Source organism: Teleopsis dalmanni, chromosome X (assembly GCF_002237135.1).
Source record: "Teleopsis dalmanni isolate 2A chromosome X, ASM223713v2, whole genome shotgun sequence".
Lineage (NCBI taxonomy): Eukaryota > Metazoa > Arthropoda > Insecta > Diptera > Diopsidae > Teleopsis > Teleopsis dalmanni.
The window spans coordinates 5,742,179-5,886,357 of NC_051848.1; the positions used below are offsets into that span (position 1 = coordinate 5,742,179).

At 27.2% G+C, this 144,179-nt stretch overlaps 3 protein-coding genes across 3 annotated transcripts in view; 2 read left to right on the top strand and 1 right to left on the bottom strand.

The window, feature by feature from the left end:
- LOC119689122 (UPF0605 protein CG18335-like) overlaps positions 1–275 on the top strand; it is a 1,552-nt gene extending 1,277 nt beyond the window's left edge. The window contains exon 4 of the mRNA XM_038103869.1: positions 1–275. This exon is cut by the window's left edge and continues 255 nt beyond it. Within this exon, the coding sequence (XP_037959797.1) occupies positions 1–101 (101 nt within the window). The 3' untranslated portion in view covers positions 102–275.
- Positions 276–27,636: 27,361 nt separating this feature from the next.
- On the bottom strand, positions 27,637–93,118 carry LOC119687457 (neural-cadherin-like). The gene is made up of 13 exons (XM_038101778.1): positions 92,606–93,118; positions 92,155–92,383; positions 86,650–86,793; positions 86,171–86,286; positions 81,778–81,942; positions 73,370–73,507; positions 61,325–62,648; positions 54,959–57,260; positions 54,446–54,616; positions 47,573–47,814; positions 31,976–32,188; positions 31,198–31,368; positions 27,637–27,832 (listed from the first exon to the last, which is right to left on the bottom strand). The coding sequence occupies exons 1-13, from the start codon at positions 93,116–93,118 to the stop codon at positions 27,717–27,719; spliced, it is 5,844 nt and encodes a 1,947-aa protein (XP_037957706.1). The 3' UTR covers positions 27,637–27,716.
- A 44,330-nt stretch (positions 93,119–137,448) lies between these two features.
- Positions 137,449–144,074, top strand: LOC119689471 (translocating chain-associated membrane protein 1-like 1). The gene is made up of 5 exons (XM_038104305.1): positions 137,449–138,099; positions 140,683–140,762; positions 140,854–140,962; positions 143,085–143,416; positions 143,479–144,074. Exons 1-5 carry the CDS (start codon positions 137,962–137,964, stop codon positions 143,918–143,920), a joined length of 1,101 nt encoding a protein of 366 aa, XP_037960233.1. The 5' UTR covers positions 137,449–137,961; the 3' UTR covers positions 143,921–144,074.
- The last annotated feature ends 105 nt before the right edge of the window (positions 144,075–144,179 follow it).

A 144,179-nucleotide genomic window follows, 5' to 3' on the forward strand; every position in this document is an offset into this window, starting at 1 on the left:
ATGTTCCTGGTTTGAATTACTCTCTAGGCGAAACCTACAACAAGGCTAGTAGGAAGGCTAGAACTCATTTAGGGGAATGCAAATTCAATCTATATTATTGATTATTATTCTGATTTCTGTTGACCATTCCGTCTATTCCATCTATAAAAAATACTATTAAAACTGGACACAAATTCGAGGCACGAAAAAAATTCATAAAATAGAATGTGTATTGAGCAGGTTTTCTGGTCTTATATTTTGTATCAAATAAAGCAATAAAAAGTCATCTTTTGTTATATGGTATTTTGTTATATTTTGTTTTATACCCGAGAATTTAATGGTGTTTCCCAACATCGTCAAGGGGTATCTGAAAGGGTCCGAATAATTTATATTAAGTTTGAGAAGAAACTGAACTCACTGCATTTAGCTGATAAGTATATAAGTGTGATTCATAACGGATAAGTAAAATCGATTCATTTTGAGCAATATTTTCTACTATACTTAACGTCGATATAGTTTAATTCTTCAACTATCAGGGTTAAAAGTGCTTAACTTTTTACATTAATTAATTAATTGGCATAAGCCATGTTGTTATGTGGCATAGTTAAAAAGTTGTTCGAAATAACAATTCTTTCTAGTATGCTAAATGATCATTTCCATATATAAATACTTTTGAAATCCGTATAAGACCAACCGGGCTAGATACTGCAGTGTACCGTATATGTAAATATTCTATAGTTATATAGAATATATAGAATTACTTTTTTATCTCACATAAACTTATAATTGCATATATTTAGTGAATGTTTGTCATGTAGATCGATTTTTTATTGAATGATTAACTTTAATACTACATAATAACTAATATTAAGTTGCCTCTTTTGATCCTAATGCAAGGCCAAATATATTTTATACATATATAACTATTGTCTTTGAGTTCTTTAAAATAATAATAAATAATGATCCATAAAATACTGAAATACATAAAAATATAACATGTGTATTACATATGCACACATGATATATAATTGAATTCGACAACAAATTCGACTTTATATTCCGTATGATATGAGTTGGTAGATTCTGTATTAATAAGTTAAATAATTGTTTATTATAGAGTATGATTTAACGGTGTATTGGTTCAAGTGCAAGTCTTAATCTTCTGCTATAATTTTCAGCTTGATTGATTCATTTAATTATAGTATAGTATATTAAATCTATACTAAGTAATTTATCTTAATAAATTACCGAATTCTTATGAAAGATTGTATATTTTCTACTTACTGGGTCCTGAGTATTGACTCTTTGATTCCTTGACTTCTTGACTAGTGCAATCCATTTCGCTATCGATAATAATATAAGAATAATTTTGTACATTTAAAACTATTCTCACTATAATCCACTTTTTTATTCGAAATAGATTTCTTGTGGCAGAAGAAAAAATTCTTAAGTAAAAATTAGTGCTGTTATAAAGATATTAGTATACTCGTTCACATAAATTCGGAATAAGAGTTTAATTCTTATTTCCTTTACTATTTCAATTCTATAAAATCCGTATGATATGAGTTAGTAGATTGTGTATTAATAAGTTTAATAATTGTTTATTATAAAGTATGCTTTAACGGTGTATTGGTTCAAGAGCAAATTTTAATTTTCTGCTGGATTGTTTCAGTTAATTATAGTATAGTACAATGTACTGATTTATTTCTCTTTATTGGATTACTGAAGGTTTGTTAAAATCATGTGTTTTCTAGGTTATGAAAAGACATTTCTTTCTTTAATGTGACTTTTGATCTGATTGTGTGGCAGATCTATATTTTTGTTCACTACACTTACTTTAAGTTTGTTTATTTTTTTTTTTTGTATGAAATTGATTTCATGAATATGAAGATATATAGTTATATATGAAGATATATAACTGAAGCACCGTAGGTGCCACAAGACGCATAAAGTGTTATGTGTTTTTGTTGGTCAAGATAGTTCCTTGATGTTTTGGTGATGTGAGCTGTCAACCAAAATCATACTTTTTGTCACCGGTATAATTTTTTTGTGGGGTTAGGCAAAATATCGTGTTTATGCGAAGAGACCCCAAAAAATTCGTAGCTATGAATTTTATTAACGAACAACTATAAAATTATGGTCGAACTATTGCCATTTTAATTGGTATATGCCATTCAAAAATGTTCTTGAAATTCGTATTAGTCTAACTAAACTATCGCAATGCACCATGCAAGTGAATATTTTTTTGTTATCACACTTTTATTGTAAATTGGCTAAAGCATTGAAGTTATTTAACAACATAATTCTGCGATTTTATTTACAATTACTTGTGGTACGAGAAAACATATTATTATTACTATTGACCTGCTTAAACGTTACAATGAAGCAAATAAGAACTTTGGCTGTCTACAAAAGGCTTCCAGAGATCTCGGTTTAATTCGCTGAAAGGCTCAGTGGTCTCCTTGTTGATAAATCCGCGCCAAGTCATTTTGTGCCGACTACTGTTTCTTGGGCGTTGAGGGTTCCACTGTAAGGCTGAGTGCCTAGTTATGATGTTCTTTAGTTGGTAAATCACAAAGGAAGTTTGCTGCAAGTGAAAACAGAAAAAAAAATCTGTATATATATCTATTTAGCACAGGAATTCAAATTATTGGGAGAACAGAGACAAATTGTTATGGTAGTTGTGATTGGTGAGATCACAACTGAGCATACATGTAAGAGGCGTTTCATCACAGCGATATAGTATTATTAATATGTATGTCTAGCTTTCTAAATTTTTACTTATGAGATGTCTACTATATTAGTAGAAAGTAGAAAATTGAATGCATAGTAAAGATTTTATTATATTCAAACCTTTATATAGGTATAAATAAAAGCCGAATTATGTTTTAGGTTTATAAAGCTAATATATGCAAGTTTAAAAATATTATATATTAAAAGAAAAAAATTTTAACAAAAATTAGTAGTGTTATTTATTAAAAATTTACATTATTACATTATTAACTCTCGGTGTCCAATCAAATGGTGTTATGTTTTTCTAAATAATAATAAAATGGTTTTAAAAAAAAGTTATTACCTAAGGTTTTTAGTTTTTTTTTAAAAATACTTATGGAGCTCTGATAACATATTGTACATGTTTCATTCTAGACAGCACTTGACGCCTTAAACATATCAATGTCTATCAAGATAAATGGCACAAATTATGTCTTTGCTATGTTATTATAAGTCAAGAAGTTATATCGGTTTCGGAAAACACATAATTTTATTTTGATGAAAAATATATTTTCATTTTAGTTGGTAGAGAGAGAGCTTAATTAGAAGTTGCTTAATAAAGTTGCTACTGTATTTAGTTTTGCTAAAATATCGATATAAACAGTCAATACATTTGCTATTCCATCCTTCAGTCTAGGTAGGCAGATTGGAACTACCTACTGTTCATATTATTACAACGTACCTTTATTTTGCGATCAAGTGGTCTTTGTTGTACAAGTTCGCCACTCCAATCTTACAGGTCAGGTTACTGTCTCGTAAAGTAGTTATAGTCTCTCAGTGATATTGTCATCTTTTTGATAACAACAAACAAAACTTTACAATACTTTGTTGTTGCTTTAAGAATGTATTTTATTTTTTTTTCATGTTTCTTCAGCTGTATTGAAGAAATGCAGTATGAAGTTATATGCAGACTGTAAGGCAGTCCATATAGCAATTATCTTATAGTTGTATGCATTGTTGTAAGCGCGTGTCGAATATGTTCAAAATTTTATATTTTCCTTTAATTTATTTTGTGACGAAATATTTTTTAAATATTAAAAACCATTAAAAAGTTCTTGACACTTACAAAAAAATGGCCAAAGTTGAAAGTTTGATAATAATGAATTAAAAAAAAAAACTTGATAACAATCATATAAAATATAACAAACAAGACCGCTGTTAAAAATATTTTATTTTTTTTTTTATTATCCTGCGGATGTTAGGATATATAGTATACTATGTATATTCTGTACTTTGGTGCTATGGCGCTATGTACATGCAAAACGTTAAACGTTTAAAAAATCCTTTGGTAACAAAATTGTATAGGAAGCTTTGCTGTAACTGAAATTGCAACAGATTTTATTAACTGCCTCTGTGGTTCTTGTTGCCGTCATTGTTGTTCAGTTGGGTTTGTTGTTTTTGCGTAGCCTTTGTTTTGGTTACTTTGTTGACAACATTTCCGCGTTTTACACATTTTGGTCCGACAATACCAGCTTTCTACCCTAGTACTCGATGTAATTGGCTTAATTTCGTTAAACAAATTTGCTTGTTTTCTTCATTGAAGAGTATTACTGCTTCATACAATTTGTCCCGCACTGTAGTGGTCATATTCACGTTTGATATGAGGACGGAAAAGCTAACTCACACAACCTAAGGGAAATATGTCAATTATTATGTAGTGGAAAATTGATTTAACTACTTCACCGTAATCAAGTTGTTCGTTTACCCTTGTGAATGGTCATATTAAACGTATTCAGCAGCTGTCTAAGTCAATAGATACAGTTTTTAATTAGATCAATACGTAGTTGGGCTTAGAATAGTTTATTATACGTACTATACGAACACTATAAGCATACATGAGATTATACAGTGTTTAACGCATAAATGGATATAAGTAGTGAAAGTGAAAGTCACATAAGTACATACATATATATATTAGATCCGCTAAAAATTTTGATTGGATCTTTGTGATGATAACAACATATATGACGAATCCGAATCACTTTTGTGATACTAATTTGTTTGCGAAAAAAATTTATCACAAAGATGGACAAAACATTTTAGTTTGGTTCTTTTATATTGTCCTTAATTACATTCTATTAACACTGAAAAACTAATTGTAATGTGCAAAAACATTAATCCTGCTTACACTGTTCCTTACACTGTTATCATTTGTTCATTACCTCAGCACTTAAAGTCGCTACTTTTGCAATTATATATAGTGCACTTAATTTGTGCAATGTGACCCATTAACATAAACAATTTTTCTAAACATTCTTACTTTCAGTCCCGACAGGACTGCGCACTCAAATATGCCCAGTGGATAAAACACACAGCCGAACATACACAATTATGCTTATGTTACTACTCTGATATGGAAACCCTATAGTATAGTAGAAAAAAGCTTTTTCTAAAGAGTATGTCATTTGCTATACAAACAAGCAGTGAGCACTAACTTTTCCTGCTGGGTGCTTGAAAGCAGCTTACCTGTTTCGTCTTACTGAGTGCGTATGGGCAACTTTAAACTGTAAAACTTCAGTGGGGATTGTTGGTTATGTCGGCAGCGTATTCTACTTTACCCGCACACTAGAGTGTGTCACTTTTGATGTGATGAGTGGTTTCATTGCTACAAATCGCATTTTACACTAGTCTACTGGCTGCGCTCCCGTACACAAACACTTATTGGATAATGTGTAATGCTGTAGGGCAATTGCTTTGTTTGTTAGTTCTCTAGCATTCGTTGCTGTTGTTGTTTCTGTTGTTGTTGTTGTTAAGTATAAGTATTCATATATTGTTGCTGCAGTTGTTAAGTTCTCATGCTTTAATTGGCTGAAATGTGTATGCGAGGAGATGAGCCACCTCACCATAGCGATTCTACTTAGAAAACCAACAAGTGGAGTTTCTGTTGTAATTATTGTTACCTACTCGTACTGTTTTTATACTTACACATAATGTTTATGTACAGCGACGACGGCAGGGACAATATTCGCTGTTGCATTTGTTGTTGTTGCCGCTGCTATTTTTGTGTAATTTGTTGTTGTTTATAATTTATGCAGTTGTTACGCTTTATGTTTTATAGCGCGAAACTGAAATTTTATTACTCAAATACATTATTCAGAGGTAAAAATTTGTAATTACCTCTGTTTTATTTTAAGTGTGTGTATCATTCATAAATAACGACGAATAAAGTCATTCCTAACTAATTGTCTGAAGGGTAAAAAATGTTGAAGGGTAACATGTCAAAGACTTTTCTTAATAATCGAAACAGGTGTATGGTCCGCCAAACGAAGTCTATTAATTGTAAACAAAAATTTAAAAAAATTTTCAAATATAGAAGTTCAATATCCTATAAAGTGAGTTCTGATATTGAATATGAGACTGAAATCTTAAGTAGTAATACCGTTGGGAGATGGTACCAGCGGTATTAGATTTTTATTAAAACAATTATTACAAGAGGTACGAAAGTTTCCTATCACATTCATTGTTGACAAACGAGCCGCTTCCAATATCACTAAAGAAAATTTTTTATTTAAAAATATGGCATAAAAAAAAAAACAATTGAATACTTTTTATATCCCCCATTATTAATAGGGAGCAGAATTGTTGTATTAAGATTAGAGTATATTTTGTAAAATAACATTTGAATAGGAACTCTCAATGGTGAAACTTCAACCTATATCCTATTTGTAGAATTTATTAAAGTATGCCTGCTATAGGTTGCTGGTATATATATGTAAATGAATTTTGTATATTCTGCAACCGGTTTAACAAGCTGAAGCCACACACCAAGCTAGGGAATACTTCAGATACTTATATTATAACACCCATTATCTTTTCTTCTGCATACTATATAATAAGCTTTAGAGAAAGTCTGTTTAATTATTTATTTTTCTTCTTTTGTTGCCACTGGAACATTAAATGTAATATGAATTGTAATCAGTTTACAACAACTCTATGAAAGAAATCTATGTCAACCTATTGAACATCAAAGATATTTTATCATTTTTCTCACAGTAATAATACAATATTATTTGTACTCGTGCCATTTTGTGAAATTGTCCCTTCCAGCATTTTGGGCTGTGAGTTTCAGCTTATAGATTTAATTAAATGAAGTTATAAGAACTTCATAACAAAATTAATTTAAAAACGGAAATTTGATATAAATATAAAAAACTCAAGGATATACGGGCACTTAAAAACGTGTAAATTTAAGAATGCACGAGTATTCTAATGCTGTTGAAATTGATAACGTACCCCGTGGGCATAAAAGGTTAAAAGGAACTTCTTATTTACTTTTTGTTGTCTTTTTTAAACGTTCAAAAAAATTACTTTCAAATAATGTGTAAAATACATATAAACGAAAAAGTACCAAAAAAAATGTAGACCTTAAAAAACGACAAAAAAGTTTTAAATTGTAGGCGGTTAGAGGGATATAAAAACAACAGGATACTAAAGCAGAAATTATGGTAAAGAGCTGGAAGGAATGGCGAGTAGCAAAGGCGAAGGAAACAAATTTGCTTAGCAGGAAATTTATTTTCAAACATAACGACGCGTAGCGAAGAACGCTTCCGGAAGGGACAGGCGATGTTTAACAAGTGCCGACCGCACTCAAACGAGCGTTGATTGGAGAGGCTACAAACGAGAAATGGAAAATCTGTATCGACTTCTGCCATAAACTTCGGATATACATATTTTGGATATTTTTTTTTTTAATTTCGATATTTTCCTTTTTTTTCTGTTTTTTAAAAAAAGGTTCTTTTGCAGCGGATATAAATGAAATATTAATGCAGTTTATTCTTAATATTTTATTTTATCTCTCAATTTGTTTTATATTCATAATTTTGTGAATTTATCTCAACCCATGGACACTTCTGTGTTCCTCCAGTGTTACTCGTATGTTTAACGGTCTGAAAGGGGAACAATTTGCTAAGCTGCCAAAACTTGAGTTCGACATCAAATATGAGTAATGGAACATATTGGACGTATTTGTGTAGGTGAATGTGCTGTGCCCAAAATAAATTGTTTGCCTCCCCAGTATGCAGCGGTAAGGCGTCAATAATGTCGCCTTTGTGGGCGCATTGCTTCATTGTTTCGCTAAGAGGACCCAAAGCTTATTTTTTCAATTTTGACGTTTTTCTTTATTCCTTAATTGGATTAAAATGTGCTTTACACTTCACAAATTCTTTTTCAATTTAAGTACTTTTGTTTACAATCAATTGATTTGTTTATTTTTTAATTAAAAATAGAAAATATTTACTTTTTCCTTAAAAGTTCTTATTTACATTTTTTTTTGTCGTATGATTAAAGGTCGATAGAAAAACAATCCAATCGTTTTATTCTTATTCAATAGGTTTTGAGGCGAGAAAGTTTTCTGAAAATGAGTTCCAGTGTAAATTAAATCAGCTTCATCAATACAAGCGCCTGCTATTTATTTCGCCAGAGTGATATCAGGCTCATTCTAAATGTAAACGAAGCTGTCTATTGGATTAATTTATTGGATCTATAGATTGAACTTTGCCACTTTTTAAAAGAAAAAATATATTTTGTATAAATACTGTTGTGTAATAACAACTTACAGAATAATTTAATGTATAATATATAATATAATCTTCTTTGTCACGCTATACTAAAGTGTATTTCAATATTAATATATACCGCAACTCAACGGTTCTATACTAATATATGGAAGCGGAGTTAATAGCCAAATAGAGTTCAAAAAAGTGATAAATGAATTATTATTTTATATATAATTTTTTATTTTAATTCATTAAATATTTTGCATACATATTAAATGTATTCTCCCTATAGGTACGTTAACTTGTAACCAAAGCTGTGCAGTAAAAATTACTTTTAAAAATAAATTTCAACTCTCTTATAATTTTCGAAATAGCATAGTTTTCAAATTCAGACCCCGCCCTAACAATCCTCAAGCCCATTTCTGGACTCTCAGGAAGATATGCTGATTTAAGGTTCGTCATCAATTAAAAGACAAATAAATGATATGATTTCTTAGCCTAGTTAAAGCCTAGTATATGGTAGTGATAAGCCCCCCAGCCATTGTAGAATAAAAGTGTGTAATAGCACTAACTCAAGAACAAGAAGAAGAAGAATGTAAATAGTGCAATCCATAAAGAGTAAAAAATGAAAACCCTTAAACAGTATATGAAGAATAAGACTCTCAGTCTAAAATAAAACAGCAATTTTATTGTTTCTGGTAAATATGTGGATCTTCAAATTAATATTCCTATGTTATATACCATAGAATATCTATTTTATACGAAATTGATTTAAATTACCATATAAAAACATTGTTCTACAATATCAACATTTTTTGGAACATTTTTCTACAATGGCCAAATTTTGTGGATCATTTTTATATATGGAGTTTTATGTCAATTTATCGTTGGAAATAAATGTTATTACTAGACTTAAACAGAAAATTATAAATTTGATCAATATATATTTATAAATAAAAGTGCATCGTGAATAAATGATTTATAATGTGATCAATCACCCACATATAAGAGAATATAAAGCGAATAAATGTTTAAAATCACTCGCGAAAAAAAGACAACACAAGAATATTTTTTAGTTAGAATTTAAAATGAATAATTAAATTCTCAATTTAATTAAAAAATATAAATTTTTTTTAATACTGTGGCATTGACATTAGTACTTTAGGCACACGATTCCTTTTGGTACAGCATGGAATTCTCCAAATGAAAAAACAACTCATAGCCATATGATATTGCGCCTTGAAATATGTATGCTTCATGTGAATTGTATTGTTGTTAATAATTTACTAAACATTTCAAGTATCTGTTCTAGATTTTCAGATATAATACAATTCCATTATCAAATACAATGGACATTTAGTTTTATTTTCCTGTGATTGAAATTGAAATTCTTGATGAAATTGAATACAGCTAGCTAAGCCTATAACTACGATTGTTTCACTACGATTATTTGATTATATCATTTAAAGTTATCAGACATCGCTCACATATGAATGTCTTAATGTTTGAGTTAATTTTATATAGGATTGCATAAACCTACTTAAATTGATTATATATAGGGTTGCTACAGAATTCACTAACATGTAGTAATCAGATGTGACATATTTATATGTTGTTTCTTGAGGTGTTATATGTGTAATATATTATATATATATCTATTATATATCTATTCAAAAAGTTTGTAAGTTTTACTATTTTATTTTAATAAGAGTTATTTTTAATGATATTAATTTGACTACACTGTTTGAGTGACATATGTCAAAGAAATGCGTCATCCAAGGCATCATATATTTAGTATAAGATATTTATATATACATATATGTAAATGCACATATTTATATAGAAATAAAAAATAAATAGAAAAATATGAATTAAAAAATGTGTTTAAATGAGTATAAATGAACTTATAACTTGCAATACTTAGGAGCGAGTATCTAATACATTTTTATCTTATAAAAAAAAATTTTTTTTTGGTGGTAGCGTGTTGTGCTTTATATGCAGAAATAAATAATTCAATTCAGTTGAACAATTCATTGAGTCATTCATTTCTGCATCAACAAATCACAATTTAATTATTGATTGAATATTTAAACGTTTAGTTGTTAACTATAACCAGATTCTTGGTATACATTATTTGGCTTGAAATTTTTTATGAGCTTTCTAATTTTATCTTGCAATTTAATTATCCATTTAGAAGAAATGTGAAACCTTAAACATAAACTGTAAGCGTCACGGAGTTGGGCATTAGTACGACAACGTTACCAGCTGATAATGATTGCATCATTTCCGGAATATCACAGCACAATGATTTCTGTCTTCTGGGACTGTAACACCTATTTTCACTACGACTTTCTCTAGCGGAACACCTTGCGTCAACCCGTGCTTTTTCAGCCTTACATAGTGATACCAGGTCCGTTAGCCGTTTGGATTTATGTAACTGTCGATTCGGTGAGTGACACCTACTTAAGTTACTTGCTATATAATTGCAAACGGCATCGTATTTTAGGCTTTCACAGCCACATGTACCCATACATGGATTGCAGCAATTCATTTTTATCTAGTTTAAATTTTTAAATTACAGCTCAATGGTGATGAACAGATTTATTGATGGGTACACACTTTATATCTTCAAATAATTTTTGATGCTGTTATTACTTACAGGTAGGTCAAATGGTTCTGCGCCGAGTCCCAAGATTCTGTTAAGCTGCTGTTAAATAAAGAAATATATTAATTAAATAACCGTTTAGTGCTAATTTTAAATAAAGAATTCATACTTAATAATCAAATTGCAAAATTTATAATAACTTGTCGATTTTTGCTACCGCATTTTCATTGTTGGCCTAATAAAAATAAGATATATATTTAATTGAAAAAATATTTTTGTGTGGTAAAAATATTTCCCTTGATTAATTTAACTTTTTAGTTATGACATTTCAGCAACAGTAATAATAGTTTATTTAAATTTTTTAAACCAAAAAAAAATTATAGATGAAAATTACTTATAGGAGTTACGTTTAGAAAGGCACCACAGTTTTGAAGTTTCTGCATGTAGGCCACCTGCGCCTGCTGCTTTGTTATGTAGATTGCTGTGCAGCAATACGCACTTCGTTGTAGTTAGGTGGTGGAATTTCCACACCATCATTTTCGATTGGAGACTCCGAGAGCATTTCTTCAAAAGCGGAATTGATATTATCATTACCAGATAGTGGTTTGAAGAAATGTTCCTTCCACAATTTTAGTATACTCTGCTCATTCGTAACTAGATAACCATTTTTGTCGTTAAAGCTTGATGCTCCAGGCTTAAATCCTTCAGTCAGACGGTTAACTTTTAGATAGAATTTTGTTTTCTTGATTTCGTTTCTTGGCCATACCCATCATCAGTGGTCTTGGAAATAATTCTTGTATTTAATTATATGTAAATATTTAATTTAAACATTTTTCATCTCTACATTTTGAATTATAACAGCTAAACCTATTAAGTCATATTGATGCTATGTAGTTTGTATAAGTTTCAGATAGGGCTGATATATAACACTATACACAATAACTTCACGAAAACAAATTTTGGGGGCAGATATGCAGAATGCAGAGCGATGTTTTAAAAAAATCAAAATACCCGTTTTTCGCAAATAACTGGAAAACGGTACGGATTTTTCGATTCTGTAGAAAATTAAACAATAGAAAATATAGGTTCCGTCTTTCAAAATGTTTAGCAATAAAGTAGTGTTATTAGATGAAGATAATGCTTTTTATACTTATTAAGGTAGATATAATACATATATTCTCTTTTATTTGCAGATGCAAAAATTTCAATTAAAATGTTTTTAATCATATTGCATGTAATGTGGTTTCATGTACCGGCTTTAAAGAAACCGACATTATTTTTATGTTTTAATATAAGAGCATGCAGGACGTATAGTATGTTATAATATAGTATGTACTTAAGCATCAGTCGAAAATGGATTAGAGAAAAAAAACATCAAAAAAGAAAAGTGATTTAAAGTGAAAAGGACTTCAAATTTTCAAAAGTCAAAATGCATAAAACTCAAACAGCAATAAAGGTACTTAAAGGTGGGAATGAAGATAGCTCTAAACACAACTGTAAGATTTATGCTCGTCCGTTGGGTGTATGTGAAAACGAGAGTGAAATGAATGAGTTTCGGTAGGTGACATAAATATGGAAAGATTTCCAAAGGCATGAATGTTTTTGACAAAATCACTAAAATATGACATTCAAATCATATCACAAAAGCTAAGAAAACTGATGCATCTGAAATAATTTGTAGGGCGACAATGACGCCAAGTTAATACGTAACGTAAGTAATCAAAACCAACATTTTCCAAAAAATTTTATTCTTTTTTTATTATATTATCTTTGTAGTTATACTGGTAAAATCAAAAAAATCAAAAACCCGAAAAGGTACAATTAAAATGTTAAATAATACAATTCACTCAGAGGAAAAATTTTATAATATTTCTTACAAATTATTAGTCCTTGTATTTGAGAGTCAAGAGAGTGCACCTTAAAATGCAAGTAGAAAAAGAGACAACAAATAAATATTGCCAATTCGAAAATTTGAATTTAATAAATTTGGTATTCACGATGTATCCCTGACAACTATACGCATGAAGCGGTGGGTCACTGGAGTGGCATTATTGAACAAGAGATAAAACTACTTCATTTAAGATAGAAGCAAAGTCGTTCTGATGCAAATTCAGACCAAAATTTAATAAATTCTTAGTAAAAACTGACCATATTTAATAAATATAATATGTAATTCATTTAGTAGTGTTGTATAGTGTGCTCGAGTTTTTATATAAACCTTCTAGTTATAGTCAATATAGTACTTACAATAGGCTCCAGTTATAGTACGAAGCTTCCAATTATATTTAATATAGCAACGCACTTTTCCGAGTTATAAAAATCGTATTCGTTATCTTCCCAGCGGACAGGTCAGTATTTACCTGCTGTTTTGATTGTTCTTTGATCTCTGGATCTGATGGATACACAATTCATTTATGGTTAAAAGTGTGTATAAAAACCTACCTACATTGCTTAAATTATTTAAAATATTTATGGACATATTTAAAGACATATTTATTATAAACTTTATATTTTCTTTATATTTTCAATATCAAAAATGTAGGACAGCTTCTTTTTATTAATTCTTTATGCAATATAATCTAAGTGTTCGTAGCCAACAAACTTCTTTGATTTATTTGACTATTACCAAGATCATACTTTAATGTATTTTTATGAAAATTATAATTATTAAGATAGTTTTATTGTAACAGAAAAATTTGAATTTAGCGACTGAAGCAAAGCTACATACAAGAGTTACAGTTTGTAGTATTAAAATACCGGCAACATTATTATGAAAGCTAGATGAGACTGTGACTAAGCTTCCTACAGGTGCCTGAAAAGTTTATTAAGCTGCCTATTAGAGCTGGCTGCTATGAAATCATGATAGTCATTTTTTTGTTCTGCATTCGTAATCCGTATATTATTTGTCCGTGCTAATGCATACATAATAGAGTGTATGAAATTTATAATTCTCAATTGGTTTATTTTAACTTTTGCTTAAATGCTAATCAAATCTGAGACATCAGTGTGGCAGTGGCCAGCAGCTTATGCTGTGGATTTTTTTGTATTGCGATTATTTTGTCAGAAAAATTAAAGAATTATTAAATAAGTTTACGTATATTTTTTTGATGGTTTTATACACAAGTACTCATTGTCCGAATGGGTTGTTGAATAGTAGTAACGTACTCTTATAGTTGAAACTGTGACTATAAGAAGTGAAGAAATAAATACGAGTTTTTTATGATATAAAAAAAATGTCTGCAGCAACGCTTTGTATTAAGCGTAGAAAGATGAGTTTTATTGATACGAGTACAATCAGGGTTTATGTACAATTTAGTGTTTCTTTAAAAGTTTAAAGTTATAAGAACTAATTATTATTTAATTCCAAATTGATCATTTAAAATTGCAAAAATAATTTAAATAATATTTTGAGTTATTTCCACTTATCTGGTGTGATGGTTTTGTTTGATACTAAGTATTGACTACTTATACTAGGCGATAACTTTCTTGAATATTGTAGTCTACGAAGTCTAAAAATAGTAATATAAAAAATCGCTAATGCATTTCTAATATATAGGCAAAGTGAAAGATATGACGAAGAGTAGAGTTGTATTATGGCATTAAACAAAGCTAGAAATATTAATTTAAGATAACTAAGTCTTTGGTATATGAGCATTCTGTAATCTGCATTGGTCTATTGTATTTCGTAACTAAATTCCTTAAAACTGAGATGTTTTCAATACAGGATAATTAGAACCCACGCTTTTGTACTGTTAGATGGACAAACGGCATAAGAAGCATTTGGATAAATAGATCATGCAACTCTTTTAACTTTACTTTAAACTTTAACTTTAAACTGTAGCACTTAAATAGATGACGTGGCTGATTACTTAGCTGAGAAAGGGGCAAATATATCTTAATCTGTGGACTCTCAAAAAGCTACTTAAATGACATCAAGAGGAAATCAAGAGGCATTGAAATAATAGTGGAAACAGCAAAGCTGTTAAAGCTTCTTTCGGGACACCAAACTGTGTTAAGTTTGGTTTGAGAAGAGAATGGCATGTAAATTGCACCGAATCGTTCCATGATTGTACCAAAATTCTGTTTCTCGACTTGCCACTTAAAACACCTCTTCCGTTGGGGCATCGTCATTTATTCTGCTCTAAAAGTTGAAAGCCTAGATTTGAACATGACTGTGTCCCCCACTCTTATAAGTCAGCTTTACAGTGAGATCGTGAGGTCGACATTTTTACACAACATTTTCATATAAAAGAGCTGGACAAGGAAGCGATAGAGGTCACGTACACCAGTGGGGCTTAAGACAGTTATTTAAATGATGATTTGACTATTTGCAAGGTGGCCGGGTCTATATGCAATGTTATGAATCAATAGATAGAATTATCGATTAAGTGAGGAAAATTGGGTTTAGTAATTCGTGTCAGCTATTTTGTGAATATATGCTGACAAATGAATGTGTGCTTTAATCTTCTTTGTCAAGAAGCCTTAAGATTGCAGAGTGAATTAGGTATTTAATCTGAATTACGAAACAATCAGCTGACCACTTCTATTGTATAGAACATAATGGATTCAAATATTCGTGCTAATATGAAAATAGGAGCAACTGTAAAAATTATTTAAGTATTAGCTTCGACGTAAACGTTGAACAAAATTTTTACAATTATTTAGCATTTTTTTGTGTGTTATTTTAAGTTATATGTTGTTGTCTATCCTATCTTATAACTAATCATCTTTTCGTTCACGTTTTTTACCACAGCAACTTCCACGTCAACCAATTAAGTCTTTATGCAACCGTAGAACACCTAAAAGAGTAAATGGTAAAATAGCTGGCGTACATACACTGCAAAACATATTGAACTCACATCTCAATATATTATTTTATAGGCATTATTTCTTTAGACATTTTTTGAGCTATAATATATATACTTACGTCTCGAATATATTGATAAATTTAATATACTCTTTTCGCTACAGTGTCCAGTATTTAAAATACATATGTATTAATGATTTTTGAATTATTTATTTATCAGAATTTTTGTGGGTAATTCACAACAAACTTTTAAAGCATTCAAAACGACATTCATTCTATACTTGATTCAGAATATGATGAGCTTAACTTCAACATCGCCCCACTTTTCCAATAAAGGTATACAGTGATGGGGTTGTCGTTTCTTCAACATTAGGAAGTGGTGGATATCATTAATACAGTAATCTCGCCTATAACGCAGTACTCTCATAACGCGTTTTCATATGACGCGATTTCAATCTCCCGCATAACACGCGGGAGTTTGTACAGTTCATAATTAGCTTCACGTACCCTTGCACGTGTGTCTACGGGGTATACGGAAATACTTCTGTACCGCTTTTTCCTATAACGTGGAACCAATCTACCGCGTTATAGAGAGGATTACAGTATATTGAATGTGATTTCTATTCATAGCTAACTGGTATTGCACACCTAAGGGTCTGTATGTGGCAATTTGTCAACCAGTTCGACCTGGTAAGCTCGTACTCTCACTGAGGCAGCACTTCGTGAATGTTCTATAAACCCAGCACCTTCCCAAAATCTTTTCAAAATAACACAATTTTTTTGTATTTTTTTCCATATAACATTACAGTTTTTTTATTTAGTTTTTAATTTGTGTTTCTTATAATTTCATTAATATAATTTTGCAATTTTTTTCTTTGTTGTTGTTTCTGCTTTTGCGTTTGTTGACAGTTTCAAATACAATTTTCTTATATTTCTTTGTTTTTAATTTGCCTGCACTTACATATTTCATTTTACTTAGTTTTCATTCTTATTTTACTTGTTATTTTAAATACTTTCATTTTAATATATTTAATTTTATATACTATTTTGTTTTGTTACATATTTTAGAGGTTTACATAGTAATATTTTGTTTTTTGTTTTGTTTAATTTTAAAATTTTTTTCTTAGTTTTAGTTACTTTTTTTGTTTAATTTTTTTTTTAAATTATTTAAATTGCATTGTAAAAAAATTCATACATAATAAATATGTAATTGTCAAAATGTGTATATATATGTATATGTAATGTATATGTGTATGTGTGAATGTAACCATTGTTTACTTATAAATTATTTGTTATTATTTTTTTTTTTCATTTGCTCTTGTCCATAGTATATAAATTATATGTATCTATATATATATAATATATATATACATATATGTGTATACATATATGTATATATAAATATATTTAATAAAGAATTGTTTTTAAAAGAGAATAATTTTCTTTTGTATACAAAAACAATATAATTTTTTTTAGTTATAGTTGTAATAAAAAAATTTTTTTTATTTAAATATATTAGAAATCATTTGTAATATATTTTACTGATGTTTATTTGTATATTATTGTGTACGTGTTTTATATTATTTTTATGTATATATATTCGTCTTTCTCATATATATATATATATATATATATATATATATATATATATATATATACATATATATATGTATATATATATGCAGAACTACAAACTTAAGAGATTTTAAATAAGGCTTTTAGTATAAAAAAAAGTTTTGTAAAAAAGGTTTACTCCTTTTTTCTGTTTCATAATAAGATGTATTAAGACAAATATTCTTGTTCAATTTAAAAATAATAAAATTAAAAAACAAAAATTGTTTTAAAAAAAAAATTTGAACTTAATGCAAATGACTTGAAAATGTATAAAACATTATTAATTACAGAATCACAGTTATAAATAAAAATTTGTAAATGATATATGTTAACAAAATTTTTGATATTAAATATTTTTTTTTAAATTAAAAAATTTATATTAAACTTATTTGTTGAGAGAGAGAAAATGTTAATTAAATTTTTTGTTAAAGTTTAAAATGAAATGTTTATATCTATATGTTTCTTGCAATGTACAGAAGAAAAGTAATTGAAATAATATTTTGGCAGTGTTAATTTTACTATTTACTTTTCATTGTTATTGTTTCATTTAAAATTTTAAAACAGTTTTTTCCTGAATATATTTTATAATGTATAAAAATAAAAGTAAGTGTAAATAAAGTGTAATTAAAGTAAATTATTTTAAATTTATTTGTTGTAATTACCATAAGCAAAATCCATTTTACATACAGAATTGTAGCAAAAAGCAAGCAAATAAGATAATCAACCATAGATGGATGAATATTGAAGAAGTGGTGGAGAGAGCGGAATGAGCTACTCTACAAAAAGAGATTGTTGTTCGATGAAGTTCGATTGAGTTAAGAGAAGGATGGATGTCATTAAACAAATAATATTAACAATAATTTTGTATAACTTGAAACCTTCTACCAATAATTCTACTAATAATTAATTAAAGTTAATAACACAATACGCCAAATAAACTGAAGTTGTGGAAGCTTACCTTAGGTGCTAAATTTTAAGACATCACTACAGAAATAACTGATATATCAGATTTACTTCAAACGTTAATTATGCTCTGAGGACAAGCTAAATAGCTTCTAACCAAATAAATACGAAATTGTTATTCTTATGCATTCAATGCTCCACGGAGTATAAATATTCCTATTAAACGATTAGACAAACACTGAAGATTGGGAAGATTGAACACTGACGGAGGGAAGATTTGTCAATGTGTGTTCAGCTGAAAATATTTTCCAGCCTACATTCGTTCCCTCTTACCCATTTGACAATATACTATATACGCCGCTGATTTAAGTGTACAATATGGAGTGTTCTCGAACTATGCGGATATGGTAGCGCGGGAACACTTTGATGTGCTAGAAAATACGATCAAAAAACTAGAGTCATATCGATAAGTTTATTATTGTATTGGATTTTGCACTTAACTGCAAAAAAATTTGCTTGAACTTTTGCTACTCTTCTTAATTAATTTAGAAAAAAATAATTTTAATATATTGTATCTTATTTTTTAAAGTTTACAGTGATTATTGTGATTGTTAAAAGCTATAACGTTTTTTATATTGTATTCAATTTTTTCATTTATTGTTTAAAGCTAAAGCATTTTAAATATTTAATATATTTCAATAAAAATCTTATTCCAAACTATTTTATAAATGCAAAATGGTGCTCATTAAAGTATGTTTGACGTTTGAGGCGTCCTAACTTTTTGTTTAATATTTATATACATAATATATAAATAAATAAATGAAAGAGAACACATAAAATTAACTGCAACATCAAAATAACACTAAATTATATAATATAAAATTACTTATAAAAAATAATATAATTTTTAAAACTATTTCATATATTTATATATAATAAACATTTTTAATCACTTTTTGACTCGATTTCTATATATATTCATAAATGCTATATATTTTATATATAAATATCTTTTTTGATAATAATAATGATAATAATATTAATAATAATAATAAAAATCATAATAGTCGTATATAATAATATCATGTCAACTTGCTTCTATCCATTTTATTCACTATATCTAATTAATATATTTAATATTTTTCAATTGAAGAAAATCAAAAATTGCTTGGATTTTTTATAAATTTTTTCGTAACACCACAAACTGTGGCCATTATTAATTGATACTGTTTTCGTTTCATTTATATATTTATAATTACAAAAAAAAAAAAAACAATAAATAATCTATAGAGAGTCTAAAAAACTGTTAATTATTTTCTTATTTAAATTAATTTTCGCTCCTGTAACTTCACACACTCACTCGAAAGTTAAAATTTATTTAGTTAAGTTTTTCTTATTAGACTTTATTTCAAAGTTAATTTTATTTCTTAATTAAAAAATAAAAACAAATTTTTTTTGTAAACAGTTTGTATTTTCATTAGCTTATTAATCTATACCAAATCATATCTATTAATTAATTAATATAAAGTTGCATTTGATTCAAGTCTGCTTTAACAAAATGTGTGATTAACATATATATAGAATAGAAAAATTATATATTTATTTAAATATAAAAAAAATGTTTTGTTCTGTTTCTAATATTATTATAAATAAAAAAAAAACAAAAATATTAAAATTCAATATATTTTTTAATAGAATGAATGAATGCTTTAGGTAATGTTTTGTAAATGTTAATAAGTAATATGAGGGATATATATATATAGAATATAGTGTTGTTTGTTCAGAATAAAACGCAGTACAAAAATTTGTGTTTTGTTTTTGTAATTAATATAATAATTTTTTTATAAGTTTTATATTTGTTTTTATGTATGTTTATTTAATTTTTTGTGATTTATTTGTTAAATTAATTTAGTTTTTTAATTACTTAAGAGTTGATTTGAAATTTGCAGAAGTTTTTTTAATGTATGTATTTTAAGTAGATGGAAAACATAATTTGTAGCTTTAATATTGTAGCAAATATATGGGCAAGTATTTTAATTAAATAATATAAACGTTATATTTTCCATTCAAATGACGATACACACATATTTCTGTACACAAGTGATGTTTAAGACTTTCACCGACACAGACTGTTAATGTAGCCGTGTTTGTTTTTCTGGGTGATCTATCCGAAACGAAGCACTTCCAAAAATGTATGGTATTACTAGACAGCGTGAAGTGTGTACCAACAATCAGACTTTATATATATATATTTTAATATATTTTAAAAAATATATACGGTTAAGGTTCTTTAAATTTTTACATATCTTTTAGCAACTGCAATCATAAAATAATCTGTGACCTTTGCAAAAACTTGTGAACTTTAAAGGACATATAGCTACTATTTTTTTAATTATATCTACTAACATTTTCAGAACATCCAAAATATATTTTTACTCTTAAAAAATATATAAAACGTCTTAACTTTGTCCATATGACAATAGGAAAAAGGAATACTGTGTTATTAATAAAGATATTCCTTTCTGATGCTACCTTGAATTGTGATAATCAATTATAACGATGCTTTTTCTATGATGTATTGACTAGCACACTCAATATAGTGCATTAAATAGAATTAGAAAAGACCTATAAATATCTAGACCAAAACGCTCTAGAAAAGTTAATATTAACTGATGCTAGTAAATATCTTAACCCGATACTTACTACAGTCTGAAATAATATAAATGTGCTTTGTACGTATTGGTTTAACTATATTCCCAAAAGAATAATATCCTTAAAAACGAAAAGACAACACTTTACCGGTGCAGTGTTAATAGTCTGAAGCGATGTTTGAGAAACCTTGATCTGGAATTCCACTAATCACAAATATTCGGTAATTAATGTTATTTGAAATCACATTCTATATCTTAAGTCGAATTTATTCTTGACTAAGAGACAAATATAGGATCAAATGTTTTCTAATTTGTGGATAATCAAGTTTACTAAGAAAATACCTTCACTTGAGCTATCCGTAGTACTAAATAGGACTGTCTATTGTGACTAAAAGCTAACTCTATCTAGTAAAAGACGATATCGCAAAATACATTCTGTGTGCTTGATCACCTTAAATTTGAGAAACACGCCCAAGAATTATACAAGATCAAAAATTTTTGACTTGTGAATAATTAGATTTACCAAAGGAATACCTTGATTTGAGTCAAGACTTTGTTTTATTGACTTAAGACAATAAAGTAAAATCATCTGTTCTGACAAAAAGTTGTCTATAACATTCTGTGTGCTTGATCACCTTAAATTTGAGAAACACGCCCAAGAATTATACAAGATCAAAAATTTTTGACTTGTGAATAATTAGATTTACCAAAGGAATACCTTGATTTGAGTCAAGACTTTGTTTTATTGACTTAAGACAATAAAGTAAGATCATCTGTTCCGACAAAAAGTTGTCTCTAACTTATTAAAGATCAGATATTAAAAGACATATTATGTTATTTGTCGGTTCGTTCTGATCCAGGTGGCGTATATAGGGTAGAAGATTCTTGACTCATAGGTAATAAGATTTTTTTATTAGATTCGCTTAATAGAACAGTAGATACTATATGTGTTTAACACTATATAGTGTTCAATGTCCTGCAGTACAAAAGATATATAAAGATCGCATCACTATTTGCCGTTGGGAATATAATCAAATTTTTTTTGAAATCTATTACAAATTGTTATTGCTTCAATACATATCTTCATTTTTTTTATTTTCAGCTAAAAAAATTTTTAAATGGCATTTTTCCACAAAATCTTCTAAACATTTAAGGGTAATTTTTTATTTTTGTAGATATGCATGATTTTAAGGGATGAAATGATATTCCTCAACCCTTAAAAGTAGCATGTTATTTTATTGCAGCATGAGAGATTAGTAGTGATCATGTATTGCGAAGAAAAATTTTCTTAAAGAACTATGGCGAAATATAAGGGATGAAGTAAAAATTATGTCAACCCCTAATTTTTATTTAAATTTAAAATGGAATTCGTTTAATTTTTTTTATGAATTATTTGAATATTAAATATTGTATATCACAACAACTATACTGTTCATGCTGACAATTGAAAACAATTATTTTGTAACTATCACTTACTTTTATATATATTTAAATTAGTTATATATAATAAGTATTCCTTAGAACTTTTTAAAATATAGTGTAACAACTTACGTTTATACACATTAACTGCCAAATTGTGCTATACATCCATATCTGTTTACTAGTAATTCAAAATCACTTGTATACAATATTTATAGTAAGACATTTTCATATACTATCTCTACTGGAACTAAGTCTGTGACGTATAGGATTTAAAAATCTATTTACAATCCTGCTGAAATTGTTCACTGAAATTACTTAAAAGTTGTAAGGAACCTTAATGGATTCCCTAATTCTAACCTTAAAAACTAGCCTAATTAATGATGACAATCGGCAAATGCCGATTATGTTTTAAAAATTAAGAAATTCGTTTACTAAATATAAATAGGATCTAAGATATTAAAGCTATAAATGTACGAACTTAAGTTCCAACTAGAGAGAGCATATATACTCGTATCTTGTAGTTACAGTGATGTATGGTGTCTAATAAAAAGAGATTTTTATTTATCGCATTTGAATGGAAAAAATAAGTTCACTATATATGGAACTTCAAGACTTAGAGTAGTTGTGTATGTCAGGCAGAAAGGACATAAATTCGCATTTCTGGGGTCTGTACTTCTACACAACTGCTCTTAGCCCCTCACTTACCTTATATATTTGCTTCTGTTTCTGTGGTTTTTGGCGGACTTTGGTTTTTGTTTGTTCTTTATTTATGTCAAGTATTTATTATGTATTAGCATTTTTTTGTAATATATATTGTGTTATAATATTATGTTTGCTTCGATTTGTTTAACAATTTTTAATGGTTAACAAAAAACAGTTTTAAAACTTTTAAATTATTATAAAAAATTCAACAAATTATATATATTTTATATATGTATGTATGTATATTTTTATTTAAATTAGAAATTATATATTGTTTGTTTGAATTGTAAAATAATTGCACTGTTTACTTGTTATTTTTTTAAAATGTTTTTTTATGTATTATTTAATATCGTTTTTTTTAATTAATTTAAATGATGAAAATTAATTTAATTTATTTTTTTTTTGTCTGTTTATATTGAATTTATTTATAATGATTTCTGATATTTACTTAGTTTTTCATTGAGACTTTTATTCTTTTTCACTGTTCTGTTAAGTGGACATCTTTTCTTTCCTTACTTTTAATTTCCTTTTTTTTTGCTACTTTAGTACTTACAATATAATTTGCCTTTATTTTAATTTCTTCTTATAACGTATATATATTTATTTGATCATATATAATTAAAACATACAAATACTGTTTTCTCATTGTGTTGTTAAATTATCTTTTCGTTTTTAGTTAAATGTGACGAAAAACCTTTTTCTTATATATTTTCTTACATTTTTATTTATTTTTCCAATTAATTTTATACCTTTTTCTAGGCTGAATATATATTTTAAGTTCATTACAGTATTTTTTTTTTTTGCTGTTACGTCGATCATTTTCAATTTTTTAATGTCAAATGATTTTATTGGAATTGAATGATTCTTACGACACTGTCTTTTTGGTTTTTTTATTTAATTAATTTTATATTATTTATTTTATTTTTATTTTTAGTTATTTTACTACTTTACGTGCTAAAACTATTAACATTGTTAGCTTTAAATTTATTTAATTTAATTTTATATCTTTTGTTTTACTTTCAATTGCGCTAAGTTTATCTAAAGGTATTTTTTCTTCTTCTTGCTTTTTATCATTAATTTATATATAATTCATTATGCAAGTTTTTACTAATATTTTTGGAGTTTATATGCCTTTCTTAAAGTATATGTGTATGTATGTATGTACAACATGTGAATATTTCATTGGTTAGATTTTTACTTCCAATGTATGAGTATATTATTTTAAAAGTTCATTTTAATAAGAAGAATAACACAACATTAAAAAAGCTGATAGTTAATTAAATGCAATGTGATATTTCCATCTAGCTATAATATAATAGTGACACTCACGATCACTAGTAATACTTACTGCCACTAGTAATACTCACAATCACTAGTAATACTCATGATCATTAGTAATACTCACGATCACTAGTAATACTCATGCTCATTAGTAATACTCACGATCACTAGTAATACTCACGATCACTAGTAATACTCACGATCACTAGTAATATGCACAATCACTAGCAATAGTCACGATTACTAGTAATACTCACAATCACTAGTAATTCTCATGATCATTAGTAATACTCACGATCACTAGTACTACTCATGATCACCATCGATGAGCTCATAAACCGAAAACATGACTGTGTAATTCGCTCTGTACTGTTACCATTCAACTCGATAACCGTATATCGAGTTTAAGATTGCAGAAAACTAATGTGAATCGGTCAAACCCCATTACGTGGTGTCCAGAGTCAATTAGAAATAAAATCAGACCTAAAAACTTTGTCAAAAAAAATAAGGAAAAAACCGGAAGACTAAATTATGTTAGACAGTACAACTTTTACGATTGCATTTGTAACGAGCTGTTCGAAAGTATTCGAATAATGTCATAAGAATTTAATTAATGTAAGACCACAAGTTCAATAAACTAATTTAGTAAATTAATGAATCATATTGCTTTTCTTTTCTTTTCTTTCTGTAGCGCTTTACTTGGGTAATTACTAAAAACATCAAACGCTCTGTTCGCATTATTTGAGGAGAACCTTAAATATGCTTTTAATTAGCGCTTCTAGTGCGCATATGACATAATATGCAATCAGTAAAGTGCTGATTTGAAGCACTTTTAATACGTTTTGAGTATAGCTGGTTTTGAAGCACTTTATTCTAATGACACACTAAAATGAAAACATAAGCTGTCTGCTCCTTACTTCACTACATCTTTACAGTGGTCTAATAGTGTTACTTAAGAGCTTGGTTGACTGCTGCAACGAAACAACAGGCAGATTAATAATAGCTCGAGTGTCAGATAATTCTATGGATTACTATTCAGACAGCAATTTTCGCATTACCCATTAGATTAGTTATAAGTATACTTCATACTAATTGTGGGAATATTAATTCAATTAATCATAAGATAACTGGGTTAATAACTCCAGACTTATTTGAAAGATGAAATCAACAAATTAGTATTCATCGTAAGATTATAAGATCATATTTTAGATTACTCTCAAGACAATTTTATAGATTAATCATGACAGTGCAGCTTTGAAAAGTAATACTTTGGATTAGTGGTCATCTGACTCGTTATATAAATCTAGCAATCGCCTTGAATTAAATATGAGAGTAAGTTATTTGATTTATTATTTTAATTTGTGGTAGGACGAAAATCATAATTTAAAATTAATAATTTACTTTTTATTAAGGTCATGTTATTCCACTTATCTGCTGAATTTTTGGTATAGGGGTATTCACGATCTCTGAGTAATGAGCTTAGTAATCGACTAGCATGGTAACATATGGTAAAGTATCAGCAACAAAATACATGTAAACAAAATTTATTTTGTTTTTGTCGCTTTACACTGTTACTATATTACACAATTACCGAGCTTGTTACGTCATATTGTGAATACCCATAATATGTCCGTGTAGTTTGTGTAGTAATATACGTAATTTTGTGTGTTTTATTGATATAAAAGTTTTTCTATATGATTTGTTTTTTTTAAGCTAGCATATTAAATATATAAATATAATTATTAAAACAAAAGAAGAAAAAAACAATTAAAATAATATTTAATATAAGTCATACATAAAATTGTTATAATAAGTCAATCGGAAGTTATATTAAAAATATTTTCGTGTAAAATATGAAATATATATCATTGTAATAAAATATTTCACTATGCTTTCTTAACATTTTAGAGGGAGGGGGATAGAGCAAATATATGTAGATACACAATATACTTATATATGCTTTTTCATGTATTGTAACGATTCATTTTTCTTGACTTTTTATAATACTTGTATAACTTATTTTTTTTAATAAATTTTTTATTTAATATAGTTTCATAATATATATACTTAAAAGTTTTATAGTGTTTCAAAATTTATTTATAAGTTTTTCATTAATTCATTTTTTTAATTTTATTTTTTTTATGATGGAACGAAAACAGTCTTTGGGTATTCATTTTTTATATATATTTAATATAATTTGATTCAATAAGTTACACTATAAAATACGAATACAGTACTAAGAGTTTTTGAACTTGAAGAATATACAAGCCAAAATTTTTATAGACAAAATAAAAAAAATACTTAAATTTAATAAGTAAATAATATAAGTAAATTTAAAAAAAAATCAATTATTATTATTAAAAATAATAGAAAATATATATGTTAGAAAAGATGTAAAAAATAATTAAATTATACAAGTAAAAAGGTTTTAGTTAAAAATATTTTTTTTTTTAAATAATTTTAATAGTTTATTTAATTTTATTTTATTTTTAAGAGTCAAGTGTTTTGGGGGTATTCGGTGTATTTTCTCTTCAATTTCGAATAAATTTTTATTTCGGAGCAAAAGTTTTTAGTGGTTTCCCTAAACTCTTTTTCTTTGTTATTCTTGTTATGATATTAATTATTATTATATATTAAATTTAATTTAAATAACTCAATTCCAGTTGTCTTTTCTCGTTAATAATCGTTGCTGTTCAAAATTTGCTTAATGCAAAACCCCTTCTGTTTTATTTAATTTTAAGAATGTTTATGTTTTTTTAATGTGTAAAAGATTTTTTATACAAATATTGTTGGTTTAATATTTATTTTTAATACATAATAATTTTTATAAATCTAAAGTACTTAAACACACTTAAATAAAATAATTAATAAGACAAATATATGCATTTATTTTGCATAATTAATTTATATTTTTAATTTAAACCGAACATTTACAAATCTTAACTTTAATGATGATTTATGCAAAAAAACTTTGGTATCATTCTATTTTTTTTCTTATTTATTTTAAAATAATTACTTAATGAATTTAATTATTTAATTAATTAAATTTTCTGTGTATTTGATTTTATAAATTGTTTTGTGTTTTGCTTACATTTTTGCAAGACTTTGTTTCGTTCAAATTTCGAAATTAGCTTTTTTGCAAACTTTTATGTGTAGATGAATTTTTTTACAAATGTTTATACCTTTCTTTTTAATTTAATTTAATATATATATAAATATATATATCTACATATATATACATATATATGTATGTATGTGTGTTTATTCAGTTTTTGAAAATTTGCATTTTCCATAGTCTCAGCCCATTTCTTTGGTTGCGCTACATATTTCTTATATTTTATATATACGGTTTCACATTTATATTTATTTAATTATTAAATGGATTAACAAGTAATTGTGGTAGATTTTATATTTTTGTTGTTTTGTTGTTGTTTTTCGTATTGTATATATCAAATTATGATGTGGTTTATGGTTTATGCATTGACTTACAACTCTAATTCAGTATGATTATTAGCTTCTGGACCATACATATTAGCCAGCTTATCAAAACGAGGACCCCACGCACCTAAATAATCATATTCTTGTGCCTCATCATCTGTGCCTGTAATGTGAATAATAAAATTAGTTTAACAAAATAATATAATCTTTATAATTTTTATTTGTTAAGCATATTAATTAAATAATAGTTATAAGGTGTAAGCTTATAATTTTGAGTTTTCGAGTTTTTATTCGATTTGAGAGATAAGCCTGAACTAGCGCTAAACTACACTAATTAATGTAATATTATCTTCATTATTATTTAATGATTACTTGAAGAAATCAATATTTAATTACACATTCACATATACAAAACTGTCCACATATATTATAATTACACCCAATATTCAGCAGTGTTTGAGCGTAGGCCTGTAATTTTAAAAGAATGTAAACATGAGAGAAATATTACACAAATTATCGTACAAGTCTACTTCATATAATCATAACAGTTAAATATTGAATTAGGAAGTTCTAGCGAATGATCTGACAGCTGAGAGGTTTTCTATTATTTTAATGAAGATAAATAGCAAAAATTTTGGCATTTGTTGGCAGATATAGTCGAAAGATATGCTATGAAGTAAGTATACATTATATTCAGCACATAGATATTCTATTAAATAGTATCAAGAAAAGTAAGAGGACCACCTTGCTATATAGTACATAGAAAGAGTATCTAATAGATAGTTATATTATCTGGTGGTTAGATACTTTACTTGGTTGACAGATACCCCAAGTAGTAGACAAATGTACTATCTAGTAGATTGCATACAATATATTAGATAGAAATACTATCTAGTAGATAGATATTTTATCTAGTAAATGCATATACTGTCTAGTAGGTAGATGTATTAACTAGTAGACAGATATACTAACTAGTAGACATATATACTATCTAGTAGATAGACATGATAATAAGTAAATAGATATGCTATCTATTGGATAGATATACTATCTAGTAGACAGTTACACTACTTAGTTGATAGATATACTATCTTGTTGGTAGATATACTATCTAGTAGATAGTTATACTATTTAGTAGATAGAGATACTATCTCGTAGTTAGTTGTACTATCTAGCAAATGGTTATACTATCTAGTTACACAATCTGGTAAATAGTTATACTATCGGGTAGATAGTTATACTATGGGGTGGATAATTATATATCGAGTAGTTAGTTATATCATCGAGTAAATAGTTATATCATCGAGTAGATTGATATATAATCTAGTAGATTGATGTATAATCTAGTAGATTGATATATAATCTAGTAGATTGATATATAATCTAGTAGATTGATATTCTATCTAGTAGAGAGATATACTACCTAGTAGATAGACTTACTATTCAGTAGATAGAAATGATACTAGGCTTAATAAATAGTATTTAATTTACTATATCTTGCCGTAATGAAATACTTTAAGAGCTCAGTTATACCGAACAATATTTTTCTATCGTATTTAAAATACTTTCTTTTAAGTGGGATTATGTGATCAAGTTAATACTATATTTATTATATAAACTCAGATATTTATTCAAATATTATTTACATTAGACTTTATTTTATTTCGATTTCTTTTAAAAATCATTTATTTTCTGTGCTAAAGTTAAACGTTACTTATATCTTTCTAATTAATCAGTTTTTGATATAGACAAAAACATTTAAGTCAATTTTTTTTTTGTTTTCATGAAGAATAAAACAAAATGTATTTATTTTATTTAAAAAAAAATCAAATCTTCGGTAACCAATAACATCTACAACACGGCATGCTTACTAAGATAAACAAAAGCATTAAGATTTTCCTTTGCCTCCATGGTTGCCACAGTAGCAATTTTTTAAAAGCAAGCCAAAAATATCTCTTCAACGTTTTTTTTTTGATGTATCATTTAAATAAGCTTAACATAAACGTACGTACTATATATGCTAAATGCCTTTATAACAGATTCTATAATAAAATTAAATTTATCTAATTAATTGTTGACGAGTGTTAACGAGTACAATTGTTTCTATGAACAACGTTTGTCAAGGACTTGTGCGTACTCCTGCCTGGTAGTGGAAGATATACTCGCCCGCGCAATCGTCCTTAAAGGAATTATTTATTGAAATGCAGACATTTGAGGCGTAAACGTCTGGTATTTTTGCATCAATTAAATTTTATGAATTTTCAAAGAATGTCGTTTTTGCAGCGTTACACCTTTTCTGGTAAGTTAATTCATATTTTCCATTTTATTTGACACGAAACCCATAATTAGACACAAGCCGCTGCTTACATTGATTGAAATATCCTTAATGCTATTTTGAATAAAAGTTACTTGACATATTTTCGTTCAAATATTTCAAGATTTTCTTCTATTTTCTATTTTCATTTTTTGATTTTTATTATTATTAGTTGAATATAAGTCTAGATGTTATATGAAAATGACTACGAATCAATGAATGCAATAAAGAAAATTTTATATACAAAAAATATAATCGTAGTACTTTAGTAGACTTAAAAGTTTCAATTGAAATAATAAATTTTTTTATTATTGAAAAAATTATGAAATAATTTTTAATAATATTTATTATTAGAATTTTTTATTTCGATAATAAAATAAAAAAAATAATAAGACGAAAATTGAAATTATGTTCTTTTAAAGAGAGTACTGGAATGTTATAGCGATAACTGCGAGTATAATAAGTTAATTTATTTATTGTATAGCTATGGTTTATCTATTCATTTTAATATTACACAGTAAGTAAATTTTTTGATGAAAGTCACAAAAATTTAGTGTCTCTTTGGCACAAATTTGACCTTTAGTACTTGTGATCTACAAAATTTATAAAATTTTCAATGCTTATAAATGGAATAGGGGCAACTACTAAGCAAGTTTTATATGTACCTTCAATGAACATTGGGTGCATACAGGTAACTCAATTACTTTCTTTTATTAAATACCTTTAAAATATTAGCAACTACAGAAATACAAGTAACTTTCCATATTAAACAGAAGCCTTTAAAAATACTGTAACTATTTTTTTTAATCATTGCATTCACTACATATATCATATATTATCTTATATGATACTATGATATAGGATATATATGATTAATTTTTGAAATATAAGCAATATAATAAATCAGTTTTTAAGATGGCAAATGTTATATACCCACGATTGCATGAGTGCACACAATCTTTTTAAAATAAATATTTATAATTTAATAATAAATATTAAATTAAAACAGTATCAGGACACAATAATGCCACTATTTAATATTTATAATATTTATTTCAATATGGAACCTTATAAAAAACTTAAATATATAAAAATGCTATAAGTTTTAAATGATATTATATATATATTTTATTAAATTACAAATTAGTGTTATTTAAAATTATTTTATCCAATTTTTTTTTCTGTTAATTAATATGATAATACAATTTACTTACCTGAAGCTAGTGAACTAAGTGAACCGGCTGTGCTGCCGCCACCTTCGTAGGCATAATTACGCAAATCATCAAAAGGTGGAGCGTTTGGATCCCCGTCAGCACGTTTTTTATGCTCTTCAATAAACATGCCAACGTTGGGTTCTTGACCAGGCATTAATGTCATGACAGGGTCTGTGCAAAATCAAAAAACGAAAATAATTATTATTTTTAAATATTGCAAACTAAAACTGATATGAGGTATTTGTCAAAATAAAGTTAAATGAATTCCTTTGATATTTTTTTATTCTTACAGACAGCATCCTGCTTAGACTGTCTATTCATCAACTTTTCTAATCAAAAAAGGATGCTACTTGTTGCATATTCTATTCCACCTTTTTTTCTTCTTCTTCTTCTGCACTGATAATTTGTTAAACAAGTACTTCCTGTGCATTATTATTCAATATGCATGTTTGTGTTGTTATTATTTATGCTAAAAGGATATGCAAAGTATTGCAAAAATTATGAAAAAGTTGTGTAAAAGGAATAAATGAACAAAAATTTGCAATTTACAAACGAAACAGGCACTAATAGAGCTTTGTAAAGAGTTGGGTATTGAAGAGTCTGTCATGTTAAAGTTTAACAATTTACACTAAGCAGAGGTTTAAATGACTTAAATGACAAAATATATAGGCTCGACTGCTAATAACTATACAATTTTCTATATATGTTATTATTTTATTCGAAATAAAGCTACTTTTAATATAAAAATAATATAATTATTACAATTCATTCCACTTACACATAATTGGCATTTTCATTGGTGCTAGCTCTGGTGGCATTGGTCCACCAATTGGTATTTGTAATGGTGTTATGTCAAATGCAGTCATATCGTCTTCGCCACCACCTTCATCATCATAGTTAATAATATTCTCTCGTACATCATCATCCGGTCCAGGATACTTGATATGCGCCTCACGACGACGATTATAAACCACGAACACCAGAACTAAAACTGTTAAAGCACAACGCCAAGGGAAATTCATAAAAAAATAGCGTTGCAAAAAGGAACAAAAAAAAAAAGAAAATAAAATATATACATATTATTAGCATTTTTAATGATTTTGATTTAAATTTTATTTGCAAAGGTGTTGAGATACATTTCCCATGCAATGAACAACATTGAAGTGTTATAAAAACTTAACACTTAAGTTTATGTGTACACGTACTAAGTTATATCCATCTACTTTCATTTACTATACATATCGATAGTTATAAATATACAAAATACTTCAATGCAAATTTAGATATATATACATATAGAAATTAAAATTCATAACAAAAAAGAAAATGAAGATTGAAATAATGAATTTATACTTATATTACCTTTAAATACTGCTGGCTATTTTGCATGTAGCCATTTATATGTTAGGCAACAATATTGAATATTTATTTTACATAAAATCGTATAAAAAAAAATGTATGCTTATTTTATTTGAAAAAGGCATGCAATTTATTTGAAATAAAATATTTTATGCATTTTATTATGAGAAATAATCACATATGTACTTATTGAAAATGTGTGCTCTGTTATATCAAATAAAATGCAAGTGAGTTCAAGAGCATTTGCATACGTGCAAGAAAAATGTGTCAGGACATCATTAAAATAATTTACAGACTTATTTTATATATATATATATATTTAGTTTTTCAAATTTTCAAATGTGTGCCAATGTTATATATATCAGTGACAATGAATAAGAAAATGACATTTAAATAAGATATTTTATTATTTTATTTATTTTTATATGAGTTTTAATATCATAAAATTAATTTTTTATTTAAAATAAAATGCACTTTATAACACCTTTTCATTTGTACATTTTATTTCAGTTACAATAATTCTTTAACATTATTTCCATTAATCTATAAATCTTATTAAATATTAATTATTTATTTTATTTAATTTATTTAAGTAATTTTTGCTGAATCTACACTGATTAGATTTTAGCAAGATTATCCAATACAATCTCATTTTTCACCAAATTACACACATTTTTGATTCAAGAAAAAATTTTGCATTCGAAATTTGTTATGTCTAGACAGGCTAGACATAACACTTGCCCATGTTTAGCCTGTCTAGATGCCCAGTTATTTAATATGTCATATATAACGTGTATCGATTTTCGAAATATCCAACTATAACTTTATTTGTATATTTTATTTTGGTTATAACAATTTTTTAAACAAATTTTAATTAATCTATAAGTATTAATTACTTATTTAATTTATATTATGAAGTAAACTTCACATATTCTAGACTGGCTAGATTCGAAAAAGATTTTTCTATTCAATCTCATTCATCACCGAGACATTCACATTCTTGTTTCAAGAAAAAAAACTGCATTCGAACATGAAACTTGCCAAAGTTTAATGAATGTAATTTTATATGTCATATATTACGAGATATCGATTTCTAAAGCACTCCTACTGGCTTTTATATAAAAATTTCCAACTCTAAAATCTGATATCTCGAAAAATAAGCTCATTTGACATATAGCACAGCGGAAAAATTACTAAAAAATTTTAACAAAATCTCTTATTAAATGGATGTATTCGGAAAATAGATCTAGTGCCCCAATTCGTTAGTAGTTTCCATGAGTTTCAAACTTATTTTTATGAAGAATTAATTCAGTGCACTGATTTCAATATAATCCATTTTAAAGAAATGCTGAGTAATTAATTTTAAATTGGTTACAAGAAATTGGTTTGATGGATTTCAAAAAAATATTCTTTTAGTTCTTACGGAAGGTTCAATATTAACATGTCATCAATTCAATTATATTCAATTATATTAATAAGAAATAGATGGCGCTAAACTAATTTATTGAATAATTTAATATAAGTGGTGAGTGGTTTTATATTTAAGGGTAAATAATTTCAAATTTCTAAAACAATATATGAATAAATTCATATATTATATAAAGTTTTTATATACTTTCTAATATTGATTTATGTTTATTGGCATTTGCTGAAAAAGGCAAGTAAAAGTTTTCGCTATAACCGAATTCTATTTTCAGCTATATTACCTATATTCTAATTCACTCTTTTCTCCATAACTTTATTACATGAATTTTAGATAAAAATATAATAATTATATGCAAATAATTAAGAAAAATATAATTTAAAATAAATTTTTTAAAGGCAAATAAAAGTTTATGCAATTAAAAATTCAAAAATATTTAAATATTAAAAATATTTAAAAATATTTTATTATTTTATTTGACCAATTAAAGTGCATCTACTAAATTTTGTTATTATTATTATTAAACTATTTTTCAATATATCAATATTTTAAATAAATATTAAAAATAAACAATGAACGAGTTCAACCTATTTTAAATATTCATTTAGAATTGCATAAAATTTGCAAATTAAAAAAAATAAAATGAGAACAATTACAGGGTAAAGTATTATATATATGATTTGAAATGTAAATTGTTATATTTGTTAGCATTATTACATATTAAGTAAAATGAACATAAAATTACTTATCAAGAACAAGAGAATATGAAAGAAAAGAGTTCTTTCATGGCATAAATTAAAATATTTTCTCATTATAGAATTACAGACAAATTTCTTGTTGTCATTCATTAGGGTTGGTTGTGAGGGTTTTATAGACGACGTTGTTATAATGTTAATCAGTTCTTGAATCCCCCAAATTCAAGAACTCTCATGACCCGGATAAAAATCTTTTTCATTATAGATTTATAGTCAACCTTTTTGGATGAGTTTGAGAATTTTATATCAGTTTATCTTAAATATTAAACTTAATTAAAATAAATATCGATGTATTCAGACATGATTTTTAATGACTTTATAGAATAAAGTTTGATCCATTATCAATCTGTCATAAGCTACTCTCTTGTTATAATTGATCATAGCTATATCGATAGCCATATTGATTTTATGATTTTTTACCAACTGTGGGCATTTGTAAATGAGGAGAAGACCACTCCATGAATACTGAACGAGGTAACAAATAAATAGTCTAATGGAAGCAATAGTTTAAAGATATTCGTTTAAAAGTATTATTATTATAATTTTAAATACTTTGAAATACTTATTGTTACTAAAATCTATTTGACTTTAAAAAACACAAATTTTTTTAGGTTGGGAGATTTAATAAAATATAATTTTAAATAAATTCATTAAAAATAAATGCAAATAGATTAATTAATTTAGACTATTATACTGCAAGACCGAAATTGTTTGAAAACCTGGCTTTAGTTTTAAAACTGACAAATTTTTTAAAGTTGGGGGATCTAACTTTATATAATTTATGATATATACATTTATTAGAAATAAACACAAAAACAAACCTGGTTTTAGCTTTAAAACTGACAAACTGACAAAACTAACAAATGTTTTTAAGTTGGGGGATTTAATGACAAATAATGATATATATATATATATTGAAAAATATATATGAAATTGCTTAAAAACCTGGCTTCAAGAATCATATAATACTAAAAGAACCAAATATGCATATTACTATATACATTGTACATTGTTATGGTATTAATCGCTTGATATAACTACTATACCATAACATGTGAATTCTAACCATATTCCTGAAATTTGCGCTGCTTGTAGTATATTAAAGGCTATTGTATAGGCCTTGTATACATTTTGCTTGTATAATTTTCATTGAAGGTCCGTAGAATTAATTAAATTCAATTGAATACTATTTCTGTTTATATTTCATTGATTCACTTCGTGACAGACTAGCGCTGTACCACTCCATTCTGCTTCACGCCACTTTACTCCGAACCAGTTCAATGCCACTTCACGCCATCACTACACTCCACTCATGGCTCGTAAAGCTCAGCACAATTGCATCATGGTATGGCACAGTTCGTTGATTTTGAATGTAGTTTAGTTGGGAGGACTTGCATTTGAGGCTATTGGATTCGGGTTTTGTTTCCGTTTCCGTTGCTATTTCAGCTCGATTTTGCTTACTCCTGCTGTCACACACAAATTATTGTTTTTGGCTAGTTGGGTTGTAAATTTGCCTCTTCATTTTTGAAATTTTTTTCTTATTTTGGAGCTTTTGCATAATTGAACAGTTTTTCCATTTGGTCATTTTTGTGAATTTTTATGGTAATGAGTTTTGAGTTTATCCTTTCTTTACGGATAGTAAAAACTTTTTTTGATCTCTAAAAGCATAATTGATATAATTTGTAATATAATATTTAATAAGGTATGGAGTATAATTTTATTCATTTCGCTTATAATTTGATTATAAAATTTGTCATTTATGTGAATTTAAAAAAACTATGTTTTATCATATATGGTAAATTATTAATAGAAACCATGTCAGTGCTGTTGGTGAATTGGAATCAGTGAGTATATAATTCATATATGATTTACAGATATGCTCACCGTGCATACAACCTAGGGAGGCTTGAGGAATTATAACTCACAGAAATGAATCAAAAGACAGTAACTATATATATGAATATTCATTATTAATAAATCGTGTTTATTTATATATCTTTTAAATTTCTGAAATTATCTAAAAAGCCCTCATAAAATAAATTTCTGGCTATGAAGCGAACAATCTAAATACATACTATATATACATATATTACAAGAAAAACGATTATTCACTTTTTTTTTACTTAAAATGTCTCATATAATTTTAAAATTGTATAATCCCTCTATAAAAGAATAGAGGGAGGTAAAAGTAATGCATTACACATATAATTTATTTATAATATGTAAAAATGCAAATATCACAGCTAATGCATTATTTTCCCTCTATCCTTTCAAATAATTATACAATTTTATAATTATATGAGACATTATATATATATTTAAATTTCCTTTTAACTTAAACTGTCGTTTTAAGAAAATAGTTGATTGTTAAAAGTGACTATTAGGGTTATTACCTTCCAGTATTAAAATAACATACAAAATCTAATAGCTTTAATGTAAATCCTTTATAAGCTGAAATCTAAATTAAATAAAAATTGTTGATTATAAATTTAAAATTTATTGTGCTAAAATTTAATTAATTATTTTAGTTTTCTTTTCCTTTTTAGTGTATCTAAATCCTACTTTTATATTTATGCATATTGTTAAGTTAATTCATTATAGTTTCATTTTGTTATTATGAAAGACCTACTCTCAATCTGCGAGAATAATATATATATTTTTATAACTATTGAAAAATTTCTTGAATATTAAATTAAATATTAAATTATAATTAAATATTAAATAAATAAATAATAAGGAATTTCTTTTAATCGAAATTATTGTAAAATTAATTACTTTTCATCAAGAAGCTTTTTGTTTTGTCGGGGGTCTTCTATAAAAACTCTAGTTACATATACATATATTACATATATTTTGTTTTATATTTTTTTAATGAATGTGAATCTGACATATATAATTATTTATAATTTATTATATTTTTGTTATTATGGAAGCATTATTCACACTGCTTGACCTTTATTAATTAATGCGATTATATTTAGGGTGAAAAAGTTTTTTTATGGAAAAATTATTTGCAATAAAAAATTGTAATAATTTTTACTGTAATTTTTATCTTATTTTTATTTAATAATAAAAAAACCTTTATATGGTTTAAAATGGAAAATGCTTAAATTTTTTAATTTATATATTTTTTTCTTTTTTTTTCTGTATAAAATAAAATAATTAATTTTGAATTATAATTTTTGTTAGGGAGTGGGAAGAAATAATTTTTTGCATTTTTTTTAATTAAGTACATAAATAAAAAGAATTCCAATGTAGTAAATAAAAACAATTATAATTATTATACGAGTATTTCGTAATTAAACTAACTTTCACATTTATACAAATATATTTTTGTTTATCTTTTTCAATATTTATATTTTTATTTGAGTTATTTATATATGAAATAGCTCACTGTTTTTAATATTTAATGCGCTTAATATCAACTTATTGCTTTTATAATATGAAATATGTATTTACGTATTTACGTAATTACTAGCCTTTATTTCATCCGATTTTATGTAAATTAATTACTTAATATTTAAATATTATGTGTTTATTAAAAATTGTGAAAAAAATTGTGTATATCGAAATATTAAAAACTGGCATTTTTAAAATATTTGTGCTTTTAGGCTATAATTAAATAAATCCACGTTAAAACTAAGTCATGCGATATATTGAACTGAATAGCATAAATTAGCATAAATAAACGAATATTTTTTATTTGAAAATTAATAAAATGCATTTACTTACTTTTATGTTAAACAAATTGTATTTACGAGTACATATGCATATATCTCTTAATACGAACTCATATGAAAAATATTATTTATTTACATACACATACATACATATATGTAACATATGTACATACAATTTGTTTAGATACTTTTTTGCTTTAAATAGGATTTTTTGCGGCTTGTACTTACGTATTAATGTGCTTGAGCACAAAACTAGAGCAATGATAAAATCACGTGACGGTGTCAATACGCCAGATGCCAATAATTCCAATTCGCAGTGTATGCCAGTGAAGCCCATGGGGCAATGGCACTCGTATTTTTTTGGTGGACTGTGATCGCGACAACGTCCACCATTTCGACAAGGAAATAGTAAACATTCGTTATCGTTGACACATTGGCTACCAGATATTTTATAACCAGCAGGACACCTAATATGGGTGCAAATATAGTTGCCAGTGGCCAGTTGCATAAGCGGGAGCAGCCGTGACAGCAGTATACAGTCAACAACATCCGGGACGTGAGTTTTGTATTATTTATTTTTTTTTTTTTTGTTGGTGTCGTTTTTGTTGTTTGTAATTTTTGGTAGATTTATGTAGGATGTGTACGTGTATGTGGAAGAGGAAGTTAACATATGTAAAAACAAAAAACATTGAGATTATAGTAAATAAACAAATGTAAATAAATAAAATTATGTTATATAAAAAAAAATTATTCCTTAATAAATAATTTTATTTTTATAAAGAAACATTTTTTTATTAAATCTGTTAAAATAAAAATATCTGTTAAAAAAAAAGTGCGCAAATATGTTCAAATACGAAAGGAACAACTGTCAATTTAGGTCGAGATTTTTTTCCTGATTTGTTTTCAGTAATCAATGTCCTTAATAAAGAATTTTTCGAGTTTGTTAACTCGCTTGTTAGCAATTGTTAATATCAAAAAAATAAAAATAATAAAAGTGAAATTTTCTCAATATTATTGTATTATTGTATTTGCTTAAATTTGTTTATTTGTTTTAATTTTTCTAGTAGACTGCATTTTTATTTACTTACGGCGCTCGAGCGGTTTCTCAGTGTTTTCGGTTTCCTCACTAACGAACTTTTTATTGAATAATTTAACAGAGTCAAGGACTCTGAGTTACATACTCCACAGAAATTGTAAGAAATAAAGGAATATAAAGAAGGATATTATATTTCATATACCGTGTAACACTTAGTTAACGATTTATTGTATTCTTGCATAAATCAGTTTATTACAAGCTACTTAGATATTGGTTAGAAATGAGCAACAAATGGCATTTCATAAATAATTAGGATATTAACAATATTTTACATATAAATATTATTAACAGATTAATATAAATGCCCTTTTTATCTAGTACATTCCGACATACTTGTGTGCTCCCTCAATAATGTCTTTACACTACAAGTGATGTGAATTAGTCTGATAAATACTGGAAACGAAAAGTGAGAGATCACGAAGTTTATATTCTGTATCTTTGAAATAACAAGATTATGGGGCATAATTGCATAAGCATAAAGCAGAAAATATTGATAACAAAGAGTAAGTTCCTATATAGATACCTATTTATAAATATATATTTATAGGAGCATATCAAGCGTTCAATAGATTAGCTTAAAGTTGCTCTGTAAAAAGGGTGTCAGATCAAAACTTATAACATCTGGTGAAGTGTCCAGCGAGAAATAACGAGAACTAATCTAAATATTTGTTATTAAATTCGTTTTAGGTGACAGAATCAGACATATGATTATTTAGAAATATCTTGTGAGAAATAACGGAAACTAATGTAACCATCTGTTGCCAAATTTGTTATAGATGAAAACATTAGACTAATGATTGTGCAGCTTTTACCTTTGAAATTTGCACAGACGTTTCATAGAAGAATAACGGACAAATAATCTATACAATCGCGAAGCACTTTTCTATCAAACATTCAATATTTATGTAAGACACACTAGTTTGAAAAGGAAAAAAACAGGAACCCATAGGACGAATAAGTTATTAATTACAAAGTAATCCATTTCACATATTAAAGTGTCTATTTATACGATCAAGAAAATAAAAACTGGAATTATTAGAAACATATGTTACCTTATATGCGGTATGTTTAGTTTTTTCATTATAGCACCATGCTCGATCCTCGACTTTTAAGAATAATATGTATATATTTTTATAATTATTGACACTTTTCTGGAGTATTGAATTAATAAGAAATAAAGAATTATTTTTTACTGAAATGATCGGAAAACTAATTGCTTTACAACAAGAACTTTTTTGTTTTGTTGTGGGTCTTCTATAAAAACTCTAATTACTTTTGGAACACAACTTGTATATATTTTGTATTTTATGATAAACTTTAACTAATCTTGTTTTATATTCTTTTAATGAATATAATCTAGCATATGTAACTATACATAATATATTTTAAATTTGCTTATCACGGAAATACTTGTGGGAATTAATGTGATGAGGTTTTGAGTGGAAGAGTTTTTAATATAAAAATTATTTTTAAAAAATAATAAAATTGATTTTTGTGTAATATTTTTCTTAAAGTATTTAATAATAAAATAGTTTTTACTTGTGTTTGTATTGAAAAAGTGTAAAACACTTTAATTTTGAATATTTAATGTATATCCTTTCGAGTTTTCGTTTATATTATTCGCGCCAACCATTTCCTGTTTCGAAAGAATTCGAAAGAAAAAGGAAGAAAAACCTTAAATCAGTAGGTAAGAAGGGTTTAATTTATTGTAGTCACTCCCTTGGGCTTATTTAAAACTGACCAGAACTATTTTAGCATTTTACGGGGTGTTGTATTTCACGTATTCAAATACTTTTCAGTTTTATTTAGTGCACTTTCTTCTTCTTAGTGCCTTGCAGACAGTTAACTTTATCTCTGTCCTCTTTGACTAAGATTTAAAAAATATTAAAAAAAACAGAATTGGAGAAAGTGAGAAAGGTAAATAAAAAAAAATAGGGAAAACAAATCAAAGAATATATATATTTCTTATTTTTTTTTTTTAATTTTTACTTTTTGTTTGTTTTATTTTTAAGTTTCTTGATTTCTAGAGCTTGGCTGGTAAGTCGTTGGCTTGGGGTGCCGTTTATAGAGGCAAACACATTATTTACCACTGCCTGCGCAAAGGCTTCGCATATATTTTATTCCTAAACTAAAACTGACATTTAACACTCCCGAAAAATCCACTGCAATAGCTCAGTGTGGCAACTTTAAACCCTAAAATAAAATAAAAATTAAAAAAATGTGGAATTCTCTTTGCACTGATATTGTTTGCCTTGAAAAGGCTCTTAAAAGCCGAAAATCACAAATCCCTGTGAGCCGCTCCTTCGCCTTGCTTAACCGTAAGAAGTGCATATACGGATACACCTGCAACTGACAGGTCTTTAGCGGTCGTGTGTCTACTAAAATTTACTGGATTTGTTAACTTTTGGAAGTCCTTTCAGTCTTTCGCTTTCAGATCTTTTTTAAGTGATTTTTTATTTTTCATAGATTTTTTGAAATTAAAATTCAACTTGAACGCACATGTTTCGTTTTGTGGAATTTCTTTACCTTGAAATTTGCTTTTAAGAAATGCAGTTTTCTTCTCTCCCAAAAATTTATAACAGTGCAATCAATGTATAAGTATGTGGGTGTGGCATACATATATATGCATATAAATGTACTGCATAAAGTATCTTTTAAACATTAAATAAGACGCTGTATATAAATAAGTCAAACTGTACAGTGAATGTACCGAGCGTACTGAGTGCACTATGTTCAAGCGAAATCCCTGCCAATTTAAGTTTTATTTATGGAAATAACTTGCAAGTTTCAAATGCTACTAAAGCGCTTTTATTTATTTAACATTTTTATTGCAATGAAATTTTGCAACTCAAAGAGAATTCCACAAAAAAAAGACAGTTAATAAACTCCCCCATTGTTTTTCGGTAAAGATAAAATGTCGAATTGAAAGTATAAACGAATTTATGCAGTGTGCAGTAGTAGTGCTTGGCTGTGGGTATGTGCCGGGGAAACTGCATAATTTAAAATATATTTTAACTTCCATAATTATTATTTCAAACATGTACTTGATATGCATGAGCTGCTCCACTTTCAACGAGGGTTCACGCAATAAATATGAATTTCCAGAAATTCAAAATTTATGATGTTCAAAAGAGCAAAAGTACTTAAAGGTCATTTAAATATCATTTGACGATTGAGGTTCAGCTTAAAACTGCAATTGCTTGTGGATTTAATTCCAAATCATTTTTGTTTTAAAGACATTCCTGACGTTCCTGACATACCTGAAGTTTTTTCGTCTCATATGAAAAATACTCATATATCATATATATTAATTTCAGTTTTAGTTAATATGACAGCCATTATTTTAAAATTAGCTGAGGTGCTTTTCTGCATATCTGGTTGCAGCATTTCAGTGATAAAAATAATTTTAATTGAATTTATAATTGTTATTGTTTGGATGGTTTCAATAGCGAATAGCTATTTAAATAACTACATGGAGTTGATAATTTATGTTATCATAGCTAAATATAACTTTGGGCAACAGTCAGTCAGACATGAGTTATGTGATAATATATTTTAAGTTAATTATCCTATGACACTTAATAAAACATTTAAATAAATCATAAAAAAATACAACGATATATAATGTTTCGATCAGGAAAATTGTATAAAAATATAGAATTAAAATTTTCCCTATAGAGAAAATCTAATGTTATGGAAATTATATACATAAATGCATGGACTTGTATTTTATTTTATATATATGCATCTCTGAAAACTAAAATGTATAGGGTGTATCGGCATTTTTGGAATAAATAACATAATGAGGTGGTTTCTATAGTATATGCATTCAAATTATATAAAATCTGGTGCTTAATAACTGGATGCTACATAAACAGATTTAAATAAAGTAAGTCCAATTTTAATATGCAAATTACTTTATGAATTGAATAAAATCAAAACACTCTTGAGGGATATAGAGATGGGTAATATTGATTATTAAAACTCTACAAATGGCCGATGAGTCAGCATTAATAATAAGGAAGAAGGTATTGTTGTGTAGTAGAATTGTAACGATAAATTGCACTTTAAGTAACTACTCCCAGATTTAAAAACAGAATGAAAAAAATAATAAAGGAATTAATTATCATTATAATAATAGCAGATCATAAAAATCTTTACATGGAAATTAATAATAATTTTGTTCAAAATTAAATATGACGTTACAGAAATGATAGTAAAATCGGGTTTACTACTGTATTTTTTTATATGGAAACTTTCTTACAACTACCAGAGAATCCTCTCTCGTTATCGGGAATCAGTTACTTCATAAATGGATATGGGTCCATGTGAGGGACGAAACTTCAGTCTGAAAAAATTGAATTTCTTACATGCATAAAATTTAGTTTAAAAAAAATGCGAATTTCATATGCTTCAGTATCGAATCGATCAACAAAATTTGACTAAATTAAAGATACAAGAAGTAAGTAATATAAGAACAAATACAAAAAATCCGCGGGAAAAAATGTCAATACATGATAGAATGTTTGGATTGCTGGAAAAAGTAAATATTCACTCGAAGTATTATAACTATGTGCTCAAATAAACCGACTGGAAGCAAGCAAAGATCATTATATATGAAGAAATTATATTAAAAAAACTAGTCATAGAAAACAGAGATTGTTGCGTAAATTTCTCAACCCATCTGTCACTTTCCTCAAATATAAATTAGAAACAGAAGCGTTTTATGATGACAAAATTAATAATATCATGAAAAATACAACAAACAGTTAAAACTGTCTGTAAATCTACAGAAAATTTAAACGTAAAACGATAGCCATAATCTTCGATTTTATCTACTCGATAAATCTAGATAGAGAGAAGCGGATATCATCTAATCATTCGGTCTTTTTGCACTTACTGAGCTGTTGTACTTATAAATGTTGGCTGGATATATAATTTATTAGGCTACTAACAACTTAAATAACGTGATTATTTCTTCTTCATAAAGATTTACATTTACAATCTATAAACAGAAGATATTCAGTTGACATAAAATGAATAAAACGATTGATATTGGTTTTACAACAATTTCTTTAACAGATTTCTTTAACAGTAACAGCAGAAACGCAACAATTGTTCCGAATCACCAGTCTAATCTATTTCTTTAACCACTGTCCCCTGTACTTTGGGTTGGATAAATTTCAGGTTTCAAATAATAAGGTTATCAATGTTTACTTTTGATCACTAAAACGGAGTTTTCAACACTGTTTCCTTATAGTCTAATGTTAAGAATCTTTATTGGTAATTTTTAAGAGTTTTTTTTTAATTTATTATTTAATTTTATTTAATAATTTTTAAAAGTATCGATTTTGATGTTTTACTGGTGGATAATTTTTTTTTTTGTAAAATAATTTTTTCTATACATAATGATGTTTTTAATTGCTTACAGTCCAACTGAGGACACACAAAGTATATATAAATATATACATATATATTTCTTGATGCACTCCAATGCGAAAATGAACAGACTGGTATGATAGAGATCAATTAGTTTAACTACAATTCGATAAATAACGTACCATTGTTAAAAAAAATAAACACTAATCCTGCATAAACCGATTTTATATAGAAGCTATTTTTTATTTTAAGCGCTTATGTAGCGCTTCATTATATGCGCTTATATAGTGCTTATATATATGGGCTTATATCTTTTTTAAGCGCATATAGAAAAAGATATTCACTTTGTGTATGGACGGAAGACAGCTTAATGAAGAATATATATATTCATTTAATACAGACTTGCAAGTGTTGCCATAATATTTTAAAAAGAAATACTTGTTTGATTTTCAGCACTGACGCTAAAATAACACTTAATATATATAATTTACAAATATACATATTATCAATTACACACTATTTATTTTCTATATACTAATAAAGCTGTAAATATTAATATACATGTAAGTTGAATTCATGAAAATTATTTTTTTAATATCTAAGTCGTACGTACCTTTTTATTAACTTTTTTATAAGTCATATATTATTCGTATAATAATAGTTTTTGAATTTAAAATTTAAGCTGCTCAATTGAATAGATTTCTAATATATATTATAACATTTAATCTATAAAATTTAATTAAATTACTACACACATATAATATATTTATTTAGCTTTTGATAAGTTATTTTTAATTAACTTTTTGGCTTAAAACTTTCTAATTTTTTCTATGATTTTTGTATAAAATTACAATATTTATACACAAAAAATTGTACACAGAAAAATGTATAAAATAAAATGAAAAGTTATTTTATTATAAATCATATAGACTCGAATGCATGTGAATGCTTAAAATTTAAAAATAAAAGAAATACGATTATGCAGAAAATGATTTAAATTTTTTATAAATTTAATGGGAATTTAATACGAATTTAAAATGAAATTAAATTTAATATATTTAAAATATTAAAATGAAATTCAATATGAGAATTCAATGAGAGTCAATGGTAACATTTGCAGATGGTGTGAAGCGAACTTTTTAACAAGTCATGGTGAATGATTTAAATATTAAAATATGCAAAAAAAAAAAAATAAATAATTGGTAATATTTAAGTGCAAAACGATGCGAAAATATATTTTTTATTTATTTAATAATATTTTATATATTAGAGGCGTTTTCATGAATTTATTTATTTTTTTCTGTTTCATTAAAAAATAATTTTTCATGTCAACAAAACTTTTTGGCTCTAACGAAACGTGAGGCATGCATCGAAAAAAAAATTAAAATTGGTTAAATTTTTTTAATTTTTTAAAATATTTTTTTTTTTTTTGTGAAACAATTTAAAATTTTAAAATTGTAATTTTATGCTATTTTTTGTTTTAAATATTTATAAAATAAAATCATAAATGACATCGAATCATGATTTTTAGTCTTCCTTTTTCTGTTTTTTTCTTTTTTTTTTTGTGGCAAAAAACATGAAAGTTAACAATGAAACAACAACACACAATATGTAAATAATATTTAAAATTTTTTTTATTTAAGATTTTTAATTTTGCATAAAAATGTGGGTGATGATATGAAAAAATTGCATGAAATGGTTCAAAATGAACAACGAAAAAAATTGCTAAATGTGCCGAACTGAAAATACTAGTATATATATAGCATATATGTATATGTATCTATATAATATTTGAATACATTAAAGTATGTTATGAGAATTGTAAATTGTAAATCGTAAATATGTAATAAACAACAACAAATAAAACGTATTCTCTATGGTGTTTTGAAAGCTAAGTCTTTTAACACCAATCAAGCATTTGCCAAACTGAGACATACATACTACCATATAACGACAGTCAAAGTAGCTACAAGAAAAATGCTACAAAAACGGAAACGGAAAATGGAGAACGGAAATATGCAATATGCAGTAAAAAAAGGTCTGAGCTGCCTATGAAAAATGATATTGAGCTTCCAATCATAAAGAAAATTGCTAAGAAATCAATTTAAATACAAGAACTAAAGGCGAAATTTACACTGAACTAAAGGATTTGCAAATTGGCATAATTTTCTTTTTTTTTTTAATATTTTGCTTTTTTTTTGTTACTTTTAGGTTTCAAATCAAAAGAAGAAATCAAGGCATCTAATTTCTAATGCATTAATGTACGAACGAACCAACAAAAATAAATTTCAAATATCAAAAATATACATTTTGCATTAAAAAATTTTGAGTCAAGAGCACATATAGAAAAAAATTTGGGTTACTGCAAAAATACGTGTACACATAAGTACAAAAAAATCACTTCTACATTCATATATAATTAAATAAATATAAATATAAATATATATATATATATATAAATATATATACATGTATATATAAATGTAGATATATTTATGGTATATGGTTTGTATATATACTTGTGAATGTACGCAAGTACACTAGTATATATATTATAATATATGCACATATATATATATATATAAGTATATATGTATATTATATATATAATTATATAATTTAATGAGAAATGTATCGGAAACAGTAATTAATGCATAAATCATATTTAGAAATTGTTGCTCACTCAGTATGATTAAGAGGCAGACAAGTATTGCCGCCAATGCGCCCATGCTCAATTTCAGCGTTTGTCCCTCTTGCACAAGTTCGCAATTTTCACCCCAGAAACCATCGGGACAGATGCAACGATAACGTAAACGTGGCTCTAGATTGATGCATGTTGCGCCATTCAAGCATGGCAAATCCAGGCATTCATTGCGATCCATACAACCTTTGGCATCGGGTGACATGATGCGTCCTTCACCGCAACTTTAATATGGATTTTAGTTTTATTTTATATATTCATTTATGTATACATATATTATTTTTATAAATTTTATTTTAGATTACTTGCAACATATTTTTGTTTTTTTTTTATTTGTTTTTTTTTTGTAAATATGAAAATGAAATATATACATTTTTTATATATAATTAAATAATTTGTAATAAATTGTTATTACCACCAATTTTCAATACGTTTTTTCAAATTATTACTGGTCTGAGGTCGTTTATTTAACACATAAAAATTAAAAATGTTTAATTTAAATAAAAATTACACTTATCAATTCGTATTGAATATTTAATTGTAAAATAATTTTGATAAAAAATTCCAGATATTTCGGTCTATTTCGTCTTCAGGGTCCATCTTCAGGGTACAAGATGGAACAACCTAAGCCCAGTAATAATTTAAAAAACGTATTTGATTTATTTAATTAATTTTTTAAAATATTTAATGGTATGAATAATTCAATTTTTTTATATATGTGAAATTAATAAAAAAATTAATTAAATTAATTTAAAAATAGAATATAATGTGTAATTAAATCATTGAGAATAAATATTTATTATAATAAAAGTGAGTAGGGTTCTATATGTATGTATGGAATTCAATGAAATGTATGATAAGTGCACATATTGGAATCATATATAAATGTTGTAGAGGTTTATTTTTTTCTATTGAATTTAATATATTAAAATTATAGTCATGTACACAATTATGGCTTCGTTTAAAAAAAATTTTTTGCCAACACTGTTTGAATGCAATATTGAAAATATATTAGCTACATCCAGAACAAATGAAACGTAATCTGAGACATAAATATGATTGCATGATCCTATATTGAAAAAAACTCTCCAAATGTTACCAAGAAGATAAATAAGTCTTTTTTATCTGAGTACACTAGTAGCTTCAGTTATTATGCTTCCAAATGGTTCTTCATGTAATCGACTTCCATGTGGTTCTTCACATATCACTCTCCCAAATGGTACAATGTGGCTGCTTAGTCTGAGTAGACCAGTGACTTAACAAAACATTATAGAATATATTTCAAACGGATAAGATCACATGTTCATAGGGGCTAATTTGCAGGACCCTTATATGGAATTAAACTGTCATCGAACAGTTTCTACAATAACTTAACTACATCACACACTATGTGACATGACATGTACCATCTTACTGAAACTGAAGCAATTACACATTAACGGTATTTAAGTAAGGAACAAAAACCTCTTCAATCATAAACTTATGGCACTCTTTATTAACCGTACAATACAGACTGACAGATTTTTGAAAAAATATGACCCAATGAATTTACCAGCAAAATCTAATAATAAGTGTATTCGGTCGCCCCGCAGTACGGAAAAAAGCAACAAGTCTCTTGCTGAAGTGTCTAGCTGAAATTTTTTGCTAAAGTTTGCTGCTAAATTCTCTTACTAAAGTCTAAAGTCTACAAACAGCTCTTGACATATGAGTTAGTTATTCGTTAAGATTTTCAATAAAGGTTCACAATACAATGCTAATTGCCCTGGAACCATAGTACAGTCTATTATTAAAAGCCTGCCAATTGCACCTATTATTTTATTTATTTTATTATTTTTACATATATTTCAGTTAGTTATATATATAGTTATATACAAATTTTGTGAAATATGCTGCAAACATTTGGTGGCAAATTTAATTAGTTGATATTAAGTAGAAAATTTTTTTTTGGAGAGAAAATTTTTCCTACAGAGAAAATGCTATATGACAGCAAAATAGTGCAATAAAAGCATTTCTTGGTGGCTGTTCTACTGCAGCTACCTTCAATTTCAACAAAGCATCCCTTACTAATGTAAAAACAAGAATAAAAAAAATTTTTTTTTTTGGAATTTGCTGCTGTGTCAAAGAACTCAGTAATGTCTGCTAGAAGTACTAAACTAAATAAAAATGATTAAAAACACAAAAAAAAAAAGTTTAGTAAAATTATGAACAAATAAACGACAGAAGCCAAAGAACGTTTAAGGATCAAAGTATTTGAGTTTTCTTTCATTAAAGGTAATTAAAATTAACCTAAAGCAAATTTAAATTAAAAACATTAAAAGCAATGCGAAAAAGTACAGAGAGTAAGTAAAGAAAAATAAATAATAATTATAAAAGAAAAATGAAAAATATAAGAAATTATACCAAAATATGTATATATAAAAAAAATATATTATTATAAAAAAACTCCTTTAAAAAAAAATTATCATTAAAAAATTGTATGAAATGAGATTTTTTTGTTTCGGTTTTTGGTTTTTTATTTTTTTTTGTTGTTACAAAAAATAATTTCTGATTCCGAGCAGGAAAAGAGAATTAGCTGGAAGCTGAAAGCTGGCACAACGAATTGCTTCAAAAATCCAAAGTGACTACAACAGCTGCTGACAATACTGTTATGATTGCTGCTGCAACAACTGCTGTTGCTGCTAATACCGGAGCGACTGCTGCTGGTGTTGGTGCTGCCATGACTATTTAAATTTTTAATTAAAATTGCAATGCCTTGATTTGCATTGAAATTTTTCATGCAGCAAATGTACGAGCAATGCTTCTTAAGCTTCCAGAAGCAACGGCAGAAACAGCAGCAACAGCAGCAGCACTAGTAGTTGCATTCATAAAATCAAAAGTACACTGCTAGCCACAATTGAAAGTATTTTTTTCGGATTTTTTTTTCTGAATAAAACTGAAACTAACATAAACTAAAATTAAAAACACAACAAAATTAGGACAACCAATGAAAGTAAAAGTAACAAAAAATGGCATTACCAACACGAAAAAAATTAAATAAATAGAAAAAAAACATTAGGAAAATCCAGAAATTAAAAATTTCAAATAAATAAAAATCAAAAACAAACAAAAAATATAATAAATATATAAAATCATATGTAAAAAGTAGCGAAAAGTTGTTAATATCAGAAATCAACGCAGAGAAAATTGAAATTCTAAAACAGCAGGCAGCGGCGCATTTGTGGCGTTGTATATGCTAATTTGCAAAGTCAATATGATAACATGCATACTCACATATGCACACATACATACATATCGTACATATCGTACATGTGCAATTTGCTCGTACACATATTATCAATGGCGCAAGGCTATTCAAACTCTTAAATACAGCCATTGTTTTGTGTATGTTTTCTTTTCAAATTCTTTTTTTTTTTCATTTTATTTATTTTTTTCTACTATTTTCGCAATTTTAAACAAAACGCTAAAATGAAGTGTTAGCTGAAAACACACGCGCATTCATACACATTCACATTTACATCCACATTCATATAATTTAAAGTTTTTTAATCAAAAGTCGTAACTGATTTTACCATTTTATTTTAATTGTGTGCTTGTGTGCAACTAAAATTGTTTTTGCACATGTGCTTGTGCGCCTAGCAGTCAGTAAAGCTCAAGTTGAGCCAAAATTAAAACGAAAATATCAACAACAACTCAACAACAACACGACAACAACAACACTAAATTGACAGGAACCGCTGTTAAAGTTAACATGATTTGCAGATGATTAAAGACCGACGGACAAATACAAAACATTAAAAAGCAGCTGCAGTTTGTTGATGAATGACATAAGCTTAAGCTCTTGATCTCAACGGATACGGCATATTTGTACTGATTTATAAAGCTTGACCGACTAACCGACCGACTAACCGACCGGCCTACCGTTGTTTACAGTTTAGATAGGAAATTTTACTTTTTTTATGTGTTTTTTTGTTGGGAGTTTTTCGTTAAATTATTTGGTTTTTTTTTGTTTCTTAACTTAAATGTGTGTTAAAAATATTTTCTTCTTTATATGCCTTGTATGTGTGTGTAAAATGTTCATGTGTTAATTATGTATGTAGTATAATATTGTGTTTGTGAGTGGCTGGGTTGGTGTAGTTAATATATCTGATAAAAATGTTTAATTTTCTACTTAAAAGCTAAAAGGTAAAAGTTAATAAAAACGTTACATGGGGTTTGAAAGAAAGGAGTTTATGAATAATGACAATGGCTTGATTTTTGAGTACAACTACGCCACTACTACGGCGTTAAGTAATGATGAAAGATATGCATGAACAAAGAAATACAGTTCCTTCAAAGATACGATATGCAATATAAAAGCCTGAATGTACAAAATCTATGGCTTAAACGCTCTCATAATATATTCCATTTGCTAAAAAATCGAAATGTTACTTTTTATTCCTACCCTAGCTCCCTTATCAGTTTTCACATCTATTTCTTTATTTTATATTAAATAGAAAAAAAAAATATTTATAAAAGTGCAAGAAAAACTTTCTGAATAATTAAATTTGTAATATCCACTAATTAATAAAGTATGAATCAGTATTTGTCTACCGATAATATACAGGAAACAGGTAAAATATACAAAGCGTTTTGCGAAAACTAGTACCAATATTTTTTCAAAAATTAAAATCGTAAAAGACGCAGGATTAAAATAAGACGAACAAACTTTTTTATTTTCTGAATCAGTAGAGATGTTCAATAAAATTCTATTTTATTCAAGAAGAACAGAAAGAAGAACATATTCAAGAAAACATTCAATATTATTCAAATATTGGTTTTGAGATTGTCTTTTTTTTAAATGCATCTCCAGTCCAATTAGTTTTCCGGAACCCCTTGAAAAATGGTCAACTTTCAAACAGTAGAAAAATTTTCTATAGAGAATACATATATCATATTTTCAAATAAAAAAAAATTTCATGACATTTCACGCACTGCAACACCTATCCACTTACACAAAATTTTCATAAATTTTTTTTTTGTATTTTTAAAAAATTTGTTACTCCTTTCTATTAGACTATAAACATATATTACATATATAAACATACAATCTCAAACAAAGGCATCGCCTATTAGTTTTATAGTCATAAAAAATAAAGATTTCTTTGGTTTTTTGAACCCAATTATAATTATAATTAATAACCGAATTATTATTATAATTATTACCTAATTATTAATTAGGTGTTCAAAACCTTTCAATTTTAACAAACAGTAAAATTTATTAAATAAAAATGTACAAAAAGTTACCCATTTTTTATGAAACTTTTTACTTCTACTTTTTATATCCAAAAGAGGAGACCCAGATTTTTCATAAAACTTTTATGTAAAATATATATTATCCGTCGCACTAAATTACTAAAAGATCATGCAACACATGACTAAAAGAAAACCTAATATTTCAAGTGTGAAACAAAGCTATTCAAAATAAACTATACTGTTTATAAAAATTTCATTGACATATTAAAACATTATTTCTTCTTCTAATTACTTCTTTCTAATTTTAATTAGATCTGCGTTAGAGTGTTTAGTTCATTGAAAACTATTGTAACAGATATCTCTGTTTAATATTTAAATAGTGATTTTTAACATTATTTGGATCTATTTTGGATAAACAATATTTTTTATCATTTTTTGGATCATCTGAAATTATTTTGGACATATAGAAATTAAATTATTTTTAAACATAGAATTAAAACAGCTGTACGTTATAGATCTGCTTAAATGATTTAAATATTCTGGGCACTTTTCGGGAATAAACAAAAATTGACTGACGAAAACTGTGACCACTAAAATAGTTGCACTATATTAACTGATAAATTTGTGCGAATTGGTTCAGAATTCAGACTTCGACTAAGGAAAGAAAGAAAGCAAAGAAATTGAGTATATCCTTATAAAAAAAATTCAGAAGATTATAAAGTAATATATAAAAATCGAATAAAAAAATTTCCAAAAATTATAACAGAATTGACATTTTGTAAAAAATTTACCCAAAATTGTTAAAAATGATAATTCTGAACCATTAAAATTTTCAAATCCATTTTAATTCAATAAGATTATACAAAGTAAGTTAAAAATATTTTCACCCAGATACTTAATTCTAAATCGAGATACATTGTAATGGTAGACTAGCCCAGCGGACTATATTAATAGTGTTTATTCTAGCGATTGTCATTCTAGTCAGAGTTACAGTAAGTGAGCTTAAAATTTAAAATGTGTTATCACAAAAATTAAACATACCAGTTCTTAGGGGCAAGTTACTCAATTGACTAACATTTAATTAGTCATACCTATGTTTTGTAATTAATATTTAAACAAAATCTTGTGAAATTTTAACTTTTATGGACGTACTCCTCCTATGCATAAGTAAAGAGAAATTTGACTCTTTTATATATATATATATATAATATATATATATATATATATATATATATATATATATGTATATCAACAAATGCAAGACTAATATATAATAAGATAATAAAATACACAAACACATGATGCTCTACGGTAATCGATTTATATATGAAATCTGTTGATAGAGCATAATCAGTTACATATTTTTGAAATATATATTATATTGAAGCTTGAAGATATTGATTTTTACTTAACGAAGCTCAGTTTGTCTGTGTCAGTGTCTCTCATATTTCTGTCAATTATTTATCCCACAATTCAATGAAAAATTGTGCACTTTTTGTGTTAATAATAAATAAATTTAAAAAAATTTTTCATTTTAAATGTTAAATAAAAATTTTAAAAGCAAAATATCACATTATTAAAAATAAAAATAATTTTTTTTAATTTTGAATATTTGATACTTACGTGCACTCATATTCATTCCAAAGATCAACACACTCAAATGGATCCGGGCAAATGACATTCGAACATGGCTTATTCGATGGACAATTCTTTTCCAAATTTCGCGCCATTGTTGCTTGACCCCATTGCGTGCCATTCATGGCTGGCGGCAGTGGTAAGTGCTTACCCTCAAGCCTATGTAAGTGAAAAATAAATTTTAATACATTTTTGTGTTAATGTTAAAATATCGCACTTACTGAAATTGATTTTAATTCATTTTTTTTAATTACTTTATAAAAATATAAGCTTTAAGTATTGAAGCTTAATTTATATTTCAATTTTTAAAGTGATTAAATACCATAAAAATGATATATAATATTTTTTATTTCAATTTTGTTAATTTTTTTTTTTTGTACTTGTATTTCAAAAAATTTGTACTTCAATATGCCTTTGTTTTGTTCAGTCTATTTTTAATTGCTAACTATTTCATTTCTGTATAAATCTTTTACAATCAGTCGTTATATTGCATCCACTTACCTGATGTCATCGAGGCAACTCTTTTGATAATCAGCATACACTTCAAATGTTCTTACACCAGTATACTCTGCTTTTCCACCCGCATAAACACCTTCTTGCTTATCCACCAACAACCATTGATGTCCAATAAATTCGAATGTCTCATTGTAACGTCGTCCTTCGCCACCATCAAGTTCTAGTGTCGCTGCCGAACCGTAACGATTAATACGCACCACATGCCATTGACCATCGTCCACTGCTACAGCATTTAACCATAAATCTTTTTCTTCAGTACGCAACGAATTTAGGTTATAACGGAAATGTAAACGTGCATCCTTAATTTCCAATATGCCATATTCCCGATTATGCTGGTCACTAACACGAAATAGTTCACCATGCTGCTCACGTGTACGAAAACGTAGCTGCACTTGGGTGCTAAAACGGTCTGGCTCGAAACTGAGTGCATACTTGACATAGCTCTGCTGTTTGAATGTTGTTGGTATGGTGGGTATATTACAAGCAGGTCCAGTCCAACCAGGGCGACACTGACAACGTGCTTCTGATAACGATCCTATGCAGTTGCCATGCTCCCAACAGCGTGCTGTCTGTTCAGACTGTGAGCATACTTCCTCAGTTTGTGGGCAGCCGGCAACACTATTACGTGATAGACCAGGATGAGCCAAATCATAGAGCTTTGAATTATGCACAAGATTACGTATACAGCCGTCAAAACCTTTACCGCTTGGTGAATTGTGCCAGAAATACAAGGATGGGTCAAACTGTTCACGATATAAACCACCCACCTGTAGTGGTGCATTCACGTTTAGATATTCATTGAAAGGAGGTATTTGGCCGCGTGCTTGACAGCTCATGTCATCGAATTCTGGTGGGGTGCCATCTTCCATTTCACTTATTTCTGCTGATTTGCAGAAGTCTACCACCATACGTACATTTTCAGTATCCCAGAACAGATCTATACGATGCCATTCGCCATCATCCAAAGTTTTCTTTGTTTTAACGCGTAATTCTAATGTACCTGATCCAAAATCTATTAGTAGGCGTGGATAGCCACGCTCTAACTCTAACGATATAAAATCTGATATAAGCATTTCATCGCGTTCTGGCGGTACAATTGGGCCATTATAAATGATCAAACCATCGGGCTTGCGTGTTATGAATTCCAAACTTAGATGTGATTCATCACACATTTCTAGTGGTGGATACCAAGCCCAGCCATTACCACGAAAACTACGTGTAGTTTGCTGACAGCGTGGTCCAGTATAGCCTGCTGGACAAGAGCAATGTGGTCCAAAACGTGTATCTACACATCGACCACCATTGTAGCAGGGTGTAGTACGGCAAGATTCGGGTTTAGAGAAATTACGCGCGCCACAAGTACATTCAGCTAATGTATCGACGCGTACACCAACCAAAGCGGTTTTATTTGCATTAACCATATATGGTAAATTACTAATGTCTAAAGTATTCGTGCAGGAACCTTCGCACATTTGGTTCTCATAAAGACACTCATCAATGCCAACCATTGTAATATTTATGCCAACATCTTTCTCGATTTCCTCACGATTCATTAGAACAATACCATTCAATCTCACAGGCTTATAGAATGGCGAACCATGCGCTGAGAAACGTACATCTGTTAGTGGTGGGTGTCTACGTTTCAACTGCACACTAAAGATGTCGACATTTTCACGATCAGTATTGAGTAAATCAGCTAATTTGTCACGGAAACGATCGAGTTTCGAGCGACTTAAGCTTTGTGTACGATAATTCCAAACACGTATAAAATCTTCATCGGAAATACCCGAGAGTCGTACTGAGCCGGAGTTAATAACTGCTTCTTGTGGTATTTCACGTACCGTTACGGTTATATTCGCTGGTACATCTGTTTGTGTGTGCTTGCGATCATAAACTTTAAAGCGTAAGGTGTAACGGCCCTCACGTGTGCCCTGACGCATTGTAACCATACCGGAATCTTCGTCTAATTTGAAACGTGGATGTTCTTGGGACTCCCAGTAGAACTTCTTATCAGGCAAATCCCAATCATCCAAATCATATACATAAACACGTCCGATCTGCGTATCAGGCGATTGTCCTTGGAAATTATAAACGAAGATATTTTTATCGCCAGGTTGCATTTTGTTATCGTTGACGTCGCCAATGATGACCGTCAGAGTGCTTGTGCCTGTCATAGCTGGCGAACCGTGATCCTTTATAACAATCGGTATCATGTATTCCTTTTGCTGCTCGCGATCGAATGAACGCAAGGAGGATATAACAGCCATGCCATCGCCATTTGCGCCCTCTGCAAGAAGTGAAAAATAAAAAATAATTGTGATTCTTTTTCTTATTTAAAGTCAAAATATTTAGTTTATAAATCAAAGCCTTTATTGTGCCATGCATGTCTGTGGAGAAATTGTTCTTTTTTTCTAGTTTTGGGACGACTGCATGTATTATTATTTTTAACTTTTTGGCTTGGCTTAACACTTCTCTGTGCTAACAAAATTTTTGGCGGTTAAATGGTTACAACTTTCTTATTTACATTTTAATGCCAATTTCGACCAAATGCTAATTTTCGTTTTGCAAAACAAACGAGCTGCAGCCAATTTAGCCACAGAATGTTTAAGTGATTTCTACTGTAATTACTTTTTAATCCGGCAAGTATTAAGTTTGAAATGAATGTGCAAATGCACAATTGGACGGGCGAAGGGGCACACGCATGCTTGGTTTAGGCTAACAGGCAGACAGCCGGGCTGCTTTTGTGTGAGAACTTTCACCAAAAAAAAAAAAATAAAACCAACAGATTTAAACTTACTATGTTAGAGCTCTACAGTTACTAATCTGACCTAAGCTAACCCATTTTTATTAGCATAAGAGTCCGTACATTATATGCGGGTCTTTGTATCTATTTGCGTATGTGTACGCCATGGTGTAATGCCGTAGTGCTTAGCAAATAAGTGGTTTTATGCGGCATATATGGTAGAGTGTGTAGTGTAGCTGTTTGTGTCGGTAGCAGTATTTGGGTTATTAAATCTAGCAATTAAATCGACTTCCACTAAAGCGTTGTAAATTAATTTCAACATTTGTAGCAGATTTGTTGAAGAATAATGTTTTGGAAATCTAAATGCTTCAATGAGTAGAACTAGTAAATTATTAACGATCAATTACTGATTGAAATTTCACTTTAAGATCTGATTTTTCTAATATATTATTTTATTTATTTATTTACTTATTTTTTTGTTAATAATCTGAATAATTTTGTTTGTGTGTTCAAACTGGAGCTTTGTCATAGGTCCATAACTACTTACATCGTTATCGACCCATGTCCAGAGTGTATTGTCTAATGCCAATACCGGGACATGGGGAAGGCTAGTCAGTAGAGAAACGTCAAAACAAAAGGTATGTACTTAATCCTATAAACTTTACTTTATGTGATAGCATATGTTACCCCCATCCGCAAACTGATAAGTATATAGATAAAAATATTGCACAATTATACCTATATATAATTAAACTATATAATAATAAAATGTGATAAAAATATAAATAAATAAATGTGATAAAATATGAGTTAATGGAAATATAAAAATATAAAAAATAGAAGTATAAAAATTAAAATAAAAATATAAAAATTAATGTATAAAAATTAAATAAAAATGTGTTTTCATTTATTATTTATTTTTTATCTGTTTATCAATTTATATATTTATTTATTTGTGTATTTATTTATTTATATATTTACTTATCGAAATCTTTATTTATTTATATACTTATTAATTTATATATTTATTTATTTATCTATTTATTAATTTACTTATATACTTTTTTTTTATTTTTTACTTGCTTATTTATTTATTTATTAAATCAATTATTTATTTATTTAATTATATTTCTATTTTTTTTTAATTAGATTAAATAAAAATATACTTTTAAATATAAAATTTTTATTTTCATTAATTTAAATTATTAAAAAATAATTTTAATTATAAATAAAAAATTTGTTAAATATTTTTGAATACAAATTTAATATAAATTTAAAATTTTATATGTAATTTTAAAAAATATATTTTTTTAAAATTAATAAATATTATTATAAAAATAAAATATTTAGTTTTTAATTATATTTACATATTTTTTTATAAATAATTATTTTTTTCCTATATAAATATAACTATATATTATATTATTACATTTATATAAATAGATTATTTATTTATTATAATTATAAATAGTTTACTTATTTATTTATTTACTTACTCATTTGTTTATTAATATTCATTTATTTATTGCTTTATCTATTTATTGAATTATTTAATAATATATTTACTTATTTAATAATTGAATAATCTTTATCTATTTATTTAATTATTTATTTATATATTTACTTATTTATTAATTGAATAATCTATTTAATTATTGAATAATTATTTACTATTTATTAATTTCATTATTTATTATTTATATATTTATTTATTTAATTATTATACATTTGAATTTGAATTTTAACATTTAAATACATTTAAATTTAAAAAAAATTAAAATGATTTCTCTTTCAATAAATATAAAAATACTATTCACTTGAATAAAATTGTACATTTCGTTTGTAAATATAAATAATATATAAAATAATACACAATTAAATCCAATCTAATAAATTTCAAACAAAACCTAATACTTTTCGGGATTTGTATGCATTATTTAGGTTGAGCAATAAGCAATATAAATTGAGCAATATAAATAATTGTATCAAATAAAATATAAAAAAAATATTTTTCTTTAATTGTTATAGCTTGAGATGTGAAAATATAGTTTATTAGCTTTTTCCTGTCCGAGCAAAAAAGATAAAAAATTTTTTTTTATTTAAAAATAATTTGAATCTTGGAATTTCTTTATGGACTTCAAATTGTTGAATGATAAAAATTTTCTTTAATTGATATATTCAATTACAATATATTCGCATTGCAGTCCAAATATATTGAATATATTTACTTTTACGAAAATATTTTGTTTTGAAGTTAAATCAATTAAAACTTTAACAATTTCGGCAGCTAAAAGTCCTGTTAAGATCTTCTTTTGAATTTAATATTTTTTTCTACATATTTTAATTTAAAATTGAATATTCATGTTACAAAATAAATATTTCTAATTTTTCATTTAAAATAAAAATGAAATTATATTTGAATATTGTACTCGCAGATATTCAGATTTGTATCTTGCAAAAATATTTTTTTATTTCTATATCGAATTGATTTGCATAGAACAAAAAATCTAAAAAAAATTTGCAAAGGTAATTGCATATGGAATTTACAGCTTTGAAAAATTTTACACATTTTCAAATATTGAAGTAAATAAATTTATAAAATATTTAACAAGGAAAGTGGAGCATTGGAGCATTTTTGTATAGCAAAAATTTATATTTACATGTTAATATGGAATCTTTGGATTCTGGTGTTGAAAATGCGAAATTTCTCAGCTTTTAGAACATTTAAAGCGTAAACTTGATACTATTTGCTTGAATTGAATTCTGAAAATGTTGCCATTCCATTAATGCAGAATACACAGGTTGCTTATCAGATATGGAATTGACTTGTTTTTGAACACCCGTATTTCAAAGCATTACGTAGTACTCAATAGGACAGACATTTTCTGCTTACGGTACAATTCTAAGGATATTAGCACTATACTGTGTGTGTATATACCTGCCTAAACAAAGCAAAAATTATTACCAATTTTACATTGCCCTATGGTATAATTATTTTATACACCTTGGTTTCGTAAGTCAAGTTATTGTTGTAATAAAAATGAAGTACATAAGGCATTCTGTGCCTTAAATTCGATAGAATTTGCATTATGATTGTTAGTTTTACTTTAGCCAAGTGAAATGCATGTATTTGACCATGTCTCGGGCTGCTCAAATCATGTGTCAGTAAGTCTGTCAGGCAGTCAGTCAGTCAGGCAGTCAGTCAGTCATTTAGCTCGCCTTCTAACAATACATCAAAGCTGTCTATCTCAGAAATAGTAGCAGCAGTTGCCCCATTTGTTCCTCAGCCAAATGGTATGCAGCTGGTAAATACGAAATTGATTGCATTGACTGTATTATGTTTGGAATTGTTCGGATGATGTACTTTTACTTGTGCTATTTTCTTTTCAATTTACATCTAACATTGATTTATTGCGTTTATTTGCTTTGCAATTTGACATACCTCAACTAATTACATTTGTTTATGGAAATCAGCAAATGCATATAACAACAGCACAAAGCTGTCCCCTGCACATTAGCTTCTATTGAAATTTAATTAAGTTCTACTCTCAAATTTTTATCATAAATCTATTAATAACAGTGCCAGTTTTTACTTTACATTTACTTACTTTGATCTTGTTCTACTTTGAATGAAGCACGTATAATATCATCAGCGCTGGGATCCAAACGGAATTGGAATGGTGGTCCATTGCTCTTTGAACGGTCATCATCGTCAGTTGCTAATATTTCTACAACTTTGCGTGGTGGCACATGTTCAGGCAATACTGGGCGATAATCCTTCAAGAATTTTGGTGCATTGTCATTAATATCTTGAACAATCACTGTCAAAGTCGCGGTAGCAGTTTTAGGTGGTGAACCATCATCTATAGCTAAAATCTTCACTTGATGTCTGGGCACAACTTCACGATCTAGTGAGCGCTGTATTGTCACTGAACCATTTTGATTGATAGCAAATTGTCGTTGTCTATCCGAAGAACGGTCAATCGAGTACGAAACTTTACTCTTACCACCTTGATCAGGGTCAGTAGCTCTGAATTTCTCTAGCTCAGTACCAACTTTAGTATCTTCAAATACAGAAACTTCCACGTTAGCGCGCTCAAAGTGTGGTTTATTATCGTTAATATCACGCAATTTCACCACAACCCAAGAGTAGGCTACATGATATTTGTCATTGTCATTGTCTTCACCTTTATCGTTCACTTGTATACGGAAACGGAAGCCATTGCTTTGCAGTTGATCTTCATAGTCTAAAGGTTGAACGATTTTCAAGGAACCAGTACCATCATTATTGCGCACCATTGTAAACTTATCAGCACCATAGCCACTGTTGTCAATTACTTTGTATTGGAATTTATTAGTTTCATCCTCATCGTGTACTGTTACCGTCAATATTGGCATTTCTGGCAACGTTGTACCATCTGTTTCGTCCACTTCTGTAAACCACTCATCTTTGGTAAACTGTGGCGGCATGTCATTTATATCTTTTACACGTATAGAGGCTGTCCCCGTCCCCTTTAACCCCCCGCCATCCATCGCCACAACTTGTATCGAATAATCTGGTGTACGCTCGCGATCCAAACAACAGACAGCAGTTTTTATAACGCCAGTATCTGGTTCGATTTCAAATATCGGTGAGCCTGTCTCTTCTTCAATAACATTCTTCTCTATGGAATATACAAGTTTTGCATTAGAACCCTCGTTCGGATCATCATAGTCTACAGCAGTCATTGTCATAACGACCATGCCAGCTGTGCCGTTTTCAGTAACATTTCCAAAATAGACGCCTTGTGGGAATATTGGTGCATTATCGTTTATATCCTTCAGATTCACTTGTACATCCGCATAACCAACCAAACCTTCACCACCTTCATCCTGTGCGAATACAGTGAAGCGCCACTGTGGACGGCCATTCGGCTGGTCTCGATCAAGTGGCTGTAATTGAACGAAAAAAATTTTATATTAATTTATATAAACTCATTTATTTGATAGCATTGAGTTCTTTTAATTAAATATATACTCGTACTCTATTATTATGTATGTTCTCGGTTAATAATTTTAAAAATTTATTAAATACAATACAATTAAATTTTTTTTACTTCTATGGATAACAAACGCTGTGTCAAGTTTTATTTAATATTTATTATTTATATAGTGGCAGTGGCAGGACCATGAACGACAGTGATACCCACACAGACCCGGAAATCTTTGAAATACTTTTGGATAATTTACCATACATACTAACCAGTAGTAAGGTATCTGACTTTAACAAGTTTTCGCTATATATATATATATTTAATTAGCTCCATTCAGTATTAATTATTTGGCTTTAATAAGAAACTTTAGTAAGTACGACTATGCACAGTTCCATTAATTCCGTAAAATGAAAATCATCCACGGTGTTGACGCTTTGCTAGATAATGACTCTAAATCAATAAATAATAAAAAAAGTAAAATATATACTTTAGTTTTTAAATTCACTCTTTGAACTATAAAATTAGCAGCTTCTGTGCTTTTCAACCCAATACTATTTAAGAGCAATTGCAACCGTCAGAATCACAAAATTTGGAGTCTATATTTTCTTATCTTAAGAAAGATAGGGATTATAAGAGGTTAGATTAATTTTATTAATTTCAAATTAATAATTAAGATTGTTTTCATCTAATCTTAAACGAATCGCATATGACATAAAGCAATACATTTCTAATCAATTCTTTAGAGCTTATAGCAATGTTTATATATAAATACAATATCAAGGTAGTCCGGATTATATATCAGTAGTTATTATAAATAACTATAAATAAATAACATAAATAATATTAGGTAAAAGCTTGTGAGTTTATACATAAGAAGATTTTATACAACTTTTTGTTTGATTTATTTTTGTAGTATGGAAGTATTTCTCTACAGTGCAAAGAAGATGCCAATATTTAAATTCTGGAGAAAGAAAGTGGGAGACCTTTAGATTTTTGTTGATACCTATGTGAATTTAATTTCACCTTTTTACATATTATGTACGTATATCAAACTATATGTTATATATATATTCATTAAAGGAACTATCTATTTAAAATAGAATACTTTATATGAAATGTGATGACTGGAGACAAGAAACATAGTACCGTTAAGATGGGTGTTTCGTTTTTTTTGTTTAACGGAGCTTTTGTTGCGTATATATATTACATCTTTTTACATATATATGTATATCTTTAGGTATGCACATATATATTGTTGTTGTTGTTTTTTATGCTCAGTTTCTTTTGTTTCGCTCGAAAACTCTATTTAATAGAAACCTTAATGAGTTGCATATATATGTGCACAAGTAGTAAAACAACTTGATTCGAGGAATTAGGCCAAAAAAAAGGAAATGCTCTAAGCTAATTAATTATATAATACGCATAGCGTTTTAGGGTTTTAAGTCGTTATGACTGATTACCGCTCCACGGCATTATGGCATTGCAACAGAAATTCTGATAAGCAACATGTTTTTGTTGTTGACATACACCAAAGGTAGTTGCTGTTGGAATATAGGAACAAATTTACGTTGGTTCTGTTGTGTATGACGTTGACATGTTTTCGACAGTGGAAGTGAGTGCCTCGGAGTAGCATGTTTATGCTGATATTTGTGCTTTTTTTTGGTTTTTGCAAAGTTATTTACTTTTTATGGGGCCTAAATATGTGTGCCATGTATGACATATTTTAACATATTTTTATTTTTCATCTTTTTGCATAATTTTTTTGTTTGTTTATTTTTTGTTAATCAGTACTTTATTGTGCTTCATAGATATGCCCGTACTTTTTTGCCGTTTAAAGATGTACAAAGTACGCATATAAAACCCATGTTAATATCAATTTGGAGCAAAAAGTGGCATTGCCTTTTTGTTTCAGGCGGTTTTTTTGGTTCAGGCGGTTCAGGCGGTTCTGGCTGTGCATTGGTGAAAGCACATTTCGTGTTGTTGGTTTTTATGGTTTCAAATGTGACTTTCATGTTTTTGACTGCCGTTGATGTGATAATTTGCTTGACAAATATTCCATATATAAACACATTTACAACAAGGCAATTGCAACTGCACACCGTGTTTTTCTCCTGCTGCTCCTTTCTCTACTGACAGCAAATACTTGTGTATATTATGTTAACAACATTACATCAGTTGATGTTGATAAGGACTTTGATAAAGCGAAAGGATTTTGCTAAGCCTTAAATTGAATACACGTGAATGTTCTCTTAAACATAAAGTCGACTTTATGGGTATGCAAAGTTTAAGAATTTTTTTGTTTTGAAAAGATTTTTAAATTTTCAAAATTTTTCATTGAAAGCTAAAAAGTGTATGCTTAGCCAAAACAAATAAAATTCAGTTTTGTAATTTTAAAACACAATTTCATGGAACGTCTATTTGTGCCTCATGCAACGCTCAGCGTTGTTCTACAGACGACTTTGCAGTGCCGCAAATGCAGCTGTTGCCTTATTACAGTTTAGAGCAAAATTTATTACAAGCGCTGAAACATCCGTTGGGATTTTCATTTAATTTTCCATAAACGATAAACAACAACAACAGCAACGACGATGGCACCAATGATACTATAAACAAAATGCTTGCAATGAGCAAGTGAAGCAGTCTATCCTGGGAGGCTGGGCGAATGGTGGACTGAGGAACTGAGGAACTGGGGGTAAGCGGAAAGAAGTGTTGCAGAAAATTACCATAGTTGCATAAAGTTGGTGGAAAAACATTTACATATGAATGATGACACAAATGATATAGTAAATAGCGCAGCTTTTCGTTGAAATTAATTTTGAAATTGTAGCTAAATATTGTTTATATTTATGGCTATTTACTCACAAATAAATATTTCCATTATTAGTCATACAGAGTTTTCCGCAACAGCTCAAATAAGTATTTGCTAATAGGTATTTTAGTTAGAAATTATGAGTAAATAATGTGCAAGATAATTATTGCCAAATAGGAAAAAATCAATTTCGGGCCCATCGATGCAATTAAGAAAATGTTCAATTCATTTTTGTATATACCACAGGAGATTTTAATTGAAATTTATGCACGGAATTATCTAGATTTTTAATTATACATTAAAATGTATTATGTTATTAAAATTTTATTGGCTAGATAAATATTTTCTATATGGAAATCATATTTCCTTGATTTTCTTTGCTAAACAATATGTTCTGATTTTTACTATTTTCATTATATTTGAGTATATACATATATAATTTTAAAACTTATTTCAAACCACAACTTTTTTCTTATTCAATTTTTTTTATAATATTTAAATATATATTTAATATTGTACAACATTTGTCTAATTGAAAAATAATGCCCCATTTAGATATAGAATTCAGATCAATTGACTTAAACATATTAAAAATTGAACAGTATTAATTAGACACAATTAATTCCAATTGAATTGTAATTAACCACTATTAATCAGAATGCAATTTAAAACTACATTGTTTAAAGATCAGCACATTCTAAAAATCATATACATTTGACAATAGTAGCACAGCACAATCCATATATCATCTTAGATGTACATATGTAATAACAGCACATATGACAACATAATACTGGATTCACTCGAGAGTTTTGTTTGTAATTTTAACTGTCAAAAATTTTCATTTTGCATTGAAAGCAACAACAGTTGACAGCTAAAATTACAAGCAAAACTTTAGTGTGAAACCAGTATAAACTAATGTTATGGTCCTTCAGTCCTATAACTTCTGTCTTACTATTAATATATAAATACACTAAATGAAAACTCGGACTTCTTTGATAGAGTCACAAACTTTAACTAGAGTATAAATTAATTATTAGGTATATGTATAATTCTAAGTATATTTCAAGTAACTGTATACATAAATATATATCCAACTCTAGAAGTGCATATATGGTATAGCAGTAGATATTGAAAACATAATTTATTTGATAAAAATTAAATTGAATTATTTTTTATCTTATACAAAAGTAGTTTTCATAGTTCTTATTTTTACTTAGATAATTTATTAAAAGAAAAACTAAATAACTAACTTTAGGCTGTAACTTTTAATGACATTTTGATATTATTAATTTGACTTTAATGCATAAATATATGTTGGAATGAATACGTTGTTTCAATGTCTAGACGGGCATTGTAATCCTAAGTCAGAAGTTCAGAAAAATTTCTAACAAACTTTGTTATACGTAACTTTTCTATTAGTTTTTAAAATCACAGGGCAGACCCGTCTGGACCGACATAGTAAATTAGTCACTAAAATAGCAAAAATGTCACATTAATTTTGTCAAGTCATTAATATTTCGTTTTAATTGAGAGTGATACCTTCTGAGAATGACTAAAATAAAACTATGAAAAGTTTGCTGATGAGGTCAATTAATTAATGTACACAATTTTATGTTATATTCATAAATAAAAGTTGTTCAGTTTAGTATGTTTATTCTTATTGAATATTTATTTAATATTCAAGATTTTTTATTTATATACTTTTTTTACTATTTAAGTCATGCATTTAATTCTCTTTCTCAATACTTAATTTTGTGAGAAAGTTATTTCTACTTGAATACTAACCTATTTGCAGTAATATTTATATTACTCTACAAATATATTCTACTTATAACATTTACTAAAGGATAACAAGATAAGATGATAACCAAGAATACCAAAGGATATCATGGACTGTTTTTTACGTACATTAACATTTGCTTATGAGAATACTGTAAGGTAACGCGGTTTTGATAGTCGATCAAAGTGGCTATGTGTTGATGTATATAAGTGTTGAAATATATTTAAGTATAAGTAGAAAAACTTTTACCTTTGATATGCAACCTTAAAACAAAACATTGTTCAATTGTTACATTATGGAGGTGAATCGATAGTCACTGACTGAACAATAATCGGTGAAAGACTATAAAAGTTATTTCAAATTTGAGCACTACTTTATGGGTTTGTCGCGTATAGCAAAGCTGCCGACTATACTATTCAAAAGCTACAAGTTGCTCAAATTCAGGCTCTCCGAAGGCTCTTCAAAGTACCATGGTACATCCGCATGAATGACATGCTAAGAGACCTTAGAATAGATCCGGTCGAAAAATACACTGAAGCTGCCCTACTTAGCACTATCTAATCTCAGAGTAATCAGTAAACGCATTGGGCGGTACGCAGATCTTAGATCAATCATTGAGTAATTACGAAGATTATGAGGAATACTCAAATTAGTCTGTGAGATGGGTGGTACTCTGCAGAAACCCTCAAGCCATCATAGAGTAAAAGCGCCCAGATGCAGTAACTCGGAAAAGGCTCAACATAACACATAAGATATCAGTTTCCTGTTCTTAGCATTAAGATTTTTATTTTTATCTAGCGGTTGGAGGTGATGAAGAATTTTGACAAATAAACAGAATAGTTTAAGTATAGCTATATAAAAATAAAGGAATAAATTGCACAGTTGAGTGACGTCTGATGTTTAAAAAAGTACCTCAACTTGCTATATATGTACTTAAGTTATTACAAATATGACTTCGACGGTCACATGATTATGACACCATTATCATAGTTTTGTGAATCATTCAATTATACTTATGATTCTATGTAGTTGATTGTTTTTCTTTTTTGTATAAACTTAGCAAAAATATACAACTAATTTATTCTGAATCAGACACGAAATAAAATAGGAAAAAAAATTTAAATAAAATATTTATGGTTTGTAATTTGTCCTTTATAATGTGAATATCTTGTGTGGTGCATCTTATTGCTTTAAGCTGTGTTCTATTTGCATTTCACTGAATGTACGAGCGAGTATTCAAGGTTCTGTATTTGCCATTGCCTTGATCTTTTCAAAATGTACTCTTTCTATGCAAATATTTTTATTATCATCTGCAATTCTTACTGCATAAGTTTTTTAAATTTTAGTTACAACATATCTGCATATCTGCATATCTGGCAACAAATTTCAATTAAGTTCTCTCCCAAGAAGCTATGCCGTAAAGATAGTGAAACGCAAAGGAAGCAATAGTTAACTATCAAATTAATTTTGTATCCTTGCTTTTTTATGGAGCAGATAAATATAATTTTTAGTTCTTTTTGAAATATATTTTTGTTTCACTTGATTATTACTTTTTTATGTTTAGATTTTATTTTTTCAGTCTGCACTGTTACTTCGAATGACAATTAAAAAATTCTTTAAAAAAACGATCAACTGAAAGGAGGAAAATTATCTTAAGCATTTTAGTTGAGTGCATGCAGCAGCTCCATATGAATTCATGAAATTGTCGAAAAGCAAGTTTGGCTTTGACAAAACAGAAAATCAAAATAGCAACTGAATTAATATTGTATCTGTTTTTCTTTTATCTTCTGTTATTTTTTCTTTTTTATTTTTTACATTTTTATTATTATTTTCTTTTATAACCTTATATTTTCATTTATTTTCTTTAGAGTTCCTTAGAAACTAAGCAAAAGCACAAACATTAGCAGGCAAGCCATGCATTGATAAGATAACCAGGCAGGCAACCAAGCTGACATTTCAGCTAGCTCAGCACCATTGTGAACCTCCAGCAAAGGAGGAGCACAAAAACAATGTGACCATGTGCAAGGATGCAGTGGGAGTAACAGCAAGATATTCAGATACATTCTACTCCTTTGGCTTAGAATGCAACTGCAAAGGCAAACTTCAGAAACATATATAGTTGGGATGAATCTACATTCTGCTTATTTTTGCTCTTTAAAACGTTTAAATTTTACGAGAACGAGTATGCTGCTTGTGAGATATTGTATTTCAAATAGTTTTTGTTTGCAGTTCATAATGCGATAAGTCTTATTTATTTATTTCGACTAGAAACAAAAACTTAAGTAAAATCAGAATTAGACAGTTATTGTCTATTTGTTTTGTAATTTTGTAATTATCACTTATTTGCTATATAGTCTCATTTGAAAATTATTTGTAACACAAATAAACTTGAAAATTGTTGTTACTTGTAGATAATGAATATCAAATAGAATTTTCTAGAAGTTCTTCCTCGAAAATTTAAGAAAACTTTGACAGCTACTCAAAATCATTGTAAATAATATCTCAAATTTCTCTAATTGAGTTAATGCATAACATTTTTTTTCTTTGTTCAATCTGAAGCAACTAGTTGAGGCTTCTTTTGTCTTTAGCTTCATCTATTATATTTCATCATCAATTATATTACAAATTTGTTAGATATTAATTACTTAATATCTACTTCTTCAACTTATGCGCATCTAATGGGTTTTATAATTAAAAATAAAAAAGAATCTTTACAAACGTATTCATACATAGAAAGGGGAAATGAATTGGTACAGAACCGAAACTGATGATTCTTGTTTATTTTTGTAAAATTATTTAAACTGATAATATGATAAAAAAAAAAACTATTTTTTATTGTGTCAGAAAATAGAATAAAGTTGGATAAGGCCTCTAATCAAATTTTCTGTGACTATCCGGCAGTAATCTATAGTAGAAGAAGATTTTTGAGCCAGAAGATTCTATCCTCATCTTATGTTAAAACATTCAACAGAAAATCTGGTTTCTAGTAGAAAATCTGGTTGAGTAGAATGTCTGCTATTCAGTTGAAGTTGAATTATCGCATCTCAGATTGGTAACAGGTTCCTCGGGCAGGTATGCGGCTCTGAATTTAGTTATTGCGTAGTCTGATGAAGTAATAAACAGTAATCCAGTCAAAGCGTAGAGAGAGGTTATGAAGAAAAGATCAGTAATGATCGGAGAACTTCATTATTGGAGTTACTGGAGTTTCCATTCGCAGCTAGTTATCTATAGTGATTTTAATTTTATTATTATAACAGTCCGCATATATAACGAAATCTTAAAACACTCTGCAGCTTTTAGTGTGAGGCAAACGTACAGATATTGTTTGTTAAGGCGGTAAGTGGGGTTTAATTGTTTCCAAGAAAAGCAGAGTATCTGATTATATTGAATAGAACAAGTTGATGACGGCTTTAAGTGAGCGTTTAGCTCATATTTTTCTAACCTTTTTGTGTAGTACGTCCTACGTAAGATATTCAATATTCAGTATTTTCAGTTTAGGAAATAAAATAAAATAAATGTAGTATATTAAAGTAGTCTTGCCTAAGCCCTTGTGCCTTGTCACATTAAAAATCTTAAAGCTTTTATTTGAAGTGCTTTGAAAACTACTTAAATGCGATCTAAAAATACTGTAAACTGCAGAGAGGAAGAAAAAAGGAAACTAACATCCTTTAATCTAGACAATTTTTAATGCTTTTAAATATTTATTTATTTTAACTTCAGCCACAAATTGGTAAAGTTTCTGTGGCATCTTTAAAACGTTGCGGCTTATTTTAATGAGTTTTCATTTACGCTTAAATTGTTGCCTTTTTATAATTTATTATCAGCTTACAGGACACGTAACCTTGTGCATGTAAAACCTTTTTTGTGAAAGTTTTCATTTTTATACATTTTTTGCTTAATTTTTTATATTTTATTTTTGCTGATTTTCGTGTGCATTTTCTAACAAAATCTTTTGCTTTTACTCCTGTCCCTTTAGTCTTGCTATTTCGTGTGGTTTTTCCTCTTCGGTTTTAGGTAATAATATTGGAGCGTCAGACGCATTGCCCAAGACATAATGGTCCTGAGATTTTTTACATTAATATGTATGGCGCGTTTAATGTACAATCAATTTATGTGGGTTGGCAGTTGATTTTCGGTTTAAACGCTCAGGATATTCACTGTTTTATGACGGCAGTGCGGTCACAGCGAGCATTTTAAATCAGACTTGCAAAGCAATACTTTAAAGCTCTAATCATAAATATGTACATATATTCATAAAGGATGTTGCAGATAATAATTAAATACATATGAATTGAATGTGAGTATATTAATCTTTTTTGCAATTAATTTTTATATTTCTAAAAAGAATCTATAATAAAAGATTAGATTAGGTTTAAGAATGAACCTGTGATTTATGTCACATAAATTACCTATTAGTATATTGCGTTATTTTAGAGCTTTTATTTTAGGATGTCTGTCCCACCAGTTTCTTTCAGATTTCCACCAATTTATTTGATTGGTTTCTAAGAGGGTTGTAGTCGTAATATTATGATATCTAGACAATGTATCATCTAATTAATACAATAAACTAAACAAAAACTCAAGTTAAATAAATGAAAAATATTTATTTCGATAACAACTTGAGTATTAGTGTAGAATATGGCATCAATTCTTGATATATGTATGTAGTACATAAGCGACAATAGGCCTTTTCTTTTGTAAGCATATCGGAAAAGAACAACATAAGCATTACCTCTGATGGTAACCCTGGAAGAACTGGAAAGTTTGTTAGGTTTATTTGAGCAAACCGGGTAATAATATTAGAAGTTAAAACTTAGAAAATGAATAATAATTCTTTGCAATTATGGGTTGGAATATTTTAGATTAGCACTAACTATGGGTGCACTCCTTAGATCAGCACTAACTAAAATTAACCTTATGTATTGTTTTTAAAATTTCAAATTTTAAGTTGGAACAGATTCATAAATTGAGTTGAATTATTATAGCAATATTTTAAATTGAAATACTCGATTGGAAAATCATTTTAATTATTATTATTTTCAATTTATTTTCCAGGAGCTTTAGGATTCTGAAAAAGGTTCTCAGTTCGATCTATTGCTTGCTATAGGTCACAGCTCATTAAACGATATCTCAGTTACCCAATTAATAAAAGTAATTTAGTGTAAGGTATTACGAATAGTTTCTTACATCTATTGACTATTTATACATACTCTGTAGAAGAATAAGAAGTAAAATAGCTGTAAATTGTTGTGAGTGATTTCTTACATTTATTTTTTATATATTTAAACTACATAGAAGAATTAGAATTCGAATAGGTGTAAGTTGTCTTTAGTGCTTCTTGAAACTAAATGCTTATTTATCTAAATTTTTTAAAGGAATTTAAATTAAAATATGCATACGTATAAGTCCCAGCAATTATTTTTTTGAAGATATTTATCTAAACTTTTTAAAAGAATTTAAATTGAAATATGCATAGGCATAAGTCCTACGAGTTATTTTTTTAAAGATATTTATCTACATTTTTTAAAAAAAAAAATTTAAATTGAAATATGCATAAGTATAAGTCCCAGCAATTATTTTTTTAAAGATATTTATCTAAACATTTTAAAAGAATTTAAATTGAAATATGCATAGACATAAGTCCTAGGAGTTATTTTTTTAGAAATTTATCTACATTTTTTAAAAGAATTTAAATTGAAATATACATAGGTATAAGTCCCAGGAGTTATTTTTTTGAAGATATTTATCTACATTTTTTAAAATAATTTAAATTGAAATATGCATAGGCATAAGTCCCAGCAATTATTTTTATGAAGATATTTATCTAAACTTTTTAAAAGAATTTGAATTGAAATATGCATAGGCATAAGTCCCAGAATTTCTTTATTGAAGAATTTTGAATTATATTAATTGAATTTAAAAATTTTTTTATTACAATATTTTATGATGGATAATTTATTGACATAAAATTGACACAGCATTAATATAAAAATTTATTTAATAATTATATTAATTCCTATTAATTGTCATGGAAAAAATATATTGATAGCAAAAAAATTATTTAAATTTATTTATTAAGAGAACTCACCTTAAGCACAAATATTTCACCAGTTGTACGATTTATGTCAAATTTGCTATTAGCTGGATTATCCGGATCAATGCCTTGACCAGTCAAAAAGTAAACAATATTTTGCGGTCTGTCCTTATCGCCATCAGTGGCTGTGACCTGCTTTCCAGTACAGTGCAGTGCAGTTTGAATTTTGAATAAAAAAAAAATTTACACAAAATATTGATAATTAATATGTGAAAGATGAAACTGTTTATAAACAATATTTTTTTTATTAATCATAAAAGTAACAATAAAAAAAGTACATTAAAAAATAACACTAAAAGTTAATGAAATTAAAATGAAATTTATTTTATTTTTTACAGGCGACAACACAAGAAAGTGAATAAAAAAAATTGAGGCGTTAATTAAGCAATAAAAGTGCTACAATAATTGTTTTATTGACGACAATTACTACAAAAAAAAATTAAAATAAAATTTTTAATTATTTACAATTATTTATTAATAAAATTATAAATTTACAAAAATACAAATAGCAATTGGAATAAAAATATTATTTTGAAATTAATATTTAGTTAGCAATAATTGACATATTTTTTAAGATAACTACTTCATTATTAGTGACGCGTTAATGCATCAGTGAGTTAACATGCAAATGTAATGAGTCTATGAACAATAGTATTTGAGGCATAATGATATTTACTGATAGCTGCACCTATTGTAAGCGTACATAGCACAGTAACTCTGAATAAAAGAATCAAAACGTGATTAATGTAGCTACTCATACGCCTTTGTATCTGGATAGTGAAATCAAGATACATGGCAGTTACTGTGGTATTTATGAATGCATATTTATGCACACTGCCAACAATGCGTGTAAGTAATTCAAGCATAAACTCTCAAGAAACAATCCCATGGTTCGGTACGGATACTATGTGTATGTATGTGTATCTAGCTAACCATAAGTACGCATTGTATTCGCATACTAAATAGCTCGGCAGATATAAGTACTTAACTGGAACAGCTGCAGCTGCCATACAAACACAATAATAAACACAAACCAACACTAAACCAATAAAAATGGCGTTTTAACTGTCAATGAAATGTGGCGATGTGCCAATGTGCCGATGTGCCAATGTACCAATGCACCAGTGTTTCTATGTTCAAATGTTCTACGGAGTGTTTATATGCTTTTGTGTTTGCTTTTTTCAAGCAATTTAAAACTTCATATTTTGTGTTTGTTTTTGTGTTTGCCTTTGTTCTTGTTTTTCTATTTGTTTTTGTTTTTGTTTTTACATTGTTATTTTCTATAACTCCTTTTTTCTTTTTTTCTTTGTGGTACATTGTTTGAGTGTTGGATTTTGTAGTTTTGTGCAATTTTTGTGTGTTTTGTGTGTACTTTTTCTGTAATAACAAATTTTTCTGTTACCTGCAGCACGTAAGGAACTGTTGCTGTGAGTATTGAGTTTAAGCGTTTATGTGTTCATGTGTTTATCGTATTAAATACTTATGCATACAAAAAGAGTTTTATTGTTGCAATTTGTGCAAGCATCGATTGCAGATACTTGATAAGTATGCATAAGTATATGACAATGTGTAACTACTTTTAGTTTTATATTCTGTCAGTATCTAAGTTTTATGGTTAAGCTTAATGTTGAAATTTACGAGCATTTCTTTGCATTTCCTACACCTGTATCTTTTAACAAAATTTTTATCATTGCAATTGTATGCTTCTTCTATACAGATTAATATATACATATATATTGAGATATGATATAACAAGTACAGTTAAGATATAAATATTTCATATAAAATGTATGCACATTAAGTTATTATTTACAAATTTAAAATTTTGTGAAATTTATATATTCCACAACTAAGTATTAATATGAAATAATGATGTATTTAAGAAAAAAACAATTATATAATATACATATATTTATTTAATGTAATAATATACATAATACTTAATTAAAACTAATGGTCTTTGAAAATAATCGAATTTTATTTAATGAGTTTATAGTCCGTATATAGTATAATTTGTTTGGACTGCAAGTGCCAGGCTTAGAACTCGTGCCTGTCAAATTAGAAGCGATGACTAATCGTGTTTATCCACAAATAGCTAAGGCTGCACAAATTTTCAATGCTCAAATTCCAGGTTTTGTCACTTACACTAAAACACATTTAAACATATCAAGATTGATATTTTAAGCTTTTAATTAATTTTTAAAGCGTTAAATGTTAAGAAGACTCAGATTTATGCAATTACTTCTTAAATCTATCAGTTATTATGCATAAAAAAATTGGTGTTTTTTTTTTAAATTATTGTTTAAAGTCAGTTTTAACGATTTAAACTATTTCAAATAAAATAAATAATAGTTTTTATGAAAATTTTTTCGATTTAATGCAAATACATTTTAAAACGCTTACCATAAAAAATATAATTTTATATATCAATAAATTTTGTAAATAATCTATTTTCAATATTAAGTTATAATATATTTTACGCTTAGCAAAAATACATTATAAAATATTCGTATCAGTTAAATTCTAAAATTTAGAAATTATAATCGACATTAGCGAATGCGATTTTAGCGAAATTTTGTGATTTTATCACAACACTCGTATAATAATAAATGCAACTAAATTTTCTAATTTCTAATACATAAACGGCAGAATGAAAACTAATTTTAATATTAAAATGAAAACCGATAAATACACATATTAATGCAAATGTTTAGAAACAAAATATCTCATTTATGTATATAACATGAAGGCTATTTTATCATTTTCAATTAATTTTAAAATGCAGATGAGGCATTTTTCTGTCTTTGATTCGAAAAAAGTGTTAAATTTTTATTTTTATTTTCATTTTAATTTTCTAGTTTTTGTAATGGAATTTCATACATCGTTTATTAAGTGAATTATTGCATTCTTCATAAATAAATGCATTCCATTTTGCTGAATAAATAATGTTGATTAAGTAGTCATAAATTAAGCAAATAATAGGCAAACACTTCAATTGTTGAGAAGAATATTTTTAAATGGATTTTGAAATGGTTTTTTAATTTTGAAATAATTTTAAATTAACTTAAAATAATTTTTTCAAAAAGTGTGTATATTTAAAGAGAAGTGATTAAGTAATGAAAGGCAATTTTTGTTACTAACAGATAATTAGATATATAATTGTAATTCTTTTCTTTATTCATAATTTGAAAAACTTATTAACCTGAAGAATATAAAACGTTAGAAAAAAATCGCAAAACTTACTTGAAGTTGAAAAAAATTAAATTTCATAACACATACTTTTTTTACTTAAATAATAAATTCTTAAATAAATAATTTCTTAATTATGGACATAAAATAAAATTTACAAAAAAAAAAAAAAATACTAGCCCACGTTATTTTTAAAATATTCTATTTAAGTTTTAATGAATATTACTAAAAATAACATTTAAAAATATTAAAATATTTAAAATATTATCTTGTAGTTAATTATTCTATTAAATAAAAAACAACATAAACAAAAAAGGAGAATAATGTTAGTATATTTTATAAAAATTCGAAATAATATGAACTAAATCTGTTAGAATTTGAAAAGATTACTGAAATAATGTCTAAAGTATTAGTTTATATACGATGAGTCCAACTCCGAAATGAATATAATTTTATTCATATTTTAAATAGAATATTGTTAACCATCACCCATAATTTTATGTGAACGTAATTTTTTCCAATGATTTATTTACAAAATTGTATTTTTTTGTTAATTAGTAAATTTCTTACTCACAAAAATTTTTTTTTTATTATTATTATTATACAAATATGTACAACAACAAAATATATTTAATTCAAAATTTTATTTATTAAATGTTTAAAATGCTTTGTTTAAAATTATTATAATCTTGAATTGAAATGTTTAAATTAAATATTTTAACGACAATGCAATATCAAAAGAATTTATTTAAAAAAAAAATTTATGAAAATTTATTTTATAAGTAATATATATATTATATGAAATATATACTTATGAAAGTTGCAGTGTAAAACTATATTGTACAAAACCAAAAAAAATTCAACGACTTGGTTCAATTTATTTATTTTTTATCCTTTTTAATATTAACTAATTTTACTTTAAAATTATCTATATAAAAAATTAAGGACTAAACTCACAGGTTGTTGCAGAAATTTTTCAATGAGTCCATAATTCTTTATGCTTCATGATTAGCCATCATGATCCAAAGGAACGAGTTCTCTTTCGATTATTATCTATTATGAACTCAGTGCTGTAAGCAAAAAAATCTGTGATATTGGATCATTTGGAAGCTAAAAGTTGCAGAGTCATTGCCGATATACGTTCATACGACATCTGATTTTGGATTGCATTTCATTACTCGAAATTATATTTTAACATTATAATATTATCAATCGAAATATGAGTACTACCATTTATAGTTTGGAGTATGTTTTATTTAATTTTGCAAATTAAAGCTGCCATAAATCAAAATCATTTTAGAGTCAAAATTTGTAGAGTTATTGCCGATATACGAACTTACGACATCACTTTGAACTCTTAGATTGCATTTCAGGGCTCGGAAACGTATTTGAGCATTATTGCAATATTAACTTATATTATCAATCAAAGTATTTTTATGGACATGTCCATTGTTTCAATGCGTTTTTGTTTTATATTAAAAAACAAATCTTAGGTAATTCAGATATATTAGATAACTTGGGAATCAACATACGCAAAGTTTCGGATTTCGAATTGCATTTCGTTCGAACCAGTTGCTGCGTTCATGTTGCTCGAAACTATACATTCAAAGTTTAATGTCATTCAACTATATATCGTATAAAACTATTTTTACAGGCATTATCATAATTTCAATGTATTTAGTTTCATTTAAGTAATTAATCCTCTATAAAATATGCCTTTTTCATTATTTGCAAAGCTTCTTCTTAGTACATTAAGACTTTTAACTTATTCAATTTAAATCCTTTTGATATTGCATTATAATTAAATTTAATTTTATAAATCTTGTTGTAAAACAAAGCATTTTTAATAATAAATACTTAGTTTCTGTTTAGACCTGCAACATGGTAAATGGCGTTTTCATTTCTTCATCCAAAGTTTGCTCGTACAGAGTCTGTGGAAAAACTGGCGGCAAATCGTTCACATCGCGTATATATATAACAATTGTGGTTTGGTTTTCATTTAAGCTATCGGAAGCAACCAATTTTAACTCATACTTTAAAAATATGGAAAAAAAAAATGAAAATAACAAAAATAAATCATATTAAAAAAAATTACTTATAAATAAAATTAAATATTGAATTTAATTTTGTTTAATATTACACAACAAAAAAAATTAAAAATAATAATAATAATTTAAAATTTAAATAATTAAATTAAATTCTTAAAAATAACAAACGATGAATTAAATTTACGCCAAAAGTGACAAGTCTCATGAAATATATATAAACAAATTAATTAACATAACTGAAAAAACAAGAAGGAAATATTCATGTATTCGATTTTATGGATGAAATGTTTTTACATATATAAAAATGAAATTGAAAATGAAAATGAAAATTATATGTTAATATACATTATGTCCATTTACATTGTTGCTGCCGTTGAAGTATACAACATGAATCACGTTTTCAATAATTAATTTTTTAATTTTCTTTATGTTTCTCAATATTGAGGTTAACGTTTTCCTGTTCTACTGACATCCTGTTTTATGCCCCTGTTTTAATTTTTTTTAATTTTGTTTTTTGTTTTTCGGTTTGTAATTTTGTACTTGGGTTTTCACCAACATTGCTTCATAATCAATTAATTAATTAATTTATTAATATTCAATTCATAGCAATGTATCTTTCTGTTTAATTTTATAAACTGTAAAATTTATTTTGTACTTAATCGCTGTCGTTTTAACTCTCGTGCCACATAAAAATTAATTACATTTTCAATTACCGCGTTGAAAAATTTATTGTTTTGCATCGCATCGCATTGCTGTTTTCTGCTTTTTCTGCTTTTTCTGCTTTTTTTATTATTTTGTAACGGATATCAGATACAAATTCTGTATCTGTGAGTGAGAAGTGAGAAAAACTATTATAAATATTTGTTGTGAAATGGGAGAGAGAAGAAGAGAAAAAAGGACGAAGTTGGTTAACATTGCGGCAAGTGAAAAAATTGTGTGTGTTTCGGTGGCCACAATTTGCGCACCACACTTGGCGTTTTATTGTCGCTGGAGCGCCATTTTGTTGGCTGTCGGTTGATTGTTTGCCATTACGGTTAACTGTACAGGCCTTTGCTTGAAATTTTAAAATTTTAATGAATGAAAATGTATAGCTGTGTCCTTCCACTCACTATACCCAATATCGTTTTTCAATATGTGAGATTTATTTATTTTCATTCTTTTACATTATTTTAAACATTCACAACAATAATTTCGCTCGTGTGCTTAATTATTTCATCAAATTATTGCACATCCTTAAAATATAGCTAATTAAAAATTTTAAATAAACCATCTATATATAAGAAACAAAACTATTTATAACGAATGACATTCTCAGCGATTGATCAAGATTGATACGATCAAAAAATGCATAAAGCATAGAGCCCTGAAACTATTTACGAAAACTGACAGGCTCCTCGGGGAGGTATGCAGATCTGAGGTCAGTTATTGTTTAGTCTGATGAAGTGATAAACAATAATACAGTCAAGGCGTCGAGACGGATTATGAAGAAACTTCGCAGTTAATAGAGAGTAAAAGTGCTTAAATGCACTGACTCAACTAGCCTCAACAAAATAATAAGGTCGACTGTTGTATCTGTACTTAAAAACAAAAAATATAATTATTTAAAAGAGCTAAACCTGATTTTATCCGAATTTTTTTGTGGAATATTTAGTTGTTAAACTAATCTGTATTGTACAGTACTGATAATACAGTCTGCATAAGTATCGTATATAAAGTACTTAAGAAGGATGGGAGATATTTCAAAAGCAGAGGCAATTAAGGTGAACAGTTTATCTGAGTCAATAATCAAAATAATAAAGTTTTCGATTTCAGCAGACTTAAACTCAGGTCAATTACCAATTTTTCAGGATGAAACTTAAAGACATTGATATTTACAGATATTGTCAAGTGCAAAGTCTTTCAAGATAATTAAGTGTTTTAATACGGGTTCCACAACATCGAATAGGGTTCGGAATTTTGAACCGATTATAATATATAATCATATTTCTAATGAGTGTTGAAGTTAATGAGTTTGAAGTTAATAGTCATAGATGATAGTAACGTATGCACTAATAATGGGAAGCACACATATAGAAATAAATATATAATTGAGAGTTTCTGTGTTACTACAGACTGTAAAACAGGAAACACTACTGTAGTGATCATATGCTTATATTAATTATCTAATAAATAAATAATTAGGAGTTCGTTGCTATTTTTTAATACATTTTTGAGTCCACAAGACATTTTATATAAATGTTTTTATATAAATAATATAACTATTATTTATAAGTCAATCAATATCAGATATATCATTCCATTTTATCGTTCTCATATCGTATGTAAATATATGATATCACAAATATACATTTTATATAAGTATCTTACTATTATTTGTGATGTTTGCATGATTTGTTAAAACATATTTAGGGAAGTACTTAATTCGAAAAAAAAAGCATAAATAATCTCATTGGCATATTAAATGCTTATTATTAAAAAATATCATTATTAAAAAATAGTTATTAAAAATATATCACTATGATAACTATGCAGTAAAAATATGTAAATAAAAAAGCGAAAAGCAGATTTGAAAATGTTTAAAGCTCTAACCAAAATTCAAAAACTAAGAATATAAAGAATATAAAAAAAGCTGCGAACATTGCAGTGACATTTTGGTTATTAAATTTGAAATTTTATTATAAAAATATATGAATTCATAAAAAAATTAAAAGTCATAAATTACAAAATCAATTAACAAGTCTTAATTAAAATTTATAAGCGCTTAATAAAAACAAAAAAAAAAAAACAGACAAAAACACGTTGCAAAAAATGTGTAAAATTGCCATGCATAAATGATAAAAATCTAGTCAAATAAATGTATTTTATTTTTAATATATCATTTATACTAAAACTTATATCAATAAACTATAAACTACAAATTAATAGTCATAATCAATCATAAACGCTCATAAACGCTGATAGTGCAGCTTAACTTGGTGGGAGAACAAATTGCGGATGAAATGGGAAAGTATTTTGGGGGAACCAACGAGCAAACACTAAATTGACTAAATTGGCAAAATTGAGAAAAAAAATTAAATAAAATTTTGCAAACACTAAAAACAATCTATAAAAAACAATGAAAAACTGAAGTTAAAATCAGAACGTTCAAAGGCAAATTGATGTAACCTGTAAGACACGTTTGGGTAAATTGCGATCATCTTCCTCAGTGATTTGTGTACGGTAAGTGGGTCGCTCAAAGACGGGTGGATTATCGTTGACATCCTTGACATGAATTATGACCGTCGTATAGTTTTCCTTCAAATTATCGGATGCAGCTAAACGAAGCTCATACTAAATGGTTGCGGCAAATGGTAAATATATAAAAAATATTACAAAAATATAGTTTTTTTTTTAATTTTTAATTATTATTCTCAATATGCACAATGAAAAATTAAAGTAAATTATGTGTTCTTTGTAAATATATGAACTAATAACGAAACTGAAATTAAGTTACTTTAATATAAAATTTATATTAAATATGAAATATTAAAAAATAAAACAAAACACATTGACTTTTATCCAAAAATAAATATTCATTGAAGACATTCAAAAAATATTTAAAATAAATTTTAGTGGAAAAAAGAAAAATAAATAATGTAAATAACTAATATTTCTAACTGGTTTATATTTTTTAAAAGCTTCAGATAAATGTCCAAAAAAACATTGTTTTTATATAAAATAATATTACACTGTCACCTAATAACTAATGTCATAAAATAGAAATCTTTGAAAATTTTTAAATATTTTATCTTGAAACAAAAAATTAATTTAAAATTTAACTTATTTTTACTTAAAACATTATGTTTAAAAAATAATTTGTAGTTCTTACAAATTATTACAAATTCTTTTTTAAACATCATTTTTTAGGCAAAAATAAATTAACTTTTTAATTAATTTTACTATAATTATAACAATATTTATTTATATATTTATATGCATATTGATTTATTTATACATATATTTACTTATTCATATATTATGTATTTATTTATATTATTATTTGTATATATATATATTTTTTATCTCTAAGTAATAATGTTTTTGACAAATATTTCATATAAAATACTCAATATTTTTATATATTTTTTTTTCTCTCTGAATGATAACATTTAAGACAAACTTTTCATTTTAAATAATTAATAAAAAATTAGATATTGTTATATATATATTTTTTTATATATATGAATCTAAATTTATTTACAGCACCTTTCCTGATTTTAATATTCTACTCGGTTGCTAATTTTTATTTTAATTTTTGCATTGTTTTTTTTATAAATATAACTCTAAATTATAATATATTATTATGTAGAAATAAAAGAAATATAAAAATAAATCAAACAAACACACTGAATGTATGAATTTTCTATTGCAGTAAGAATATGGAGCATATAAGGGCATTTACTTGATTTAAACATTATCAGATTATAAGGACAATGGCAGCTCCTTAAGTTAATGTTAAACTAATATAAATATTATTAACAACTAGTATTTAACTGATAATCAACTAAAATTGAACTATTAATTGTTATCAAACTCTTAGCAATTTTATTAGCTTCATCACAACCATTAGTTATTTTTAAAATTTCAGTTTTTTGGATTTGTCACAAAACAATGACAAATTTTAAAAACTAAGAAAAAAATGGTATTTATTGTTATTTGTTTAAAATACAAAAAAAAACAAAGAAACGAACACTAAAAATTTTAACAATTTAGTTTATTAAAAAGTTCAATTTTTCAGTTGTCAAAAAGTGCCTGAAACGACAGGCAGGAGTACGTGAGCTGAATCGTTAGTACAAATATCCTTTCCGTGGCATATTGCAGTGTACTACTCCAGCGAAATAATGTATACTATGTACACAACAGTTTTATCATTTAACACAAAGTTTGTAATGATATTGAAAGTTCTTAGTTTGAAGATGGTTGTAATAAAACTTATTACCCAATTTAAAAGTGATGGAAATAATATAAAATAGCTGAGATCCACAAGAAATGCACACTATTAAATAGTATTCTTTTAAGATATCATTATTAATTATTTGAGTGATTATTTTTTAATGTGATTGGTATTTCTAAAAATCACTGATGTTGAATATTTGGCGATATCTGAAGCACCTCTAAGTTCAGCCTAAGAAAACACTTGACTAAATATCAAATTTTTGAGTTTAGGAGTTTTCTCACTATTTTATTTGCTGCTCTATTTAAAGATAGATTAAATTTCATAGTATATAGAATATTTAATTGAAAATTTCTCATAAAATCTTAAAAATCAATTTAATATATTTTTTAATTACAAAGAAAAGAGTTTAAGTTTCATTTTAACACTTAAGCAATATACTCCTATTGATATATTGATATTATATTATCAATGCTATTTTATATTTACATATATAGTAAATTGCATTGCATTTACTAAGAAAATATGGAATGAAAGTAATTTGCTAAAATGCAATATAAGAAAATTTGATATTTATTTTTATATTAAAATTGTTTTGGAAAATTGTTCAACATATTTAAGTTGCAATACGAAACCATAGATGCTGTGAATAATAAATAATTTTTGTATAAAAAGTAATAATAAAATTTCATAAATAATTTTTTGTTTCCAACAAATTTTAATTAGTGCAAAATATTACACAAAAAAAAATATTTTAAAATTTACCCAAATTATTTCAAATTTTGCAGTCAAATTTGAACTTCAGTGGTAATGAAGAGGAAAGTAATTATAAAAAAAAAAGATGAGTTAAATTAACTGATAAATGTGATTAGCTAAGCTAGTTGTAGTTTTTAATTATAATTAAAAAGAATTAAAATTTTTGTGGAGAACATGGAAACATTATTTAAAGTGTTAGATATGCAAATCTATTTATACGTTTGTAAATAGTTCTGTTTAATGAATGCTAATTAAAGTATAGTTGGTATTTTTTTAAGTATTTTATGTCGAAATGTCATTTGACATAACAATTAACTTAATTGTTTAACATTTATAAATTATTTTTGTTTTTTAAGAAGACAAGATAATGTTACATCAGTTTTAACACACCCAATGTTCTCACTTTGGTGGCCCCTTCGACTATAGAGACTCATATAAAAACTCTCGAGCTACCACTCTGCCATTTAAGCGGTAAAAATACAGATAAATGCACTCAGCTGGTTCTTGTGCACTGCTCAATATGATCTAATATATATCGCAATTTAGTAACTAAATGTTTATGTGACAGAAGTACTAAAAAAGCTTTATAGCTTCTCTCTCGACTAGAGAGACCTATATGAAAACTCTCGAGCTCTGCCATTTGTATAGGCAAAATATATAGGCAAGTGCACGCAGCGACGCTGCTGGTTATTCTGCACTGCTCAATATGATCTAATACATATCGCAATTTAGTAACTAAATGTTTATGTGAAACAAGTACTAAATAAGGTTTATAGTTTTGGTATAATTGGAAGTAAACTGGCTTTATTGTTGTTGCACTAAGACGTTACCTTACCATACTTATCTCTAACTACGGTAAGCAATGTCTGAATGCTTCAATAGTAAAGTCGAATATATTTATATATTATATTTATTCGAAGCTTATTATTTTGAATGTGTAAGTTTTTAAGACATTAAGTTTGTATCTGTGTGAAAACGCTTTTTCTCGTTTTCATGCTTTTAATTGCTATAATTTTTACAAGAACTTATTTCTTGTATTTATTTTGGTTTAATCGCAGTAAAATACTTAAATTATTCAGTATTTATAGACAGTAAAAATTGGCTGTGGGGGTTTCTTTTCCAACCAAAAACTTACTTTAACCTAATTCTAACAAATTTTTTTTAATTTGGTAGATTAAAATATTCAAACTCTTCAGTTCAACCACATCCTATTCTGGTCATATTCTGGTCATTTTGAACTGCTTACAGACCTGCTTCAGATATTCTATATAGGTACAAATCATGACTCTCTTATGAAGTAGTAGCGTAAATATAAAACTCCCATAAAAAATATAAACGAATAAAAGATAAAAATGAAAAAAAAAGCATTGAATAAATATAACTGAAGCTGAAGAAGAAATTTAAATAAAAATGTGAACCAAAACAATCACAGGATAAAATAAACAAAACAAATACCTTTACACAAATAATTTAAATTTGTAAAAAGTAAATGTTTTTTATGATTATTTTCATTTTTATTATTATTAAGATTTTTATTTTTTATACTTGTTTGCCACTTTTAATTTGTATTTATTTCATTCATTTTGTTGAAAGTAGAAACAACTTTTGGCCTAAAATTCCATAACGAAGGACGACGTATCCTTATTTATGCTGTCCTCGTATTATTGACTTAATACGCCAACAAAAAATCAACAAAAAATACAACAACAACAACAAAAAAGAGCACAGAAATTAAAATAATAAAATGATAAAAAACAAAATAAAAAATAAAAATAAAAATATTTAAATGGAAAAAGATATATATGTGTATATATGTACGTATGGGTAATAAGTATTATGTAGTTGCATATATACAATTGCTCAACTTACCCTCCTTCGGGTCTCGTAATCCAGTGCACCCGCCACATAAATGGCACCCGTCATGTTTTTAACCGCAAAAGCGCCGCCGATGTTGCCGCTTGTAATTTCATAACGTATACGTGAGGCTGTGCAAATAATGCGGATGAGTTGTTGTTGCCAATTCCAGTTCGGTGAGTGTACATGGGTGTGTACGTATGTTGGAGATTTCGACCAAGTCAAATATTTGTAATGCCGCAAAAGCAACGCAATGGAAAACATAAAAGAAATATGTACAAAATGTTAGCAAATAATACTAAAAAATATATTAATACATATATATCCCTTATATATATATATATTTTCTTTTTTTTTAAATTATTTAATAAAAAAACATTTTCATTTTTATTTCTGTTTTTATTTTTCTCGTTTTTTATTTACTTTTTTTTTTTGTTTTTCATTTTTTGCTATAAAATAGAATGACCCAATATACAATTCAAGTCAAAACTTACATTCATCATGATCCTTTGCTGTGACAGTCAAAACAGTATGTTGTATATCCTCATTCTCATCGACTTCGGCCTCGTAGAGGGATTTGTCAAAATATGGCGGATTATCGTTTTTATCAGCAATACCAATGCGTATGAATTTTGTCACTGTAATGCATAGAAAACAGCAAGTAAGTATTAGAAAAAAAAACCAACAGCAACAACAACAACAGCAACAACAATAGTAATAATTTTAAGTGTGAGCAATGTAAGCATAAAAATATCTTAACAAAATATGCGCTTTTACTACTAAAATGGAAGTACGGATGTGGTTATGTCTGCGACAGATATATGGGTATGTATCGTTCATATATGATATATGTGAGTATGTGTGAATTCGACAATTACACTACACTCATATTGTTACTGGTATAACAGTAATATATAATATAGTTGCTTAATATAAGTTTACTGCCCGTATATGAATGTGACTATTGCGCTCTTTGAATTATTCAATTATCACGTAATCCATATAAAAGTTAACTTTATCTACATTAAATAGTATATTTTTTTTTATGAAACTGTGCGTACGTACATTAATCTCATCATTACTTAATACGAAAGCTAAGTAGTGTAAGCATTTTAGCAGTAATCGTGCCAAAATGCTTTTTGTATCTACGCTCATAGACTCTTTTCCATGTATGGTAAGTAATTTTACTTAACTTTTAACTTTTACCCAATTTTTACATACATAGATAATTGAACTATATTTTTAATATTAAGTTAATACGAATATTCCAAGAATCCGTATTTCTTGTATTTTCGATTTTCATTTACAATGACTATTATTATCATGTTTTTATGCTTATTTTTCCATTTGATGCTTTTTTGCATAATATCATACCATTTTACTACCTTTCGCATTGTAAATTGTAATTTAAAATTTCTTAAAACTTGATATGCATACCAATTACCATTAAATTATTTTAACGTTCTTTATATCTGGATCAGGAATTAAGAATATAATATTGTAAATGATATTCACAGAGATGTGCCAATTACAGTAAATAATTGTAGTTATAATAGGATAGATAATACTATAATAGTATGATAAAGCAATCTTCTCGTATTCTCGTTAACCTTAAGCAATTGTTATGGATTAAATAAATTCCAATATTTTATAATAAATAATTGGAAAAAAATATAATGACATTAATATATTATAAAAAGTATTACATGTTTATGTTTAAAGATTTGCAGACTAAAAAAATTTCAAGTAAGTTCCAAAGAATTTGACAACGTATTTTAGAAAAGTCAGCTACTATAGAAAAATTTGTTTATTACTTAAGGTCGCTTTCAAAATCTAACAACCTTAAAGCCCGGTACCTTCAAACTAAGCTATATTGTTGTAATGCTTTGAGGAAAATATTGTACAAAACAACTGTTTTCGCTATCCAATAGGTGTACCCGCAAGATTGGAATCGTGCCATTTTTGAGGACTAATTCTGGCGAATTAATTATAGTAGTTAAAAATAATTTGTGTGAATTTGTTGTAGTCATATACATAAATTTGTATAAATTATATAAAGAAATTATAAAATTATAAATAAAAAAGCTGTTTAAATTCTTTAAGCAAATAGCGAAATAATTTGTGAACAGATTCTAGTCAAAAAGTCGAAAAAATTTACTGAACTATGCAAAAAGTGTTATAAAACCAGATTAAATTTGCAGAATTACACTAATGTTTCTGAAAATTTCTACTTTTTTACGAGAAAATATATTTGTAAAATAAATATTTTACTTATACGCAATTATTGGTAATAATATTTGTTATATCTATTGTTATATATCAAAGTAACTAAGAAAGTACTTAAGTGTAATATGACATTTATTTCCTGCAACACTTTTATAAACAATATTGACCGATTTGAAGAACAACGACCACTATTAATATATATATAAATATACAATCTTGTACAAAAATATAAGATTAAGCAATAAGCCAAATATAAGATAAAGAAACATACACCCCTCCTAACAAGTAGAAAGGTAAAGTTACTTATGCGTGGTTTGATAACTTTTTATTATCTAAACTATGATCTCAACAGTATCTCAGACAGGATATTCTGAACTTAAAGAATGTGGTCTCTCCTTGGAGTGGATCGAAACAATCAATCGGGTTTTTTCTGCCTGCACCAAAAAGTTTTGACTAACTCAGCCAAAATCCACAGCTTTTAAAAGTTCTTAATGTAGAACATTCAAGTTTTCAATCGGAAGGCAGACAGTCTATACAGTTCGGAACAGTTGATGTACATAAACTTTGGTGGCTTGGGCCAGATTCGTATAATACTATCCCCTTATGCATTACAATTTGTTATTAAGTTAATAAATAAATTTTGTTAATATATTTAGAATAAACTTTAAATTATAGAAAAGTGAATACGTAACTCAAAGAGTAGTGGAAATACACAGAGAATGTTTTTCCAATATTTACAAAATATGTAGAATATATATATATATTCAACATACATTTCAAAAATATTTCACTTTTTCTCAATCTTCTTTGTATTGTATAAAAATGCTTTAAGTAAATAATAAACTTATTTATTTTAATTTTGTTCTAGTAATACAACTGTTATTGAAACTATTCCTTAAATGTACTTTGCACACTATATTCCCGCCTGTCCGCAGATGTTGATGACTAGCTGGAGCTTAACTGTGCTCCGAGTCCGAGTATTCCCAGTTCGCTCCTTTTGTATTCCTGCAATTCCTCATAAGTTCCACTGACGGCCAATGTATTGTTATGGGCTTTCCATGACAAAAACTATTCGAGCAAATCAAAAAGGCATTATTTCAGTAAATTTTAGGTAAGCGGGAGAGTGCGGCTTGAAAGACTCAATGTGTATGTCGTCACAGCTTTTATAAAGAATGTTGGTCACGTATCTTAGTAATAATAATTTATTTACCCACATGCCTGGTATTAAATTAATTCCAATCATATTAAATAGGATTGCTGAAGTGAAATTGTGAGTGAGTGGTGGAATTATTTTTAATAAAGTCAGAAAATTTAATTAAATTTTACACTATTTTACACTAATAAATATATTTGTGTTTTCAAAATAATTAATTTGAATTTTAAATAGAAACAGTAGAAAGTTATTTGCGAGATTGCAATTTATATTTCAAAAGTGATTAAGGATTTTATTTTTGAATTTATTGTCAAAAAACTAAAAAATTTCTTATGTAAATATTGCGGTTTTGTAACAATAATTACAGAAAATATTAAATAATACATTGTCTTTAATTAATTGTTTTGTTTATTACAGTTTTCGGATATTATTTTAATTAAAATTTGTCATTAAATATTTATATGAAAATTAAATAAATTGCATCAATTAAAATTTTGAGAAAATATTTTAAATAGCAACATATTTATATTAAGTAAATAAATATTATGTATTTAATAAAATTATTTCTCAATAAATCTCTAAGATAATCATCTCGAAATGATATTATGTTTCTTAAAATAATTAAATTCATTTTTGTTTAATTTTTCAAGCTGAAACTGTTGAAAATTACTTATACTATATCTACTACTCAAAGTAAAATACGTGTGCATATTTACCTTTGAAATAAGTGATTATTTCAATTGTTAGTTTTTTATTTAGCACATAATATCTTTATAATTCTTTTTTCAATTTTGTATATTTCTATGAATTTGTGAGAGAGAAAACCTCAACATTCAACATTGTGTAGGAAAACCAAAAATAAATTAAAATTTAGATTTGTTACACAAATGAAAACCGCATTTTGCACAAAGCTCGCCCACTTTTCACACCTCCCCAACATAAATTTTCTGGTTACAAACTACACATAGCCAAACATAAGTACAAATAGCAATATACCAACTTAACTATATAAACAGACCAGAATTGTACACGCCTACAACGGATGGCTTTGAGGCGGTTATGGCACTACCGCATTAAATGCAGTAAGGAATTTTATAATTTTCTACGCCTTTTATGAGAGCTTCAGTTACGCATTGAATATAAGCACACTTGCAAAAAGTAAATAATTGCAAGACGTGTCCGCGGCACTGTTTGTGTTTGTTAAATAAGTGTAGTAGAGCAGGAATGATAACATTTACAATTTAAAAATTTTTACTATAGTTGTGAGTAAACAAAAGCAGCAGTACATAAACTTTAAGATAACCATAAAGTATCTTAGCATATCTTCGCTGTACTAACGTAGAAGAAACTTATTAAAAAATTGTTAATTTTTAATGTTTTTGCAACCTTTCTAAAGTAAATATTTAATATATTTTTATTATTTATCTACTGAAGGGTTGTTATAACTAAGTGTTATACATTTGGCTTTGCTTTGAAATGTCTAATATTTTTTTTACGACTGAAATAATTTATTGGTCTAATCATATTGTAATTGAAAAAAACAAAATTGAAATAAAAGAAATTTTAAATAACATATTAAATTTATACCTATATTCTAAACTTAAAATAATTAAACAAAGATTAAAACTTATATCGATACAGTAGACATAAACACAAATAACTTAAGTGAAGTGTTTATATCGCAATTATAAATTATAACTTCAGGAAATCTGCAGTTCCTGTACTTATTGGACTATCGACAGAACACTGAGTCATTGCACCGATGATTCAACGACACCGTCTTCTGACATTTTGACAGTGCAGGAGTTGTCATGATGTGGATGAGATACAATTCATTAATCTTCTTCTACTTGTGCATACAACTCTATGGGAATCTTGGGAGAGATAACTGACAGAGATAATGGAAATAAACTCTTCAGATCTATTCAGTTTTATCTGAACGACCATACAGTTTAACAAGCACAATAACAGTAGGTAAGAACGGTTAGTGTAACTCACCTCAGTCAGACAATTTTTGGAATTTTTACGGTGTCATTAAGTGCAATATATATGTTATTTTCGAAAGGAAACTACTTCAGCTAATCACCTAATAAATCGAATAAATGAATAGTATTCATGAAAGCAACTAACATATCAAATTTATATTCTATCTATTTACAAATATTTTAAAAATAAATAAAAATTTCGGACTAAGACGAAGGACTAATTTTATTGACTCATATTACACCTGCTTTCTTGATTTCACAGTCACAAATTGTATAATACAATATGTTGAATTCCTAAACAAACCAACTTTAAAATTAATTCAAAACCATTATAAATTTTGGTATTTATTTATTAGGTATAAGTTGAGCAATAAATAAATTTTAAAGTATATATAACAACGTACGATGACAATACAGACAATGATTATATATGATCAAAATTCATGCATGATAAATACTATAATCTATTTTAAAGTACTTTAAGACTACATCGGTTGACTACATCCTTCCAATCAGATAATTTATACAACTAAACGTTACTCTTTATTTTAGTATTTACTGTTTTAGTTTTTCTGCGAGTATGCAGTGGTGACAACGACATTTGACTGGCTTCAAGTTGTTAGATGAAGACATGCCTCGACATTGACACAGACATTTCTGGGTGGTTGCAGAATTATGTGCCGTGTCCATTATCATTGCTCTTTTCGAAACAGAAGATGAAAAACCGAACTGAGAATCTTCTTTCTTGCCTACATATCTTGCCGTTCGTTTGGAACATTCTTCATGCATATTAATCGTGTTATTAGAATGATCCAAACGATCAGCAACCTCATAAAACTCTTTACTATTGTAAGTATCAATTCTCTTTTGAAAGAGTTTAATCATTTGATTGGAATTTTGAGATATTAAATGGTTATGTTTTATAAATTTGTTATCCCATACATTATTTCCATTGAACACAGTTTCAGTTAACGACAAATGATTATGAATAGGGTACTTTGTGTTCTGTGTCTTTGGAAACTCACTTACACTTTCTACTAATGAGAGGTTTGAATTTGACAAAGAGTGCATCGAGATTGGTCTTACCCGGCTAGGCTTCACATCTTGCTTTTCATCATAATCATTAATCTCGAAACGATTTTTTGTATGTACACTGGGGTTTCTTTTGTCAAAATCTTTAATAAAATCGTTTAGACACTTTTCCAGAACATCAGTACTTTTACACGATAAATTGCATAAATCTATGTTGTATTTGGTAAGATTGTGTGACAAATGGTTAATATCTTCCCTTGTTAACTCTGGGACACGTACATTATTTGTTTTTTGTAGTTTTATGAAATTAACCAGTTTGTTTACGATGACAGAATTGTTTTGGAATATTTCATCAAACCTTTGGTAGCTGTAATTGCCATACTTTTGGTTGGCTTCCAACAATTGTCCTCCAAACTGCTTTATAACTGATTTATTAGTATCTGATCTCTCGATCTGCAGCATATGTTCCGGTAACTTGACTTTTTCAGTCATCCCTTCTCTGCGCATTTCATTTCGAAGAAACATTCGTATCAATTGAGCAAAAGCGTTTCCTAATTTATTTGACATTTTAATTTTTTATTTGAAAAAATTTTTATAAATTTTCCTACACAAAATTTTAAAACATTGTCTACGACAAAAAAAAAATATATGATTTTTATTTTTAAATATTTGTACGGAGGATATTTTCAACAATTTCAAAGATTGCTACCATTTTACGGTAAAATATACTTGTAAAATAAATAATTTACTTATACGCAATTATTGGTAATAATATTTGTTATACATTAAGACCGAAAAGTTTTCGGAAATTCTCATTTAAAATTCGCGCGCTGTATATTTTTCGATATTTTAAGTTTATGTAGTTTGGCAGCATTAAGGCACAATTACTATGCCAAAAATGAGCGCGATCTGTCAGACAGTTCGTTTTACGGCAGCTGTTGAAACCAGTTCACCTCAGTAGTGCGTTGCGAAAAAAACAATGGAAAAAAATATTGAACAAAGAGTTTGCATCAAATTTTGTGTTTCGAACGAAATTTCGTGTGCAGAATCGTTGCGAATGCTACCAAAAGGCTTATGGGGAATCAGTTTTATCGAAAACTCAAGTTTATGAGTGATACAAAGCCTTTCAGGACGGTCGTACGACCGTCGAAGACACATTTCGCAACGCACTACTGAGGTGAACTGGTTTCAACAGCTGCCGTAAACGAACTGTCTGACAGATCGCGCTCATTTTTGGCATAGTAATTAAGGACAGGGCTGCCAAACTACATAAACTTAAAATATCGAAAAATATACAGCGCGCGAATTTTAAATGAGAATTTCCGAAAACTTTTCAGTCTTAATGTATCTATTGTTATATATCAAAGTAACTAAGAAAGTACTTAAGTGTAATATGACATTTATTTCCTGCAACACTTTTATAAACAATATTGACCGATTTAAAGAACAACGACCACTATTAATATGTATATATATATATATATATATATATATATATATATGAATACTCTTGGACAAAAATTTAAGATTAAGCTAATTATATGATAGTGACATAAATGTGCCCGAAGTAGATAAACACTTTAGTATTTAGGAGTTATTATTTACGATGGCCAAAAATTATTTGTACTTTTTTCGCATGAGTCATTTAAAGTACAAATTTAAATACTAAAAACAATAAAAAAGTCAACAAATCTTTTTTGTTACTAATCTTTTCAATATAAAATTTTATTCGAGCAGTTTGAATAATTCACTGAACAATTTATATATTTTCAGTATAATTAATTTACGCTGCAGTGAATCTGTATTTTATTTTAAAATACAGCATTTTTTCAATTGTTAAAAGAACTTTTTAAGTACAAGATTTAAAAATATTTAATATTTAAAAATATTAAATAATAAAAATAATATATGAAATAAAATAGATGAGCATTAGAGTTTAGTTATGCGTTGGACTTCTAATTGTGACTTGTATGCTGTGTTTATTAACTGAAATGACCGTACTTAAGCTAAGTACATTAAACATTAATTTTTTTTCTAAATTTTATTAGTATGTTGAGGCTAGTTGAGTTAGCTTTACTCTCTATTAACTGCGAGGTTTCTTCATAACCACTTTTTACTCCATAAATTGATTATTGCTTATTACTTCATCAGACTAAGCAATAACTGACCTCAGAGCTACATACCTCCCCGAGGAGCCTGTAACCATTCTGAGATTCGATAACGCAAACTTTTTTTAATTAATATAAACAAATAAATAAAATTCTATTTAAATTGTGGAATTCATGCCGAACAACTGCAAAGGGTATGCATAGTTTTGTTTTTGCTCATAGTTGAAATCATTGTTCCATAAGGTAAACACAATTAAAATTTCACATGTAAGATTAGAAAAGATGTTGCACAATACTTAATGGAAGAAATACCTTCTCTCTGCAGCAGTTAACTTTATGTAATATACCAACAAATAAGCAGTAAGTGGAAAACTGCGAATTAAGTCGGAACTGGAGTTGGGGCGTACGTGGCGTATACGTAACCCAATTTTGGTGAATTTGCTCACTTGCCAAAAAGCGTTAAAGTGTATGTTTGTGCCAGTGCTAATGTATATAATGTTGAGTTCCGCACTTAAAATAAGCAATCATTTATATTCACGTATACTTCAATTACAAAAATATGTTGAAATGCTTGAAATCATAAAGCAATTGTTGCATGCAGTAAACGCCGAAACCTACTGAGATTGCTACTGAGATTCTATATTGAGAGCTGTTATGAGTTGAAGTGAAAGCAAGAAAAGACTACTTTCATTGAATATTTGCTACATTTTGCACTGATATCTGCATTCAGATTTGTACGTGCAGCGAACAATTTCGCATAGTGAAAAGTTAACAGTTTGGAGAATTGTTGTAATAACCATTGCGTAATGTGATGTATGTTTATTATAATTCAACAACACTGCAAATTGTTATGGCGCATTTGTGCCGTCATAGATACTGCATTTGACTTGTTTATTATTTGCTAAATGTTGAACTGTCATTGCCACCATCGCAATTGGCAGTAGCAATTGTGGCTGCAACATTCAAATGCAGTATGAGCATTGCATCAGATACGGGTACACATATATTTTGATGAATATATTGCATATTTGCATATAAACATAAATATAAATATGTCTTTGATGTATGTACTAATGCATGATGCATGCCAAGCGATTTAGTAACCGTGCTTAAAATAAAGACTTTTGTGTATTTAAATTTGTTTAGCTTTTTCGGATGCTTACTGCACAAAATGATCTTCAGAGTTGTGAACAAATTTCAGTTTCAATTATTATTTCTTATTTGACATAAAATCAACAAACAACGTTTTAACTAAATTAGTGTTTGCATTGCAAAAGAGTTGATTGCGTTGTTGTATTTAGCAGATTTCATCATGCATTGTTTGCACCTAATCGTTTGCATATGCACAGCTGAATTATCTGTTAGATACTCTCATTCATCCGCTTAAGCCGTCGAGGGTCAATTATTTGTGTAATTTGCGTTAACTACTAACATTTCTAGTTTGAATTTTTACAATATATTAATTACTACTTAATATTCTATTTAATTAAGGTATAAACCAAAACTAATTTTTTAAACATTTTCTGTTATTCATTACATTTATTATTTTAATTGAATTTGGAAATAATTAGCAAATGATGTGACTTAAATTCTAATTAAATTAAATAATTTTGTAAAATAATTTTAAAAATATTTAGGATTAAAGTAATAATATTAATTTAGTGTACTTTAAATTTTAATTACCCATATTTGCATAATTATTAAAATCAATTTAATAAAAATTAAATCCTGATGTTTTAAAAAAAATAATTAAATACTTGAATAAGACTCTCAATGAAATTCAATTACACATTCGGTATATAAAATATTAGAAAAATTATTAAGTTTATGTTAAAAAAGTATCAAAAAGTATCTTCAATCTTGATTAGCTGCAAAATCACTATTGAGAAAAGCTAATGCTGCTTTGCATATACAATTCTTTAATAACATAGAGTTGAACTCAAATAATTTTCAGTTATTATAACCCTAAGCTTAAGTCAATAACAGTATTAAATATTTTTGTTCCAAAATAATTTTTACAAGTGTTACTTTACTATTGTACTTAATTTGAAAAATATATAGCAATATGTGCTATTTTTCACACAAACTTCATATAAAAATATGTGAAAGTTCGATAAGTCTAAGTGTAAACATTAATAAACGTTCTTTATTATAAAATTTTGACATTTTATTTTTGATCAAATGACTTAATTGTATTTAACTAACAAGATCAAGCCAATAACAACAAGTAACTATAAGAGCATATTGAAAGGATTTGCAAACTAATAATATTTTATAGACTTTTAGCAGTAGTGAATTACAACAACCAAAAATTTTATGTATTATATTATTATATATTATTTCTTATTTTTTATTAACTGGCTTATCTGTATTTAACTGCCAACATCGAGCCAATAACAACAAGTAACAATTTAGCTTATCAAAAGTATTTGTAAACTAATAATATTTTATAGAGAGGTTTTGCACAGTAGTGAATTGCAACAACAAAAAATTCTATTTCATTTTTATTTAATTAATTGAATTCTGTATTTGTTAGAAGTTAAAAACTAATTATTTGTTTCTATTTTGATTTCTCAACATATAAGGAATATTATATAAATCTATAAATGTATATAATCAATAGAGTTTCCAAAAAATGTTCTCTCATATAGGTATATATACACACCATTACCAACTCTAAAAATATGTTTTCGTAGGAAAGAGTAGTAAAAATATAAATGTCTTTAAATGTTTTATAAATTGAACCTACTGTGCAAGTCGAATTAGACCACTGAACTATTTTATTGAGTCGAAAATCTTTATATATAATCAGTGAATATTATTGTTGTAAGATGTATGGTATATTGTAAAAAGAGAGAATTTTTTATTACTATAAAATCATGTGTTCAGGCACATTTCGTAGAAAACTCAATAAACTGAAACAATCACTATTATCTACTCGAAGCAAGTGCTAACATATATATGTCAGTATATATACTTGACTTCCTTGTGGTCAAATGTTTAAATTGAGTTTGTATCCGTTGTCCTTTTAGGTGAGCTATAAAATGTTGCACATGCATTGTCAATGTTTCCAACCATTTATGTGTACTTAATTTTTACGACTTCGGTTAGAGTTCTTTTTTCATAATTTTTTCCTTTTCTTGTGATTTTATTTTTGAACAATTTTACGACTTGCTTTTTCACAAAACTGCAAGACTGCTGAGCTCTTAAATTGTTCTGATACGATAAGTCATAAAAACGTTCTAGGACTTGAAACATTGTTGTGATTGTTAAACATTAAAACTACTCAAAATACTGTGTATTATTGATGAAAATTTATGGATAAATATGTGTATATACACACATTTCTTAATAAAGTCAAATAAGCGATAATATGAAAAATAGAAAAGAGAATTTCTATTTACAATACGTAATAGATCAAAATTTTTAAATTAAGTTAAATAGTTATTAATGTGATTAAGTGAACTTTTTTTTTTGATATATGAAAGAAAGTCACTACTCTGAATGAAAAATTTGAAAACTATTTAACCTTTATTTCAAAAACTCTAATCTTATGTTACAGTTTTTACGATTTAATGCAACTGAGCACTTTCACTCTTTCTTAGCTGGCTGGTATCTACAGAGTCCTTCCCTTTTCTTTGACTAATTTTTCTATTTCTCACTAGCCTCACACACTCTGAGTCCCTTATCTATTTCGACACAGAAAAAACCTTAGAATCTCTATCAGTTTTATTTAAACATCCTTTTTTGTTCAAAATTTAAAATATCAAAATATCATATTTATCATTTAAAATGAATTATACTAATCGAAGCTTGGGTGAAATATTGACCATTTACAATATTTTGCGTATACTTTAGTTCAAGCTTTAACCTGGAATTACTTTGTGATGGTTTCAACAGAAAGATTTCTATGAACAACAGAAATACCAAAGAATTTCCATTATCTGAATTAAACTAATGTTTAAAATGTTTGCCGTTCCTCAAGTGTGTTTTTATACTCCTATAAGTTCTATTACTCCGGTTTAGCTGTTTGCCTCTTGAAAAAGGTTTTCTTTATTTTAGTGTGGAGTTTCCAAATCAACTTTATGTCAAAAATTAGGCTTAAGTATTTCATTGTATGATTTCACTTAAAGCTGACATTATCGCCAGTTACTGCACTTGATTTTGGATAAAGCATACGACAGATGAGTGTTTTATTACTCCTTAGATAATGAGTGAAAAGAAAAGACACTCTGTCTAAAAGATATACAGAAGTGTTTCTGAAACATACAAAATTGTAATAATGAATTAAGCTTTCTCCATACAATTTTTATTAATTTTCTTTGTTAATTTGATTAAATTGATTTATAAATGGTCGCAGTCATCTAGAAACGTTCTATTGAAAGTGGTAATTTAAGCTTTGGGAATCAAAAAATCACACGAAGCTATGTCAGAGGAGTTGTGTGTTTGATCAATCACAGTTTTTTGCAAAAAAAACTTCCACAACGTAAAGTTTGTGCCAACGCAGAACACTCATGAGTCATGACAGTGTAATGGAAAAAATGGCTTTTGTGAGCGAACTGCCTAATAGATCGTGCTCGAGTATCTCATATTGTAACACAGTACAGTGTTGCCAGCTAACAGAATTCACATTTAATTGAATTTAATAATTGAAAACGACATTTTAATGCTCGTATAGAAATTTGCAGATTCTTTACTTAGATATACCAATTTTGTCGTAATAATTTAATTTTGTTGAAATAATCAAGAGGAGCATCGTCAGTGGCTACTATTTATGCTGAAGGCGTTGTTTTTATTTTAGCGAAAAATTAATGCAAATATTTTATTGTTTTCAACTAATTAAAGGCAAATTGGTTTGCGTGCTTAAAGAATTTAAACAATTTCAGCTAATTTGGTTTGCTTTGAAATGAAGCCACGACCATTTTAACTTTGTAGACGGTTTTCAAATTTATTTTCATTTAATTAATTCAAGAAAGAAATAATTAAAATGTTTTTAGTGAAGATTATGCAAGTGGAGGTATAAAAAATGTTATCTGAGAAAAAACACATAAAATGATTAGTATTTCTTAAGTGCCGCAGAAATTTTGCTTTAAATTCTTGGCATTGTTTAGAAATTAGAAATTAAGTTGGAAAGGCTTCAAAGATATTTTTTAAAGAAATATTTTTATTTTAAATTCCTCTTTCATCTCTTATTCCTTTTAAGGGTTAAGATATATAAAAAATTTAAAGTTTATAATAAGCTTAGGATTTTTTTATTAGTTTGATAAGATATAATCTGTACGAGTACTTTAAGTCTACTTAAAACAGATATTTGTTACATTAATTGACGGTTATGTTAATGCATAAATATTACTAGATATAAAAAAAAATTATTTTAATAATAATAAAAAAATAAAATAATAATCGGAATCATATAACAAAAAAAAGACCAATACTATATATTATTAATTTCTATATAAAAGATTATAAAAAATTATATTTCTTTTGTTAAAAATTATTTCAAAGTCGGATTTCTATTTTCGCACTATGTTACACAAAATATACTTAAAGGATTCCTTATGTTCAATACTGCTTTAGTTCTTCTATGCATATTTTTCCACTTTTAAACAAATAAATTTCTAGTTTCACACAAAACTACATTTGCACAAAAGTATATTTAAGTAAAAGTTTTTGTTTTTTAATACTTTTTTATCTGCATTTTATTTTAATGGTGTATTGTTGGGTACATTAGTTCCTTCCATGACTATTCTTTCATGAAATGAATTTCTAAAAATGCCACAAGCAACAGCAGTCACTGCAGCCACTGCAGCCACACAAAAGGAGCAACTTCAGGCAAATAATGACGCTAATGCCACATAAAAATTTTAGTCAAAAAAAACGTTGATGTTCCTGTTTATAATCGATTTTTAATACTCGCCTATTCTATGGAAATAATAGAAAAAATTTACTTCCTTTTTTTCTAAGTACAAATATTCAGATTTTGCTAAAATTTGATTTGAGCTTTGAAATTTTAACATTAGTTAATCTAGCTTTAAGTCAAAGACAAGAATAGAATTTACATTCAATATTTATCCATAAATGTGTATTCAAAATAAGTCCAAAAAATTTATGTCAAAAGTTTACCAAAAAATTTATGTCCGATATATATTTCTCCTTTTGAACCGGAACAAAAACAGGAACGGAAGAAATTCCGTTCCGAAGCCCGACGATTAGTTGTCGCTTCTAATTTGGTAGGCACAAGTTTCAAGCCTGACACTTGCAGTCCAAAAATATTATATACGGACTATAAAATAATTCAAAGAAATTTGCTAAGTTCCTGATAACCACTGATGAGTATTTGGAACTACTCGAAACAGCGGCGTATGATCACCCAAATTTCAATAAATTAAGTACATTTTTGTAATTGTCTAATCTATGCGATTCGAAGCCTTCTTAATTTATTTTATTTTTATTAAACAAACTATTTAATAAATTAACCTAGAGCCCAGTAAAATCCATTATACTATTTTTATATATAAAAAATATGAAAAACTTGTTTAAAATAAAAAAACTTTAACAATATATTTAAAAAAAATTCTTCATAGATCGCCACTTTCTCCCACTCTCTATAACATTTATACGTCCGATGTTCCAATGTTAAGTCCTTTGACACTGGCGTTATACGCTGACGACACGTATATGGTATACTTGGATAAATATACTCTTCACATAACCAACACACTTCAAGAGCATATCAGCATGGAGTATTTCCAAAAATGGAAATAAAAATTAATATTGGAAACACTAAGGCTCTGTTTATTACGTGTAAGAGGAGATAGAATCCGCCGAGAGTGAGAGTGGGAGATATGGTAATAAACTGGGAGAATACCATTAAATATCTAAGTGTCACGGTGGACACACGATTCACATGGCTTGAACATGTTCAACTGAAAAGAATTAGCTATACCAAAGCTCTTCATCACCTCCAACCGGTATTTAAAAATGAAAATATCAATGCTAAGAACACTTCTATAAAGGTGTGTAGCGTTCAGCAAGGCCTCAAACACTACTATGTGTCAGCCAGAAAGCCAAACTCTAAGAAGACATTAGGACGAATGGCATGCTTAACGACCTCAAGATTGATCTTATCAATAGGTTTATAAAGGATAGAGCACTGAAACTATTTACGACAAGCTTACCAACATCGCGTTATCGAATCTCAGAATGGTTACTGGTTCCTCGGGGAGGTATGCTGATCTGAGGTGAGTTATTGCTTAGTCTGTTGAAGTGTTAAACTCTAATCCAATAAAGGCGTAGAGAGAGTTTATAAAGAATGATAATAATTTAATTTTTACTTTTTAAATAGGTAACTTAATTCCTATGAAAGAGAATTATATATATTATATATAAAGTAAGACCTCACTTTGCGTCGTTTCACTTTGCGTTTTTTCGAAGTTGTGTCGTTACTGAATTAAGACTTATTTTCGCTGTGAGTCGTTGTTTTTCGAATTGCGTTGTTTGAATGCGAAATGCGATGTTTTTTTATTATTATTCAGAGAATGGAAATTTTTTCAAAAAACGATCCTGATAGCGAAAGAAGTGCAAATAATTTTATTATTTATTTATTTTTTGTATCTATTTTTAATTTTTGGTTGAATTTATAATCTTTTTTATGTTTTTAAATGAATTAATAAAGTTTTAGTTTTGTTTTGTTATTTAAATATTCTTCTTTTTTTAACATTTAAGGACTAAATGAAGAATATGGTAACGTATCTTCGAAGTTTATATGATTTCCAATAGAAAATAGCAATTCACTTTGCGTTGTTTCAATTTGAGTCGCGATATTTTGTAACGTATCTACGACGCAAAGCGAGGTCTTACTGTATATATAAATATTATACATATATTATATATGTAATTATATGTAAACAGAGTTCAAAAATAATTTTTAATTATTAGTATTAAAAATAATTAAAAATGTGTTTGATGTCAATGAAAATTAATTTGCTATTAATATTTGATAAGAGTGTAAAATAAAAATAATTTTAATTTATTTCAAACTGTTGAGCATTTCAACAATAACGAAATATAAATAAAAATAATATAAAATTTTGAATGTTTTTAAAACTTTTTAAGGCACAATAAACTAAGTGGATATTTTAGTGTTACAGACCTATTTTCATATTGAGCTCATAAGATATAAATTAAAAATATCGTAGGTTGTTGAGTTCATTAAACGTAATAACTTAATTAGCATATCTACCACTGAATTCATTTTAACTTAGCGCATTTTATTAGATATTTCTATGCATCGAACTGAGTTCATTTATAGCTTTCTGTATTTTTGTACCTGAAAGAAGACAAAAAGAAAAAAACATATTTAGTATATTTAATGAAAATTAATTTTGGAATTATGCAATAATTTTCGTGTACACTTTCAAACATTTTTATGAACTCATTAACTCATTTCTTGCGTTTCTTGTTAACAACTCAATTCCAGTAGAGAACCTTGTAAATTACAACGTTACAACGCACGCATCCTTCAAAATTTTTCCCTTTTAACCACGACACAAAAACACTTTCCACAGCGAGAGTTTCATTTTAATTTAATTTAATTGGTTGTCAGGATGTTGCCAACCAATTAAATTGAATATTTTTGGCTTTTGATATCAATATTTCGCTTAAAGCGGTGAAAGGCATAGAGAAAGTTTTATGCATAAACCAGATTTTTTGTGTTGAATTAATTGAGTATAAACGAGTAGCCAAAAGGAATGATGGTAACATTTTTTCTCACAGACACAAAAGTTGGGCTTACGATTTTCATATGATTTTAAAGAACTTTTTACGGAAATAATGTATCAATTCATTTTACTAGAAACTTTATTATTAAAATTTTAAATAAAATATAATTGAAATGTTAATTTGAAAAAAAAATAGTAATAATTTTTATGAAAAAAAATATATACTTACAAAACAAAAAAAAAAAAAGAAATGGCTTAATGCCAATATTTGATATAAATTTTATCGACACACAAACAAATATTTGATATTTTTTTTTTAAATCAGTTATAGTCCAATAAAAAAATAAAATGATATTGTAAAAAAGAAAATAGAAAAAAAATAAAAAATAAAAAATGAAAAATGAAAAAATTGAAAATTTATTGTGAAGAATCAACAAGGAAAACTATTTAATGCTGTTGAGAATCATTTAAGTGAAAATCTTAACGATAAACTTTGCTGCCTTAACACGAGTAAAACAAAAACAAACAAGGCAGAAAAAATTCAATAAATAAGAAATGGGAACAGGGAAAAGCCAAGCGAACGAAGAAGAAGAAAATAGTTAAATTGATGTTGAGAATAGCAACGTAGCAACGCTGGCTGGTGTGAAAATATGGCGTCTTTAGTTTGACATTACAATGTGTAAGCGTAGCACATAAATTTATGACACTTCAACTTACAATAACTTTTCGCCACTTTCGTATCCTTATTTCTTTTGGTGTCATTTTTTAACATTTTTTAACATTTTTCTTGCTATTTTTTATTTTTATTTTGGTTTGATTCGTTTTACTTTTTTTTACTATTTTATAACTACTTTTTACGCTTTCTCACTGTTCTCACTTTCTGACTATTTTATGTGAAATAAGTAAGTGATAAAATTCGTTTGAGAGTACGCGATGAAGTGAGTGTGGGACTCGTAGTACTGCAAATGAATTGTCAATGAGTATGTGTAACAATTTCGGAAATTGTTTTATGGAGAAATTTATCTGTACGCGTACTTGTGATATCCATATACATACACATATACAAATACTCACTCGTATGTAAGTAGATGTCAATATGTGTGCATACTTTTTTCTGCAAACAAAAAAACAAAAGTTATTTACGTTGTTGATATTGTTTACTGAAGCTGCAAGTTAAGATACTTTCAGTAAGTTTATTTATGGTTCGGTTATAGGAAAAGGATATACAAATATTCTTCTCTCTTTTTTTTGTTTTTTTTTTTGTTTTTGTTTGTTTTTGTTTGTTTTTTGTTTTTCTGAATAAATTTGCACAATGCACACAACACTGCGTATGATAAATATTTTTATATAATTTAAGTTTGTTTATTTGTCCATGTTATTTATTATGCATCGAATAGTTGACAATTCGATCTTAAAACAATATTAAAATCTATTCCAAGCGCACCAGGAAGATAGAAATCTACATACGTAAACATTGTTATACACGTAGTATACGGACAGCAAAATTTCCTTAATATCGTAAAAATGAAATTAAGTTAATTTCGAAAGTGTTCATACTGCCCCAAATTAAGGAAATCACATGTTTTTCGTTTACAAATCCATTGCTTAAAATTACACGTTCCAAACACTATTTGTATATAGGAAATTTTAAAAGTTAATTATTAAGACTATAGAGGATGGCATTGAGTAATTGTATTAGTTTTACTAGATTTCAGGTATGTGTATTATTACTTTTCACTCTATTTTAAAGTAATAACAAAACATATTCCCGGTTTTATTAAAATCGATTGTCATTGACATTTATTTTAAAAAAGATGTCATTTTTTCGCTATCTCAACTTTATCTTTTCCTTAAAGTTTTTCTTAAGCATAGTTGCATTTGATATGTTCCCTAATTTCAGCCTTCATTTCAACAAAAACTAAATTTTGTATGGGAAAAAACAACTTCATTTCGCTGAAACGAAGACGAAATTAAGATTTTTGCGAAATTAAGGTGTGTCTAAACATAATATTATATATATTATAAGAAAAATATGGTTTCACAACAAAAAATAAAAATTTTTAAATTTATTCACTTCACTAGGTCGCTGTTATTATATCATATTTTAAAATTAATAATTTTATATTGTAATTAAAAATTTTAAAAAATTTACTCACTCCTAACACTTACTGTCTATACAAATTATTTACGAAAATTTCAAAAAAGACAACTGATGATCCTAAAATAATATTTAATTATATTCTAAGAGTACAAAATAAATAAAATTCTATAAATGAAAACAATATTATATTTATTATTATTATAATATAATAAGAAGTAGTTTCTTCTCAAATAAATTATTTATTCTTAAATAAATAAAATTAAATTCTTCTCAAATGAAATTATTAATTTCACTAGATCGTTGCTAATATACTTTATTTCGTAATTATTAATTATGTACTCTAATTATAACTTTTAAAAAATTTATTTTATTTTTGAACGTTTTTGATTAATATAGACTTAGTGGCCTATAATGCAGTTCTAATGATAAAGATAATGTTGTACGATCAATCACTATTTATGTGTTTGTCTTACTATAAGTTACAGATGAAGTGGCTTGAATATCTGCTATCGGTATACCAGTTGTTCTAAAGATTAAATAATTATGTCAGTTTTAGGGATTAAAATAATTGAAAGTAGAAATTGAATTAAAAAATTTTTCAAGGAAGCCCAAGAGGATAACAAATTATTTTTATTCATAATCATAATGAATTCATAATGAATAGGATTAGAAGTAATAAATTAACTTCTAATCCTATTCATGCTATTAATCATGAATTAGAAGATATAGTAATTATTGTGCCTATTATAAATATAAAAAATAAAATAAAATTTTAAATGAATTTATAAAAATTAAAAAGAAAACGACTAAAACTTTTATAAATGGGATATGAACCCATTTGCTTGGTTAGCTTATCTTTTTATACTTAACAGATTTAATGTAAGCAAACTATTTGGACTGTGAAGTAGCTGCTATGATGAGAAGAACGTGATATCAATCAAACGTTTTCTATATCTTTGGCATACTATAGACTACAGATAAAGTGACTTCAATATGTAGGATACTGTTTCACACTAATATGGCTGAGATAACTCCTTAAATTTATATGAAAGATCCAATAGCTTAACAATGAGAAATGAATCGCATTTTTTTGTAAACTCAGCTGCCAATGATGTTTATTTCATGAAGCCTAAGCAGCACTTGTCTGTCAAATAAAACTGGCTTCCTTTATTGAAACCATAACTAATATACTTAAATGCTTTTAAGTCTTAGATCTTAAATCTTTACCTTGAAAAATGTTATTGAAATTCTTAAAATTTTAAGGAATACAATTTACCTGTTGTGCTTTACTTTTCATAAATCTCTGCTTGAAGGCAATTTTTTTGAAGGCAATTGAAAATTGGTTTCATTTCTTATTGTTATTTTTTTTACTTAACGTTTGTATAAAAATGCAGAAAATTAAACAACAAAACAAAAGATTTTCCAAAAGGAAAGTAGGATTTCGAGCTTTAGACAATTATAGAAATAAATGTCTACAATAAAGGAGCAAACGCAAAGCACTAAATATGTAAATATTAACATATATTTATGCAAACACATAGCCGCACTGATTGATGTTCATTATATAGGCAAACCAACATATTCATGCATACACATAGATACACACATACATACACATAATTAGCAGTGAAATTCAGAGTGCAGAGTGAATTTGTTGAGTAGAGCAAGCTAATGCTCTACTCATATGTGGTTTTATTTTGTTTAGATTGTTGACTTGTTGTGGCAGAAATTTTTTTTTAATATTAGCAGGAAAAATCTATATCCACAAAAGGTCTGCCTGTGTTCCACACATATACATTAGATACTATGTAGTAGATAATTGCCGATGTATATCTCATAGATATTTTGCTTGTATGCAACTTACTGACTCCTGTCGGTGCGGCTGCCGGTGCTGCTGCTACTCTACAAGACATCGTTTGGGCAGATAAACAAATAAAATGACTTTTGCATTTTGTTGATAACTGTGCAGGATGTGTAAGGACTCAGAATCAGAATTAGAATCAGAATCTAAGGCATTTGAATTGCATTTACCATAAATGATAAAATTGTGGCAAAAATATTGTTGATGCGTTACTTAGCTATGCGTGCAGTGTGGCAGTGTGTTTAATGTAAATCTAATGTAAATTTTAATGCATATATCTATACACAGTATATACCGTGTATTGTAAGGGCTTTAACAGTTTGCATTCAAAACCACAACAACAACAAATTCAGCACAAACGTAACAATTTTCGTTTCCTTTCTATTTAAATAATTACAATTTAAATGTTGGTTCTGTTAAAACAGGAAAATCGACTATAGAATTCCAGTCATTAATGTTAGGCATCACAAATAATGAAGATATAATTTTAGATACAAAATTATACATTCAGACAAAATTATATGGAAATTAAAATAACTGAAATTAAATGCAATAATTGCAAATTTGCATTAATATAATAAATTAATGACAAAATTAATTTTAAGTATCAGAATGCCTTGATGTTCACACATAAATGAAAGATTAAAAATAATTAAGAGTTAATAAAATTTTCACCCGAAGTTGAAATAAAAAGTAAAAAATAAGATAAAAGTCATGTTGAATGTAGAGAGCTGTATAATTTTCTCTAAATGGTAAAATATGACAAACTTAAAACATCTGAAATTTTATGATTATTACATTTTGTTTCTAAAACTTAGTTATCTGTAACAAAAATTTATTTAATATTTGAAATTTCTCTTGAAAGTTAGGATAAAAAGTTTTGGCGAAAATTATTTGTGCATTTTCAATGGATGCACCCGAGTATTCCTCGGAACTTCTTAACTCTTAAATTCACAAGGATAAAAATTTATTCAAAGACTAAATGACTTTGATAGTGTCGATAGAATGGAATAAAAAGCTAGCAAATTCATACAAAAGATTGTATGTTTACCCATTTCTTAATAAGATAACAATTCTATCAATCAAGTCTTTCGAAAATGACAACGGTAAAGACTTAAAGGTCTACGCCAGAAATCAGTCTACCTATTTATATATGGTAAATACTTTTTATGGTAAATTATTTCGTGATTTAGTTCATTCAGAATATAGTAAAGATATTCTCAATAAGATTGTTTCTTCCAACTCAGGTCACAACAGCAGCCCGTACTTTAGTGTTTCTTCCCAAGCTCTTTCTAATTTCTTTGTTCTTAAAATGTCAAGTCCTAAACGTTTTAAATCACTCTCGCAAATTTTATGTTTCTTTAAATCATTTTTATGTTAATATTTTATTTATTTCAAATAAATTAAAAATAAAGTCCAGATTATAACTTTTTATTAATTCACTTAATCAACTGATAAATATAATATTCAACTTTCTCTTTACATCTGAGTAGGTGTGAAGCGCATATAGGGTATATTTGCTTATGAACTTATTTTTCAACAAAAGCAAGCCCATAAAAACCTATACAAGCAGCTGTATTATGATTGGCTCTTCAAGTTTCGGAAATTTTCTGGCTTACCGGAAATAATTAACCATGTCATGCCTGTTTACCAACATATATTAAACACATACACGCAAACACCCAGATAATCATCCAGCAACTACTCACGCAAATATTTACAAAGTAATACATCAAATTTACAGCCGTTGAAGACATGTTTTCGACAATTTTGTTCCTACTTCCAGTGTTGGACAAGTTTGTGTTGTTATTTTTCGTCCAGAGTACACACAAGCATATACTTATTAATTTGTCGAATGCTGTATGTGCACCATGGACGATGGTCACTCCATTTTCAAAGGACAACTAAAAAAGACAAGTACAGAGTTTGACAGATAATTACAGTACTGGCAGCAATTTGGCTGCAGTACTTGGAAACTTGAAAATGTTGAAAATGTTGAAAAAGCTCATTTCAATACAAAAGGCACTTTGGCAAAATGTGACTTAACCAACCTGCAGTTCAGTTAAAGAAATATTCAGTGAGTTTCAACCAGATTTATAGGCACGAATGGCTTCAATGAGATAAATATCTAGATTCCTTATAATATTGTTACAGGACTTACGGTGTTGAAATGTGTTTCCAGTATTTCCTTTGATAAATAACTTAACACGTTATAATGAAATAAATATCTGAATTTTAATCTATAATTTGAAAACGATTATTATAAAGGAGAAAGGAGAAAAGGTATGGAAAAACATAAATAAAGCCTTGGGTATTTATTATTACAATCTATTTCATTTCAATTTACGAATAACTGATTTGTATAATTATGCATTAATAAATACAGAACACTAAAGATACACGGAGTAGTTATTCATTAATTATTACAAATATGAAATTATGAATTTCTTCATCTTACATTAACATTAATATAGTATAAAGCTTGCATGCTTCAATAGCAGCTGAAACACTTAATTATTCATTGAAATCAATTATTTTTAACCAATAAAAGATACAAATCCCTTAAGGATATTTTCATTTCTCCTTTAGGTCTAAAATAGTTCGTAACAGTATGAAGATTTGATATATCCTAAAGTGCACTCTATCTTGAGCGCCTTTTATTTTAACTCAATCGTTTTATTCATATTTCTTTTATTTTATTTATTAATTTTAAATTTATTTTGTCCTAAAATATATTGTATTAATATGAAGTACTTTAATGCAAATGTGAAATGTATCTTGTACTATGAATCTGCAGCATGGAAGCACTCCAGATATATAAAGAGAAAGCTGCAAGTGTTTACGTTGAATTCTCAAAATATAGTGGCCAGAGCCTGCTGAACAAAACGCACGATTTAAAAAGCAATACAAACTGAAATAAAAATAACAAAGTGGAAGTGAATAGACTATATGCTTAGACAACGGAAAGATCACATAGTAATCTTTGGCATGAAATCCACAAGGTAGCAGAAGACCTGGCAAAAACGTGGAGAAGAACAGTCGAAAGTGAGCTAACTGAAGCACGATATATATGAAACGGCATATATAGAGCAGCACCAATTAGAATTAAATTCAGAAGAATTTTTGAGCCCCTATGTTCCACTGGGGAAAAAATGAACAATAGAAGTAGTAGTAGTAGTAGTATGAAGCCACTAAATAGTTAAAATAGATTACTTCACATATTATTATGTTTGGAAATTTTAAAATGGTGAAGATACAGGAATACACATTTTCTGGTTTTGTAATTAAACATAGATATAATACATGATAATAAAATGATTATTATATTGATCAAATTTTTATTTCAAAATATCATTCAAATGTCCGCGACATAACCTCCTAAAGTACTGCTTAATTTTAAAATAATTTTTATTGAATTCTCAGTTTTGCCATCAACATGCTTAGATAAATGAATATGTCTATCTTAATCTTTATTTAACACATAGAGTGTACGCAATACTACGGTGATACTAAGGAATCAGCATTTTTGTATTTGGTTTCGAGTTTTTTAAAATGTTCGGCGGTTGTTAAACGATATATATTGCAAAATGACTAATTTAAAACTAAGCAGGCGTTACAATTTCGTTTGTTTTATATATATTTAATATACAATTTATTTAAATTAAAATTCGATACTATCTATTATAGGTTTTTGGACATTATTCTATTAAGCAAACATAATTATATAAACTTTTTATGCAATATGTTGTATGTAAAATTTTTAAAAATTATCCCATTTAAGTATCACGTTATACATGGTTTAGGTAAGATACTAACAAGTAAGCATCACTGATGATATTATTTTCAAAATTATGAAAATAGCTATATAGTTAGGTAAGAATTATTTAAATTTAGTTTGAAACCACAAAAGAGAATACTCTTTTATTCTTACCACAAGGAATGCATCATTTGCAAATAAAAAGTAGAAAATAAATCGTTTTAAATCGCTTTACTTTCACATCATATATTATGCAGTTATACCTAGTTTTTATACCTGATGTACAGAGTTCATCCTCATCGTAGGGAGGAAGTAAAAGATTGGACAGAGAAGTGGTTGCAGAATTTTGCTTGTATATAAATTTTATAAGGCAAAATAGTTTTTAGAGCAAGAAAATAAATATATATTTCACAAGTGTTAAATCTTTATATCACATGTGTTCACATTTCAGTTTTAACATTAATAATTTAAAAGAAACCATTGGACAACCTAAAGTACTTTTCTCAATGATAAATATTTTAGATGCAGTATTTAAATTTTAAAAATCGATATAGGAATTCAGGAAAAAGAAAAAGTATCTATAAAGATTTGCTAAAATTTTTTAAAATCAAATAAATAAATAAGATAACTATCAACTTTGCTAGTGTTTTTGCCTTTGCCTTTTTCATTGGCAATATTTTATTTAATTATATTCTTGTATTTAGTTTTTTTTATTTTTTGTTCAATTCAAAAACATAAAAAATAAAAAAATTAACTTTAAATTGATAAATAACTTTTTAATAGGCTTTCAATTCTGATTTTATTTTTATATAATTTAACTAAGAGTATGCGCACTATTGTCAGATAACTTATTTTGGTAATATTCAAAATTAATTCATTTGCAATTAATTAATTTTAATTTATTAATCATCAAATAATTTAACATAATTTTTTTTTTTTTGTTAATCTAATTTACTTATATTTACTTAACACTTTTAAAAGTAGCGATATTTTTTAAATAAAGTCATGAAGTCTAGAAATAATTAGTTTTTACATTTATTATTTATATTAATTTTTAATAAATTATTATTTTGTATTTCGAAGACCACTGATGATGGATATTTGGCAATACTCTGTATGACTCTGATGAAACAGCTGTATGATCAGCCAAGATTTCAATTAATTAAAGTCATATAAAATGAAATTTTGATGTTGTAGTTGAATACTGTTCGTATAACATCTTTAATTTATTATATAAAAATAATTTATATATATATACGAGATTTCATAGCTCAAAGTACATATTTTAAATATAGTGACAACTTCATTTTTAAAAATCTCTAGCCTTTTACGGTGCCATCTACCCATCGTGAAAAACCTATTTCTTTTTAATAATTTTTCATTTTACATTACTTTCAGATTATCCTGATATAAAATGCGCTTTATAACGATAATAACATCTTGTCTACGCAAACTGCGCAAAAAATTTTTCAATAAATTACATATTCTATGTACACATATGTACGTAGTTATACATATGTGTATAAATATATGCATATTTTTGTGTAATATTCATAACCAGGAAGGAAATAAAAGCGATACAAACAGAAAGGAAATGATAGCTCACATTCATTAAGAAAATATTTTATTACTTCCGTTAAGTGGAATAAATTTATGCACAAATGATGCGAATTTAATGCGGGCAACGGCCATAAAACAAATAAACATTCAAAAAAAATATAAATTAAATATTGACAAAAAAAATTTAAAACAGCACAAGTGTCAGTAGGAGTATAATGATTGATATTAACAAAAACGTTAATGTCAAAAAAAAGAAAAATTACATCAAAAATTCAATTTTCATTTGTAGTTTTCTTTGCTTTCTGCGTATAGGAAAAATAGTGCGCATACGCACTGTGGTACCTGCAACCCGTAAGCTGAAAACGCATTTCGCTTGCTATGCACCGTCACTGCAATATCACAAGTGTTGTCTCTTCGAATTTTGAGTGATATTTACTCGATGTGATGTACAACAAAATTGTTTCAAATAATTAAGCCAACATTTTTAATTATAATAACTTAAAGGGGCCAACACATGTCGGAAGTGTGTAACACAAAGTGGCAACATGTATACTCTCATCCGATATATAAACGTGTGTGTTTTGTTGCAATTTATGTATGGATGATGTGTAAATAGGTGTATATATGTTAAATGTGGAGAATGATGTATTGTATGTGAATCCTATAAATGCATAATATAACATAAAATAGAAGTTTGCAACAAAATAGCGGAAATATCAGGCAGGTGATTTGTGTCATTTGTCGCTATTTTTAATTAAATTATTTTTTGTAGTTACATATTCACATATGTGTAGTTTTTCTTTAGGAAGAGTAAAATAAATAAACGGATTTTGTTTTTATTTAAAGAAATATTTAATTAAATAAATCAGTTAGAAAAAGATAAAGGCAGGGAAATATATTTATTTGCATTGTTAAACACGATTTTAAATGACATTATTTAGTAAAAATAGTGTAGAAGGAGTGTACTTTTTGAGTTCAATATAAAATTAAATATTCTTTGAAGTTATAATATGACTATTCATTTTGTACACTTTTCTAATAGAGTAAAATCACTTCATTTATTTCATGATTGTTTTCATTTTTTCATGTATTTACTTATATATCTATACGATTCCGAAGTAGTTCAGTCAGTCCTCAACTATATCTTTTCATTGCTATCAGCAGTTTTCTTTACTAGTATTGTATTGCCATTATATATTGCAGTATTTGTTTTAAGTTTCTTCATATCTGATGAGTCTGCATTCTTATAATGTAGAAACTCTAACATAATAGAGTTCTTATAACTATTTCATCTATATTTTTAGTCTAAAATATTGCTCGACCATTAATAATTTTGCGTGAACTGATAATCATTATTTATTTTTATTTAGTCCATTGAGTCAAATATTATTTTCTATTCACAAAATTGTAAGGAAACAAATTGAAAGTTCAAGGTACCTAGAGACACTGAACGCACCCGAAGACACGTAAAGTGTCATGAAATTTCGATTAATATTTCAACAATTTTGTTCTTATTAAATAATATAAATACTACATACATAAAATGTTGTGCATGCTCATGTATGTATAACACACATTCTCATATTCAATTATTTCAATACAATCTATAATTTACCTTGACCTCGTCATTATTCCCTCAGCACATGTTCAACTCTGCTTACATATCCTCCTTCTGTTATACCAAATAAATTCAATAGTTTGTGCTCTGACCGTATTATCGGTCTATGGCTTGGTAAATAACATAAAAGCTCTTATACCTAATAATGTTATTGAAATTCGTAATTCAATACCACCAACTCATCAATTGTCTGTACAATACACATCAAAGTGAGCTAAACATATTATTTTTATTTAACCACTTTTACATGAGAACCCATACAGAGGTAAGTTGTACTTTGACCAAACGATTGATTCATGGCTCAATAAATACACAGCAGTTCAAATACAATATTATCCACTTATTTACAATTCCATTTAATGAAAATAAAAGTTCTTGTTTACTTTAATTGGCTATTAAAAGTTTATAAAATTAAGCTTTACATCACAGAGCTACTATGTGGTTTCGTGTTGAAGGATATTCACAGTAAAATATGAGCTAAAACAGAAAACTGCGTATTTCGCGCACATACTTTTTGAACTTGTACTTTGTGTAATTTTAACTAATGTTAATAAATATATTATTTTAATCAAATGACATAACTATTACCGTCATGCCTTATTTATTCACACAAAAGTGATATATAGAGAGATATCCTTGATATAACAACATACTTCTGACAACTAACTACATTCGAACTATTTTGCTCATATGAAACTGAATGCTTGTTTTACATATAATATAGTTAAATATTTATGGGTAAGAATAAGTATAAATATATATATTTACGTACTAATACTAATGTGGGATAGCATACATATCCTATTATGCAGTAAAATTGTGTCATTAGTTAGTTTTTGAAGTTTGCGCCTAAAAGCTTGCAACACACAATTTACGACACTTGTGTCACTTATGTTTTCTTCCTAATTACATTTGAGACTAAATTTGACTTACAGGAAAACTGTGTAAAATGCCGGAAAATATGTGAAAATGAAGAAAATCGTGTGCAGCACGATAAGTAAAAATCGTACTAAAGGAAATTGATGTTAAAACTGCGCACTATGCGAGTGAAAAAAGGTGCTTACAATTAAAGAAATTTATAAACTTTTAATTGCTGTTGTTAATACTTTTGCTAAGTCTTTTCAGCACACACCTATGTAAATATAAAAAAAATTATTTAATTTACTTTAATGTCACTTTCATGTGATTTTAATTATTAACTTTGCTTATGTTGAATATGTGGAATAAGGGGTTCATCCTCTAAAAACTATAAATCACGTATTTACTACAACAACAAAATGTCATACTTCACATTTAGTTTACTTCATAAGTTCAAAAAGTCAACGAAAGGATTTCTATATAAGACTTGGTTAGCAGAATCTTAAGAAAATAATTTTTGAAGTTAAGCAAGTGGTGCTCTAAAAGGTAAAAGGTGGTTAAAGAATATAAATAAAAAAATTTTATTATATCTTATCAAACATATTAACAAACAAATCCTTGCACATAAAAATATAAAGTGTAGTAAAAAGTAAAGCTTCTTTTGTTTCACCCCCTGTTTACTGGAAGGAGATTAAAGTCGAAAATCTTTATAATGTGTTGGATGTGGTCTTCTTAACTCATTCCTAAAAGGTGGTTTTAGTGGGTTTAAGTCTCAAACTACAACTTTCGATCATTTCCAGACTGTCAAATCATAATAATCTGTACAGTATCTGTATTTGTATTTGTCCTTATTTCAGCATGAAGTAAACAAAACATTAGCCACAATAAACATTTCTAAAGAAACAAAGCTTAATATTGCATGGATATAGCTAACTAAATGCGTATATTAGTACTTAAGGCATTGAGTTTTTTTTAAATTTTCCACAAATCATTCTCTCCAACCAAAACAATTAGTATGCCTAACAGATAAAAAAGTAAATTTCAGCAAACATTTTTTATTTCAGATAAAAGTTTATAAATGTCACAAACGACAACATCGATAAAGTACCTATATGTTGTCCGTACTCACCCATAGTTAAAGGCAATGAAATACAGACATCAGAAAAAAAATTGTATGTGAAATAAAATGACATTGGAAATATTATTTAACATTATTTTTTTTTTTTTGTCACATATGAGTACGAGTTGTTGCTAACTTCTATATACTATGTACCACAGATATTCGTGTGTGCAAACAAATTTACCTCAAATATGTCAAAAGAAAAAATTTTAAAAATCGAAAGGGAATAGCTGAACAGAAAACATGAAAATTGCAAAAAAATAAATAAAAATTGATTTAAAAATCAGAAATTCAGCTTCATTTAATGTCAAATAAACACCGATTTCAATTACGTGGCAAAGCTGTTTTTGCCAAGGAGTGGAATTCCTAAAGTAAAGCAAAAAATGTAGAGCAAAAAATTGAACAAAAAAATAAAAATGAAAATATTTTAAAAGAAAAGAATTTCACATCCAAAGTACGAAAACAATATTTTTAAAATTAGAATAAATTTTAAAAAAAATATGTACCAAAGGAACTTCATTTCTTATTAATTTATTTCTCTTTTTTATTTATTTTATTTTTGACATTTTCAGCAGGAAAATATTTCAGTTTGTTTTAGTTTCGTACGTGGTACGTGCATTCCTCGTTGACTTCAGCATTTCGATTGATTCGGAGAATACTATTACTTGCAGATTGAAGTAAAATTATATATTATTCCATTATATTTCTTTAAAAAAAACTTGCATCCTTGAACTTTAAAAGTAGCATGAAAGTTCGCAGATAAACAAGTTTCAAATGGAAAAACAACGAGGTGAATCAACTAAGTGATATTAAACTGTACATCTATATCTCTTTAAAAAGCAGCACATTACCACAAATGATCCCTAAATCATCAATGATCTACGCCTATAACTGTATTACATTAGAGTTTTATCAAGGTAACCTGTCTACTTATTTACATGGCAGCGATGTGGTATTAATAAACTGCAGAATATTTATAGAGTATGCCAAATGATTGATAATTTAGTACTGTCGATATAGTTTTAGATGGATTATTCTTAAAAAAAGTAGTCCCAGAAACTATAGTGAGCTCAGCCTAATATCTGTCATCTATAAGTCTCTTTCAAGCGTACTGTGTGAATAGTTAAAACCACTTCTCAAAAATAACAAGCCTTAACAGTCTGGGTTTTGACTTGGTCTCTCTATTATTGACCAAATTTATTCATATAGTAAATAACTTGGAAAAAACTCATCAATATAGCATTCTCAAAGGTTGCATTTGATAGTCCTATAAGCTATCTGAGCTTGGTATAGCAGCAAAGCTGCAAAGCTCGTATGGACTAACATTAACCAGTATCTGCACGTTCGTTAAAATAATATATAATGGGTATTCACTCTGTTTTGCAAATGTATTGCAAGGTGCACGTAACGGAAGAGTGTTATATTAAAATAGCAAGAGTGTGAAAACACCTCTGTTGCAAAATTGCAACATAAAAATGAAACAGCTGTTTTTGCAGCATACCACATGCACATGTGCAGTAACAGTTGTCAAAACAGCTGATTTTTTTTTCCTTTTTTGTTTCGTTGCAAGCATATTTACATGGGTTTAAGTATAGCAAGATTGTAAGCAATTGGAAGAAACATTATGCATATATTTTGTTGTTGTCCATTGCAAGTTCGCGCAATTTGTGTATTTTGTGCATCTTACAATGGGTTTGCAAGACAGAATGAATATCACTATAGTCATTTTAAGAGCCTTTTGAAACCCTGCAAATCTGCACACAAGATGATCACTTATTCTGTAATTTCTATAATGTATGTTGTCATCTGTAAGATCATACCTTAAAGAAGATACAAGACTTTAAAGAAGATACAAAAGAGTTTTGAAGTCTCTGCGTAGAAGCTCTTTACTTCTAATAAACTTTTAACTTATATTTAAGTGTTTAAATTGTTTTTGTATTATAAAATATAATGTTTTTCTGCGTGTGTTTTTATTAGTTATTGCTTTAGTTGCGGAATAAGGAGACTTAGTTTACTTAACAGAACAAATCATGTACCTTCGAGAATGTTGAATAAAAACCTTTTTAATGAAATTTAAGGCAATATGTTCGTAAGCTACTATGTACTTCACTTTAAGTCAACTTCTATGCCAATTCCATTAATCTCTCAACAAAAAATTTCATTTACCGACAAAATATCAACATTTTTGTATCAGTTTACAAACAATGGCTTTGTTTGAATTTTTTCCATTCTTGCATAAAATTTTATCCTGTTTTTTGTAGTAATAGTTTACGTTGCCGTATGCTTTTCTAATAGGTTTTCTGTTATATATATTTTTTTATGTATTTAAGCTACATACATGGCTAATGGCAGTTGTACCTGTATTATCCATAGTAACAGATTTTATTCCATTTCTTTTTTTAACGTACAAATTTACTTTATTTTTCTAGTTGCTCGTGCAATTGGAAGGCAGAAAAAGTTACTTTATAGTTAGGTACATGCACATAAATAAATATCTATCCACCTGTATTACTCTAATACATATATAATCAATAGTTGATCCAAGTCCATAAACGCATTTGCCTAAAATAAATATATTTCCTATACGTAGGTACATACCATATGTACCATATGTGCATATGTGCATATGTATATATTTACGTAAGTGAACATAGGGTAAGCCTGTTATTAAGTGGCAAGAAATTGATGTTTGATGTTGAAAATTTATGTAACCTTTACACACATCAACTTTTTCTTTTTATATATATTTTTTGCCTTTTTTCCTACTATTTTATTTTCTACTAATGTTTATTATCATTATTTTGGGTTTTCTTTCTTCAGCTATGGCATTTTTTTCGTTTGTTTTCTAACTGAAATCTATACTTTCTGAAGCGAAATTCGTTCCATCGCCTTACGCCTTACGCCTGACGCCTTACAGAAATTTGTTCAGTTTTTTCGTCCTTTGGAAAAAATGTTAAAGGTACTTGTGTTATGTAGTGAAGTCCTTGTTGAAATGTAATATTTTTTTAGTATATTTCATTATGAAAATGTGTTTGATAAAGGATCAAATTTCATTATCTTGTTTTGGATTTCGCAATACAAAACATTTAATCCTTATTTTTAGATTAGCAAAACTGTACAATAGTTAATTATTTAGAGTATGTTGAGTTATACAATATTATTTCCAAATTAACCCGAAGGTTTTTTAAGAATACTTTCTAGATATGAATTAAATTCATTTTAATTTGTAACCAGTTCTAATATTTATGGGTAATAATAGTTGTTTATGGGACTGCTTGCTTCAAGAAACGGTCGCTGAGAACTGCTGCGTGATAGAAAGAAAACTATACCACAAAACACGTAGTAATAATACGAACAATAAGCAAACAATTTGAATAAAATTTACAAAAAAATGAAATGTTAACAAAAATTATTAAAACTTTTCCAAAGAGATCAGCTTGGAACAGCCACAATTTTTAAATCCATCGAAGTAGCCGCAGAACAACCAATTAATTATTTAGTTTTGAATTCATTTAAGTACTTGTAGAATAATCAATTAGTTGTTAAACTATCAACTTTTGAACCCATCTAAGCACTCACAGAATAACCTAATATTTATTAAATTTTGAATCCATCTATGTATATGTATAACAACCCATGAATTATCAAACTATCAACTTTTGAACCAATCAAGGTACCCATAGAATAACCAATTATTTATCAAATTGAATACTAATTAATGAACTAAAAATATTAAAAATACAATTTAAGATATATGAATTGATGGACTAACTGAAGTTATAGCTGGAACGAATAATGGACCCACTTCAATACAAAACATTTCATATATAAGTAAAATCTGTGTAAAATGATTAAAATAAAAAACAAAATAGATTGGTGAATGGTTAGATATATACAGACCCATTAACATTTCGGAGCAATTGCAATGTCAAGAAAAAAAAGATTTGTTCATATAGAGATGTTCGAAAGTTTTAACAACAGTTCATGCCGGTTATTCGATTCGATATAGCAGCATTACATTATTAAGTTTCAATATTAAAAAAACTGCGACGGTAATGCTTCTATGTTCTCCAAATCATATTCAAAGCGTTATCACTATATCCGCTATATCCTTGAAAAAATTAAGACGTTTTAATATGCTTTAACAATACTGTTTCTTTACATGTTTGTTACTATTTTCAAGCATCGTTTTAAACAACGGCGATTACTATTTCTGATTGTTGACTAATCAGTTCTCGAGCTTTTGCTTTTACTGAATCTTTAGCATAGATACTTAGGTCTCTCAGAAGAGTGCTTTTCTTTAAATCTAAAATCAATATTTTATTTAACTATTATGTTCATCGTTTCTCCCCATGTCGATTACCTCTCCAATATCTTCCTTTATCGATTTTGTGGTTTGTTTGGAGGAATGGGCTTTATATATCGTGTTGTTAAACAAATTTTGGTTTTTTTAGGTTTGAGTTGTTAAAAACTTCTTGCAATTAACATATAACAAATAGATTCTTAACATTTTAAAACTAAAAAGTTTCAAATATATTTAATAAAGTGAGTGTACGAAAGTTAATTTTAAGTTGGTTGCAGTTCAATCGGACCACCATATAAATGGCTTATACACTAAAAAGTTATTGTCTTAACCATTATTGTTAGGTGTATGTACTTAAAATATCTTTTACTCAAGCACTTAATATTACAATTTATGTAAGCATAAACTAAAAGTCCATATTAAATGATAAACCACAGCTAATTGGAATGGCTCGTTGCTCATATTTTATACGGCAAATAATGGAAAACTATGTCTACTTGAAGTCATAAAACTAATCCACACGTAAGACCGTTGAAGAGTATCGACATTTCGGCTTTGAAAACCTCAAATTTTATGAACTGCAGTTAAAAATGTTTCAAAACAAAATTTGTTGCTGGAATTTTGGCCATTTATCGACTTCACTTGTCTTGCATGTACAAAAAATTTCATTCATTGAATTCACCTGGCGTGGCGAATAATTCAATTTAAAAGTGTTATTTTAGATCTTTTCAAACTGCTACACAAAAAGAACATTGAAAAACACTTAGCCAATATATCGAGTCCATTGGATATTTAACAAAAAAGATAGATTTTTTACTTTTTGGCTACAAAGTAAACAAGTTAACACATAAAAATCTACTGGCAGCTTGCACTCTTTATTTAAACACTTCGGGAACTAATCAAGTAAAACAGGTCAATTTCGGGGTACGGTAAACTAATATTTTTATTGAAACATTTACTCTGCTTTCTCGTTTTTTGTATTTCTGAAGTTTTCATCAACCCCCTTTGGAAAAAGGGAGTAGACTTTAATATATATAGTCTGCTTTCTTCAATATTACCGGATTTTTTTTTTTTTGGATATTTGCTGTTTGGTCTCTGAGCTCATGAAGTTGAGTTGCTCATGTAAAACGCTTGCCATAGTGTCGTGCCTTGCTTCCAATGCATAAAATATGAGCTAAGGTTTATTTAAAATTTAAAATAGCACTTCAAGCTGTCAATGCTAAAAAATAGTAGAAAAATACAAAAAATAAAAATAAAAAAAGCGAAATAAATAAACTGAAATGAGTGAGTATAGAGTGGAAATTAAAATACATCCGCACTAGTGCAGTGCAAACTCATATAAGAAATTATGACAACAGATAAAGTGGATGAAGTGGATGGAGTGGATGAAGTGGATGAAGTTTTCAAGAATTCTAGAAACGAGAAAATCGTTTACAAACATTTGCTGCCAGCAGTTACGAGCAGTTAAAGCTCCTGGTATAGAGCAGGTACGAGTGTTGTAGTGTTGCAGTAGCATCATCAGTAAAGCATAATAGTTGCTCTATTTGAAAATCCACTGCATTGTTCTTTCATTTTCAATTTTATATTGACTTTTGTTTTATATTTTTAATTTTTTTTTTTTAATATCTTTTATTTTTATTTCTGAGTTTTTTCTTATTTTTTCTTTATTATTTTTTTTTCTTATTTTTTTTTTATTAATTTTTTTTCAGTATTTTTTTTGTCTATTTTTTTGTCTATTTTTTTTTGTCTATTTTTTTTTGTCTATTTTTTTTTTGTCTATTTTTTTTGTAGTCTCTCTCACAACTGACGCCAAGTACAGATACATTTTGACTGGCTAAATGAATCGCTTGAATGCTCAAATGACAATTTTGCAAGCTACAAACTCCGGTCATCATTACCCATAAACGATTTTCCTCAAAGTTATTCAGTTGTGCAGTGAAGCGATAAATTGTGTGCTCATTTGTATGCCAAAATTCAGCAAAACTCTGAACTCAAAACTGGAAAAAATGGATATAAAAAGGAGTAAGCAAACATATTGTTTCAGTTGATAGCAAAAGTGTTGTAAGGACATAAGCAGTGAATCTGTGATACTAGCAAGGAACCTTCAGAATATGCAAAATATTGGAAATGCTTGTAATAGTCAAATATAGTAGTTCTGTGTCAGATTAATGTTTATATAAATTTATTTTATAGGTATGAAGTTAAAATGCTTTAAAGTGAACAAGGATAATGGCAAATTTCAATGTTATCATTTGCATACACTAATCACAAAATTATGAAGAACACATGGAGGAAAGTAGTGGTACTGAGTACATATCAGAGAAATTAATCAGTAAATTGTTTTAAGTTAAAAATTTATAAAAACCAGTATATAATATTGTTTATAGCTTTTTGAGCCTTCGCATCTTTTTTTAGGCACTGTTTTTTACTAATTTTTGGCAAAATGATTTCTGTTGTGAATTCTTAATTTTTTCTATTAAAATAATATATACAAAGAAATGTATTAAAATACATTCTATTAAAATATATATAAAATAATTTAAAATTGCTTCAATCGTACCTAAGCATCAATTTTGTAATAATATAACATATAATCTATCTATAATAAATAAATAATGCCTGTACAAAATAATCGTATTGAAATTTTACAATAAAAAAAACCATTAATTAATTCAATTATTCTACAGTTGGTTTATGATTTTGTTCTAATATAAACACAGCAAGTGAATTTATTAATCAACTTTCACAACAAATCAACAAAACTCCAAATCAGTACATACAATTCATGTACGGCTTTACGTCAGTTGGCTAATGAACACTGGCTCTGAGTTTCAAATTTGACAGGGTACAAATTTAACCCTTGGTACTTGCCGTATTAAAAAATTATTACCGAAATATCACTACTTATGAAATAACCTTGTAAACACTTAACATATAAACAAGTAAAGATACTGTAGGTTCAAGGTCCATGAAATAACATATGTACTGCCAAAGGGGAGCGGGATCGTTGCTACTGTGGCCTGGAAAGAGCTACATTTCTCTACTTATTATAAGAGAAACGGGAGAAAAAATTAAACTGAAAGAACCAATCAGGCATACTATTTTCTAATTTGTTTATATGGATCTAGAATGTAAGGATTGTCTATACTCAACAAAAAAAATTTACGAATTTAAACAGGAATCCTAATAGAATATAGATTCTATTATATATAATATGGTATTATCTAAATCAACTGGAAACCGTTTCCGATGAAAGTTGCATGTTTTTCAAAGAGTAGAAAAAGGCAAGAAAAAACACGTGACAGGAAGCTTAAAGTAATTATTTTAATAGATAAGATATATTATCTAAAATTTTTGAGATTAATTTGCCAATAGCATTTTTTTATTGTTAGATTTATATATCAACAACTTAATCTATTTATAAGATAAGATAGATATTAATAAGATAAAATAGATAAGATATATTATCTAAAATATTTGAGACTAATTTGCCAATAGCATTTTTTTATTGTTAGATTTATATATCAACAACTTTAACTATTTATAAGATAAGATAAGATATTTATAAGATAAGATAAATAAGATATATTATCTAAAATTTTTGAGATTACTTTGCCAATAGCATTTTTTCGGTGTTAGATTTATATATCAACAACTTAATCTATTTATAAGATAAGTTAAGATAAATAAGATATATTATCTAAAATTTTTGAGATTACTTTGCCAATATCATTTTTTCATTGTTAGATTTATACATCAACAACGTAATCTATTTATAAGATAATTAAGATATATAAAATATATTATCTAAAATTTTTGAGATTACTTTGCCAATATCATTTTTTTATTGTTAAATTTATATATTAACAACTTAATCTATTTATAAGATATTAAGATATATAAAATATATTATCTAAAATTTTTGAGATTACTTTGCCAATATCATTTTTTTATTGTTAAATTTATATATTAACAACTTAATCTATTTATAATTTAAGTTAAGATATATAAGATATATTTTCTAAAATTTTTGAGATTAATTTGCCAATAGCATTTTTTTATTGTTAAATTTATATATCAACAACATTATCTGTATATCTGCATTAACTATAATATATAGCTATATAGGTATATCAAATATATGTTCATAGATTCCAGTTCCAGTTCATAGATCTTGTGATTTTTTAACTTATTCTCTTTAATTAGATACCACCACATCTCTTTAAAACAATTAACCACAATTTTTGGTGTTAGAAAAGCTTAAAAGTTTTTTTTAATTTTACATAATATTTTTTTTACGCATATATATGCATATATTTTTTAACTTTTATGTAAAACTTAGAAAAACTTAATGGTTGTTTTTTTTAAGTAGGAATTTTAATAGAAGTCTTGCTTTCTCCTGCGTTTGCGGTAAAAGTAATTTGCGAAACTTAAGCACTTCTGTGTGTGAAAGGATTTCCCACTATGCCACATGTGAACCTGAACGGTATTTTCGGGGAACTTGCAGGCACGCATTTCCAGCAATTATAAAACTTTTGCATTTTGTTAAAATTCTTGCATACCAAAAAGAACTCAAAAAACTTAGAAACTTAAAAAAATATATAAGCACCCAGTATCACACCTCTAGAGCAGAAGCTACCAATGGAATACTCCATATCTCTAACCCGGAAAACAGAGTAGGAAACTAATTTGAAATGTGCATGAAAATGCGTTGTAAAATGTGAATTTCGGGTTTAATATTTATGTAATAAAAACTATTTTTAAATACTCCAAAGCAGAGTACCGAAAAAAGCACCTCAAATATTTACCCATAAAAGGCAAATAAACCGGAGAAAATATTTTTATATTTTCTAAAAATGTTCTAATGCATATTTAATATTAAAAATAATTTTGACTATTCAAATATTTTAGTTTCACAAAAATGTCCTATTTTAATTATGAATATGGATAATAAGTAAATATTAAAATTTATTTGATAATTTTAAACCATTTAATATCATATCCATGCGACCGACAAGGATTTCCAAAGAGCATCAAAAATTTAATATGTTATTATTACTCTTAACTTTTTAGTGCCTAATACTTAATAATTTTATCAATCTAAAATCTTACAAATTTTTTAGAAAGGTAAATAAGTAAACTTTATAAAAGGCTGAGCCTATAAAACTATCCAGTCGTAAACAGAGAGTGATGCCAATCTCATTCCACGGCTGCATTGCTTATGAAAATTGCTACCTACCTACCTACCCTTTATTCTATTACTTTAATTATTTTCATATCTTAACTATCTCAAAGTATTTTGGTTTAAATTTATTTTTTGCTAATAATTATTTTCGTGTAAACTCTCTCTCTGGGTACACCTCTTTTAAACTGGGCAGCAGTTAAGACATCCACAATCCACGTCCATGAACTTTAAGTTAACGTACATAAATATTCCCATAAATTCAGGATGTACTCGTTTAAGAACAACAATAACAAGTCACATATTTTAAACGTTCCAAGACGAAGGAAGAAACTATGGCATCACTTAAGGAAACACTTTAAGAAATTTATTGCAATAAGGACACAACTGCGACGAAAGCTAATGGTTTTATTACTAAAGTTGCAGGTGCGTTTTAGTAGTTACGAGGTAATTAAGGCTAAAGAGGTGAGCAGGGCGTATGTATGTCAATAATATTATACCGAATAGATTAATTCAATTTGTATTGACAGTTTTAAAATGAAATACATGTTTTCAATATTATGTACAACAAAAATATAATGAGCGCAAAAAATATAAATACAAAAAAAAATATGAATATATCATTATAAATTATATAGTGTTTATATTTTATTATGATGCTTGAAACGCTGTAGCTGGATTTACAGAGTACGAGCTAAGAACCAAGAATATTCCTCAACGCAGAAGAGTGTGAGTAAGCAAAGTTCATGCAGAAGTTTGGACGCAGGCTATGACAAGAAGCCAAGAAAAGGCAGTAACCTTACCGAAGTAATACGAAAATGGTGGATCTCTCTGTCAAATGTGTATGGTATTTAAGTTGGTAAGAGTCTGGCACATCGGTATCATGAAGATAGCACTGACGGCTCATTATAGGTTTCTCACGCCTCACCGCACAAAAAAAAAAATATTTTAGTATAGACCTTTTATATTACAATTTTAAATAACAAATAAAATCATTATAAAAATGACACTAAAAGTCTTAGATAAATTTAAAAAGATATATATTAGAAATATTTAAAAATGTTTATTTGAAATAAAATATCAATAAATTATATCTTAAAAATATTAATAAAAATAATAAATTCAATATATGTATAATTATATATTTGAGAAATCTAATCTAATATCTGATTGTTATTGAAATATTTGTTAAAAATATTTAACTTTGAAAATTTGAAGAACCTTACAAAAAATTTAGTAGAATTTATATATGCAAAATTGATAAATAATATTCTAAAAATATAAGTGATAATATTGGTTATATGCAATTATTTTAAAAATTCAAATAAACATTTTAAAAAGTTTAAAACAAATTTAAACAATTAAAAATAATATATATTTAAATAAAAATATACACTAAATAAAAAATATTACAAAAATAATAATAAAAATTTAACAGCATTATTTAACAGCAAATTTAACAGCAGTATGTTATATGTATATATAACATACCACACACAACATTATTATTATAATATTTTACAAATATTACTAAGAAAACATTAGTTTAAAAATATTAGTTTAAGAATTCGAGTATTTTTAGAAATTTAAGTAAAATGTAGGATTAAAATGTTTTATAAATATTTAAAAACCTTGGCAAAATGTTAGCAATTAAAAATAATATATATAATATTTAATAAAAACATTTAATAAAAGGTATTGCAAAAATATATTATTAGTAAATAAAAAATAATTAATGCGTTAAATAAAAATGTATTATTAAAATTTAAAAATTAAAAAAGTTTTTTTAAAAAAATAATAATAAAAATCACACCTATAAATTTGTGTTAAATATTTAATTGTATTTTAATATTTGAAAGAAAATTATTTATATTACAGATAATAAAAAAACGAATTATAATATATGCTAATAAATTGCTAAAAAAAATAATTGAATAGTATTAAATTTGACTTAAGAAGCAAGTCTCTATGTACATATAAAGTAAAACTCATTAAATACTATAAAAATTTTTCTATATTGTATTGTATTATTGTGAAATATTTTTAACCCTAAAAATGAAAATCCTTCCCTGCTTATCTCACATTTTTTAATTTTTAATTGCGCTTTAAAACCACTTAAAATTATGTCCTGAAGTATAAAAATAAAATAATTGCGTTTTATTACAAAACGCTGCGAAAAAGTAAGAATAACGATAAAATTTAAAATAAATATAAAAATTTAATTGTAATTAAAAATATAAAACAAATATTTTGGGCTGAAGTCTGTGGCTAATATTACTTTAATTAAACTTCATTTTTAAACATTTTAAATGTCTAAAAAGAATGAAAAACAAAGTAGTTGGTTCAATAAGAGATGAAATCTCTCTGGGACTCAAACGCCTTTCCTCTAATATACTTCGGTCCATTTTACTCAAGACATATAGATATATATCAAAACTTTTTATCATTGTAATGGTTTCACATGAACTTTGATTTGATTTAAAATAAACCGCTATTTCGACAAGTCTCTATATATTCAGTTAAACCCCCACTCTAAGACCTGTGCAACATCCAAAATCCTCATATCTTAACACTTTTAACCAAATTCAAATTATATTATAGAATAATTTTGAATTTGAAGTAAATGTTAGGAAGTACATTTACATATATATGTCTATATAAACGTATATTGTGAAAAGAACATAATTTATGTATAAATAATTACAGAACACATCCTTTACAATATCTCCATACATCCATACTTTCATATGGAGTTGATATTGGAGTTGTTGTTGTTGTTGGTGTTGGTGTTGGTGTTTAAATGATGATTACTCGTACAATCCTGTAATTACAATTCGGTTACGTACGAAAATTGATACAATAAATTGACATTAATTACTTCTGCATTGATTAATGTATATACAATAAATTAGATAAAATATTGCGGGAAAAAAACAAATTGATAAAGTATTTGCTGGAGGGAAGGGAACAACTTGTAAATGTAAAATAAGCACAAATATACAAAATGGAAAAAAGGGAAAACGGAAAAACGGGGAAAATATATATAAAAACAAGGAGGAAAAAAATAGATTTGACTAATAATGCAGAAGCATTTATTACGCTGACATGACTTATGCTCGCACATATGCAGACATATAAATAAGTGTTGGCATACAACAGTGCGAAAATGGATGACTCCAAATGGATGAAGTACGGGGACACTGGAACCGCGATGAGAAAGCTTTAGCGAGAACACCCACAAGTTGAAATACGGGTAAACAAATTCCTTTCCATTCATCTATCTTAGCGTGTATCAGCATGTATCAACATGCATCAGCGTGTATCAGTATTTATTTATATGTGAACGAGTGCATGTATGTATGTGTGCAAGGATGTGTATCTGTGTGATGTTTTTGTAGTTAAATTATGGCAGTATTAACACATAACAATGAAATAATAAAAAATTTATCAATTTTGGATTTGTACTTAGTTTTGGTTAAGGTTAACTAGTGAGTGGTAAGTGGCGAGTGGTAAGTGATGAGTAAAGGAGTGAAGTTTATATAAACAAGACCATCCTCTCTGTATTTTGGTATGTAGCACGCAATATAAATATTTTTAGAAACTCAGTTCCACGTTTCTGGTATTTTTGTATTTTATATGAACAGTTGTTAGTTGCTAAATGTCCGAGCTGGAGTCCCAACTGCTGTGCGCCCACATTGAGTTGTTCGCTCACGTTTCGGCAATAATAATTTACTTGGCAGTAATCAATCTTAGCAATACTGTATTTGGCCTATTCGCTTAAGTGTATACATATATCTGGAATGTATGTAATATAAAAATACCGAAAATAGAAATATTTTCTACTTTTGTTTTTTTTTTTTTTGATTTAACACATTTAAAAAATTACATTCATAACAATATGGTTGGAGTTATGTATATATGCCTTCAAATTAGTATAAGCCGCAAATCGGGCAGGCTGGCTAGGAGTTATTTTATATTAATCAGTCTTTATTTTTTCTTTGTCTTTCTTACCGGAAATGATTTAACGAATAATACAAACTTTTTTTCAAATAACTGAAATTATTCAGTAATATCAAAGATCTAGAGAAGAACAATTGATGCTGAACTTACTACCCGACGATACGCATAAAAGAAAGCATATAATACAGCTATTATAATAAAGAGTTCCAAGAGTACTAGCCGCAGACCAGGAGCTCCATTAAATATCAAGAGAAGAACATACGAAGCTTTAGTTACTACTTGATGATGTGCATGAAAGAAGCATGCAATGTAACTACATTACAGTGAGTTTGAAGAGAATTGTGGAGATCCTGTATGTCATTAAAAACTTATAGCAAAGCATGACAAAGAATGGAAGAGAATATAATCTCAAAACAAATAAATCATGGTAGTCTGCGCGGTATTAATACCTAAACAAAGGAAATATGTGATTAGGAATCTCATTTTATATGAAATAATAAAAATCTGTGATAAAGGTTAAATACTATCATTTATAGGAAAATTTCAACTTGGAGAAACGCTCTATGTCCATGAAGTTGGCACAATATATCACCAGGTCGTAGTTTAAAACCCTCAATATAATAATACCATAATACCAATAATAATAGGAATAAAAGCAAAGAAGAAAAAGAAGAATCCATGTTTAAATAACTTCCAAAATTTTTATTGAAAAACATATCAAAACATCGACAGTATTAATAATAACAAAAACTACATTATTAAATGTTTTTAATTGGAAAATTTGTTATAATATGCAGAGATCCATAATTTATTCCTCCAATCAAATATAATTTATTATATAGATAAAACATATATAATATAAGTTAACGTAGTTATCTATTTTACTAATATTCGGTTATAAGTAAATCGAAGAACCAGGGTAATATTTAATACTATAAACTCTTTAAAACTTATACAATGTGAATCTTAAAGGATATCATCCTATCGTGTGACTTTCTTAGTAAATTTTTGATTTGATATGATGATATGGATTTAGCAAAGACTGCAACCTTAATTTGTTAAAACTATTTTGCTTCAAATTTTTTTGATTTATGAAATTTTTTTTTTAAGTATTATTCCAAAAAAAAAACAATATTCTACAAATCTAACTATGTACCATATTCTATAAATTTAGGAAAAATAGTTTTCACTACTTTCAGCACTTTTCGAGCAATCAATCAAGTCCTTTGGTTAATTTATCATTTGCCGAACTGTCATTTATCAAAAATTTGAATACAATTGAATCCCTCGCACTTACAAGATTGTCACCGATTACATATTCTCTAAATGTGTTTAGAAAATACATAAATACATAAATACGTATATATAATATAACTGCCTTTTACATATATTGCAATTTTTACTGAATAATGAAATTTCTTCTGTAATTTTATAAATATTTTACTTTTGATTGACATAATTTTTATGGCAAAATACAAATACCAAAAAAAAAACAAGAATATTTCGCCTTTAAATGACAGACGAAAATGAGGAAAAGCACTTTTACTTTAAGCACTGAAACATTTTAGTTCATTAAATTCTAGATTGAATGAATGTGAAATGTTGAAATGGACATAGAATGTCTCTGAGAGATAGAGAGTGAGTGTGGACATAGAAAATCTATAATTGCTGTTTAACCATACCATGCCATGTACTCACTCGTACATGACAATCGCAATCGAAGGACTTTATACAGATATCATCTTACGTATTTCTCTAATTTCTATATTACTTTATTTCATAAAAATTTATTTTTAAAATAAATTTTTATTGTCAATAATAATCAATCAAAATCCTTTAAAAGAAATCCATTAAATAAAATTGAAAATTGAGAAATTTTCCACTTTTTACAAATTATTTTTTCCTCTAATAAAATTTTTTCCTCTAATAAAATTGGAGGAAATTGGAGCGAGAGACTGAAGAGACTTCACTCTAAAGCAAAATTAATTTATTAGGTTTTTTACACAAACAATATTCATATATGTAGTAGGAAAATGATATAAAATCGTACTTGTACTGTAGTGATGTAGATATTGGAGATGATATATATAAGACCTATACCTAGATATTGTTATAATACCTATATTATTTAAGCTCATCAAAGCTTCTCTGTATATTTGTTTTAAACAATTGTGTGACAAAAAAAATGTCATACTAATACTCACTAAAACTACATTTCGGAATCGCATTCAACATTTGCCGTGTGAATAGTAGTTAAGAGCAATTTGCATATGTAAATTCAATCAACACAACTTTACTGACTCAGTTCACTCGGTTCACAAAAAAACAAATAAATAACGAGTTCTTTTTTACATATATAATATTAAGTAAAGATATATGTTTTAAGACTGTTTTGTCGTTAATCCTTGTTCCCTTAATAATGACTTGATTGCTGATATGTCGACTATTACAATCTAAAATGCTTTTAGGGAATTACAACCTAAAACGATTTAAAGATTGCATAGCACAAACAAAAAATAGCCTAAGAATTATTGCGGGACTATTGATTGGTCACTGTAGATTGATTAGTCACTAATCGAAGTTAGGAATTCAATCCAAATTAGGTTGCAGATACCACTTGTGGAGTACCCACCACTGATGCACAAGCGGAAAAAACATCTAGGAGGGTATTTCATGAATCATACGAATCCATGATTAAAGAGGTAGGACTTAAAGAGACACTCTAATCCGACTAAGGCGCACAATAGATCTTTCAGGTCGCAGTTCACTATACCTTCTTTTTCAATAATTACGAATATGTCGCTAGTCTTTTCAAACTTTTTTTTTGCGACAATAGGCTGTTTTTTTTTGCGGCTGACTGGAGCGAAATCCAACTGTTCCATATAAAGTTTCTTGATATAATAATTTGGGGTCAAGAAAACTTGCTATACAATACTGTAAGTTATCCAGGGAACAATTAAGTAACTTTTTACTTAGTGGTAATAACCTCCGCTGGCTGACGGAGGTTACTCGACGCGGCCGAGGACGACTCACTTGTGTAATGGCCGACTAAGTAAGTAGTAGTAACCTTTAAAGGTAAAATTATTATAATATGTTGAAATTAAAATTGGACGCCTTTTCTAATCACATGGACCCCTCATTTGCATTTACTTTTAGAATGACAAAATGAAGAACCCAGTATAATTGCTAAACGTATCGCCTTTTCAGTTTTGCTTTCCAATCACTTTTAAAATGTAGCACCAATCTTCAAAAAATGTTTACCAATTATCAACTAATTTGACACCTATTAAGTTAAAAAAAAATTTTTTAATGGAATGAACAATTTATTTCATTGTTATTATAATTTAATTCAAAAGCGAAAATAAAAATGTCGCGTACTTTTTTGCTCAAACCAAATACTCGTATGCATTTTATCGCGAGCGACTGTCATATTGACTGCAAGCAATTTTATCGCATGCAATAATTTTTATTGCCATACCTGAAATTTTTGTGTGAGCATTCAATAATTAAATGAGAACATTGTGTATGCGTGTAAAAAGCATTACACAAAACAATTGCTTCGATGTTCATGAAATCAGTACGCGAATATGAATAAAGTAAACAATTTGCATATATGTATACTTGTGCAAAAAAAAAAGAAAAATATAATACACTCTAATAGCTTCGAAATAAAAAATAGATTTATGTACGTACTACGTACACTGTGCAAAAAGAAAACTCAAAATCAAAATCAAAATCATATTAGATGATACTTTGCACATATTTCATGCAGATGTGCGATATGCCCGCACATATACGAAGCCTAAAATTAAAAAAAAAAAAATAAATATGTGCACAAAAAGGGATAACACATAAAATATTCAAGAGCATTGATACCACAAAAAAAAAATATACACAAAAAAAAATTAATATAAAATAAAATAACGTAGGCACATGAACAAATCTAGTTACATTGCAAACAAATGGACAGCACCGACGGCACGTTTACACTCGTAACTTATCACAGCATGTAAAACACGCTGTAACCATGTAAATATGTGATTACAAACACTCACTCACATTTGCTCCGGCACTAGACCCTCCACACAACCCCTGGTTGCACCAGTACGTAAATTTTTAACTAACAAAAAACCCACTGAAAAGCATTTTAATATAATAACTACGTGCGTTCCTAGATTTGTGTTTGTTTGCGTGTTTGTCTGCGTGTGTGTGTGTGTTGTGTCATGCTTATTGTAAAACAAAAAGGATTTTCATGTTTCAACATCCGTTTTCCTACCATGCGTGTAAAATCGCATGATACACTCTAAAATGAATGCTGCTTGCTCGTATGAGTTATGTGTGAAAGTGAGATGGTGAAGAGACAAGGAGGTGAGTAGGTGAATAGAAGCGGGTGTACTGGAGTGCATTTCTGGTTGTCGGTTGTGTACGTGTAAATTTGGGAATGTTTTGGCACATATTTTGCATACAGATTGAATTGGTCAGTTTTTAACTTTGAGAATTTATTTTGATGTCATAAAAATGTGTAAAATTTTTATCAAAGTCATCTCTTTTATGACACTCTAATGATGAACGTGCTTATATTGCCTTTATGCCTTTACTTCTGGATGCGAGAATATCATAAAATAGATTAATAGCAACAAGCAAAATCTTGAATAGATTTCAATCTCAATAAGAAATTTTCAAAAATAAAATAAACAAAAATTTTTTTTGCACACTTTAGAGACAATGTGTGTGAGGGATATATATAGTATAAACTCTTTATAAGACTTAAAAGCATTTCTGAGACACAAAAGCAAAAAATATCAAAAAATTAATTATCTTCAATTAAGTAATTAATTATTTTAAATATAAAAACTGAGTTTGTCACAAAAAAATAAAGTTTTTGTCACTACTTTAAATATAAAAACTGAGTTTGTCACAAAAAAATAAAGTTTTTGTCACTACTTTAAGGGCAATTATACTACGTTTACGCTGCTTTCTAAGTAATTATTACTTACGAAGTAAATTTAAGTAACTTGTGCTAATGTAAACGCCAAAAAGTTTAAAGTTACTAAGTAACTTACTAAGTAAACAGTGAAAACGCAGTGGAAATACTCTTTTGAAGACTTAAAAGCATTTTTGAGATATACAAGCAAAAAATATCAAAAAATTAATTATTTTCTATTAAAAAATTAAATATATTATATATAGAAATTGAGTGAATTACAAAAAAAAAACAAAGTTTTCGTCACTACTTTAAGGGTAAATACATTTTTGAAGACTTAAAAGAGTATTGAGGAGATATCTAAGAAAAAAATTTAAAAAATTTATTAAATTTAATTAAGAAATTAATTATCTCAAATTAAAAAATTAAACAAGTTTCTTGAAATTAATGTTTTCATCACAATTTTAAGAGTATAAAGTTTTTGATCATATTACTGAAACATAATCATGTTCGATTGCAGTAGTATGATATTTCGTAGCCAATCATAACTATATGAGTTCTGCTTACATATAGTATGGTTAGAAATAATTTAAATATAATAGTATGAATAGAATACATATAATAAAATTAATTTATAAATAAAGTTAATATATACATAAAGCTATATATTTTAATATAATAGGCCCCAGTCCTAAGTAAATTTCAATAATTCTTTATTAGGAATTGCCGTGAACACACTATATGAATATAAGTGATTTTATATCAAATTATATCAACTACAGGATATAATAGTATATTAGATGTTTTTTGTGATTTAATAATTATATTTCCAGTTTAAATTTTCACTCTATTGTTTTTAATTTTTTTACTTATAGTTTTTATTTGATTTTGATTTTAAGGTTTTAGTTTAAATTAAATTTACTTTTCTAATTGTAAATAATATTTGCAATAAAATATTATGCAAAAAATCATTATTATATTATTATTGCATTATTATTACTATATTATTATATTATTTGCAGTTAATTTACCAAAGTAACTTCAAAGTTTTGGAAACATATGCATTTGTTAATTAAAACGTGTCATATATAAATGAAGCATTTAATTACAGTGCAAGTATTGCCAACTTTATTAGAGAAAATTCATGGTGTTTTAGTTTTATTTTAATAGTTTTTAATTAGAAAATATGTCTATCGTTGCAAATAAATTATAAATTTCTAGTTAGTAGACAGTGACAAATATTGAAAGCCTAATAAATGTATAATATAATATCTATAAGTAGAAGTGTAATTAAGTAAAAATATATTAGCCAAAATAATTAAGAAAAATTATATTTAACTGTTAAGTGTATTATTTGAAACGAATTATATAAACGAAGTATAATTGAAAAACGCTTTAAATTTTTTAACTTATTAATTGCTAACAAGTTAATACTTATTTAGCCATAAACATTCTAAAGTTCCTAGATTTCTAACATTTCTTTTAGTTTATAATTCATTTGAGTTGTTCTAATTGACGGAAATACTAAATTGTGCCGATAATGTGGTGAAATGTTGGTATTTCAAGGGTTGCCCGTTTACTATTTTCATAAGATGTTTAATAAATAAAAAAGTGAATTTAAATCAATCAAATTATAGAAAATATCAATAAAAAAAATTTTATTAACACGTTTTGTTTTATTTACATTATAAAAGATTAATTATTGCTATTTCAAAACTTTTAACAGAAAAATGATCACTTTTGCATGTATTTTTCATTATTTAATGAGCATTTGCAATAAATTTTGTATTTTCTTTTCGTATTTTCTAAAATTTTTATTTTAGATATTGTTTGGAAATCTTTGACGTTTACCTAATATTAAACGTTTACATTGAAATTCATATTAGCTGTCAAAATGTAACTCTTGTTACACTTGTATAAACAACATATAACCCTAAGGTGAAAATAACCCTAAGTTCCATTTAGTTTATCATGAAATGACAACAACTCGCACCTACCCTTAACATTCAATTTTATATCAATTTTATATTTTTTTTATACAAAATGTAGTTTCCTTGGTTTGCATTGCATTATGTGCTTATATATAACATAACATTTGACAGATCGCAACAGTGATGCCAATATGTCACTTAACGACTTTAAGAAAGCGACTTGTTGATTTTTGCCATACTTTAGAGCGACCGAAAATACTTAATGTTACGAGTGGCATAAAGAACTTCATATTTGTTGTTTGAACATTTATTTCTGTGGTACTTAACTTACAAAGTGTTTGATTATAACTACAAAATGATTTGATTGAACAGCTGTTGAACCATATTGCCAAACGTCAAAAAGTTTAAAAAGAAAGAAATTTTAGTGCGTATGTTCGGACGGACAGACGGTTTTAATTAAACATACATTCATATCAGTATATATTGTTAATTAAATAAAACTATTAAAATTTCTCCATCAAATTTATTTCATTATAATTGCAAATAGGTTCTTAATCTGTCATTTAAATATTTATTATAATTTATATTATGTACACATATATGCTAGTCTGTATTTATATTATATAAATTAATATTCCTTGAGTTCAAATTTTAATTATAAATTTTCCAATTAAATATATATTTTGTCGGAAATGTTTTATTTCTCTATATATATTATTATACATTTTATTGAATGTAATAACTGAAATATTATTGTGCGTAATTATTGCATATTTTAGAAATTAATTTAAGTAAATAATTCATATTGAAGAATTGGCAACTCTAGTTTTATAAGTAGTTGGCATTTCTTTTTTAATGTACGAAAACAATTTTTTGACATTTCCAACTTGTTGCAATTAAGTTGCTAGTGCCGCGTTAAAAGTTGGTTGAATTTTAATTAAAGTGTAAATTTATGTATTGAATACAGTAAATAAATGATTTATTAAGAGTAAAAAAGAGCTGTTAAAAAAAAAATGTTCCATGTACGGTTTGAAAAACAATAAAGAATTCAATTATTGTTTTGTATACAAAATTAACAACACGTCACAGATATTCCAAATTGTAGCCGCAAGCAACAACAATAAACATAAACAAGTCACAAGAGAGGGAAACAAAAAAGAAATAGTACTGCGTGGCATTTTTGTATAGTTGTTGTTGTAGTTGCTGTTGTTATCAGATTGTGTTGGCATTTTGAAAAAAGTCAATCGTTCACAATCGTCAGTCAGAAATAAGCAAGTGAACGAGTGAGTGGTGTTGCTGGGCAACAAACGACGAGCGGCGCAACTTAAGTGAAATTTTTTAAGCGTTTTCATTTGGCAGATATTATTTGAGCTCACATTTCTTTAAACACACATACCAAGTGCAATAATGGCCATTAAACCTGGTTTGGGTCGCAAGACTGGCAGCAAGAATCCACCAATCTTAAGTCATGAGTTTGTAATACAGAATCATGCCGACATTATTTCATGCATAACTATGATTTTTGTGGTTGGCCTAATGGACGAGGTAAGTTTGAATTTTATCCTATTATTGTTGTTGTTGCTGTCGTTGCTGCTATTGTACTTGCAGAATTTTTTGCAGCGTACACATAAATTGCAATAACAAATTTGTATTTGCTTTTGTTGTTTTATGCAATCGTGAAGATAAACAAAAAAGAGTGTAACTGTCAAATTACAATTAGCATTGCCACCGTGCATTCAGTAGTAATTCATAAGAAATCTCCGTACTTGTTGCTGTTGTTGTTGTTGCTTCTTTAGTATGCTTGTGCTGTTCGTAGGTATGCAGCAGCGCAGTCGTCGTACGCGCATTTTTCTATTCGGCTCAACGAATAGTTCGTTGGTGCCACGTAAAAAGACGAAATCAAGCAATCGTGCTTGATGTGAATACAATTCGTTTGGATTTCTTGTTTGGTACGATTTTTTTTTCTCTTTTGCGTTGCGCTTGCAGCGCTGTCGACGTTTACGTTAACGTTTGTAGACGTGCGCTCATATTATTGTCGACGTTGCTGTATTTAAAAATGTGCATTTACATTTGTCGTATGGAATGAAGATTGTTGCAAGTTATGAATTCCTCAACTTTATAATTAGTAAAGAAATTGTATAAAATTATTTTTATTGTTTAATAGAAACAATTTTCTGAGATATATTAAAAGTGACACGCAGCGTCAGTGCAGCTGCGCTCTCAAGTCACTACAGCGATTTGCATTCAATGGACTTACTTTCACTTCTGGTTGAAAGCCTCGACAGTGCTGCTACCTTGGAATTTTGTTCCCAAAGATAATTGGCTGGCTGTATATCAAAAGAGCTTAGAACCGAAAACCAAGACCTTTTCCATATATAATTTAAATAACTCGTTTTTAGAGGAAATTATACACATTCTACTTAAAATATAAAATTATTTTGATTTTTTGTGTGCTAAATTTCCATATTCAAACGTGATTATCTTGCAGTTAAACTGCCCTTGATTTCTTTGAATATAATCGAGACGTGATCTAGTAAAGATTTTCTTAAAATCAGTAATTCATACGGATCTAGTATGAAATTCAAATATTCTTTGAAAAAGTAAGATTTATTTTGGCCAACTAATTACATTTTTAGAGAAATTATTACTTCATATAATAACACATCATCAGTGACTTTATTTTTTACTCGTTATGTTAACTCGTTGTTATTGTTGTGACCCATTCATGAGTCCTGAGAGCAGAAATATGACTAGATCACAATTGTGGCGGAAAAGCAAGGTAGAGAGGCTGATCTAATATGTATGAGATTAGCTTTAGCTAATCTTAAATCTTGTAATGAAAAGGGAAGAGAGGGTTGATATGTACTAGTCTGGGTCGTTGTGAAGATTTCTATTAACTAGAAATCAAATTTCCATAAAAAGCAACGACTAATCTGTTTCATAGAAATAGTAAGAGATAATTGATTAGTATTGACAAGTAATTTTAAGATGTGGAGTCGGCTCCTTCCTAAATTTATCAACGACAACAATAGCAGCACTTAGTTGAAGAAATTTCGTAGTTACTGATAGTAATTGTAATTACATGATAATAATTAAAATAATATAATATAAATTGTAATCACAAGTTACTCTAAATTGGAGGCACGTATGTGGTATTTCAAATGATCTTCTTCATCTCTATCGTAAAACTTAAGACCTATGTACTAAATAAATATTATTAGTTTTTTTATTAACAAGGAAATGTAATTTAATTCTTTAAAATTCCTCTTTTGTGACTAAGTAAAAATTGATGTACAAAGAGTAATCTTTAAAACGCAATTAAGTATGTTCAGAGTCTATGCATTATCGTAATATTTATTATTTACAACATTTAACTAAAAATAATTAATATTTGCAATAATACAGTAATATTTTTATAATGTATTTTAAAAATTAATATGTTCTTGTTAATGTTGTTGTAACTCTTCAATATCTCCTGAAGTAGTTCGTGCTGAAAGTGGTAAACGGTTTTTAATCCTCGTAGGGGGACCCAAAAATTGTTAAGGACTTGTTTATACAACAGCTTTCTTGACTGAATGCAATGACCTGAACTAAACATTATTAAACAACTTTAAACTGCACGTAAAATTCTAAAAGTGGCCGCATCTACATCGTAAAGCTGCTCGTCAATAACGACTACCAATTATCGTTTATCGCTCCAAAAATGTTAAATTCCAGTAGATCTTCACGGGCTACAACAACAACAATATTGACAACGGTTGTCCGCTCTACATACTAATTTTGAGACCCATTTCCTATTAAAAACTATTTTTTTTCGAAAAATTTTCTTTGAAATAATAATTTTATTAGACTTCCCTAAACAAATAAATCAGTTAAATTATACTAACACTAAACTCGCTATCTTCTTATCATTGTTGCTAGCTTCTAATAAAATATATATTCGCTTCACTTTTTATTGGCACTTGACTTCAAGTTGTTATCTCAAAGATTTTGCAAATTCGATAATTCAAACAAAAAAAATATATGTAAATAAAAAATTCAATGAAAATTGATAATCACTTGCAGCCTATATATATGTATAATTTAAATACTTTTTTATTTAATGAATTTTATTTTCTTTTTCTTTAGACCACTTCACCATTCGCTAGTGCCTTTATATCCCTTAATCATAATGTTACCGGTGAGATCCCTACTCGGGAAAATCCACTGTAAGTAATTAATTTTCTTTAATATTTCTTTACATGTATATATATATATAACATAGTATATGCGATACAACTATATATTTTTTCTTTTTAGTGGCAAACCCTTCACTTATATGGCTGGCATTAAGGACTATTGTACAGTATTCTTTTACACTTTAACTTGTATTATTATGCATGCAGTCCTGCAGGAATTTGTGTTGGATGTAAGTATCCTTAATATGAAAAACTGTGTAGAAAAAATGTATAAGGTCAAGATTAAATAAGTATAATTCTCCATGGGTGGGTAACTGTATAAAATAATTGCCTCATATTTGCTTTAAGTGCTTATATTTTTACTAATTACTAATTGATAAAATTATTTCTAATTATATTAAGTTTATATAAATATATATATGTAAGCCCAAGAGTATGTGTTACCATGTTACTGTTATGCGTTTCGCCAAATGAGTTCTTATTATACGAAATTTCCAATTTTATTGGAAATGCTATTGCTACTTGTGGGAGTCCCCCATTCTTATTTTTATTGAGTATTTATTGTACACATTTATTATACATATTTGAAAAGTATACTTGTACTTGTTTTATATTAGTAATTTTTTATTTTTTATTTTAATACAATTAATATCTATCATTAGTAAAAGTATAATGATGTTTTTAGAGCGAACTAAAAATGGCTATCAATCAGATATGAAATATATTTTTACATTGTTATTTATATCCGCCATCTTTGAACGGTTTTTAATTATTATTTTTGTTTAATTATTATTTAATTAATAATTGCATAATTTGATAGACTATTTTTAAAAGGCTCTAAATTATTTTGATTTGAACACGATATCATATTTGGAATGTTGTGTATTAAGATTAAATAGCTTTTTAATTATTATTGTTATTTAATTGTTATTTTTATTTAATTCTTATTAATTTATTATTTTTTATATTTTCTACTCTCAATATAACATACATTTTGTACTCACTTACTTTAACAGCTAATATTAGAATTTTGTTTTTAATTATGAGATCTAAATTTTTAATTTATTATTATAATAACTAAGTATTAACATTATTATACAAGTATTATATAAAATTATTTTTATTTTATTAATAGTATACATAATTATTTTTTTTTAAATATATTTAATATATTTAATTATATACATATATTTTCATTATACATTATTATTTACTTTATATATTATTATTTTCTTTATATATTATTATTTTTGTGTGTTATTATTACTATATATTATAGTAGTGTTATGTTTTGTTATTATATATGATATATATGTTATAGTATATTTCATTATTTTATGTTATGGTTGTATATTATTTTATATTATTATTAATATTATTACTATTATTATTTAACAATTATTTTTACTTAAATGTTATTAATTTAATATTCATCTCAATGTTTTGCTATTTAAATATTAATTGATGTTAATATTGAAATTATTATATATACTATACTTTTGTAAATTATAATATACCATTAGTATTCATTTATTGCCTCCTAAAGTAGCACAACTCCAATTCAATTTAACTACAACAAATCATTATTTCATTATTCCTTTGTGACATAATTAAAATTCAATTCATATATGTCATGTACAGATAGTCAATATAAATGACAATTCAAATAATCACAATCACTATCTATGTATATAAAAATTCTCACCTAGCACTTAGTTGTAAGTATAATCAAATTTACATTGAAAAAATAATATTTAGCTAGTATTTATAATCAATAGTTCAAGGATATACTTTATTAAATTGAAAAGTGAATTTATTTTTTGGAATTTATTTTTGCACTGTATACGTAGAAATAAATGGAATTTTTCATTTCATATAAAAGCTTTTTAATAGCTTAATGAGATACATTTTTATCTTTACGATAAAAATACATTTCTTGTTGTCACAGACAGACTAATGCTAATGTTATTAAAATAATGTGTAATTTATTTAATATAATTTCCAATCAATAATCTCATAAGCTCCTTTATATTGTAATTACAATTTCATTTATTATTTCAGTTTTATTTTTATTGCAACATAACGGTAAAACAATTTTATGTGCATTAAATGTGTATTTGAAATGTATCTAGATTTTTTTCTATGGACTGAAAATAAAGTCCTCACTTTTTAAAAATCATAAATTATCTTTATAATATTTGTTTAAATATATTTCTTTAAATTTTATTAAAAGAGGTTTCGCTTTATAATCAGTTTAAAACTCAACTGAATATATACTTATTTTAGTAGCAATTAATCAATAGTTGTGGAGTGTGTATTTTTGTTTATTGAAGTTTTATTTTTATATTACAGAAAATCTCCAAGAAGTTGCACTTGTCCAAATTCAAATTGGGAATGCTTAATGAATCAGGTCAACTAATCGCTTTCTATTTGCTGGCATTTTTCTGGGGCGCAAATGTTGTACTCAATGAGGGCTACTTCTTTAAATTGTCTTTGCTATGGGACGATTTTCCTAATCATTCCATGACGTTCCTTCACAAATTCTTTTTTGTTATCCTAATGGCATACTATCTCCACATGTTGCCTGAGTTATATTTCCAGAAAGTGAAGAAAGAAGATCAGCAACCAAAAATTATACATTCAATCAGTGGTTTCTCTGTTATCTGTTTAGCATATACACTCAAGTAAGTTTGAATCAAAATTTTACAATAATTTTTAAGATTTTTACATGCCAATTTCTTTACAGTTTCCAACGAGTTGCTTTGGTGTTGCTTACACTACACTACTTGGGTGAGATAGTGGCTCATGCTTTCCAACTCATTAGTGTCTTTGATCGCAATGAGAAATACACCAAATTCAGTATCATCAATAGCGCCGTTTTTGTCTTTGTACGTTTCGCCACATTGGTGCTTGGAGTTTTGACTTTATACTACGGCATTGCTAATACAGACTTTAAAGTACGTGCCTTCCTTGCTTTGGTTGGATTGATGGTGCTGCAGGGTTATCTCTTCTTCTCGTTCATCACTGAACAATTACGTATTAAGCGTGAATCGAAACGTGAAGCAAACAAATTGGCATCACAGGTTAAAAAGTCCAAAGCAGCAAAGGAAAAGGCTAAGCGTAAGAAGGAGAGTGATTTGCCTGAAGCTGACCAACCACCAAGACCAGTCAAACCAAAAGTCAAATAGATTTCTCGTTTTTTTTCACTTTTCAAGTACATGTACTTGTGTACATGGTTTAATTAAAGGCGTTCTTCCAGCGAATCATATTCGGTTTTTTGAAATAATTAATTTAATTATTATTTATTTGTTAGAAATCACAATAATTAAAAATGAAATAAACTCAAATGTAAAGTGCATATATAATATGCATTCATCTTAATTGCATTTAACTGAAAAAAACTACTTGTTGAAAATCAAAAGTTAAGTTTTAACAAATCGTACATTT

Coding starts and splice junctions, on each gene's coding strand:
- LOC119687457 (XM_038101778.1), bottom strand. CDS start 93,118: ATGTCAAATAAATTAGGAAACGCTTTTGCTCAATTGATACGAATGTTT. Junction 86,794..92,154: donor ATGTCTGTGTCAATGTCGAG/GCATGTCTTCAT, acceptor TATGCATTACAG/TGACAAAATTCATACGCATT. Junction 54,617..54,958: donor AGTTGCCTCGATGACATCAG/GTAAGTGGATGC, acceptor TCACTTACATAG/GCTTGAGGGTAAGCACTTAC.
- LOC119689471 (XM_038104305.1), top strand. CDS start 137,962: ATGGCCATTAAACCTGGTTTGGGTCGCAAGACTGGCAGCAAGAATCCA. Junction 138,100..140,682: donor TGGTTGGCCTAATGGACGAG/GTAAGTTTGAAT, acceptor CTTTTTCTTTAG/ACCACTTCACCATTCGCTAG. Junction 140,763..140,853: donor CCTACTCGGGAAAATCCACT/GTAAGTAATTAA, acceptor TTTTCTTTTTAG/TGGCAAACCCTTCACTTATA.